Source organism: Pristis pectinata, chromosome 10 (assembly GCF_009764475.1).
Source record: "Pristis pectinata isolate sPriPec2 chromosome 10, sPriPec2.1.pri, whole genome shotgun sequence".
Taxonomy (NCBI): domain Eukaryota; kingdom Metazoa; phylum Chordata; class Chondrichthyes; order Rhinopristiformes; family Pristidae; genus Pristis; species Pristis pectinata.
The window spans coordinates 40,670,453-40,814,631 of record NC_067414.1 but is presented as its reverse complement, the minus strand read 5'-3'; the positions used below and the strand labels follow the sequence as shown (position 1 = coordinate 40,814,631).

At 40.4% G+C, this 144,179-nt stretch overlaps 3 protein-coding genes across 5 annotated transcripts; 1 reads left to right on the top strand and 2 right to left on the bottom strand.

Annotated features, from left to right (window-relative positions):
• Window positions 1-40,615: 40,615 nt before the first annotated feature.
• scara3 (scavenger receptor class A, member 3) lies at window positions 40,616-73,583 on the bottom strand. Of its 2 annotated transcripts, none has more exons than XM_052024856.1 (7): window positions 73,400-73,583; window positions 73,110-73,209; window positions 64,266-64,319; window positions 58,969-59,118; window positions 57,946-58,044; window positions 52,209-53,255; window positions 40,616-42,970 (listed from the first exon to the last, which is right to left on the bottom strand). In XM_052024856.1, the coding sequence occupies exons 2-7, from the start codon at window positions 73,114-73,116 to the stop codon at window positions 42,567-42,569; spliced, it is 1,761 nt and encodes a 586-aa protein (XP_051880816.1). In that variant the 5' UTR covers window positions 73,117-73,209; window positions 73,400-73,583; the 3' UTR covers window positions 40,616-42,566. The 2 variants fall into 2 exon arrangements, with proteins under 2 accessions (XP_051880816.1, XP_051880817.1); XM_052024857.1 differs by having other exon boundaries at window positions 58,969-59,091.
• A 528-nt stretch (window positions 73,584-74,111) lies between these two features.
• Window positions 74,112-102,862, top strand: clu (clusterin). Of its 2 annotated transcripts, none has more exons than XM_052024631.1 (9): window positions 74,112-74,375; window positions 82,839-82,966; window positions 88,051-88,199; window positions 93,085-93,249; window positions 96,132-96,519; window positions 98,118-98,246; window positions 99,310-99,530; window positions 100,154-100,371; window positions 102,674-102,862. In XM_052024631.1, the coding sequence occupies exons 2-9, from the start codon at window positions 82,891-82,893 to the stop codon at window positions 102,681-102,683; spliced, it is 1,356 nt and encodes a 451-aa protein (XP_051880591.1). In that variant the 5' UTR covers window positions 74,112-74,375; window positions 82,839-82,890; the 3' UTR covers window positions 102,684-102,862. The 2 variants fall into 2 exon arrangements, with proteins under 2 accessions (XP_051880591.1, XP_051880589.1); XM_052024629.1 differs by having other exon boundaries at window positions 74,344-74,530.
• Window positions 102,863-105,505: 2,643 nt separating this feature from the next.
• slc35f6 (solute carrier family 35 member F6) lies at window positions 105,506-125,935 on the bottom strand. The gene is made up of 6 exons (XM_052024938.1): window positions 125,745-125,935; window positions 114,547-114,619; window positions 110,807-110,978; window positions 109,921-110,136; window positions 108,419-108,529; window positions 105,506-106,992 (listed from the first exon to the last, which is right to left on the bottom strand). The coding sequence occupies exons 1-6, from the start codon at window positions 125,819-125,821 to the stop codon at window positions 106,535-106,537; spliced, it is 1,107 nt and encodes a 368-aa protein (XP_051880898.1). The 5' UTR covers window positions 125,822-125,935; the 3' UTR covers window positions 105,506-106,534.
• Between the last annotated feature and the right edge of the window lie 18,244 nt (window positions 125,936-144,179).

Here is a 144,179-nt window from a genome sequence, read left to right as displayed (position 1 = left end):
AATGGTCCTCGTTTCAGGGTGAGGTCCTGCATCAGGATCATCATTTTTATGTTCCCTTGCTCTGGACTCATTCACATCCATCGCATGAACCATCATCCTAATTTCAAAGATCTCTTTCAGTCTGCTTTTATCCAGGTAACGAGCAGCAGTCTGATCAATCTTTGCTGATTGTTGCATCCCTGCAATGCTGGCAGCCTCTTTGCAGTTCTGCAAAAACTGAAGCTAATAATTCAATAGCTCAAATATTTACAGGATTAGCAGAGACAACCAGGGTGAGTTGGCAGTCAAAAGTACCCTTGATATATAACAGCTGGAGTTAATTTAAATTTTTGCATTTTTTTCCTCTTCTTGCATTCTGGCAGATTGAGATGTTGAGACGAAGAGGCTGACTGGCTGGGTGCCTCTCGCCTGGACTGGGAGCAGGAAGGAGTGATGGAGGTCTTATGTGTCAAGGGGACTTTGAGGAACTTGGGGAAGGCTGAGTGGGTAAGTGTACTTGCTGACATGTAAACTGGAGAAATTGGTCCAAAGTTATCAATATCAGGACAGTGGTGGGGGCAGGGTGGGTGGAGGTCCCCGATATAGTTGGATGTGGGTCAGAATGTTCATTGTAGTATCTGATCACAGGGGAAGTAGATTGCTGATAATGGAGGAGATTAGTTTGGGTGGGCAGAAGGGACATACTTTCATGCATTCATTCCTACATTCCTAGTTTCTATCTCTACTTCTAATAGTTGTTATTTCTTATCGGTCTTATGTGCTTTTGTTGCCATTCGTTACAATATTTTGGAGGTATGGTACTGTACTGAGTGAGTTTTGTGTATTTTCCAACTTACGGACAAAATCGATTTATGAACATCTGTAAAAATGGAACCTGTTCATTACCCAGGGATGGCCTGCATGTATTAAGTTAACATTACATTACTGCTTTTGTATTCTACTTCTTTGGAAATCAAAACCCAGCATTTTAATGGAAATAACAAGCAGAACACATAAAGTGGGTTCAGGATTGACCCCCATTTCACATCCTTGTCCTCTGTCTGCCTTTTCATTCAACTTGGTCTCGCTCAAAAGTTGTCTTAAAGTAAGACTATTGATTAACAATGTCCAATCCTAAAGGACAAGTGAAGTGGCCTGGTCTTGGAAAACTTTGGCAGTAATCACCTACACCCAGTAGTTACAAAGGATGTATCTTTAATGTACAAAGCATAAGGTTAACCTTGTAGGGCATGACTTACTTCTTCAGTTATTTTCATCTAATGCAATAGCTTTGAAAATTTTCCTAGGGTTTATTGAAGTACTCACTAAAGTAACAACAAAATGACTCCTTTGTTAGATTCTTTTAATTTTTGTTGAATTAACCACATTATCTTTCGATGAACTCAGGTGGACAAACAAGAGTCATGAAACTGAGTTTAATTCCAAAGAGATTTTTGTTGGCTCTTGAGCCAAATGAAGGAAAATGTCAACCCAGTTATGTCCCTAGAGTAATGTTTATTTACAGCTTGAAAACACGCTTACAGGATCAACTTATTCACAAATATTTTCTTTTTCGAGCCAAACATATGGGGCACATTTCCAGTTCTAATCACCACAGTGATCTGGGGGCATGGCTGTCAGAAAAAAATTCTCCAAAAGCAAATGCATAAACACAGACATACACATACATTTTATATATTACATACTTAGTTAGATAACAGGCATCATTATATAATCATTTCCATTTTTGTCACATTGTTTATTAACTTTGCATCTGGCCTGGTACAATAGACTTGATGCAAAACTAAGCATTCCTGATTTTGTCCCAGTAATGTACTCTAAGACAAATGCAAAGACAATGCAAATGCATTTCTATGACTCTTCTGTTTCTCAACCAGAATTCACCTCTTCCTGTGTTAATTTGCACTTTGATACCGATATGGATCAATTTGCAAATAAAAAAGCAATAATTTTCTCTTCTAGAGTAACCACATTAGAGTCAAGATCCCCAAGCTGAGAAACTCATCGATGCCACCACCACATTTATCAGCATGAAATGAGTACCTAGGCATCTGATACAGTTAGATTTATGCATGTTGTTCCATTACTCATCATAATAATAAAGGTTACAAGTGTCCAGAGTTAGCACCTGAAACAAGGGACAGATTCTTTGCATGTGCAAGACAATATCTCGTACTTATTTCAGGAGCCCTTCCCAAAACTCAGCAAGTATCAGGCCAAGTACATTCAGGATCACATTTGACTATATTTGAGGGCTCAGTATTGGCCACAACCATAATGAAGTGAGGAAGTCACATCAGTTGTGGGAGTCAAAAGCAGCAGGCACTCTTCAACTGGAAAGGAGTTTGATTTTTGTAAGTAGTGGAGCAAAATTATTATTTAGCCATGTCTAATGGACAGTGGTAAGTTTGCCTGAAGATATGACTTACACTTAGTGGTCTTTGTGTTTATTTAAGATGTTGATAAAAATTAATTTGTGTTAATGTGCCATGACTTGGAAGGTATCAGCTCCCAAAGCAGCAGACTGCATATATCTGCAGCCTAGAAGGTTCTGGCTTGAGTATAATCCTCAACTGATTTTAAATGGCTTGGAGCTGGTACAATGTCAGGGGAAGGGACATCATGTGATGGTAAGTAATCACTTCTTAGATTCAGGAGCAGTCCTGGCTTTAATAACTGTCTTGAGGTTGTTACCATATGACGACATAGAAAGAGGCCGTTAGTCTCGTTAAATATATGCTGGCTCTCAGAACAACCCCACCCCCAATTAATTTTTATGTATTCCCTCTCACATACATACCAACTCCCCTCGATTCTACCACTTACCCATACACAGGGGAAGATTACAATGGTCAATTAACCTACTAACCTGCAAGTTTTTTGGGATGTGAGAGGAAATCAAAGCACAAGAGGGAAACAAATGCTTCACAAGAAGAACATTCAAATTCCAAACTGACAGCGCCGGAGGTCAGGGTTGAACCAAGGTCGCTGGAGCTGTGAAGCAGCTGTTCTTCACTGTGCCACTATGCTGTCCTACTGTGTCCTCTCCACTGCCTTCAGATATGCCATAATATGCAACAAATGCAATCTAGCATAGAGGTTGAGATTTGGCCAGGAGACAGTTAATGTGATTTTTATTTACAGAAGAGGAAAATACTGTGATATCAGAACATGAATGGAATCATGCTGTTTGAATGGATAGGTTATTAGAGTCATTAGCATGCTGTTCTCAGACAGTTAAAAAAGCAAACAGAATATTGAGATGCATAGCAAGAGGTAAAATTTGTGAAATAACAATAGAACCTTCTGAAAATATCACACAGGCCAGGCAGCAGCTTTGGAGAGAGAAACAGGATTAATGTTTCAGGTTGATCACCACAGTCACTGCAGATGCTGGAATCTAGATGAAAAGCACAATGATGCTGGAGGAACTCAGCAGGCCAGGCAGCATCCGTGGAGAAAAGCAGGCAGTCAATGTTTCAGGTCAGGACCCTTCTTCAGGACTGAAGATAGGAAAAGGGGAAGCCCAATATATAGGAGGGAAAAGCGGAGCAGTGATAGGTGGACAGAAGAGGGGAGGCGAGGTGGGCAAAAGGTGGTGATAGTTAGATGCAGGTAAGAGATGGTGATAGGCAGGTGCGGGGGGGGGGGGGGAAGCGGAAGGTAGATTAGATCCACTGGGTGATGGGTCAAAGTTAAGGAGAGAAAGGGAAAAAAAGGTAGAAATAAAAGACGCTAGGAAAAGGAAGAAGTGAAGAAACATGGTTGGGGGGGTGTTGTGGGGATGGGGGGTGGTGGAAATTACCTGAAGTGGGAGAATTCAATGTTCATGCCGTTAGGCTGCAAGGTTCCAAGACGGAAAATGAGGCGCTGTTCTTCCAGTTTGCGCTTGGAATTCTCCTGACAGTGGAGGAGGCCGAGGACTGTGATAGTGTGGGAGAGGGAGTTGAAGTGACCGGTAATGGGGAGATGCAGATCGTGGTTACGGACAGAGTGCAGGTACTCTATGAAACAGTCACCTAGTCTGCGTTTGGTCTCACCAATGTAGAGGAGGCCACACTTGGAGCACCAAATGCAGTAGATGATATTAAAAGAGGTGCAGGTGAGTCTCTGTTTCACCTGAAAGGACTGTTTGGGTCCCTGGATGGAGGTGATGGAGGTGGTGTAGGGGCAGGTGTTGCACCTATGGTGGGGGCAGTGGAAAGTTCCCGGGGTGGGAGCAGGATGGGTGGGAGGGAGGAGTGAACTAGGGAGTCTCGGAGAGAGCAGTCCCTGCGAAAGGCAGAAAGGAGTGGGGAGGGGAAGGTATGCTTGGTGGTGGGGTCCTGTTGGAGATGACGGAAGTGGCAGAGAATGATGTGTTGGATACACAGGTTGGTGGGATGAGATGTGAGGACAAGGGGGACCCTATCCCTGTTGGGTCTGGGAGGGGTGGGGGAGAGAGCGGAGGTGCGGGAAATGGCAGAAATACTGTTGCTGCAGGACCTGCTGTGTATCCTCACAGAAGGTGGTAAATTCTCTGGAATTCTCTGCCCTGGAGGGTTTTGGAGACGAGATCACTAGAGGTATTTAAAACAGAGATGGATAATTCCTTGAAAGATCACAGGATTGAGAGTTATGTGGAACAGACCCAGAAGAGGAGTTGAGGTCTGGGGCAGACCATAATAAATGGTGAGGCAGGATTGAAGGGCTGGGTGCTTTACTCCTGCTCCCATTTTCTTGTGTTCTTGTATGTCTAGCAATTTCCCATTTTCATTTCAGATTTCCAGCATCTGTAATTTTCTTTTCAAGAAACCTGTGAATCCAGAGAGGTCATTGTAAAATTGTAGTTAATTCGGAGTAATGCATGCATTCACCATTTCCTTGTCTCAAATAGAATTGTGAATTATTGGAGGGGCACAGAGAAGGGTTGCCTGGTTAATCTACCGATTTAAGGGAATGGTATATATGTTGAAATTGGACCTGTTCTCTCCAGCAAAGAGAAATCTGAGGAGGGAAGCAATAAAAGTGTTTAACCATGAATTCTAACTTTTAGATTGTACGTGACTTTGTAAAGATCTGAGAAAAAATCTTTGAAACATAATTTAATACTTAGGTCTGATGTTTTGCTTAAAAACTGGACACATTAAAAATCCTAAAATATTTTCAGACTCTGAATATTTTTAGCATTATACTTGATCAACAAAATGTTTTCTCAAAAAGATACAAGGAAACAGAACACCACGTAAATAGTTTATAGATGAAATTGGAAGTTAACGTTAGCCAGCTTCATAAAAGCATATAGTTTACTATCCTTTGTTGTGAAAAGCTTTGCCAAACACTTATGGCATTGCACTTCTCTCAAAGAGATACTGTGACATCTGGAGAACAGGTGAGTCTCCCTCCTACCTACATAAGTACATATGCTCAAGATTGCATTTACCACCTGAGGGGAACCTTGTTTACTGTTATAGGAAAATCTAGAATAACTGAAGAATGTGAACACATTCCAGTCTGACCAATGGATTGTAACTGTGTCCTCTGGGGAAATACATAAATGTAGAGCGAATGCAGACCAAACATAAGTGATTCTATAACACATATAACAGTAAATCTGCAAAATTTTATAAGTCCACATTGCAGATTCTTTCTGAATGGAAAATATTGTTGCTGATCTAAAAAACAGCTGCACTTACAGACTCATATTTGACCCCAAAAATATAGTGTATTTTGAAACGTTTAATGACTACACCATTGGTGCCTTCATTTGCCAAACTTCACTCTCTGCCTCTCTACCTCTCTTTCCTTGCTTAAGACACTCCATGAAATCTACCTCTTTTGCCGAGCTTCAGAAGATCTATCTTAATATCTCCTTACTTAGCTCAACATCAGTTTTTGCTTGAATCATCTTGGAACATTCCATGTTAAAGGCACAATATATGAATTTTGTTAATTGGTATTGAGCATTATTTGTCTCTTGGAAATTTGTTTGATGAAGTAGCTAAATGTGATTAGTGTCATTGGTTTAGTTATGCTTTTGATGTCAGATTCTTTTGAATTTAGGTACAGAAGACAGAACCAACTTTATACGGCACTCAAAGTTAATTTCAACCATTAGATTACTTTTAAAGAATGACTCCCGGAGTAATACATATAATTTACATTGTAATATATATAATTCAATCTACATAATTGCTAGTTGCTCCCCTCCAAGCCAGCAGAGGTCATGGTGCTTTTGGCAGTTAATCTTGTTTTGATCTTTAGCAGATGGCCTTTTGTTTAATCACTGTAAAGGCTATGTTTGCAGGCATGTGCACTCAGCAGGCTTAAGAAAATAAGTAAACTTCTTAAAGGGAAAAAAATAACTTTCACAGAAGTTCTTCTCTGATCTGTAAATCTTCAGAATTCTCTGTCCAAAGAGCTATGGTTTCTGAATCATTTTATGTCAAAAGGTTAAATAGATTCTATGGACCACGGGATTTCAAGAATTATGGGGATCAGCCAGAATTTAGGGTACAAGTAAATGATCAGACTTAATCTTATTGGATGAAGGAGCAGGCTTGAGGGACCAAATATCCCTATACCCCTATTATGTTCTAATGGTCTTATATTTCACAACTGGAAATATTAGAAGTAAAATACATTGGGGTATTATCATTCCAATGGTTACTTGAATGCAGCTTTGAACCATTTTATTTTCACTTCTTCATTGCATCTTTTTTTTACATATGCTCCCCAAAATACTGACATATTGCGTGCTTTGCACCGTCCAATATTATGCTGAAGATTACAATGATTTCCATATTAAGTCCTCTAAATCCCTTCCAGGTCAAAATGTTGTCCCACTACTTTTTTAACAAATTTCTTCCCATTGATATTTTAAAACTGCCCTTTATGAAATCCACCTTCCCCGTTTCAGTCCCATTAAGCAAAAAATGATTTTTTTTCTGAATGTTGTTGTGTTATTTCTTTTGATTTATCTCACCTCATATTTTTAGTATTACTTACAAACTTGAAAGTGTGAAAAGTTGTTAAAATCAGTAACATATTTTAAATATTACAACTATCAGCTCTTAGATTGCTATACCCTGACTTTAAAGGGTTAACTAGATACGCTTTTGAATACAGCAGGAAGTAACCATGTAGCTCTCCTTGTCATCTTTAGAATTTAAGGAGAAATTCATTGGCACATCATTCTTCTGAAAACAGTTTTAATTATTTGTAAATGTACACTCATTCTCCTCAAATTTTTGGATTTGTTTGCATTTGTGTTATGCACAGTTTGTAGAAAGAAAATCAGCATTTATACTGTTTATTTTGGAATCTGAGATATGTAGAAACTGAGAGCTTAATATTAGAGAGAACAGATGTGGAAGTGGTACTGGGAATGAAAACTGTTTGGGAGAGTTTCTTTAAAATACAGCCCACCTGAAGAATGTACATCTGGCTCAGCTTATATTGGCAAAATATGTGTTTTCCAGGATGGAACCAAATACACCCATTAGTTTTGGTTCAATGATAAGCCCACGCCAAAGGTACTTTGAATAGCTTAAAGGACATTAGTAGAAACATGTTTTCACCGTAGCACCTGGGGCATTTATTCTTGTTTTTTTTTTCAATCTCTAATAACACCATTTCAGAAAACTGGTCAACAGTGGTTTGCTTCAAAGTGACTGTTTTCAGAAGACTGCATCTGTTTGTGATTTCTGATGTCACAAAAGTCAATTGCAATGATATTTTTCAAATTTTGGAGCTCAAATCACAGACAGCATTAAGAGCTCTTCCTGGGTTAGATGTATTCATCTACCTACTGTGATATTATTATCCTTTTCTTGATCTGTGAGATGAACTCTATTTACTTCTGTGCCAGAGTGGGATCAGCTTGTATGTTCCTGCTCTGGGAGACTGGACTCGGTGTATGAAGTGGAATAATGTTACCAACAGAGCCTATGTATAGAGATCCATTTTTATGACAGGAAATACATTTACACATTAGGACTGATGTCCAAACACTGCAATGATGGCTGGAAAATGATGTGACAAATAGCTAAATTTGCAATGTACAGCACCAGGGGCAGAGTGTCCCAGCCAGCAGTGTCCACTCAGAAAATGACCTTTTAATCAAATTGTCACATTCTTATAATTTGCACTGGAAATTAACCAGTAAGTTGTTTGTCAGTATTGATAGCATGCTGAATAAATATATTCTGCTGCTTCAAATGAGATTAAATAGGAAAACTCAATTACTGCAATGACAATGGAGCACAATTTCAGCACCTGAAAGGTGGCTGCTGCTACTTCTTCTTCTTCTTGTCCCTTCATTTTTCTTCTTTCTCCTTCTTCTTTCTTCTTCTATCTTTTTCTTTCCCTTTCCATCTAAAAAGGGCAGCTGTTGCAGATCCTAGCTCTCCACTGCTTCAGCCAGACATATCTTCTGACACCACCTCTCTCATGTCCTCTTACGATGTCACTCCATCTCTTCTTCCACCTCTGTTGTAGGCATTTTGGTAACTGCATTACCCACGTAGTCTTCTGTTCTCCTTTACACAGGAACACAACAAATAGGAACACTAATGGGCCAAATGGTCCATTGAACTTGTTCCACCAATAAACAAAATCATGGCTGATCTAATCTCTGCCTCAAATCCACTTTCTTTCCTGATCCCCATAACTCTTCCCTTCCTCACTGTTGAACATCTGCATGTTTCAGCTCTGAATATATTCAATGACTCTGGCTTCTCAGCCATCTGGGGTGGAGAATCCCAAAGATTCATATCCCTCTCAGAGAGGAAATTCCTCCTCGTCTCCTGAATGATGATTACTCTGAGAATATGTAGCCAAGAAGGGTCTCAGCCGGAAACATCGGCCGTTTATTTCCCTCCATGGATACTGCCTGGCCTGCTGAGTTCCTCCAGCACTTTTTGTGTATTGCTCCAGATTCTCCCACTTCCTCTCATATTTACCTTGTCAAGACTCTTTAGAAACTTACACGTCAGGGGTCATTTTTCGAAACTCCAATGTGCAAAGGCTTAATCTGTTCAACTTTATCTCACAAGCCAACTTCTTCAATCCAAGAATCAACCTATTGAATTTTATCTAACTACATCCAGTTCAAGTCTATCTCGCCTTAAATTAGGAGAACACAACTGCACTCAGTACTCACAGTATGGTTTCACCAAGTCTTGTAAATTGTAACGGGGTTCACTACTTCTGAACTTAATCCTCTTTAAATAAATATTTCTTTTGCCTTTCTAGTTAGTTACTTACATGCAAATTAACTTTCTGTGTTTCATGTACAAAGACCCTTAGAACCCTCTGTACAGCAGTATTTTGTAGTTTGACTTCATTTAACTAACATTCTACTTTATATTCTCCCTGCCAAAATGAATAGCCTTACATTTCCCCACTTTATATTTCGTGTGTCAAATTTTGGTCCAATTGTTTCACCATTCTATATCCCTTTGCAGACTCTTTGTATCCTTCCTGCAATTTGCAACTTCATCTGAAATTGCCCATCCCTTGAAAGCTTTTCCTCATTTTTCTGGATACTTCCACTATCTTCACAGAGTCCCTGATGCAAGTACTCTTTGCTTTGAAGATCTTTGTCACTCAGCAATTCGGAGTATTCTCATCTTTGTTACGTTTATTCAGGAGCCCTCTCTCTTCTGTACAGCAGAACTTTTTCTTAGTTTCAGTGATACTTTCCTGTCACTGATATTTCTGTCACCAGTTTCCAGTTTATTCACCCTTTTGCTATTTGATGATTCAACTCATCATCTAAAATCTGCAATCTATTGAACTCATTCCAAATATTTAAACTTATTAAACATATGTCTCATTAAATACAATGTTTCAAACATCAGATATCTCAGAGAAATCACAGGGCATGTATTCCATTTTAGGTCAACCAAACTTCATTTCTGTTTCCTCCAGCACTTCTCTCCATTGCTCCAATCTAACCTGCATTTCCTTTACACTTTCAATAATATACATGTCATACATATTCATCCTTAAGGTATGGGAGTTAAAACTCGACAAAAATCCCAGGTCTGTAGTGGCCCGAACTCCAATCCAGCGATCCTTACTGGTAGTACTTAGTGACTGGCTGATGCTTGTCTGTGGTACTCCTTCCATGGTGAGATTAATGACACTGTTCTAAACCACAGATGAATATTCTGTGTCCCTGCAGGAAATATTAGTTTCAGAAATAGAAGAGAAAGATGAGAGATAGATTGATAGAAAGATAGAGAGATTGGTTAGTTATAATTATATTGGATTTTCTTAAAAGCTTAGTTCAAAAAATTTTATCTGTTGATGATGAATATCAGAAGCGTGCCCTTGTTAGGTTAATTTTATTAATGGTTATAAAATTAAAATGGGTTTTAAAGGATTTTTTATACATCAGAGTAAAAAACTTCTAAAGGTATGAGATAAATCCGATGGCTGAAAATAATTAACAGACAGGATGTTCTGTTGTATTAGGTGTCAGCCATGGTTTATTGAAAATATCCTCAACTCTGAATCACCAAGTTCCATGCCAGAGCATTTGGATTAAACATTAAATCGAGATTATATTTGATCTCATGGGTGGAACACCTCTGTTAAGCTCTACTCTTAACCATCTTTGTTTTAATGAAAAGAATGTCATTTTCTTCAGTGCCTCCAGAACAAAGCCCTTTTATGTTGATATCTTTATGGGAATTCTTGACTGTACTCTTTCTCTGAAATCTTAGTAACAGGGTCCTGAAGACAATGGGTAGAATTGAAGGACAAAAGAATATAACGAAAAATATTAACTTGGAATAGGACTTGAGCACAACAACAGACACATCACTTAGTGCCTGGTCAGTATAGTAAAGCAATTATAAAAGTTAATAAGATGATGGATTGTATTGGAAGATAAAGAAAATGCATCCATATAAATTATGCAAAGGTGTAGCAGCACATTTAACAAATTGATCTGGGGTAGATAGAATAAATAACTACTCCTGTGATTCTATAAGTGAATACAGGGTTGAGGCAGAGTTTTTGCCATTTTTTCCAATTTCCAACTAACTATTGGTATTGGTTTATTACTGTCATTTGTACCGAGGTACAGTGAAAAACTTGTCTTGCATACCGATCGTACAGGTCTTGAATCTCAAAAAAAAGATTTATCTGAAAAAGGTGAACAAGGTAAGTCATGGCACATGCTCCTGCAAAGGTGTAATAGGGCTTTCAAAAAAATACTGCAGATTCTGGAAATCTGAAATAAAACAGAAAATGCTGGAAAGACTCAACAATTCAGGCAGCATCTGACAAGGGAAAAACAATGTTAATGTTTCCGGTCATCAGAACTGTACATTTTCTGGATAAGAATTTTTATCTCAAATTTCCTATTTGATCTTTTTATAGCATCTACCCAAAATGATAATTCTTTGCCAATTTGCATGTCTTTGTTTCTAGCCCTGAGGTCCCAACCCACCCTGAGAGGCCAAGCATGATGCTTCCATTAATGGAGTGCTGCCAGTTATCCCATCAATTGAGACACTCAATAAGTGAGTATCTCGGCAGCTAATTGCTGGAGAAAGCATTCACTGTTAATTGTAACACACTCTGTGGACATTGGAAGGTGTCTGAGTAGCCTGCTGTCACTTCGGAAATGCCCAGTCAAGTTGTCCAATGTCAGCGGAGTGTTACTTAAACAGTGCAAAATGCAACAAACAGTAATGATGAGCTGCCAATTTTGCCATGAAGTTCTATGATGGTCAGAGGGTGGAGATTTCTTCTCAATATCATATTAGGATGGGAGGAAATCTGTGTTATGCAAATAATGATGTCATTTGACGTGCACCTCATGCTGGATAAACATCATGGAAGCTAAAGTGAATACTGCAACAAAGTGCCCAGTCCAATTCAATGACTGGCACAATTTCATCCAGGAAACATTTCTAATCTAATCTATTTCGGTTAAAGTTGAGACTGAATTGCACAGCACTTTAAAAACTGGTGCTATTTGATTCCGTTTCTAGTCTTATATATCTATCAAACCAGAAGCTATATTTTCTAACACATGAAAGCATGACAATAGGAATTGAAGCAGTTTTTCCTTTCTTCCCGTTCTTACATAAGAGTACATGAAAGACAAATATTCAAGCAATTTCATTGCCTCTACAACTGTCTGCAGACTTAATATTTCTTGTACATTTGAAAGTAATTTTCACTAGGTAATTCTAAATCAAACAGATAACAAACCTACCTTTAGTGTCAGTATCCAGCCAAGTATAACTTCATTTTGTAGGTGGATTGAGAACAGGCAGTTTGGATCAATGTCTTAACCATGTCATTTACACAATTTAGCTTACCATTATTATCACTGAGCTTGTAGATTATTTAGTGTACCTTTGATAATTTTGGGTTCTTCATCTTCATTCTCTGACAAACCATTCTCTAACCTTGTAATGGCCCAGGGTTCAGTAAACTATTCCTTTTTTTCTGGATGTGAACATGAAGTCAGCATGGGACAGAGGTGACTATGGCTGGTGAGCTCACTATTTCTAGCTGTCAAGCCTAAGACATCCTTAGAACTGGACAGTCTATTCAAAAGATCTCTCATACTTAATCTTTGCATATTCACGATGTTAAATTCACTTCAGTGTGTACGGAAAGCAACAAAAACACCTTTTACTTGATGTTTGAAAATGTCGTGTTGGTGTTTTGCCGCTTTGAAGTTTTAATGCAGGCTTGTCAGCACTGATTTTCAAAATTGATTGGTGTTTGTGCTTTTCTTGTTTCAAATATAATCTACATTTGATTCTCCAACTTCTTGTTAAGCTCATGACCAGAATACATACATCAGTATTGAAAGTTCAAGTATTTATACATTGACTAACTCAATGCACAGTAATAACACTGTACAGAAAAAGTGAGCTTTTTGATCTTTCTCTTTGGTCATGTAGCACGCCTGATGTAAGTGTGTGATTTTTCAATCATAATGTATTTTTTCTTCCCAGGTTAGAATAAAAAATATTCTTTTCAGCAGTAAAGTCTCCTCTAGGAATAAGCTAGAGCTATAGAAAGCTGCTGAATGTTTTTCAGAAAAAGAAAGATCAATTGTAATAATTCATTATTTTAATTGCTTCCCTGGACAGTAGCAAGGGCTGAATTCCAACATTTGATGAAAGAACTGGTAAAGTTATGGTAATATATAATATTTTACAAATTAAGTTTGTAAAATTACCATTAACATTGATCTAGATGAAAAGCAAATTCTATATGGTTACAAGGTTGTCTTTGTCATAAATAATACCTCTCTTGTCTTGTAACTTATTTGAGGACTAAAGGAATGATGTTTGATAATATTAAACTTTTTGTGACATCCTTTAAGGGTTAATTTTCTGAATGTGCTCACTCACTGGAGCCTGCTGTGTACTTATATAACTTCCCATTACTAGACAGAAAATTAAGGTGAGGATGCGACAATTTCCTAATATGGAGATTTCCTAATATGGTCCCGATGCAGGGTCTTGACCTGAAATGTTGACAGTTCCTATCCCCCCACAGATGCTGCTCAACCTACTGAGTTCATTCAGCAGATTGTTGCTCCAGACTCCTAATATGTTTTGCAAACAGGCAGAGGTCCGTCTCAAAGTTAATTCATAAAATTTTCCCTTTGGTGCTTAATGAGTATCTTCTCAGAAGTCCTTTTGTATTGCCTGATTTTATCTACTTGCTTTTCTCTTAAAAGTGCTGGCCCTTGCTGTATACAGCTGCATGGGCATCACTTATATTTTACCCAAGTGACCAATCTTCATGTGCATATTAGAGTTTGACCCTCAGTACTGTGGGGAACATTATAGTCAAACGTGATCCTATTTTCCACTTCCAACTGAAGAGCTCGGCCCATGACTGCAAGAAGCTACAGAGAGTTGTGGACAGGGCTCAGCACATCGCGGAAGCCAGCCTCCCCTCCGTGGACTCTGTCTACACTTCTCGCTGCCTTGGTAAAGCAACTAACATAATCAAAGATCCCACCCACCCCGAATATTCTCTCTCCTCCCCCCTCCCATTGGGCAGAAGATACAAAAGCCTGAAAGCACATACCACCAGCCTCAAGGACAGCTTCTATCCCACTGTTATAAGACTATTGGACGATCCCTTAGTACGATAAGATGGATTCTTGACCTCACAATCAAACTTGTTATGGCCTTGTACCTTATTGTCTGCCTGCACTGCACTTTCTCTGTACTGTAACACTTTATTTTGCATTCTGTTATTGTTTTACCTTGTACTTCCTCAATGCACTGTTGTAATGAATTGATCTGTCTGAGCAGTATACAAGACAAGTTTTTCACTGTACTTCATTACATGTGACAATAATAAACCATTTTGCCAATTTATCAAATTACTAATTTAATAACTGCAAGGAGTGGGTTCCCTTGTCATGTTTTACCAAAGCTAATTATGGAACTCCAAATGCCCTAGCTCAGATAAAGTAATTCTGTTAAAACAGAGATTTAACTGAGGTTCATTATGGTCTTTGTAATGCCATGATTTATAATGCAGTCTTACATCAGTCATGCATTTGATTTTTAAGCCATTGGGAAAATCTTCCTCAAGCCTTATAGTAATGGTAATCATTTCTTAATGTTCTTCAAACCACTGGAGCAATGACAGTACAAAATGTCCTCATAAACTGCAGTTACAAAGAAAGGTTTTTGTTGACATTTATCAGAATCATGTTGTGCAAGTCTGAAACTAAAGGCTTAGTATTAAATTGTCACTGTTGTTAAATGGATTAACATCAAAATCTGAGAATAACGAAATAAATTATTCATTCTTTGTGGTGTTGATTGTGGAACTATTTTAGCTCGAACAGCAGGAGACCATTTTCAAACAGTTCCTGGGATATTTAATTTCTGCCAAAAAAGCACACACATCCAGGATCTGGTGTTTCATTCAAATGTAGGGACTTCCAAAACCATAGCACTGCCTCAATACTGACACGTATGTACATCTTGTCTAATCCTTAGTGCCAGTTGAAAACTATCAGTTTTCTGGCTCAAAGAGGAAAGTGATGCCAACTCAACTGAACCAAGAGCCCAGATCAAGTAGAGGAGATGAAGGCCACCTTTGTCTTCCAGTTACCTCAAATTCTCTCTGTGTACCGCTCCACGTGAAGCACTTTTGAACTGTTTATCGCCAAACATTTCTCGTAATAATTTAAGCAGAAATGCTTAAGTCTATGGTAGAAATAGCATGACCTCATTTTCAATGCCAAGAAGTATACAGTATCTTTGCCAAAAGCTCTGCAGTTCTCATCTTCTAACTCCCCCACCACATTTTGGCAAATGCCTTACAATTTTTTTTTAATGCAATGAATTGTGCAACTCACTCAGTGGTGTCCAGCATTTTTCTGGCCCAGTCATGCTGTCCAAACTACTGCCTGTGGTTTCTCCATGCAGAGACCAAAGTGTACTAGATTCCAGCAGCATGGTCTCAGTGAAGGCATGGCCTCCAGTGGTATGGTGTGGAAGATATGACCCCATATATCCCAAAATGCTTTGACACTTGGCAAAGATCTGGAGATAACTTAATAGCTTTTGAATACCACCGAGATTTAGAAACATTTGGAAATAATTAAAATTTGTGTAAATATTTTAATTGAATAAACATTATAAAAAGATGAAAAGCAGTTAACATAAAACAACAAAAACACTTATAATTAATTAAAGTATTAAACCAAATTAATATAACTATAAAAGCACCTTTCCTTTTTTGCCTCAAAATCTGCAGCCCTACAATTAACAGTGAAATCAATGGAGAGTTGTATCCTGGCAGGATTCAGGATCTGATTTCCTCAGCGCAAATGCTGGATAATCTCAACAAGACTAGGCTTCACTGCTGGACTCCATCTGGAATCAGGCAAAACTGTGGATTGACAGATTAAATTTTTCAAATCTGTCAGGAAGTCTAGGACTTCTTCAATCAAGGTGCATATGCAAGACTATCTCTGATTAACTGTTTTAGGAATGGCTAATTGCCAATGTTTCTGTTCAAGACCTCTGGCCTTTTCTGGTGATTTCCAGCCCTATGGCTTGTTCTTCCATGAACTGGTGAGTGACATTTTTACCAAATCCATTTGATTGTGAAGTACCAAATTTGGACAAATATAGTTGAATTGTGATTGTCAGTCAGTGTTCAAATGACATTCTTAGAGGATATATAATATTTCAACTCCAGAAGTAATTAATTCTCAAGGTATTGCATTTGTGGTAAAAATTTTAGAATATATTTACCTTCCGAGAGTAGGAAAAAGTAATTGGTATCTATTTTAAGTCATGGTGAAAAATACAATGCCAAAGTAAACACTAATATAGTCATTCTTTCTGGTACAATAAAAGCCTTGGGCTGGAACATGGAAATTCACAGAGCATTCATAGGTTTACACAATCTTATTACAACTCTGTCTGGCATATTCATCAATCAGCTTGATCTAATAAGTCACTTGAGAGTGAGGTTATTTTGCAGATGTTAATGTTTGTTCAGTTGACGTAGGTGATAACTAACTAATGTTCTTCTTCCAGGCCACCAACACTAATGGCTATACATTAAATTGTTACATTTCTAGTGCAATACACTGAAACCGAAATTGGGGAAAACCAACAATTTGTGGCAAATCCAACTCACGTACATTTATAAAATGTGGATAAAAGTATACTGGCTCCCCACACTTGTCAAAGTTCAAGAATCAAAAATATCATTGTCTTTTTTTATTCCTTTCTGTAGTCTTTTCAAAGTCACTTTCTTCCATACATGGCTGAAACATATAATTTGTTTTCATATAATGTCTCGCTGAAATATCCCAAAATTCGTAATGTGAGGAAATACAGGCAAACTTGCTGCAAATATTTCCATTGGTTGGTGTCATTTGGTGAAATACTTACTGAAGTCATCCAGGATGTCAAACCAGACTGCTAAGATTTAGGCTGGGTAATTGTTTAGTTTTGCTGCTTGTGTGAAACAGACAAGATTGTATAGCCATTGTACACATGTCCACTGTTTTATACTTCTTGAAGTTATCTCAGAGGGTAATGTTGGAAATTAAATAGGATCACCACTCTGCACAACAAAGACTGTCTCACAAATCTCCTTTAAACTTCCTCCCTCTCACCTTAAATCTATGTCCTCTACTATTTGACATTTCTACCCTGAGAAAAAGATTCTGACTGTTCTCCGAACTCGGCCTTTTCTCCTTGGAGCGACGGAGGATGAGGGGGGACCCAATAGAGGTATATAAGATGATGAGAGGTATTGATTGGGTAGATACTCAGAAGCTTTTCCCCAGGGCCAAAATGGTGGCCACAAGAGGACATAGGTTTAAGGTTCTGGGGAGTAGATATAGAGGAGATGTCAGGGGTAAGATTTTTACTCAGAGAGCGGTGAGTGCGTGGAATGGGCTGCTGGCAACGGTGGTGGAGGCGGATACAATAGGGTCTTTTAAGAGTCTGTTGGATAAGTACATGGAGCTGAGAAAAATAGAGGGCTATGTGTAAGCCTAGTAATTTCTAGGGTAGGGACATGTTCAGCACAGCTTTGTGGGCCGAAGGGCCTGAATTGTGCTGTAGTTTTTCTATGTTCTATGTTCTACCCTATCTGTGCCTCTTATAGTTTTATAAACTTCTATCAGGTCACCCCTCAGCCTCTGATGCTCCAGTGAAAACAATCCAAGTTTGTCCAATTTCTCCTTATGTCCAATACTCTCTAATCCAGCCAACATCCTGGTGAACCTCTTGCTGAATATATATTGATCAATTAGTTGAGTATTTAGATGCTTTTAAAGAAAAGTTTCTGAGCAATTTTGAAAAGCAAAACATAACCCTTTGAATGGTACAAAGTTGGAAATATGACTTCTCCCTATCTTGATCAAGACTGAATCAGTTCTGGTGCTCCAAGGATAATAAGCCAAATGGCAATTCTCAGAAGCAAGTACTTTCCTCAGTTTTTTCCCCTGTTCTAGATGTGGTTGCTATTAAGAAATAACTTAGCTGTGAATAACTTCTTCAATGTGACTAGTTGAACAAAATCATTCATTGCTTTATTTCTCTAACAACTCCTTCAATTTGCATATTCATTTCATTTTAGGAAGTTTCACACCTTAAATCTGTGCATTTTATAAATGGCAGTTTTTCATCCCCTGTGGGATCAAGGGAGTTGGGCAGATGATCTGACTTTATTTTGCTTCTCTCTATTTATGTTGCATTCCTGACCAACCAAAAATGTGGTGCAACTAAAATGTATAGACCTCAACTTAAGCAAATGTTGAAAATGTAAAGTTCAATGTCTTCTGTGGAGAAAGAAATAGACAGTGGACTTACCAAACCCAGCTCCAGATTCACTTATGCCTTAGTGGATTCATCTGGGTGAAATACCAGGGTAGTATGGATGCTCAGGGAAAATCTTTAGTGTTGAGAGAAGAATATATGGCTGGAGGTGACCACAAATATCAGCAGCATTGGATAAATGGCAATTCTTTCTTCCCACCATGTTCCCAAGTTTCTGGATTCAAATGACACAAGCAGTTTAATGCTTTATTACACCAGGAAAGTAGAGCAGAGTGCTTCAGTCTCCTACAACCTGACAATGTATGGCCCCCATGTTCTCAATCTTCCTCTGAACCATATTTCTCAAATCCACTTAGCTTGCAGATGCACACATCACTCTCCATGCATTTTCTTACATCTCTATCTGAACTGCCTCAATTAACAATCAACATCTCCGACAATCAACTGTCTCCCTTATTGTCACCATCAACAAATGCTTTATTTACACTTGGGTGGCACAATGGCACATCAAGGAGAGATGCTGCCTCACAGCACTAGAGACCTGGGTTCGAATCTTGATATCTTGGGTGCTGTTTGTGTGGAGTTTGCTTGTGACGGGATGGGTTTCCTTTGGGTGCTTCAGTTTCTTCAGATATCTTAAAGATTTGCGAATTGGCCTCTCTTACTTGCCCCTAGTTTATAGATATGTGGGGGCAGTTGAATAAAAAGAAGCAATTAGGGTTGGATTAGTGTAAAATGGTTGATTGATGGTCAGTGTAGATTCCATGGGCTGAAGATGCAGTTTTCTCAATGACTTATTTATCTGTGTATTAGATGACATTACTCTCAATCATAGAGTCATAGAGTCATGCAGCACAAAAACAGGCCCTTCAGCCCACCACGTAAATGCTGACCTTTTTGCCCATCTAGACTAATCCCATCTGCCCACATTAGGATCATATTCTGCTATGCCTAGCCTATTTAAGTGCCTGTCTAAATGCCTCTTAAACAAAGTAATTGTGTCTGATTCCACCACCTCCTTTGACACCACATTCCATTGGTCTTTCCTTTGTCCACCTGTGGAAGAGAACACAGCACACCTGTGTTATTATGTAGTTATAATAAAGAACTACAGTTCCCAGTAGGCAATGCAAGGGGTCACATGGGGGAACAGGAAGTGGCTGTAAAAAGAGAGGGGAAGCAAGCCAAGCTGGTGTTGGTTAATAAAATGTTCAGATGTTAAACCCACGCGAAGTTTGTATCTTGATGAAGAACATAACAACACCAGCGAGAGGCAACCAAACAGAACCAGCCCTCCTGTGAGCAGCTCCTTCACACTTACTGAGCAGGTGGTCCAGGAGATAACAAGGATGTCAGCATGAAAGACCATGGAGCCATCTGGCTACAGAATTCTATCTCATTCAAACTGTTTTTTATGTGTAAATCACACATGAAAATAATTTTTCATTTGTTTTGAAGAATTTGCAAATATTTCCTGCTTAAGTGCCACCTTCTGGGAAATCTTATGGGTTCTTCTGGGCATGATTCACATTGGCGTGTCATTTCCATGCCATCTTCACACATGTGATGACATCATTGGCACACAGAGTGTTCATTACTTTCTTACTGACAGAAATTGGATTGATAGTTGCATTCTACAGCTTTTGTTTATCCATCATAGTACAGACTCTCCCTGGGGTACAAACAGGTTCCGTTTTTACAGACATCCATAAGTCAATTTTGTCCATAAGTCAGAAAATACACAAAATAACTCAATACAATAATCATACCTCCACAGGAATGTAATGAATGCTGTCGATGATGCCAATTAACATGAACATTTATTTATCGTCATCCGTTGGGTTGATACAATGGTACAGAATCAGGATGTCCCACCCTTAATGGCTGGTTTCGATGGGCTTGAAGTGGTTTCATTGTTCGATAGAGTACCATTGCACAAGCACGAAAAGCAATGATTGCTTGCCAATTTTCAAACCAAGTCACTTAAGTGGCCTCTTGCAGTGAAACTGGCAGCCTGTGTTCTTAAGAGATAATTGTGTCTGATTACTGTAGGGAGGTTATATATAAACAGGTTTTATCCCAGGACTGGTTCTCATTTGGATTTAATAATATTTATGGGAGCTTGATCATATGCATGGGGTATCCATAAACTGGGTGTTTGTAACCCGGGAAGGCCCTATAAAACACCAAGTCAGGAACAACAAGTGAATTAAAAGGTCCACTCTAGGATATTGTTTTTATAGGAACTGACTTCCACACATTTGTTTTTCTTCACTGATCTTCTCACCATGGACAGCACTGTCTCAGATTATAGCATGTTTGCACTATATACCTGATATTCCCATTGATCACAGAGGCATGGGGCTAATTGCAGCATAGAGCACAATTGTGCTGTCCAGCATGTGACGGGTAAAGAGGGGTCTCAATGAGGAGACCAATTCTCCACGTGGCTGCCAGGGAGCATTGACTCTAATGAAGCTGTCTCACTTCCCAGCTGGCTATGTGGGAATGCCAGTGGCTGTGAGCTCTGTGGTAGGCTGCCAGCAGCTCAGTTTGCATTATACTCCTACCGAATGAGGAAGAACAATGGTAAGTCATCCATAACATGACGATATGTCCATATCACAAATTTGTTTTACTGACCCCTGATATGGCATTAGCATTGCACAAAACATAATGCATCAAATAAAGATGAAATCCAATTTCTAGGCACTTGCTAATCACTCTCCCATCAGTGGACTGAAATTGGGGGCTTATTCCACATCAACCATTAATAAGATAAGATAAGATATGATAAGATATCTTTATTAGTCACATGTACATTGAAACACACAGTGAAATGCATCTTTTGCATAGAGTGTTCTGGGGGCAGCCCGCAAGTGTCGCCATGCTTCCGGCGCCAACATAGCATGCCCACAACTTCCTAACCCCTACGTCTTTGGAATGTGGGAGCAAACCGCAGCATCCTGAATGTGCTGCAGCGTGCAAGCTTTTGGTACAGATACTGCATAAAGTGATCATTTGTATCACTGAAACCTTAAGCGCTCAGCTTGAAAAGTTGAACTCATGCCTTCACTTTCCTATAGGGCCCATCCCACATGATGTGCAGCAAGATGATGAGGTTGACATTTCCTCAGAGGAGGTCACTCACTGTCACTTTATTCAAGCCTTCCATCTACTGGCTCAGATATCTATATTTCAGCGGGGCCACCAGGACAGGGTTGGCACATTGCAGGAGAATAGGACCAGATGGTGGAAGTAAGCACAGTGCTGGGAAATGTGTGCCAGAGGACTCAGCTACTTTGCTCAGCTGATGAAGATGCTGCGCCTTCTGGGCTAAACATCAGGATACTGCTGGAGCAGCAAAAGTGAAATACCTCAAATTCTGCCAGTTGCACCATGCACTCTTGCGGAGAGAGTGGAAAAGTCTGCCTCAAGCATGTGAGACATGACGTCACAGATTTTTCTGATAATGTGTTCCTCAACAGAAAGAGTGCCTATCATGGAGGTTCAAACGCAGCAATCAGATGAATGCATGCAGGGCTTTAAGCGCTTGTCCACTGTGACTGTTGACTTCAAAAGTATGACAATTTGCCAAGTTATGGACATTCAGTTTCTCATTGACCTTTAGCAGAATGCCCAGTAGCTCATTCCTAGCAGAAAGGTGCAGGAGGGCCAGGGGAGGAATGACATGGATAGTTGCCTTGGAAATTAGGCTTTGGTTAAAACGCTTCCCTTTCTCAGCCATTCCCCTCAAATCCTGCAGCCCACCCTGCACTGGGACAGACCCAACAATAGCTGGGTGTGTCCCAGCACAGGTGCAGGAAGGTCAGCCTGTGGACATTGAACAAAAGCATCCCAAATGTTCCTGTCTGAGTGGCCAGGCTGTACTTGGGTTGAAAACCCAGGCGCTGCCTGTGATACCAAACACAGATTGTCTTCAATGATTAAACCCCTAGGCAGGGGTATGTTTTTAGATTTACTGGCTTTTTCAGGTAAGAGGGTAGGAGTGGGAGGATGGTGGTGGGGATGCATTCAAGCAATGTTATTGTGTAAATGAGCACGCACATCAATAACCTCCCTAGGTTATTATGGGGTGGGACTGATGAAGGCAGTGCTGCTGCTTGCTACCCCTTTTGCACACTGCTGCTTCCAGCCCCCTGCAAAACCCACCCACTGTTGGCTGTTACTATTCCACAACAAAGCCTTTAGATATATAAAAGTATAGCAACATATATTTGAAGACCCTAGGTTAATAACAGGTTAAAAGGTAAATAAAGGTTTTTTTTAAGCACACCTGTACTTTAGCACAGTGTTAATTATGAACAATGTTAATGTTTGGTGATAAATTGCACTTTTCCTCCCATGGAATATATTGATTTTATATATTTAAGTAATGTAATATTTTCAAGGGGTGATCCAACAGCATATGACTCAACAACAGTGTGAAAACCATAAATGTGCACTTATTTCCTGTTGACAGATTTTCTTGCCTGGCAACAAGGGAGAACCATCACAATCCAGAACATACCAAACCATTTACTGTAATTCTCGGTGACTGGATCCAAGGTTATTATTCTGTTCCTTTCTTTTTCTATGCTACTCCAGTTCCAATGTTGTTTTCAACATCTATTGTGATGGTCACCTTCCTTTAGATTTATTACAACAATATCACAAATAATATATTAGTGTCTCCAGTGGTTGGTCAAAGATCCCAAGACAGTGTGAAAAACTATGCACAAAGATTACAATAAGATTACAATAAAGTCTTGGCGCAGGGTTTTCATTCAAAATGTTGACAATTCCTTTCCTCCCACAGATGTTGCTTAACTCGCTGAGATTCTCGAGCAGATTGTTTGTTGCTCCAGATTCCAGCATCTGCAGTCTCTTGTATCTCCTTGCGATAATATTCATTGTGCACACATTTTTAAATGTGCAGACAAAAAAGGTTAACTTAGATTACTCCATTATTCTGAATTAGTGGCAGTGTTTAATAGTAAATGAACACTCATTTCAATGCAATTATATGTTGCTGTTCAGAAAATTTATCTTCACTTAAACATGAAAGATTAAAAAAATTCTCCAAGTATTATGTTTACTTTCTATTCAATACATTTAAAATGCTTTCCATGAAGGATCAGGAGGTGATAAACTGGTAAAATAAAGGTATAACAAGGTGAATGATCATCCAGAAAATCATTTAATAGAAAGTAAAATGTAAGCAATAAAAGAAGCAGAGGTGGTTCTATATCAGGTTGTGGAGGGGATCAACTGTCCTGAGAACCTGAGAACATTAATACACTACAGAATGGATTCCTGGATCAGGTTTGAAGAGGGTAGAAGAGGAAATTTTCTTTTTTTTTCCTCTAAATGGCTTTATTTTTTATTTGTATTTTTTTCTTTTTCAGCAGAATACATGACTTTCAGATGAGATGGAGAATATATATTGTGGTACATAAGTGGTATGAAACTGGTTGGTTGAATCAAAGGGCATTTAACTGTTTCTCAATATTTGTCATTTAACCCTTCTAAAATCTCATAAATAATCTGAAATAAGGACCATAATACTTTGTAAGATTTCATCATCAAAGTTGTATACATTTCCCTCTCCCTTTAATTCATAGCCTCTTTCAAAACCAGAGACTCAAAGGTTCTTTTAAAATTGCATTGTGCAAAAAACAATTATTTTTGATAGAAATCTATGTACTAATTACATAATTGCAAAATAATCTTTCATACATTTTCTCACATGTTTGGAAGTTTTATATTTCTGTCCACTTTGTTGGGACATAGATTATATATGAATTAATTAACCTTTTCGTATATACATTATCCACAGCTTTCAACATTTTAAGGGTGTATCTACGTGCTGAGAATAAATTCCATTTCAGCAGTCATATCTCACCATTTAACATTCTGAATGAAACCCTTAAACTATTCAAAAGAATGCTTGTCCTTATTTTCTCAAATAAGTACATAGACTTTTATCAAGCAGTGAGTAAATAAATAATTTGGATGAATTGTTAATACTTTGCTGCACTTTGCATATTCCTATATATTTTAAATCTGCAAAAAAAATGTCAAAACAAGAACAATTCAAACAATTCCAGTCCTCAAAGTAACAGCAACAGCTTGTTTTTAATCAGATGTTACATGTTAAAGAGATCAGGCTCACAAACTGAAATTTCTAAAACTGAAGGAATAATACAAAGCTTACATACATCATAGATTAGGCCATAGTAAGATTTTAAAGAGCATTTTGTTGTGCACTGTAAAAGATGTCAAAGTCCAAAAAAAATTGGACTGGTCAACACAGAGTTCTGTAATGCCTTATTCCTGTAACTCCATAAACACCAGTGACTCAGTTCATTTGCATTCAGATCCAGGAAAAAATAATTATTGTGTGCAGTTTTGGATGTCTATTTCAGGAAAGATGTGGAGGCTGTGGAAAAGATTCCCTCCACTCCAAAAGGGAACAGAGGTAAAGGCAGAGGCCATCTCTTTCACCCTGGTGTAATTCAGCCTTATCAATAAGTCTTGGTTTTACAAAATGTTAATTGATCGTTTATCTTCTACCATAAACCAAGAACGCTGTGATTTATGATTCCAGATCCATTTTGGCCATAACAATTGCAAGTATGATCTGGATCACTCAACATGCAAATAATGTAGACATATTATACAATTTAGTAAAAGACAAGTAAATTAAAATTCCTCAGGATGTCATGCCCGCAGGTAACTCATTTCTGCCCTCCAGCAGATATAGTGCAGGAATTTGTGGGTTCAGTGAGAAGACATTTAATTTGATGCATGGAGGCCAATCCATCTTGTTTTAACTATTTTAACCCTTCCTTCTGGAGTTCAGGCTGTCTGCTTATAAAACAAGTCTTCATTGAGGGGTCAGCAGTGGAAAGGGTGAGCAGCTTCAAGTTCCTGGGTGTCGACATCTCAGAGGATCTACCTTGGGCCTAACAAATTGATGCAATCATGAAGAAGGCACGCCAGTGGCTCTACTTCATTAGGAGTTTGCAGAGGTTTGGTATGTCACCAAAGACTCTTGCAAATTTCCACAGATGTACAGTGGAGAGCATTCTGACTGGTTGTATCACCGCCTGGTATGGAGGCTCCAAAGTGCAGGATCGAAAGAGGCTGCAGAAGGTTATAGACTCAGCCAGCTCCATCACGGGCACAACCCTTCCTGCCATCAAGAATGTCTTCAAGAGGTGGTGCCTCAAGAAGGCAGCATCCATTATTAAGGACCCTCACCATCCAGAACATGTCCTCTTCACGTTACTGCCATCGGGAAAGAGGTACAGCAGCCTGAAGACCCACACTCAACATTTCAGGAACAGCTTCTTCCCCTCCACCATCGGATTTCTGAATGTTTCATGAACCCATGAACACTACCTCAGTATTCCTCTCTTACACCGTATTTATTTTTGTAACTTATAGTAATTTTTATGTCTTGCACTGTACTGCTGCCGCAAAACAACAAATTTCATGACATAAATCAGTGATAATAAATCTGATTCTGATTCAGATTCTGAACTGTACATTTAGCAAGCTGTTGGGTGCACAGCAGAATTAAACCCTCTTCTGTTGTAGTTGGCTGCCAAAATTCCTAACCCTTCATTCACAGAAGATGGAGATAAACAAAAAATCTGCGGTTCATCAAAATGTGGAACTATGCCAAGGTCACACTAAATGCACAGCAGGTTAGTCGGCATTTAAAGAAAAGGCAAGTTAATGATGGGAGTAGAGAGGTACCTAAAATGTTGACAGCTTGGCACAGTGGCACAACAGGCACTGCTGCCACACCAGCAGGTACTGTGGCTCAGGTTCGATACTAAACCGTGTGGAGTTTGTGCCAGGGCGTCCCTCAGGTGTTCTGGGTTCCTTCCACATACCAAAGATGTGCTGGCCGATGGGTTAATTGACTGCTATAAATTACCTCTGGTGTAGGTGGATGGCTGGAGAATCGGGTGAAGTCGATAGGCATGTGAAAGAGTATATTTTACTGGGAAATAAGTGGGAAAAGGGGATGATGGGATAACTCTGAGGACTGACATAGACCTGGCTGAACGGTTTCCTTCTATGTCAAAAAGAAAATATGAGAAATCATAGCATAATAGGTCCTGTGCAAGTTTGCTGTGCCAAACTGGTAGACAAATGGTCTCTGACTCTGAATGGGTGTTCTGGTTTGTGGAATGTTATAAAACCTGTTTTGCGGTTCAGCCAGTAACAGGGAAATTCAGTGATATAAATAGCAAGAAGCCGACAGGACCTCTGGGTAAAGTTTACTTAACATGAAAAGATGACCAAAAGGGGACTACACATTTACATGTTGGCCATGTATACACGTAAAGATAAATGTTTTACAAAATGGAGAATAGGACTATACTTAAAGCTACTGTACCATTTTATTTATGACATAAAATCAACTGTTTTGATAGACTGAATGAATAAGTGAATTTAAAGCCAATTCCAAATGCAACTTATCAGGAGTCTCAGGATTGCAAGAGTGAACTGAACCTTAACCTGTTTCTGATCTTGGGGAGATATGTTCATTCTGCTGGTCTCTGATTTTTACTGGAAGCAGGGGTTTAAATAATTTTCTTACTTCTCCCAGTAAGATCACATGTAGGGCTTGGCCAATTCAATTTTCAAGCAAGCCTTGAAATGGGAAACTAGAGCATCAGCCTAAAATAGGTGGGACACCCCCCCCAACTTAATTAGTAGAACTCCTCAAACTGCATCTAAAGAGTCTGTTACTTGTCCCCTGAAAAATAGAGAGGAAATCATAATGTACGTGAACTTTCAGGGACCAGGAAAAGCATGGATAAGCTTTATATATAACATTTTCATGTTTTTCGCTGTTTATGCCATAATGAATCCAAGATCCTCTCATTATCGTCTAAAATCTTCATTGGGAGTTTCCACATCCCAATACCCTCTACCGTCTTCTGCATTGTCCTTTCTCTGTATGATCTTTTGTGCTGCTGTGAATGTCCCACACCAACATTTACCAATCACCTCCTTACTTGCTAGCTCAGGTCCTTTTTTCTGTGGATTTCCTTTTCATGGAACAATACAGCACAGTATGGGCCCTTCGGCTCATGATGTTGTGCTGACTTACATAAACCAACTCCAATCTAACCCTTCCCAACTACACAGCCCATAACCCTCCATTTTTCTTACATCCATGTGCCTATCTAAGAGTCTTTTAAATGGCCCAATTGTATCAGCCTCTACCACCACCCCTGACAGTGTGTTCCAGGCACCCACCACTCTGTGAAAAATCTACCTTGGACATCTCCCCTAAACTTTCTTCCTCCCACCTTAAACAGATGTCCTTTGGTATTGGCCATTGCTGCTCAGGGAAAAAGGTGCTGGCTATCCACTCTACCTATGACCCTCAATCTTATACACCTCTATCAAGTCACCTCTCATCCTCCATCGTTTGAAAGAGAGAAGCCCTAGCTCGCTCAACCTTTCCTCATAAAACATGTTCTCTAATCCAGGCAGCATACTGGTAAATCTCCTCTGCACCCTCTCTAAAGGTGCCACATCCTTCCTATAATGAGGTGACCAGAACTGAACACAATACTCCAAGTGTGGACTAACTAGAGTTTTATAGAGCCACAACATTGTCTCACAGCTCTTGAACTCAATCTCTCGACTAATGAAGACCAACACACCATATGCCTTCTTGCATGGCAACTTTGAGGGATCTATGGACTTGGACACCAAGATCCCTCTGTTCCTCCACACTGTTAAGAATTCTGCCATTAACTTTGTACTCCACCTTCAAGTTTGATCTTCCAAAATGTATCACTTAACACTTTTCCGGGTTGAACTCCATCTGCCATTTCTCCACCCAACTCTGCATCCTGTCTATATCCTGTTGTAACCTACAACAATCTTCTACACTATTCACAACTCCTCCAACCTTTGTGTCATTTGCAAACTTACTAACCCACCACAGAACTTCCTCATCCAAGCCATTTATAAAAGTCACAAACAGCAGGGACCCCAGAACATATCCCCGCAGAACACCACCAGTCACCATCCTCCAGGCAGAATACTGTCCATCTACTACCAAACTCTGCCTTCTGTGGGCAAGCCAATTCCGAATCCATGCAGCCAGGTTTCCATGGATCCCATGCCACATGACTTTCTGGATGAGCCTACCATGGGGAACCTTATCAATTGCCTTACATATCCATATACACCACATCCACCACTCTACCATCATCAATTTGTTTTGTCACCTCCTCAAAAAACTCAGGTTCGTGAGGAATGACCTGCCCCTCACAAAGCTATGCTGACTATCCCTAACAAGATTATGCTTCTCCAAATGCTCATAAATCCTGTCCCTAAGAACCCTCTCCAATAGTTTGCCCACCACTGACATAAGACTCACTGGTGTATAATTCCCAAGATTATCTGAACAATGGAACAACATTTGCCATCCTCCAATACTCTGGTATCTCTCCTGTGGCCAGGGAGGATGCAAAAATAATCACCAACACCTCAGCAATTTCTTCCCTCGCTTCCCATAGTAACCTGGGGGATATCTTGTCCAGCCCCAGGGACTTATCCATCCTAATGATTTTAAGAAGCTCAAACACTACCTCTTTCTTAACCTCGACATGCTCCAGCACATTAGCCTGTTCCATGCTGACCAAACATTCCCTCTGCCCTGTGGACACTAAAGCAAAGCATTCATTAAGGACCTCCCCTACCTCCAGGCATATGTTTCCCCCTTTATCCCAGAGCCACCGTCACTCTAGTCATCCTCCTGTTCTCCATGTATGTGTAGAACACCTTGGGGTTTTCCTTAATCCTACTCACCAAGACTTTCTCATGCCCCCTTCTAGCTCTCCTAGGTCCTTTCTTAAGCTCCTTCATAGCTACCTTATAATTCTCAAGAGCCCTGTCTGATTTTTGCTTCCTAAACCTTAAGTATGCTTCTTTCTTCCTCCTGACTTAATGTTCTACCTCTCTTCACCCTGCCATCCTTTCCCTGTCTCAGTGGAACAAACCTATCCAGAACCCCATGCAAGTAGTCACTAAACAACCTCCACACTTCTGCTGTACATTTCCCTGAGAACACCTGTTCCCAATTTACTCTCCCAAGTTCCTGCCTAATACCATCATAATTAGCCCTCCCTCAATTAAAAACTTTCCCATATTTTCCTTGTACACCCATTCATCTACCCAAAATTTGTAAACTTAACAAAGTAATAGTACATTTCTGACAGAGGTAGGAAACATACTTTCATTTTTTGATGCACCTTTTGAAATGCCTTTGTTAAGTTTACATCAAGGATAATTATGATTGGTTCTCAGCTTGTAACTAGGGATACATGGCTAATTAGACAAGAGATCACTAGCTAAGGAAAGAAGGAAGCATGATCAGAGAAATGCTAAACAGTCCCCTCCACATTTCTGTCTTCCCCACACAAGTGACACATTATTCCTCCACATATTCTACGTTTATATCTCTATCCAACCTTGACACACTTTGCATGTCCCTTCACCCACGGATTTCACTATATCCTCTCTAATCACCTTTTGCACATTTCTCAATTCATGGAATTTGTTTTGTTCCCTTCCTCCACTTCAAATTTGCTGCTTAAAAATCATCATCATTTTGAAAACAGCCTTCATTTTTTGGAACAATATAACTGTTAACACCAGTATTAACTGTTTGCATTATGTTGCTGATTCTCAGCCCTGTGATGCGATTGGACATCAACAATTCAACCACCATGGTTAGCACCATGGTTTATGGAAAACTTTACAGCAAAGTTGACTTTCATGCCCAACTCCTCATACTCACTTCCAGCATAAGGAGCTCAACCGTTAAAGCCCCAGTTTATAACTTCTCTTTTTTTGTTCATGGTAGGAGGTATCTTTAACTATTTGTAATGTGGTATTCTGTTGCATTACTGTAAGTTCCAGTTAAAACCTAGTATATAAATTCTGAAATATTTTTCAGTCCTTTACGGTGCTTTCTTTATTGGCACAAAGCTGTTAATTCACTCAATTTCTGCTACTGCAGGCAGTCTAAACCATAGCAACTGTAACCATGGGAGCCCAAAATTATTTAAATCAACACTATTTTTGGTGCAGAATATTTTGTGTAAATTTACTTCCATTTAAAGAAGTATATATAATAGATGTGCGTCAAACAGAAATAAAATTCATCAATTTGTATTCTCTTCAGCAAAGTAGGAAAATTGGGGAGATAATACTCATAATAAACTAATGGCTAAAAAACTGACTTTTAGAAGAATTGCAAAGCTTTTCAGTTAAAAGTTGCTACTTAGCATTTCATGTGTAGTCACTGAATTCGATGAACTCTCAAAACTGTATAACTGTTTGTTTAAAACCAAAATCACCACACTGTCAGCAGAGAGACTAAAACAATCTTTAACAAAATCAGTAGTAAATAAACTGAAACTTTATATTTTTTTATTATCATTCACAATGTTGGGGTATCACGTTAAAAAAGTAATTCTTTGCTACTTACAATATCGGCCTTGTTAAGCATTTCCTACATATTCAAACTGTCAGGCTTATTAAAGTAAACATTCCGAATAATCTTTCACTTGGACAGTCACTACTTACAGTTGCACCAACTAAGTCAGAAACATACAGGATACTTGATTAACGGTTGTAGTGTTTCAGTGGTTTAATCATTAAAGTTTCATTAGCAACACAAAAGTTGCAGTGTGATTTTTTGCAACAGTGGTTTACCATTCTTTCTCATAATTTGGGAGTGTGAAAAGAACAATATTTAGTAAATGAGAGCAACACACAAAATGCTGGAGGAACTCAGCAGGTCAGTCAGCATCTATGGAGAGAAATAAACAGTTGACATTTTGGGTCAAGACCCTTCATCAGGACTGGAAAGGAAGAGGGCAGAAGCCGAAATAAGAAGGTCAGGGGAGGGGGAGGAGTACATGCAGGTTTACCCCCCTCCCCCACCCCCATCCTCCTAATTTCCCCCTCTCACTTGGACTCACGTATCACCTGAACTCACCTATCACCTGCCTGCATGTGCTCCTCCCCCTCCCATCCCCTGGCCTTCTTATTCCAGCTTCTGCCCTCTTCCTTTCCAGTCCTAATGAAGTGTCTCAACCCAAAACATTGACGGTTTATTTCTCTCCATAGATGTTGCCTAACCTGCTGAGTTCCTCCAGCATTTCGTGTGCGTTGCTCCAGATTCCAGCATCTCTTGTAAATGAGAGGTTTTCTTTTGAAATGGATTGAGGAATTTCTGGAGAGCACAGAAAAAACATGAAGCATAGCACCATGGAAGTGGTTGTTTATAGTCACAGATTTAAGGAAAAGGATAGGGTGGGGGACCAGAGGCAGAAATGGTCCAGCAGTAGGAACAGGAGCAAGGGGTTGCAGGTGAGTAATAGAGGAGTAAAGACAGAATCCACTGGGTCAATCATGCACACTGCCTCAGTCCCTCTTTGAATGAGTGCTCCATCTTCTTCTGCAGTGCTGGATCAGTGACTTGGTGTAACTAGTACTTGCAGAAACTTTCTCACTGCCCAACATCTAGGCACCACCAGCATCAGCAAACAGGCCACAGTGCAAGGTGACTACTCACTTCCACCCCACCAGCTTTAACCATCATTGCCCTCCTAGTTTGAGAAAACAAACTTTATTTGACAACAAATTTGTGCTTACTAGAACCTACAGGGTATTGAGTCTGCTCGATAGCTCAGTGTGAACCCTGCCCAACAAGATCTGCTATGCTGATGTGGGCAGGACCAAAGTATGGAACAAAATGGCAATGTGTTTTAGGCTGAATAACATGTGAAGTAGAGGGTGCAGACGAACATGCTCAGAAAGAGACTATACACAAATGCATTCAATGTTCCCAAACTCAATTGATGTCTGATGTAACAAAGTATAGAAAAGCTGTAAAACCAGTTCAAAACAGCACCACTAGAGAGTGTGGTTAGGTTTAAATTCAGAACCCATATTCAGAGGTCAAGAAAAATGGTTATTGATTAAGTAGTTGTTCTAATATATTTGTCATGGTATTACAACTTCTGTACGTTCCTAAATCACACCCTGTGAGATAGTTTTTTTGTGGACGAATAATGAACATATCCAGTCCAAGTTACCGAACATGCCAGATTCAATGGGTATGCAAGACAAGTACCTCTGTGGAGATGCCCTCTAAAGGTACAAAGGAATTTCAGCCAGGATACAATATTAACATAAATACAGCAGACAGTGATTTGTCATTGTGTGTGAATAGCATGAAAACTGGTGGGAAACTGCAACCTTTACATTGGGCATCTTTCAGCACGTGTCAGTTCAAAGCAGCAAGATATTTTAATTGTAGAAAAGGGCACGTAGCTTCCATGTGTAGATTAAGCTGTGAATAGCAAACAGAAGTAATGGTAGACAAGTGATGTCTTAACAGAAGGGAAACAATTACTGTCCCTTGAGCCTGCTCCACCAGCCAATAAGATCTTGCCTGATCTGATCGAGGTCTAAGTTTCACTTCCCTGCCTGTTCTCCTTAACCTTGTCACCACAGTCCTAACCTCTGTCTATATCAGTGTCCACATTACTTTAGAGCTTCAAAACTTCATAAACTTCTGAGTGTAGTAATTCTTCCTCACCTCTCTCATAAATGGGTGACCCTGTATTCTGAATGGCTCCTGGTTTTAGATTCCCCCATAAGGGAAACATCCCCTCAGCTTTCCAAGCGCCTTCTGAATCTTATGTTTCAATAAGATTACTCTAAACTCAAAACCTATTCAACCTTTCCTCATAAAACAACCTCTTCATCCCAGAAATCAACCTAGTAAATTGCCTCCAACCCAAGTATATCTATCCTTAACAAAGGAGGCCAAAATAATATGCAATACCTCAAGTATGGCCTCACCAAAGTTGTAGTATGATTTCCTTTTCTTTTTTATAATCCATCCACATAGAAAGGGTGAAGGTCTTCACTAAATTAGACCTGTCTCATCCTCTTCCCAGCTTAATGTAGACAAAAGGAGCCAACACTACTTGACAATTAATACCCATAAGGGAATGCATTCATATATTAAGCTGCCGTATGGGGTAAGATCATCACCAAAAATATTCCAGGCTTCAATGGATAAGGTGCTTCAGGAGGTCTAGAACTGTCTGTGCAATCAACACGCCAATCTAATTGTAGCCACCACAGAGGAAGAGCTTCCCTTGTTTCTTTTATCAGCCTGGGCTATATTTCATTCATGGCTGGTGATTTATCCATTTGATAAGCCCTGTTATACTTCACCTTTTATTGTGTTTCCCCCATTCAATACTTCATGACAATGGATTTCATGAGAACTTAAGGACTTACTGAACACATACACTTTACAACAACCATCTCCACTAATACCCACCCTTCCATATTTCTTTTTAAATAACATGATTTGGAAAAGTGGTCACCATAATACAGAGGTGATAAAAGTCCACTGAAGGTATATAAAATTATGAGAGTCCTAGAAAGGATTAACAGTAAAGACCTATTTCTCAGAGAGGTCAAAAACTAGGGATATAGGTTCACTACCATTAGTAGAAGGTTTAGAGGAGAATTGAGAAGATACAATTTTGTCCTTAGAATGAAGTGGGGTTGTCCTGGAACTCACTGAAAGGGTGGTGGAAGCAGAAGCTTCCATCAGATTTAAAAAGTACCTGATGAGCCCATGCTCTGCTATAAAATGCACACTGAAAAATGTGAGATGGTAAATATCATTTTTATCCCTGCCAGGGACACATTTGGCTGTTGGTTTCTATCATTTTATGAACATTCTTAGAAAAGGTATTTGCATCTTTTATGGTACCTCAGTATCCTTTCACCTGACGAGAATTGCAAGTACTCCAAAATAATGTAGTTTAGGTTCTATACACATTTAACATACCTTCACTGCAATTCTATCCCTTGAACTATAAATCCCAGTACTTATTACCTTTATTATGTTGTTATTAACTTGAATTGCCATGAATACACCAGATCCCTGTTACAACAGCCTGCTAGATAATAAGAGAAAGATTTTCAACCCCAAGAGCAAAAATGTTTGGATTGGGTGGAATATTAAAATTTAACCATGTCTAACCCAAAACTAACTGTATCTGAACACACCATATACAGTTTTACCAGAGGTGGGATAGGGTAGGATGTGTCCACTGTACACCCCAGAGAAAGGATGGGGTGGTGCACACAGAACACTCACAGCAGACGGGATAGAGTGGGATGTAGCCAGCACGCCCTGTGGATGTGATGGGCTGCGATGTGCCCACCACCTTCTGGAGATAGGGATGGGGTGGGATGTGAGTCAGGATGCTGTGTCATACGCCTAACCTTTCCTGGAAATAGGATGGGGAGGGAGTTGTTTGTCTCTGGCGCCTCACGTTATTGTTTCTCATCTGGTATTGGAACCACACCCCCATTCTGTTCAACCAGGTGTATTTTTGTACCTCTTCTACCTGTTAAATGTTATAATCTTTTTTTTTTAAGGATTAATTCAAAAGCAACATGTACAAGTCTGGGAATCCAGCACAGCTGCCACATCCCATCTGAATACTCACAGAGTCACTCTTTCTCTCCCTGGCATTTTAATTTGTTTTGGAGTTTTTCATTGCTACAAAATAATACTTGCAGGTTAAAAATTATAAAGGCAATTCTGTGTCTAAGATGACTTGTGGAGAGGCTGTCAGCAAAATGTTGACTACTCTAGTTACTTTGGTACTAAATATTGGTTTACAAAAGATTAGCATCCATGGTTCAGGAGACATGAAGCTCTTTGCCTGGACCTAGGGACCTCCCCAAGGCTCTGAAAATAAATTGAAACCACAAACAAGCTTCACACTTGAATCTGTTCTCTTGCTCTCTCACATCGCTGTCAATTTAATATTGTTTAGTTCCTAAATCCCTAGAAATGCTTCATTACAATATTTAAAGAACAATGGACTAAGAGTTCCTAAATAAATTGTTATGTTACTATTCATGCTAATTGTCCATGTAAAATTACCCATTTACACATAGCTGGGTTTTGGCAAGAAGTGTTAATACTTGACATTTTTTTATCGAAATATGTTACATTTACAGAGACTATTAATAATGATTTGTGAACTGAAGGAAATTATCCAACTGAGAGTTCAAACATCATTAACTATAAGAGGGGAGTTTAAACCCCTAGAATGAATGATGGTTAAAATTAATGAATTCTCCATCTTCACAGCAATCTGGCTGAAACACTCACATAGCCATGCCCAAAAGCAGAATGATTCAATGTACACAAGAAACTTATTTGCCAAAGTTGGGGATTTAATTATAATCAATGTACAGGTAGTATATTTTACACCTTAAGCAGGTGTTAACTTTGCACATTGATTTTAACTTCCCTCTGAACTGAATGCATGCAACATGGATTCTGCAGGGCTCAGAAAACTAATACAAGTTTCAGTAGCATTTCAGGTGGTACTTATCATTATCCTGAAAGAATAAAAACTCACCTGTTGCAACTGGTATTCCAGATCCCTCTGCCAAATGTTTAACAGGGAATTGTTCTATGCATATGAGCTTTCAACTTTGGAGGTTTTCAAACTGAAAATGTCAGATTGGAGTTGTGTTGAATGTGCTTAACAGCATATTGGAAGATTGTGCGCCCAAATAGAATCAACATGTGCACAGGAGGCCAACGTAGAGGAGACAGGAAGGCAAGAGACAGGCACGCAGGATCAAGCTGTGCAGGAGGGAGGCAGGCAGCAGCTTCAGCAGATGTAGAAGCAGGCTGCCCCCATCCCTGCTGTGATTGCTAAGATGTTTCAGCTGGCAATCACTGAGTATTAAGAGTACATGAGGACCCCATTTGTGTCCATGGAGAGGCAAACTTAGCCAAGAGGATTTGAGGCAACATGTTAGGTCAGATTGAGATCTGATCAGATTGAGAGTAGTGGCGAGACTTGGAAGCATTTTAAGTAGGGCTATGACTTCTATTTCTCCTTCCTTCATTATCCCCCCTTGGACCAGCATCACATAAGTCTGCCACTTAACACCTTGCCAAAGTTGTTATAAGGTCAGAGATAAGATAGTTATCCTGAGATCTTCTTCTTAGGAAGCCCTACAGGACTGAGGATAATTTACTTCCACTGAGGTGGCTGATGAGGCCATTGTGGGAATAGCAGATTCTGCTACAGATGGCCAGGTGGGTAGTTTGTTAGGTAGTGTACTCCATCCCCTGCTTACAAAAGGATTCTGTGTACTCCCCGTGCAAGGCCTCAAGGTTCTTAATGCCATTACAAATGCTCCTTCTCCACTTTGAGTGGACATGGGCCAGCAGTTTCCAGGAGTCAATGGGGATGTTGCATTTCTTCAAGGAGGCTTTGGGTGCATCCTTGAATCTTTTCATACCGCCGCACCTACATTGGCACCCAAACTTTGCTCTTCCGTATGATGAATGAGCTCTCCTTCAAACTCTATAATGGTCGGCTCTTTCTCTATGACAGATATTTTTATCACCTACACCGTCTATTATGCAGATTGTGCTTGCTGCAACTGTCAGTATTGTCACTAACTTAGTGATATACCTCCAACTCAGTGCTAGCAACTTGGGTTTAACTGATCTGAGATTGGACAGATTACGTCCAAGACACAGCAGCTCCTGACACACTCATGCTCACCTATGAAGTGTGAAGAACCAGGTGGGAAGCCAGTAGACACCCATCCAACCTGTAGTCCTCTAGTGGAACACTCTCAGAGGGAATGAAGACCCTGAGGAATCATCCTCGTCAGTGCCCTGCAACGTTTACTATGCACATGATGGCATGAAGACCTAGTGGCCTACTCCCGCTCCTGTTTTCTTGTGTTCATATGTGTTCTCAGAGGCAAAAGGGATATGGTTTAGTTGTGGCATGCAGTTGAAATATCAACTTCATGGCTCGGTTGTTGATAAAATAAATTTGGTCTATCTTCATCAGGGAAATAAGAAATTCTGTCACCAGCAATTTGCTGACTTCTGTTTTTTTCCACTCCCACCAACATGGGTACAGATACGTAACTTACTTCTTGGTCACTTTCCTCAGAATTACTTGGCTGGACTATTTGTGATAGTCCAACTCCAGTCCTCTCCCTCAACTTTTTGATTGATATATATGGAAGTAAGTTATTGCAAGGATCAGTTATGTTGAAATTCTATGAGCACTGGCATTGTGCATGTGAAAGTGCTGGTGCATCAGGTGCATGTAGGACTCATGAGTGGAGGGTTTCAATGGAACATCCTGCCATCTAATTCTCTCTGTACTGCAGCAGGGAGTTATTTGGAATTGGAATTAGAATTGGTTTAAAATTGTCACTTGTACTGAGGTACTGTGAAAAGCTTGTCTTGCATACCATTCATACAGATCAATTAATTACACAGTGGTTTGAGGTAGCACAAGGTAAAACAATACAGAATGCAGAATAAAGTGTCACAGCTACAGAGAAAGTGCAGTGTAGGTGAACAATAAGGTGCAAGGTCATAATGAGGTAGATTGTGAAGTCAGGAGTCCATCATATCATACTAGAGGACCGTTCAATAGTCTTATAATAGCAGAATACAAGCTGTCCTTGAGCCTGGTGGTATGTGCTTTCAGGCTTTTGTATCTTCTGCCCAATGGGAGGGGGGAGGAGAGAGAATATCCCAGGTGGGTGGGATCTTTGATTATGCTGGCTGCTTTACCAAGACAGCGAGAAGTATAGACAGAGTCCATGGAGGGGAGGCTGGCTTCCGAGTTGCACTGAGCTATGTCCACAACTCTCAGCAGTTTCTTGTGGTCACAGGGTGAGCAGTTGCCATACCAAGCCGTGATGCATCCAGATGCTTTCTATGGGGCATCAATAAAAATTGGTGAGTGTCAAAGGGGACATGCCAAATTTCTTTAGCCTCCTGAGGAAGTAGAGGTGTTGGTGAGCTTTCTTGGCTTTGGCATTTACGTGGTTGGACCAGAATAGGCTTTTGGTGATGTTCACTCAATGGGGTGAAATGAGGCAAAGTGCTCAGAGGAGCAAACACATGAAATACAGAGGAAAACCCTTTAAATGAAAAACAAATTACAACAGAAAACATAGGAAATTCTCAAGCAGGTCAAGCAGTATCAGTGGAAAAAGACAAACAGTGAATGTTTCAGGTCAACGACCTTTCATCAGATTTCCAGCATTCACTGTATTTTGCTTTTGGACCTTTTATTTTGCCTTTTAATGGAATGAAAATGCTTCTAATTAGCACTGCATTCAGAGAAATCCTTCTGACATTATACCACTTATTATCAAAATTTTACAAAAGCATCAGTCTGACCTCATTTTGATTTAAGTTTTCTTCAAAGGAAAACAGATGATAGATTTCCTGACTGATCGATGTAATGAAGTTGATTTCTGAAAAACTTGCCCATAAAAGTTTAGCAGCTTTGTTGTTTCAGTTTCCACAATTAGAAGCAACATTCAGTCTGATATTGTTTATACAGAGGCTGTGGTGCTCAGGAACAGTGTCACCATTAGTCTGGCCATCAAATCATGCTATGTTTCTCAGAGACAGCAAGCCAGGAAATAAAAAGCACTGTAATATTACAAAATGCAAAATACAGACTGGCACATCCTAAGGGGATCACGGTAGATTATGTATTATCTGAGAAGCATTACAAGAAAAAAAATTAATTTTTATTTTCCAGCAAAGATATTGACACTTGAATGGTAATTCTGTCAGTTACACCTTATTCAACACAGTTTAACACTTTCAGTGGATTTTACAGTGAGAATCCTGCATAAGTTGCAGATGAAATCAAACCACTGTTTCTCTGTTGTTTGCATCTCTGAAGACTGCAATACCATATCCTCTCGAGGACCTGACAGTAGCTTCTGGATTTAACTCTGCATATCACAAGTTACTGTCAGTTTTGCACAGTAATAATAGCAATGCAAACTGGTTCTCTTTCACTTACAACTGCAAATCCCAGGTTAATTTGTCTATAATTTTGTTGTACCTAGGACATAGGGAAATAATGTCCCACAACTTCTAGGTTAATTACATACAGGGCAATAAGATAGTACAGCATACTAAATTTATTTGGTCAGGGCCCCAGATACCTAGTTATAATAACAAGTTACAGAGATTACATGAGTTGGATGACATTTATAATAGCATGCAAACCAGCTGCAGTTTTAACATAATTACAAATAAGAAAACTAAATAATATTCACAATCTACAATCAAACAATACTTCATTTTGTGGTAAATATTCCAAATTGTGATATGAAGTTTATTAAGGTGTCACAGATTTAACTGAAAGGAGCACCGTGAACGTAACCTGATTAATCCCTTGAATGTCTGCATGTGTGCTTTTGGTAGATTTCATTTGAGTTCAGGATATAACATTATAATGGTATTATAATAAAAACAAAGCAGCAAATGACATATATTACATTTGACGTAATGCATCTCTGTAGTGATACTTGACTAATCATCAGCCTGCAGTTACAACAAAAGTTGAACTGGACAGAAGGTAAATAAAACATCACTTAATTGCTAAAAACATTCTATCACATATCTTACTTTTGTACTTCAGAAAAATTAAAATTTAATGAATCCATGCAAATAATATGTACCACTTATTACTTGTTGTTACTGATTCCCAAATAGAGCAGGAATTGTCCCTAAATTGTAAGGAATGAGAATATTAAGTGTGGCAGATCTTCAAGGCATTATTTTTTATGTTCTTGCTTGAATTTCTCAAATTTTCAGCAAATATAGAAGCAAATGTTTATATCTATTCAGGTCACATCACATTTTTGTAACTTAATGCAAATACATTTTCTTCCTACAGACTTACTTGATAAACTAAGTTAATGTCAATTTTAGAAGAAGTTTTTATAGTTGTTGTGTGCATGATATACTTGTTTGATATGGTATGGTGGTGGCTGGGAAGATATCGTTTGGTGGAGACTAAGATTCTTACTCTCCCGGAAAAAAATACTCCAGCCGGCTGTTACCAAAGTCAAAACTCTGTGACGTTTAGGCTATGTGTTGGACTCATACTTAGCAAAAGACAACCATCTTAGCAAAAGGATATTTGTTTTCCCAACAAAAATGTAATGGGTTTAAATAAGAGCACTTTATTTAAGGCAGTAAAGGTTTTTGCATCACATAGCAACATTGTCAAAGATTGAAATGCGGGGGGTGGGGGGGGGGGCCTATATTCTAATCTGCGTGCTGTGTAAGGTTAGTTGGTTGGATTACTAATGAGAGTACAAAACCCATAGAGAAATAGCACTTTTCTGTTGCGTGAGTCCTGCCCACCCCAGAACTGTATCAAATTAGACAAACTACTGCCGTAGCATTGCTATCAAAGCTGTGAAGAACTTTTTATAGCCTTTGGTACATTTTCATCGCTGCTTTGACATTCATTTTCCAATACGTTTTGTGATTAATGGTGGGATATCTTTTCCAGTAGAAAGTTCAGAGCAATCTTATGACTTGAAACTGCATATTTTAAGAATTTGGGAAAATCTATGTAAATGAGGAAACCAAAAAATGCATCAAAAGTGGATGAAAATTAAAACAAATTAATTTTATGTTTAAATGGTAACGAGCCATTTGGTCAAAATTATTTATCATTTACATGTTAGGCTTAAAATCCCACACCCTTGTCAGTTTTCATAGCAGAATAAGTCAGTGAAGATGCACCATAAAAGTGTGCATGACCGTATTGTCACACTGATAAATGTATGGGTGTATACATTCAATGCTACCCAGTACCTGACATATAACTGTGATGTGCCTGAATTGGAAAGTCACAAGGCTGAATGAAAATTAGAGTGCATCCTTCTTCTATTAATTTGAGGGAATCTGCCTTGCACTTGTCTATAGTGAACTACTTACTTCAGTACAGAAGCCCAAAGCTGACCCCAAAAGATGGCAAACAGGAATTGTGAAGTCAAAGATATTCTTGCTCTCCCGGCACCAAAGCAATGATTTATTTGTTTATTATAAGGTCATTCAGTAAGAAGTTAAGAATTCATTATGGATCAGGCAAGGTTCCTGTGTGACCCCACAATACAGAGGGCAATGAGGGGGCCTAAGATATGCGTTAAGCCTCTTGATTGCACAAGAACTGTACCAGGTGGCTATCTGCAGTGCCCGAAAAGTCGCAGAAACCCAATATGGCTTCCCCACATACTGATTGCATCAATATTTGAGACTGTTCAACCACAGGTCCATTTATGCATATAAAATGAAGGTTTTAAAGTCCAATTTCTATCCTAGTAAACATCATTTGGTGTCCCTCATCCCCTGAAGGCAGTGACACACCCTGGCGTGGATTTCATTTGGATTTGATTTTAATTACAATCCTCAGGCACTTCACATATTTGGTTATCTTTGTTTACACACACACACACAAACACACACACACACACACACACATACACATATACACACACAGTATATATATTGAAAGAATTACAGCTAAAACTGAACATTGGTATGCTGAGACATTTGGTTGTGGGCATCACTTGATCAAACTCTAGAAACTCTACAAGTTTCTCTTGGAGCAGAGAAAACTGAGGGGAGACCTGATAGAGGTATACAACATTATGAATGGCATAGATAGGGTAGAAATTTGTAAATGTTTCTCTGAGGCATAGGTGTATATGATCAGAGAGCATGGATTTAACCTAAGGAGTAAAAGGTTTAGAGAGGATATAAGAAAGATTTTTTTTCACTGAGAGGATGGTTGGAGTGCACTACCTGAGAGGGTGGCAGAGGCAGAGACTCTCATAACGTTTAAGAAGTATCTAGACAAGTATTTGAATTGACAAGGCAACAGAAGGCTATGGACCAAGTGTTGGTAAATGGGATTAGTATAGATGGGAACCTGATGGTCAGCATGGACAAAAGGGCTGAAGGGCCTGTTTTTATGTTGTATGATTCCATGAAACCATTCGTCTTTTAGCAGTCTACCAAAAAAACAGCCATCGCTATGACAGTCACTGTGTGCAACACCTTTCAACGATGACTACTTAAACTGGTTGGTAACTAATTGCATGTGATCAGGAGCTCACATGTCAGTGACAGTGACTATCTCAGTTTAAATGAATCTGTTTCATATCTTCAACATTAAACACGGCTGATTAAAAGTCAAATAAAGCATACATTTAGTGATACAAGGTTATATAATTAACATACAGCAAGTTTAATCAGTTAAAACAAAGTGCTTCCATTTACGGACCTGGTGGTCCGGGCGGCCCTGGGGGTCCCAATTTTCCCACTTCCCCCTTAAGTCCCCGTGGGCCAGGAATTCCAGGATCTCCTTTACTTCCCATTTGGCCTTTGGGGCCAGGTGGTCCTGGTTTCCCTTCTGGTCCTCTGTCTCCTTTTGGGCCAGCTTGCCCTTGGATACCAGGCCTCCCCATGTTGCCTTTCGTTCCTTTTGGACCAGGACCTCCTTCTGGGCCTCTTGAACCTTTCTCTCCACGAACACCAGGGAGTCCATCCAAACCTCGTGGACCTTGCTTTCCTGTGGGTCCTGTGTCACCCATATCACCTTTTAATCCAACAGGTCCAGCATTTCCTTTTACCCCTGATTCTCCTTTGTTTCCCTTTGGTCCTGGAGGTCCTGGCAAACCTATATTAAGAATAGAACAACAATGAATAAATTTTAGTAGTATTGATTGGGAAGTTAATCATTTTGTTTAATATTCCTTTCATTGCTGCAGGATCACCATCATACACGCCACTCAGTGTTATCCTACGAGCAGAAGATTGCCTAGGCAATTTTGTGTGGTGATTTTTGTTGATGGAGGGATGCTGGCTGGAACACCAGAACTTCTGTGCTCTTCTCTGGATATGGGGATGCTTCGTGTGCACGTGAACAAGTGGAGACCTTCCCACGTGTGAAAGACAGCACCTCAGACAAAGCAATAACTCTTCAATACTGGGGTGACAACCTAGGTAACATACACAGGGCACTCTTCACCTCCGCCCACCCACTCGCCCTCTATCTGATTCTGGTTCCATATGCCATTCACCTCTCCCCGAATGGCTCCCATTATCACCTCCTTATCGGATTCCAGCACTGGTTGCCCTTTGTGTTCTTGCTTATCTCCCTCCAGCAGCTGCCTGCAACCTTCACACTCCCCTCCCCCCACCTCGTTCCATCTGCCTCTCATTTATTTCCCTCTCTTTATCTGCCCCCATCTATCATTCACCTGCCACTGTCTCCCAGGTCCACCACCCCGCCTCCCAACCTGGCACTACCTGCCCGTCATCTTTCATCCCTCCTCAGTCCACCAATCAGCTCCTATCTCACCGGTCCCCTTCCCCTCTTATACTGGCCATCTCCCCTCTCCACTCTCAGTCTTGATGCAAGGTTTTGACCTGATATGTCGACAATTCCTTTTCTCCCACAGATGCTGCTCAGCCTGCTGAGTTCCCCCAGCAGATTGTTGCTCTAAATAATATCGTCTCTGAAATGGAACTTCAACCCATAAACTCACATTCTGCTTTATTTGTTTTTCAATGCTTAAGCAGTAAAATAGCAGTTCTTACAGGAAAAAAAAATGCTGTCACAGGTAGACAGGGTGGCGAAAAAGTGTTTAGCATGCTGGCCTTGATCAGTCTGGGCATTGAGTATAGGAGTTGGGACATCATGTTGCAGTCGTATAAGTCATTGGTGAGGCCGCACTTGGAGTACTGTGTACAGCTTTGGTCACCCTGTTATAGGAACGATGTGGTTAAGCTGGAAAGAGTGCAGAAAAGATTTATGAGGATGTTGCCAGGACTAGAGGGCCTGAGTTATAGGGAGAGGTTGGTCAGACTAGGTCTTCATTCCTTGGAACGTAGGAGAATGAGGGGCAACCTTATAAAAATGTTTAAAATTATGAGAGGCATAGGTAAGGTGGAGGGTAACAGTCTTTTCCCCAAGGTAGGGGAGTCCAAAACTAGGGGACATAGATTTAGGGTGAGAGGGGAAAGATTTAAAAGGGACCTGAGGGGCAATCTTTCATGCAGAGAGTGGTGAGTACATGGAAAGAGCTGCCAGAGGAAATGGTTGAAGCAAGTACAATAGTATCATTTAAAAAGCACTTGGATAGGTACACGGAGGGGTGGGGCTTGGAGGGATATGGGCCGAACGCAGGACATTGGGACCAGCTGGGTGGGCACCGTGGTTGGCATGAACTGGTGGGCCAAAGGGCCTGTATCCATGCTGTATTGCTTTATGACTCTCTATTCTCTATTTAATTACAGGTATTGCTCAATTTACAAACTCCATTGACTTATTAAGGGATATATCTTCAACTTATGAAGCTATTTTCGCTATGACAAATGGAGTACTACAATCTCTGCAAAGAAATACCTTACACCCCAGTTCCCATGATACACTTTGCCCAGCCTTTTTGATTAACAAAAATTTGCTTAATGGGATGTTTTCTAGGAACTCATCCCCTTTTGAAAATTGAGGAATAGTAGTACTATGGAACCAAGAGGAAGAGGAATGTTCCCCTGACCCACATTAAATCCTATGGTCACCAGTGGCTGCTGCTCATCCTCTCCAGATTTCTTACCCCTCCCCTTCCCATTGACTCCTCGGATCAGTCAGTGTCCTAGCAAGCTGAGCTGTTGTTGAAGTAGTAAATGGCAGCTGCTTCTTGCTGGTTCTATCTGAATGAGGCTGGTGGATATGTGTAGACGGAGTGGGACCTGCTGCTGGGTGCATGCGTAGGCAGCCCAAATACTGGCAGGGGGCTTCTGCTAGGACTTCCCTCTTAACAAGACAGGCTGGTTGATGCTCAGAAGTAGAGGTCTCTTTATTCTATGACAGGACAAATTTTGTCTTAAATCCTTCCAGCTGCTGCTGCAGAATAGTATCACCATGGTTGGAAACAAAGGGTTCAGAGGCCAGCTACCCAGTTTAGATCTACACTCCTCCTTCTGCTTATTATTCCCCGTGTACCCAGTGAGATTATGACACCAGATACACAGTAAATAACAATGAGTGTGCTTGTAATTTCTTTTTAATAGGTCACAATACTATTACTGAAGCATAGCGTTGATACTTCACAAAAGGCTGTCAAGGACCTTTGTGACTACCAGGTCTCCTCTCAATCTTCTCTGCTGTAAGAAAAACAATTCCAGTTTGTCCCATCTTTTTATGCAACAAAGACCACACCTCCCTGGAACTATTCCAGCAATTTTTTTCTGCTTCCTCTCCAAGGGATTCACATCCTTTTTAAAGTCTGGTGCTCAGAGTTAGGCTCATACAACAGTTATGGCCAAACCACTGTTTTATTGAACTTCAACATAATTTCTTGATCTTGTACTCTATGCATGTAATCTTTTTCTCAGTTTGTGTTGCTAGCTTCAAAGATCTGTCCATATTCAGCCTAATTCCTCCCCTTCCCCACTGCCGCTCCAGATCTCTCTGTTCCTGCACCCGCTTTCAAATTGTACCCTTTAGATTCTTTTGGTTTTTGCTTGTTCTCCCTACCAAAATGTATCATTTTACAGTTCACAGCTTTAAATTTCATTTGCCATGTGTCCACGCACTCAAATCAGCCTGTCCAGTATCGCTCAAAGTCTATTACCCTTCTCACTGTTTCCTAAACTTCCAAGCCTTATGTCATCTGCAAATTTTGAAGATTTTCCCGTATACTCAAGTCCAAGTCATTACATCCCTGATCAAATTAAGCTCTTTAAACGTTAAGCTCCAACAGAAGAACATGAGCCTGGTGTTTTACATTTAAGGGGATGATAAAGAGACCAGAATCTTATTTAAATCTAATTTGCAAACATCTTAAAATCTACGTAAAAATAAAAAAAAATTCATAATTTTTACAGGGAGTGTCAAGGCCCAGGTGAATCAATAAATTGCACACTGGTCTTATTCAAAAACATGTTTTTTTTTTACATGTTGCTGTTTACCATACAATTCCAAGTGAATAATTCTTACTCATGATTCAAAGGAAGTGGAAGTACTTGTATGTTTATGATGTACCTCCTCAGGTGAAATGTACTGTTGGAATTTTGCCCAGTCATGCACAAGTCTTGCTCCATATCCAACACAGCACCAGACAGGAGCAGGGAGCATTCACTGTGAGAGCCATGTATTACTGGAGAGCAGCAGGAACACTGTCTCTTCTTTAATTAGCAAGTATATGTGTATGTGCATATTATTTATGTATATTGTTTGTACGTACAAAGAGGCCCTCCAAAATGGTCAAACTTAAATGACTCTGCCCACTGCAGAGAACTGAGCAAATAATCCAGGCTGATACTTCTCTGTAATTCTGAGGGAGAGTTTTTTTTAGGCTAATAGTTGTACTGCATCCTTGTTCCCCCTCTAAAATATGGACGTAAAAAAGGTCTCACAGTCCTGTTCGAAGAAGTGGAGGTAAATTCTCAGTGTCTCAAACAATAATTATCCCTCAACAACTAACATTACTAAAACATTTACTTCACTGTTAGTGGGAGCTTTGTTTTTGCGAATTGGCTGGGGCATTTCCTATGTTACAACCGTTTCTATACTTCAAGAGTATTTAATTTTGTAAAGATACTTTTAACAAATTGGGAGCAGGAGTAGGCCACTCGGCCTTTTAGCCTACTCCACCATTTAGTAAGGTTGTGGCTGGTCTGACTGAAACCTCGACTCTGTAAGCTGCCTACTTGGTGAGCTAAAGGACCTGTCTCCATGCTGTAACTATGACTCTAGAACCATCCATTTACACTAATGCTACATTGGTCCCATATCTTTTTCTTCTGACATTCTCATCAACTGCCCCAGGTTCTGTCACTCACAACACAACAGGGGCAATTTACAGTGGCCAATAAACCTACCAAACTGCACATCTTTGGGATGTGGAAGGAAACTAGAGCACCTAGAGGAAACCCACACAGTCATAGCGAGAATGTGCAAACTCCACATAGACAGCACCTGAGGTCAGGATTGAACCTGGGTCTCTGGCGCTGTGAGGCAGTGGCTCTACTAGCTGTGCCACTGTATCATCCTGGATGGATCAGCCAAAATTTTGATCATGGCACAAAGGGTCAGCAGGCTTCATAAAAGGTTAAATTGCCATTGGTTCAAAATTCAAGTCCAATTTCAACAACAAAATGTAGCGACTCACCGTCCGGGCAAGCGAACCAGCTCGGCAGTCGGGTTGCACGTCGTCGGGGCAGCGAGGCCCAAGATGGCGGCAGGCCTTCGCCTTCCCCGAGCGACGGGGAGAACCCGCGTGCGGGAAAGACTTGATGATGTAGCATATACATCATTGCCGTTTGGATTGGGCGGGAACAGTCTCTCTTAAAAGGCCCGCACAAGGCGGGAAAAAAAACGAGTTCCTGTTTGGAAACCCTTCGACTAGCGTCTTGTTTTTACATCGCAGCAGCTACCACTACATTAGTGACCCCGATGGTCCAAACAGATTTTGGACCCGCACAATGGACGACAACGCAGCAGCCAACGCAGTGGCACTCAAGCTGCCCACCTTTTGGATACTTTGTCCCAGCGTCTGGTTTGACCAGGCCGAAGCGCAATTCCACCTTCGGCAGATCACCTCCGACTTCACAAAGTACTACCATGTGGTCAGCTCTCTGGACCAGGAGACAGCCGCCCAGGTCGGAGACTTCATCCAGTCTCCTCCAGAGGAACATAAGTACCTGGCTTTCAAAGACCTTCTGATTCGGACCTTCGGCCTCTCCCGTCATGAGCGCGCCACCCGCCTGCTTCATCTAGATGGCCTGGGGGACAGATCCACATCTGCCCTAATGAATGAGATGCTGGCATTGGCCGAGGGACACAAGCCATGCCTGATGTTCGAACAGGCCTTCCTCGAACAGCTACCTGATGACATCCACCTGCTGTTAGCCGATGCCGACTTCAGCAACCCCCGTGAGGTAGCTGCCCGGGCAGACGTCCTGTGGAAGGCCAAACGCGAGAGCGGTTCGTCCGTCGGCCAAATCACCAGGCCGTGAGCCCAATGCCCGCCTCAACCAGCCCCAGCAACCGAGCGACCACACCCCAGAAACACAGACAACGACACTGGCGACCAGCTGTGTTTCTACCATCAGAGGTGGGCGCGGAGGCCCGTCGATGCTGCCCACCCTGCAAGTTTCAGGGAAACGCCAGGGCCAGCTGCCGCTGATGGCTACGGTGGCTGGCCGCCGACAAAGCCTCCTATTCATTCAGGACAAGCAATCTGGGCGGCGTTTCCTCATCGATATGGGAGCAGAGGTCAGTATTTTGCCCCCGACCGGCCACGACACTCGTAACAGGCAACCAGGTCCTGTAACTCAATGCCGCCAACAGCACAACGATACGGTCTTTTGGTACCCGTACACTTCAATTACAATTCGGCGGCAGACCTTTACCCTTGCCACCGTCGCCCGACCACTCCTAGGAGCCGATTTCCTTCGGGCCCACAACCTGTTAGTCGACCTGCGAGGGAAGCGAGTAGTCCACTCTAGAACTTTCCAGACCTATCCCCTGAGGGAAACCAGCCTACCAGCCCCGTGCCTGGACTCCATTTCCCTGTCTGGCGACAAGTTCACCAAGCTCCTAGCCGAATTCCCATCAGTTTTGGCACCTCAGTTTACAAATTCTAGGCCCAAACATGGGGTGCGACACCACATCATTACTACAGGGCCACCACTTCATGCCCAAGCTCGACGACTACCTCCAGACAAGCTCCGCCTGGCAAAGGAAGAGTTCCGTCGCATGGAGGAGCTGGGGATTGTTCGCAGGTCAGACAGCCCCTGGGCTTCCCCCCTGCACATGGTCCCCAAAGCCACCGGAGGGTGGAGGCCCTGCGGCGACTACCGCAGGCTGAATGATGCCACCACCCTGGACCGCTATCCCATCCCTCACATCCAGGACTTCGCAGAGAACCTACATGGGGCCCGCATCTTTTCCAAAGTGGACCTCGTTCGGGGATACCACCAAATCCCAGTCCATCCGGATGACGTCCCCAAAACTGCGATTATCACCCCATTGGGCCTTTTTGAATTCCTTCGAATGCCATTCGTCCTTAAGAACGCCGCGCAGACCTTCCAGCGGCTGATGGACGCGGTAGGCCGAGACCTGGACTTTGTGTTCATTTACTTAGATGACATACTAATCGCCAGCCGTGACCACCAAGAACACCTTTCCCACCTCCGCCAGCTGTATTCCCGTCTCCGTGATTTCGGCCTCACGATGAACCCATCCAAGTGCCAATTCGGACTTGACTCTATCGATTTCCTCGGCCACTAAATCACCAGTGACGGGGCAACACCCCTACCCGCCAAGGTAGACGCTATCCGCCATTTTGCCCCCCCCCTACACAGTCAAAAGCCTACAGGAATTCCTTGGGATGGTCAACTTTTACCATCGGTTCATCCCTGCAGCAGCCCGTATCATGCGCCCTTTGTTCTCACTGGTGGCTGGTAAGGGCAAGGACATCACCTGGAACGACGAGGCTGTGGCTGCCTTCGTTAAGGCCAAGGACACCCTGGCAGATGCCGCGATGCTTGTACACCCTAGGACAGACGTCCCAACCGCCCTCACGGTGGACGCATCCAACACTGCGGTTGGTGGGGTACTGGAACAACTAATCGAAGGCCGTTGGCAACCCTTGGCATTTTTCAGCAAGCACCTCAGACCACCCGAACTGAAATATAGCGCTTTTGATCGGGAACTTCTAGCGCTGTATCTGGCGGTCCGGCATTTCTGGTACTTTCTAGAAGGCAGGCCTTTCACCGCTTTCACTGATCATAAGCCTTTGTCCTTTGCCTTCTCCAAAGTCTCCGATCCCTGGTCAGCTCGTCAACAGCGACATTTGTCCTACATTTCTGAATTCACAACGGATATCCAACATGTCTCCGGAAAGGACAATGTCGTTGCTGATGCACTTTCCAGACCGACCATCCACAACCTATCCTTGGGTGTCGACTACGCGGCCCTAGCTGACGCACAGCAAGCCGATGACGAGCTGCCCAGCTACAGAACCGCAGTCTCGGGCCTGCAGCTCCAAGATTTCTTGGTTGGTCCAGGTCGGCAGACCCTACTTTGCGACATCGCAACAGGTCAGCCCCGCCCTCTAGTCCCTGCAGCCTGGCGGAGACGCGTTTTCGACTCGGTACATGGGTTGGCGCACCCATCCATCAGATCAACTGTCCGACTGGTCGCCAGCAAGTTTGTCTGGTGTGGCCTGCGCAAACAGGTCAGTGAGTGGGCCAGGACTTGTCCGCACTGCCAGACTCGAAAATCCAACGACACACCAAAGTCCTGCCACAGCAGTTCGAGCCTACCCGTAGAAGGTTCGACCACATCCACGTCGACCTCGTGGGCCCTCTGCCGGTTTCAAAAGGAGCCCGGTACCTCCTTACCATCGTGGACCGGTTCACGAGGTGGCCAGAGGCAACCCCCCTATCTGACATCACGACTGATTCCTGCGCCCGGGCGCTGCTCGCAACTTGGGTCTCACGTTTTGGTGTTCCAGCCCACATCACTTCAGACAGAGGCACCCAATTCACCTCCAGCCTCTGGTCTGCATTAACGAACATGCTGGGGACACAGCTGCACACCACCACGGCCTACCATCCTCAATCAAACGGGTTAGTGGAATGTTTTCACCGCCATCTGAAATCAGCCTTGATGGCCTGCCTGAAGGGTCCTAACTGGGTCGACGAATTACCTTGGGTCCTGCTCGGCATACACACTGCCCCCAAGGAAGATCTCCGCGCTTCGTCAGCTGAACTTGTGTACGGGGCGCCCCTAGTTGTCCCGGGGGATTTCATAACTGCCCTTTGGGACCAAGGGGAACAACCCCCGGCAGCCCTGAAAAGACTGCGTGAGAAGCTTGGCAACTTGGCCCCGATTCCCACCTCGCGGGACAGTCAAGACCCATCCTGTCAGCCCAAAGAACTACGAGACTGTAAGTTTGTTTTCGTTCGCAGGGGCACACCTCAGGCACCGTTGCAACGACCATACGAGGGACCTTTCCGGGTCATCAGGAATAATGGATCCACCTTTATTTTGGACGTTGGGGGCAGGGAACAGGTTTTCATGATGGACCACCTCAAACCGGCCCATCTAGATCTGCAACAACTGGTTGAAGTTTCAACACTGCGACGCAGAGGCCGACCTCCTAAGCGGCGGCTGACACAGCCCACGGACCTTGGGGACTGTATCGCCAGTTCTGGGGGGGGGGGGGCGTGGGGGTTGTGTAGCGACTCACCGTCCAGGCAAGCGAACCGGCTCGGCAGTTGGGTCGCACGTCGTCGGAGCGGCGAGGCCCAAGGTGGCGGCGGGCCTTCGCCTTCCCTGAGTGACGGGGAAAACCCGCACGCGGGAAAGACTTGATGACGTAGCATATATGTCATTGCCGTTTGGATTGGGCGGGAACAGTCTCTCTTAAAAGGCCCGCACAAGGCGGGAAAAAAATGAGTTCTTGTTTGGAAACCCTTCAACTAGCGTCTTGTTTTTACATCGCAGTAGCTACTGCTACAATTTAAAAATTGACTTTCTGTTAAGATGAAACACATCTTACTCTGGTTATCCATTTTATATGACCAATTTTAGAGCAATGTGAAGTCTCTATGAGAAAAATCGGAAAATTATCCTTATGATGATTCCTTGAACTAAAATTGGGATGAAGGTTTCACATGTTTGCTACGAGAGCATACACAGCCAGCTTGCAAGACCGTTAGATGGTGGGATTAGTTGTACAATTGGACAAGTATTGAACAAGTTCAAACGCTACTCAGTTACGCACCCAACCCTCCGACCACTCACCCATTCTACTCTTGTACTGCCATCCAGAACAACTGGAAATAAACTAGAGACACTTAATATTTCTCTACTTTTTTTAAATGTAAAAGCTGCTCACCTCTCAAAATTGTGAAGTTTTTAATTGCTTCTCCATGTTGTGCATCAATAATTTTCATTTCTTCCATAACAACACCAAGTTTGTTTATTTCTTTATTCAGTGTTGCACTTAACAGATTATAGCGTTGTCTTAACATATCAGTCGTGCCCTGAATAACGGCCAGAGAAATGTTGAGGTGATAAAGTTCTTCTGAATGTGCTCCAAGCCCACTTGAACAAGATGCCCTCACGTCGCTGATGTATTTGATCATACTGTGTACATGGTTATTTGTGGCATTGATGTTGGCCAGTATGGTGTTAATTTCAGTTTCATGGGAAACCATTCGCCCCATAATGGTTTCAAATCTTTCAGCTGTCCTATTTTCATAATACTTTGCATGGTAAAGGATGTCCTGGATATTTTCTTCATGGTCATCAAGGTAGGTAGATATATTTTCAAACTGCTCATGCACAGACAATAGTTGCAAGCTTAAGTCATGCATGAACTCAGAATTCTGTGAGATGGTTTGGAGTGTGGTGGCCAGGGTATTCTGAACACTTTTGACCATGTCATTCATCTTGCTCACTGCAGCCCTTAAAACTCCAAACACTTTTGTGGAGTTCTGCCAGTCTGTCACTATCTTCTGTAATATTAAGGTTTCCTCATTGGTTTTTCTTTGAATTTCTTCAAGCCATAAAGAATTCTGGTTGGTGGTGAAGTTAATATGTTGTACTCCAATCCTTATTTTGTACTGATCCTGGGATAGTCTCCTGATAAATTCATCGAGTTGCTTTACAAGTGTTTGCAAGCCATTTACCTTCATTGAAAATCGTTCCATTGTTTGGTTGATCTGTTCAATGGACGATGAATAATAGGTAACTTCTTTAATGATTCTGCGGTTGTCAGATGATAGTGTTTGATGATTTTGGACAGTTTCATCCAGCACTGGTTCTTGTGCCAGAAGTAATTGCTGTATCTGTTCAAACTCTTTCTGTAAGTCAACAATTTCTTGAGCAAAATGGGAAACTTCATGGCATGAAGAACAATTGTGGCTGATGGATTTTTGATCTAGGAACAAGAGGAAGTGATTAAAATAATTACATTGTTTTACTAATTTCTCAGCTTTTGTAGTGCTTTCTGAATTTGACCTTCATAGTGCAGATGAAATCAATAACTAACAAATATAAAATATATTTTTTTGGTAATGCAACTAGGGTGCAGATTGACTCAGCAGTTAGTGCTGCTGATTCACAGCTCCGGGAACCAGGGTTTGATTCTGACCTCTGGTGCTGTCTGTGTGGAGTTTGTATATTCAACCTGTGATCAGGTGGATTTCCTCTGGGTGTTCCAGTTTTATCCCACATATGAAAAATGCACTGGTAGGTTATTTGGTTGCTGTAAATTACCCCTAGTGTAGATATGTTAAAAAAATTAAAAGAAAGTTGATGGGCATGTTAGACCATGTGGGGGAATGGGTCTAAGGGGCTGAAGGGCCTCATGCTGTGTTAAATAATTTACGTAAAATAAAACTTTGTGAATGAAGCGTTGGCTTCCAAATTTACAAAAATAAAGATCACCATGAAGCAAACAACACTGCCAAAATTAAATTAATGATTCATTTGGTACTGAGGGAGTCAAAATCTAGTAATTTACTACAATATTATTTATTTGCAAATAGTTTTGCACAGTTAGTAATTTCACAGACAGATAAATACACATGTTAGTTCTATTCCCATATTAGATTAGCACGAAATGCACATTCGAGTAGGCTCAGTAATTAACTATTTCTCCATGTCATTCAAAGGGCTCTCACCTGCTCTTTGAAGTGGCTTAACAACCTAATAACTTCATTCAAAATTGGTGCCAGATGTTTAGGAAAGTGACGTCCACCACATTCTCAGTGTAACTAGAGACAGACAATGCCCTCCTAAGGAATACTGTCTGTGCTGTATGGAACTGTATTCCTCCTTAACTGTTGGGAAGCTTGGGACTCTGGCGTCAGAAGCTCTGAATTCTTGACAGTTGCTCACCAGAACTTCCCCAACTGCATACCAAGAGTCTCAATCTAGAATCCACTTTCTGAACAGAGTTGCCTCTGGAAGATCTGCTTCAGGTCAATGTGAAGTTGACAGGTATAGGAGGGAGTGCACATGGCTCACCATCGCCGGGAAATTCCAGATCAATAAATACCATCCTTACCAGTACACTCACATCTCAAAACCAGATAACAAATAAACTGCATAAACTATCAGTAACCAAAAATACTTCACTTATTTTGCCACCTCTTCTACTTTGTTTTTAATGTGATGTGATACAGTCTTTTTTAAAGCTTAATTTAACTTGATCTACCATGGTAGGACTTGAATTCATATTCTTAGAATTGTGAATCTAGGCATCCAGGTTTATTAGTCTGATACATCAATCACAACAGCTGATCAAAGCTTTATCTATGGCAGTTTGTAAAAAAATTAAAAGTTTCAGAGGTAGGTTTTCTTACACAGAGAGTGGTGGGTGCCTGGAATGCACTGCCCAGGGAGGTGGGGGGAGGGTGGTTGATGGGGCTGATACAATAGAGTCATTGAAGAGATTATTAGATAGGCACATGGATGAAAGAAAAATAGAGGGTTATGGGAGGAGAAGTAGAGAGGTAGAGAGGGGGATAGATTGAATGGGGATATGGGCCTGTACTGTGCTGTACTGTTCTATGCTGTGCTGTACTGTTGGGTGGCATGGTAGCGTAGCGGTTAGCGTAATGCTATTACAGCGCCAGCGACCTAGGTTCAATTCCGGCCGCTGTCTCTAAGGACTTTGTACGTTCTCCCCGTGTCTGCGTGGGATTCCTCTGGGTGCTCTGGTTTCCTCCTACATTCCAAAAATGTACAGGTTAGGAGTTGTGGGCATGCTATGTTGGCGCTGGAAGCGTGGCGACTCTTGCGGGCTGCCCCCAGAACATTCTACTCAAAGATGCATTTTACTGTGTGTTTTGATCTACATGTGACTAACAAAGAAATCTTATCTATGTTCTATGTTCAGAAAAACTGTTGGCATTGCTCAAAGCAATTGGAAGGATCTAAATTCTCATGTTCTCAAATTCTTGTATTGCTATGTTATCTTTAAATGTAATTGCAATTTACTATTGTTATAAGACTACTGAACGGTTTCCTAGTACGATAAAATGGACTCTTAACCTCACAATCTACCTCGTTATGATCTTGCACCTTATGTCTACCTGCACTGCACTTTCTCTGTAGCTGTTACACTTTATTCTGCATTCTGTTCTTGTTTTACCTTGTACTACCTCAATGCACTGTGTAATGAATTGTTCTGTATGAATGGTATGTACGACAAGCTTTTCATTGTACCTCAATACATGTGACAATAATAAATCAATTCCAATTCCAATTATGAGATCCACTTTCTAATTGACATTACAAAATAATGGAGAACATTTTTCATTGATTTTTTTCCCCTTAGGCATTAAATAATTATTGTGGATTCCAGAGAGAAAAGTTTAATTCACAAAATTTTTTGAGGATGTGACTAAGCACATCGATGAAGGGAGAGCAGTAGATGTAGTGTATATGGATTTCAGCAAGGCGTTTGATAAGGTACCCCATGCGAGGCTTATGGAGAAGGTGAGGAGACATGGGATCCAAGGGGACATTGCAGTGTGGATCCAGAACTGGCTGGCTCACAGAAGGCAAAGAGTGGTTGTTGAGGGGTCGTATTCTGAGCGGAGGTCAGTGACCAGTGGTGTACCTCAGGGATCTGTACTGGGACCCTTACTATTTGTGACTTTTATAAATGACCCAAATGAGGAAGTGGAGGGGTGGGTAAGTAAGTTTGCGGATGACATGAAGGTTGGGGGTGTTGTGGATAGTTTGGAGGGCTGTCAGAGGTTACAGAGGGACATAGATAGGATGCAGAGTTGGGCTGAGAAGTGGCAGATGCAGTTCAACCCAGATAAGTGTGAAGTGGTTCATTTTGGTAGGTCAAATATGTTGGCGGAATATAGTCTTAATGGTAGGACTCTTGGCAGTGTGGAGGATCAGAGGGATCTTGGGGTCCGAGTCCATAGAACCTCAAAGTGGCGGCGCAGGTTGATTCTGTGGTTAAGAAGGCATATGGTGTATTGTCCTTCATCAATCAGGGAATTGAATTTAGGAGCCGTGAGGTATTGTTGCAGCTGTATAGGTCCCTGGTCAGACCCCACTTGGAGTACTGTGCTCAGTTCTGGTCGCCTCACTACAGGAAAGATGTGGAAGCCATAGAGAGGGTGCAGAGGAGATTTACAAGGATGCTGCCTGGGATGCGGAGCATGCCTTATGAAAGCAGGTTGAGGGAACTCGGCCTTTTCTCCTTGGAGAGACGGAGGATGAGGGGGGACCTGATTGAGGTGTATAAGATGATGAGAGGTATTAATAGGGTAGGTAGTCAGAGGCTTTTCCCCAGGGCTGAATTGGTGGCCACAAGAGGACATAGGTTTAAGGTGCTGGGGAGTAGATATAGAGGAGATGTCAGGGGTAAGTTTTTTACTCAGAGAGTGGTGAGTGCGTGGAACGGGCTGCCAGAAATTGTGGTGGAGGCTGATACGTTAGGGTCTTTCAAGAGACTGTTAGATCGGTATATGAAGGTGAGTAAAATAGAGGGCTAAGGGTAAGCCTAGTAATTACTAGGGTAGGGACATGTTCGGCACAGCTTTGTGGGCCAAAGGGCCTGAATTGTGCTGTAATTGTTCTATGTTCTATGTTCTATATTAATACATACAGTGGAATCCATCAGCTTCTCTACTCAGACTTAATTATGTATGGGAAATGAAAGAAAGCACTCCTGGGACTGGCAGGAATGCCATACTGACGGCTTAGTTCAGGTCAAACAAATGATCACACCTGCTCAACCAACCTGAAGGAAATCCAGGAAGATAGATGGAATGAAAACTTCAGCCATATATGTGTTGATGAGAAGTAGAAAGTGAATTCATATGTCTTAATAATCTGTAGTCAACATTGATTTATGTATAAATTGATATCTGCTTACATATAAATGGCACCAACCATGGAGTCACTGTGCATTTTGATGCTTTTGACTTACACAATTCAATGGACTGCATTAAGTCTTAAAACAAATTACTGATGCAGTCTACATTTGCTTCAAATGGCATTGATACACGGTTTATGCTTTTACCTAACAACTCAAGGAAATGTTACAGGGATCTCTAATATGTTTAAAGGAAAACTTGAACACAGTGGTCTTCAAATACACATTATAAAGTCAGTTAGTTATCCTTTAAGATGCTTTGAAGCTGATATTTCAATGCCATGTCCATAAGGCAGGTGCTCTGTTTAATATCTTTATAATCTTCAATTCTAATTGGGCAGTGGGGCTGATATGTAATACTGCAGGATCCATCCTGTAACTAGCCACCTGGCACTGTCTGCCAAACTGACACGGTGATAATTCTAATGCACCCACGGCTTTGCTTTTGTCCACCTTGCTTTCATACACCATTTGCATGTCTGTGAGATATCTGCCACATTAAGAATCAACTATTTCCTTTATCTTTCTCTCTTTTACAGTAAAAAAAGAGAATGTTCTTGGAGTGTAGGGTTGTTCCCACATCTAATCAGTCATGTGAAATTATCCTTAAATTTATTTAACTTCTTGGTGAACAATTTTGTTCTTTATTTTCTTATGAAACATAACAGTTCTACAACGCCATGATAGATGTCATTTGCAAGCCGGCTGCAGCATTACTCACCTAGCTCTTTTATGTTCATCTGCACAGAGCTAATCTTTGTCTCATAAAATGATTGGGCCGTGTTGATATCTTTGGTTATGGAGTCAACCTTTCTGAACACTGTAACAATACAAACAATAGCTTATTTGTTCAAATGTCACACACATTGAAAAAACGGATATTAATGCTTGGTGATCAGTTCCGTTTATGGCTGAACCATAATATAACAAACTAAGACATTTTAGATCTCTTTCCTGCGGCTAAAGGAATCATGAGGAGCAGTGCTGAGGTACACTGGTCATAATGTCCAAAGCTGAAATTATTCTCTCATCTATATAGGCCCAGGTTGGGGAAGGAGAGAAGGGAAAACAAAAGTATGTGCTAATTTCAGAGATTTGAAGTAATAAATGGGATGAAGATTCTCTGGTGATTTTGTGGCTTAATAGAGTTGACAAACAGATTGATAAAAGGATTTTCACATTAATAGTATTTACTGATTTTTAAAATAGGAATAAGTAACTGTGCCCAAAAAATACAGCTACATTTCAAAATTCAGCTCATTACCTTATGGCACATGTGAAAGGGTTACATTGTTATGGAACTTACAACTCATTAATTGTGACAAATGGGAGTTGAATTAACAGAGCATTTAGCTTCCATCTGTCACTGTAAATTATGTGATTTTACAAAATCCCTTCGGAATCTCACATAATTTCAAATTATCCCCAAATTTCTGCCAAAGTAATTATGATGGCTGCCCCACTGTTCCTTTCTCTGGATAAGATGGAAATGATCAAGCTTAGGATGGTGATTGAAAATTTTGTTATGCAACTTTCACCTATGTCCTGATAAAACTGCTCCACACTGTATATTTGTCTGTATTACTACATTATTTGTCCTGCATTCTGACACTGATTCATACTCTCCTGTATAAATTCAGATTTCTACTGTGCTAGTTATTGTCTGTCTATTCATGCAATTTAGAATGACATCTTAGATCAGTAAAAAATTATGAAATGGGTCTAAATAACAGATCCGCCTTACCTACAGATGCCAGCACAGCAACAGCTATGATGAGACAACTAAAAAATATGTATAGCACTTTCACAGCCACACTTAGTGACCATGGAGCTTGGCATTTACAACAGCCGGGTCTTGCAGTCCTCTCTGCTTCATTAGAAAACAAAATTACATCTGTAAGTTAAGTGAGAAAGATGTCCAAGTGTTATAAAACTACATCATTTGCACTTATCACATGTACTTATTGTATATTTTTGCATTAGATTTACCTACTTGCTCATTTAAAATGCAAATTGGAATTTTGTTTAAATTGGCTGTCACATTTCCCACATGATGTCCCTTCAAAAAAAATCCATTTAGACTGCAGACTGCGCATATTCTGAAATCTTGCAAGATGCCATATATATATATATATATATATATATATATATATATATATATATATATATATATATATATATATATATATATAATGCAGTTCTTCCTGTTACCATGATACCTGTTTGGGTTATGGAAAATTGCCCTTATAGAATTCACAAATCACTACCCAAAATTTTGAGATATGGAATAAAATTTACTCTCATGGAATTTATGTGAAAAAAATGTAAATCGATCAACACAAAATTTATTTCTTCAACTCTCATTTCTTGATGCATGCTCAGATGACACACCTTTGTGTTATGGAAAATTGTGATATGGCCTTTTTTCTAGGTTTCTCTGCAAGTTATAATAATCCCAAACCTTTCACATTCTGAGGATTTCCAAATAATTATCAATGGTATATCTGCACTGTGGTGAGAATTTGAATGGTCTGGACTGTGAGGGGGAAAATGTCAACAAAACTGCCGATGTTTCCTCCCTGACCATCAGAACTTTGAGACTTAAATGTAAGTGCACATGAACATGGAAGTCCTAAAACTCCTTCAAATGTGGTCCATCTTTGGACATGCCCACAAGTACGGAAGCCCTTAAGTTTCTTTGACTGCTCTACAGCACTATACGTGCTCTTGGCATGGAGGTCCTGAAATTTCTCCTAATGTGTCCCAACACTGGACATAAACTCAAGCACCGAAGTTGCAAGGTTTTTCCAGCAGTACTCGTAAATGGATGGGCACAATAGTACTGAAGTTCTGTAGTTCTTCCAACTGTGCTATAACACAGGGTGGGCACATGAGACTGAATTCTCAAAGTTTCTATGTCTGCACTCTAACATCAGATACCTAATTAAGTCCAGCATAGGACTGCTAAATTGTGCTGATTAGCCACTATTACCGAATGTCATCCTTCTGAATATCTTGCACTTGAGGACTGGCACAATGAAAGGTTCACCATTATTGGAGTAGAGGGGCTGAGAGGGACTTTAGTATGTATTAGCTTATTAGTTTTTCAAAAAAGTTGATTGTTGTTAAAGCTGAATAGTTTTGGATGTCAAAAACTTTCTTTAGAGTTTGGAAGAATGAGAGGTGACCTCAGTGAAATATACAAATTTCTGAGAGGACTCAACATTGATATGGCTATTTGGGGCTGAAATGAGGGGAATTTTTTCACTCAAAGGGTAGAGAGTTTTCAAGAGGCGGTGCCTCAAGAAGGCAGCATTCATCACTAAGGACCTTCACCACCCAGGACATGCCCTCTTCTCATTACTACCATCGGGGAGGAGGTACAGGAATCTGGAGATCCTCACTCAACGATTCATGAAAAGCTTCTTCCCCTCCACCATCAGATTCCTGAACAGTCCATGAACCCATGAACACTACCTTGTTATTTATTTTTGCACTATTGATATTTGTAATTTATAGTAATTTTTTGTCTTTGCACTGTACTGCTGCTGCAAACCAACAAATTTAACGTCATATAAGTAAATGATAATAAATCTGATTCATATTCTTTAAAGTTCTCTACACTGGAGGACTCTGGATTCAAATCAGAAAGCAAGAGAAATCAAAAGAAGTGGAGATAGGGCAGGAAAATTCTCTTGAGATAGAAGATCAGCTATGACCATTCTGAATGGCAGAGCAAGTTTGAGAGGCTGAATGGGCTACTCCTGCTCCTAGTCCTCATGTTCCCATGTAATATTTTGTCCTTTGTAGTTCCAGGTAAACCATGAGGCTTGGCCAAGCCAGCTGTCGGCTTTTTTCTATCTTGTTTTGGGTGGGAGTTTTTCTGTTTCCAGTGCTACCCCCTCCCTGCTTTGTGATGATGTTAAGGTGCAGAAAGCCTTGTCACTGGGCAGTGATCCAGATCCAGATCTCCTCCACCTGGATGACTCAAGACTATGTCGAGATTTTATTCTAAAGTCAGCTGATCATGAATTCTGACCTATTGTGTGACACTAATTTATACACAGTAAGCCCTCACAATTGCAATGAGAAAGTTTAGTTTACTTCTTTACAGTTTGTGGCACTAAGCTAGTTGCCCTGAATTTGGTGGCTAGGCTTTGCAGAGGGTATCCTTGTCTTGGTCTGGATTCACATATTTGACTGACAAAGTAACTAAGCAGATTATATAGCCTTAGTGGATCAGCTTGGTTTTAAGGAAATCTGGCAGTTTTATGGTTACTTTTACTAATACTACCTTTGGACGCCCAGTTATATTTAATTAATTGTATTTAAATTACCCAGCTTCTTTCTCTGGATCATTAATCCAAATCTCAGAATTCAGTAACAAAATCATTATGCTGCCACTCCATATGATTGCTCAGTCAGTTGAGTGGGGAATTAAATTTACAACATCCTGTATCAAGCCAAGGTTGATTCCACTTCCTTTTACCGAAACAAAAGACCATATTTCCTTCATATATCTTTCCTCACACACAGCATTTGCAACAAATGCACTAGTAACCAAAAAGTATTGATAGTGATTTACAAAATATTTATCTCTAGTAAGGGGGGAAAGATTTATACAATCTGAAGAGAAACCAGAGTATACTCTTGTGTATGCCAATCATACCTCACCCTATCAGTGACTTCACTGGAATAGTCCTAGAAAGAAGTACACTGAAATAGTATATTGCACAGAGGTAGAAAATTTTAACTTCTCTTTTATAAATTTCCCATACATCTTCCCATAGACATTGGGAGAGTACATTAAAAAGGAAATACAGGTTGAAACTCTTTAGTCCAGCACCCTTGGGACCTGACTGGTTCCGGATCACAGAAAATCTGGACTACAGAAATTACCCTCAATCATCTTCCTCTGAGCAGGAGAACTGTTCTTTTTAACTATAGACACTCCCCGGGTCACTAAGAACTGATTGTAATCCGAAGTTTACTTAAATCAACTGAGATCACAGTCAGCTGAGGTCACAAAAGATGCACTCTTTGGTTAATTAGCTACAGATTAGTACAGATCTCAATTAATTTTAGGCCTTAGTTAGATCTTAGTTAGAGTTAGTTAATTAGTATAGATCCTACTGCAGATTTAAAACCTGCTGGACCATAGGAGTTGCTGTGCCATGAATGCCGGACTGTAGCGTTTCAACCAGTATTCCTCTTATAGCTACTGCTATGTACCATAATAAATAAAACATTTTTGTCTTAGAAACCCAGACAGCTGCAACTGCCAGATTAGAAAGACCAGCTGCTTTCACTCTTGTTAAAATGAATCTAGGAATCAAAGTATTCCTGAGTATAGTAATTAGTTTACTGCATGGAGCAATTCTACTTTTAGGAGTGACGTCTACCATTGAACAACACGACCTTATTTACACAGTCACCATATTTTTAATGATTTCTATGCAGTAGGGTTCTCTGGAAAATAAATTTTTCAGTGAGGCAAAAACTGCAGTTACAGGTTATCTCAGCCAATTTACTGTTGTTTTTGGAACTATGAACCAACTACTGTAACTTACACCTTCCTTGGTCCCACGAGACAGTAAGAGCTCTTTGAGAGCTGCTCTGAAAAACATCGGCTCTCATCAGAATTTCATCAAAATAAACGTTGTGTCTGTTTTAAACATTTCTCGATCAGAAAAAAGCCGATATGACTACAACTTTCATTGTGACTGACAGCCAATTTCAGAGTGAATAAAGTGTGATGAAGAAGATTTAGGACAAGAAAGTTCTTTATGGGCTTTTAAGCCAAACAAAATTGCAAACGCAGATAGAAAGCAAAACAGGTTAATGAAAAGTGACATGTGCTGTTGTGCGTTGGAGGTACTACAGAGGATCTGTTTGGCAGTTCAGTGACTAATTCCTGAATGTTGTTTTGATTTTAGGTTTAAAGTAGAACTATTCCAGAACATAAACTACAGCTTTTGTCATATTGGCCAAGACAGCACAAGCCCTAAAATAATAAGTCCAGAGATTAGACATCAAATTCTGGGATGGGGTGGAAGAGTATAATTTGGCTCAGAACATGGGATTCTATAATTGGATGGCAAGTTTTAATTCAGGCTCTGTTAAATCCATTGGGAGCTCTGGGGAGGACAGGATAGTTGGTGGGGTGGGGAGGAGAAGATGACAAGGCTTTCCTGATGTACTCTGCACAGTTGCTATTTGGTATATCCAGCAGAACACTGAGATGAAGAGGCCTCAGAAATGCTCTGTTTGGTAATTGATCAGAAAGGGATCAATTATCTTTAAAATCCAGCCTCATAGCTTCTTGAAGGGCCAACAAACATTCTCCACCATTATTTTTTCCATTGCTCATGGGCTTTGTGTCCTCCTGTCAGACTGTTAGGGAGCTATTTTCACATCCAACACCTCACAGGCAGATGCCTTGACAGCATCTACATAGACGTTGATGCCCAGTGCATGCATCTAACTGGGTAACACAGTGATGCTGCAGGTAATGCAGCAATCCCACACTTCCAGCATCCTGAGTTTGATTCTGACCTCCAGTACTGTCTACATGGATTTTCTACATTCCCTCTGCGAATGTGTAGGTTTCCTCCAGATGCTCTTATTTCCTCCCACATCTCAAAGACATGCTGGTTGTCAGGCGAAATGGCTACTGTAAACTCACCCCAGTGCAGGTGGATGGTAGGGGAAATTTGGAGGTGTTAATGGGCACGTGTGAGAGAATAGGTTACAGGGAAATTTGGTAGAATGAGATTGATGGGATTGCTCTGAGAGCTGGCATAGACTCAATGGGCTGAATGACCTCATTCTATATGGCGAGGAAGTATGAAATGACTCTGTCCACATGGTGTCTGACATGGTCAATGTCCAGGCAAAGCAACAGTTACTCCAAGATGTACTCTTGTCCACTTAAGAGGATGCGCAGAACATTTTAATTCGGCCCCATTACTTAGCAAACTTAAAACATGGCATTACCATTGATTTCATAGAATTAAATTGTAATGTGAGAAATATACAAACCACTTTGTTCGCATCTGAAAGAATGCATCTCTTCTTCTACAGAAAAGTCGTCGTCTGAAATACAAATGCAATGCTTAATTTCAAAGGAACTGCTTTTGAATGACATTTGTCACCACTGAAACCACTGTATGAAATAACACTAAAATACTCATCAGATTAATGGATCATTGTGAAAACCCAGGATTTCAAATGGGAAGAGAGGAATAAGGGCTTCATCCTTAGTGGGCCATGGCCTCAGTGCCACAAATAGAATCTCTTAAACTTCAAAGCCACACTGTACCTCCACTGACCCACCAATCCCATCTCCTTATAGGACTGAACCACATGCTTGGTTATTTTAAAAAAAGCAATAGCCATTTTGTGAATTGCAGGGCTCATTAAACAGCTAATAAATGCGACGCAATGATCTGATTTTGATGGCACTAATTGAGCTAGAAATGTTTACCATTACATCAGGAGAACTTTATACTCTTCAAATAATCTTAGGAACTATTACATTCATTGAACAGTTAGTATAGGAAAAGAGGGGTGGATACTAATAATTGACTCAATATTGAGCAAAAATCCCTCATACTGCATTATTCCAGTCGGACACATGGTACACTTAACTAACTCTAAATTATGTTTTTTTAATCTGAGGTTGGCAAAAATACTCATTGCAGCAACTGGGTAAAATAAATAAAAGCAAAAAGTTTTGGAAATAGTAGGTCAAGCAGCATGGATGGAAAGAAAAACAGAATTAATGTTTCAGGATTAGTTCTGATGGAAAATTTCGTTCTCTCTTTGGAAATATTTGTTTCCATTTGGCAGTTCATATGATTTAGTGGTATTCTGGTATGCTATTTTGTAGGGAAAGACCAGGAAAAGTAGTGAAAGGTAGCATATGGCATACACAGTTGTAGAAAATACACATGGGTACTGCATGCAGGGAGTGTATAGATCCAAGCAGAGCTACTGTGAGTCAGAGGATTAATGCTTCATGAGGCCATGTCTAAGCAGGAAAGCAGTATTATGTATGCCAACTATCATAAGAAAACAGACATATCCAAACGGCACTATCACTGGCAACTATACCAAACCTCAATCATTTCAGTCAACTACTGCTCAATGCATTAAGGCATCACCGTTTGCACTTGAATCCCAAGGCATAATATGGACCAAGGACTGGTAAATGGGATTAGTACAGATGGGTACTTGATGGTCACATGGACATGGTGGGCTCAAAAGTCTGTTTCTGTGCTGTATGATGCTATGACTCAAAGTCCATCATCAAAATACAAACACCCCAGTTCGTCACAGTGAGATAGGGTGACATATTTTACCACAATGTTAAATTTCTGAAAGTGCAGGGAATCTATGGATCTTCTGCTGTTGCACCCATGCACAATGCCAAGCAGAATGTGAAACTTTACTGTCACATAAGTAGAATGAATCATCAGAATAATGCAGGTTCATTTCTATGGTCTGGCAGCTCACACAGGACTGAATCAGTGAATTTCCAATATTGTTTGAAGGAGGAAGAAGGTGCCTGTGTGTAGAGCTGGGCACCCATTGCAGCTATTACTAATGAAGTCTTTGTGCTGCCCACAATGAGCAACAGAAGCTGGCTCCACAGCTCACAAGAGCAACAGAGCTCTCAATTGGTGGGGGGGGGGGGGGGGGGGGGGGCGCGTGGAAGCTTCCTCCGGCAGCTCATTCTATATACTGTACATATACATTTTCTGTGAAAAACATGCTTCTCAGATCCCCTTTAAATCTCTCCTCTTTCACTTTAAATCTATGCCCTCCAGTTTTAGACCACCTACCTTGCCCCTCATAATTTTATAAACCTTTATAAGGTCACTCCTCAGCCTCCTTCGCTCCAGGGAAAGCAATCTCTCTTTGTAACTCAAGCCCCCTAGTACTGGCAACATCATTGTGGATCTTTCCTGTGCCCTCTCTAGCTCTCTAACAGGAAGGGCAGGATGCAAGGCTGGTGAAGCAGCTCTCTCAATAAAGCCTTCCACCGAATCCCACAGATGGGCATTAAAACCAGGCACTAATGCAAGGGTACCCATTTCAATGCTATATGCACTGCCCTGCCATATTCCAACCATTGCAGGATCACAGGCAATCTACAGCATTCAGATACTTGCAAGTGCCATACCAAAGTGGAGCGTGGAAGCAGCTTTGAAATCCTTCATTCCCTGAACAAGCTAAAACTGGTACAAGATGACTTTTATTGAATTTTGATCTTAAGGTCTCTGGCACTAATCAAGAGTTCATGGAAAATCTACGAATATTATTATGGTTTATGACATTATAGATGTCACTGGCGTTACCATGACAACACCCTTTGTCAGCAGCAGAATCCTGCTTGACCTCAATCCCAAGTAGTGTAGTATGCCCTATAATCATGTGGGAATGTGACTCAGAAGGCACCTGGCCTTGTGCCATCAACAACAGTTGTTCTTCTTCAGCTTTGAATTGTGTCTCACTTGAACTCCCTCTATAATCTCCAATGAAGCCCTCTAGGATGTGCCTATACCAAACCTTAGATTGTGGAGTGCTTGTACTAGAGGAAACTTTGGCTACAATGTTTGCTTCATTGGTATGTCTTAGTTCATTCAATTCCTTTTCTGTGAAGGGGGCAAATTTTCACAAATCTAACCAATAGAAATGTTTAAAATTATGAGAGGCTTAGATAAGGTGAATGGTAATAGTCTTTTCTCAAGGGTAGGTGAGTCCAAAACTAAGAGGCATAGGTTTAGGGTGAGAGGGGAAAGATTTAAAAGGGACTTGAGGGTTAACTTTTTTATGCAGAGGGTGATGAGTATTTGGCGTGAGCTGCCAGAGGAAGTGGTTGAGGCAAATGCAACAGTATCATTTAAGAAGCACTTGGTTAGGTAGATGGAGGGGCGGGGCTTAGAGGGATATGGGTTGAACGTAGGAAATTGGGACTAATTGGGTGGACACCATGGTCGGCACAGACTGGTTGGGCCGAAGGGCCTGTGTCTGTGCTGTATTGCTCTATGATTTTTAATTAGCCAGAATACAACAACATTAACATTGCACTTCAATGAATCTTCACTCTTCATTCAAATTCTACTACAGGTCATTGGCCAGAAATGTTAATTCCTTTTTTCTCTTCACAGATGCTGTCTGACCTGCTGAGTATGTTCAGTATTTTCTGGTTTTATTTCAGATATGTAACATTTGCAGTTATTTCATTTTCAATTTTTATCATTTTTAATGGCTTCTATGATGTTAGTCACACGTGTGATTGTGTGTGTGTTATAATTATCCTTTAGTAAGATAAAGAAAGGAAGCTCTGACCATTATTAGCTTGGTGAGATTTTCTCCCCGTCCGCACCATTATCCAAACTGTCAGTCTTCCTTTACCACCATCATTGTCCAATCTTCTCTACCCCTTCCCCTTCCTTCCAGCCTCCGTCCCTCCCCTTCCTCTAACCTTGATCCCCTTCCCTATCCCCTACCCCCCCTTTCATCCACCCTCTCTTCCCTTCCACCCATTCTTCCCCCCCAAAATGGCTGCAAAGATATAAGTAAACTGAGAAGGTAAAGCAATGTAGTCTGCCAGGCACTCTGAAAAGGCGATTAAGTGTGCAACATCAACATCAAAGCTGGAAAGCACCCACTTTCCAGCATCAGGCCCCCCCCACACCGATTTAAATTAGCTACCTGCAATTACTGAAGAGGGCAAGGGGAGGGGTCCTTGCGCTTCTGTTTACTGACAACATCAAAGAACCTATTTAGATCAAAGCAGCAACTGCTCAGAGACAAGTGGTTAAAATTAGCAGAAATCATCCACATGTATATATTTTCTTAATAGTTAAAACATTTTAAAAAATCTGAGCACTGAAGTCCAATTTTGGTATGTGGGAAAAGACAACATGGGTTGATTATGACAGCAGCCTTACCTGCCTCAACTGAAGCAAATGTTTAAACCAGAGCTCCTGTGCTTACTTTGAGTAGGTTACTGGCACATGGCTAGCTTGCACAGAGAGCTCAGCCAGTGGCACACTTAAGTTGCAGAATGGAAAACTCCATGCAGCAATGGCACTTAAGAGTCTGGGGCTTGTCTTTAAAGGGGAGACTGTGCTATTAGCATAAAGTGAAATAAACAGAGCACAGTGGAAACACCTGGCAATGCAGCCCCCTCTTGATGCTGAAGAGTCAGTGCTCATGATGTAGGAAGTGCCTCCAAGGACAGTGGAGCTGGATCGCACAGTTCCAGTAAAAGCACAGCTGCAAGCCTGCACAGAAAGAAGTTCTTGACCAAGCTTCTGCCGTCACCTGATCTCTCATTCCTGGTTGCAAAGTTATGACGGTAACAGGAGCAGAGTGAAACAGCTCTGCAGAAAAATACGTGAAAAATGAGGAGCTTAATCAAGCATGGCAATCACTGGTTTCAAATTCTGGGAGGTACTACATCAAGCAACAGAATATATCTTTGCTATAGTAAATATACTACACTTTGAGCAGGCTGAGGTGGCAGCTGAAGAACCACCAGCAAATGCACAGGTTGTTTAGGGGATGGCTCAGGGTCAGCACCATGGATGTGGAAGTCAATCCTGATTTCCCAACAGATATTATCTGGTCTACTGAGAAAAGCTGTTTTCAACTCACTTTTTCACCAAGCATTTGTCAGTCATGTACCAAAATTACACCAGCAGATGTGAAGAACTCCAAAGGACTATTTCCTAAACTGTGCTTTGCAGCATTTTTTAAAAACTCTGATGAGATGGAATCAATTTTCTCCAATAGATGCAGTCTCTATAGATTCAGACTGTAGACAAAATGGATGTAGACCAAATTCATCAGCCATTGTACATCTCCTGAAGGATAAGGGCACCAGGTGAAAACATTGACTTCTAGACAACCAGCCACAATCTTAGTGAAGCTGGCTTGAGGGATTATATGACCTATTTCAAGGAATCTGATGGTAAGAATTTTCTTACTTTGCTGAAGTGGGGAATAACATTTGCAACAAATAAAAACTTGAACGTGGTGGATTATTCAGGAAGAAAATCACAGGCCATGAGTTGACAGCAATTACACAAAAAAAAGACAACTTCTAAAATGTAAGTGAAAATCAAAAAGACAAAGGGTCTCCGACCGGAAACATTAACCTTGTTTCTCCTTTCACAGGTGAGGCCTGACCTACTGAGTATTTCCAGCATTTTGTGTTCTTGCTTTCTAAAAACATAAATTCACTGCAAGTATAAAATACTCTAGGTCTTATGTTGCTAAGGCCAGCAGGTGGTGGTAGGGGGTGAGGTGGGAGTGGGGGTGGGGGATGGAAAGGATGGGGGAAGGTTGACAGATATGGATGCATTTGGCAGTCAACATACCTGATGCCTGTGCAATCCAAGTTCAGGTTGGAGATTAGGCCCAACAAAAAAAAAGGCGCATGGAGAGTGGAGCTACAATTAAGCTTCCACTGATGGAGTTCTGGACAATTGACAGATTTTTATAAAATTAGTCCTGAATAGGATAACTGGTCTAATAACTAAGCAGACAAATTCAATTCAATGCCACACAGTCAGAGACAGCAAAACATTCGTACACAATCGTTTTGTTTTGCCCCAACTGCCTTGAAAAGGGACACATTAAAGATGAATGTGCTCTTGGCTGCCGTGGTTCCCTGTTGCACACCTGTGATCTTTGCCGCCAATGTTTTATTTCACGTGTGTACCTGGCATTTATTTACAGCCTTTGATGTTATTACAAAATATCACTTATGAAACACATGCATATCTGCTCAAACATAGTAATGCTGCATTTTATCTCCCAGAAAACCATATTTCTAATACCAAACATTTCAGAACATTATGATTTTACAAAATTCCACTGTCACACAACATCAACTAAAGGAATCTCTAGAAAGAAATTGGCATAGAGTTTTCATAATTTTCTATCCATTTAATTTAATCCAATCAACTTTGGCTCAGTGGTGCTATTTCTTCCATTAAGTAAGAAGTTTATGGTTCATACTCCACTCATGATACCTGAGCACATAATTCAGTCTGATACTTCTTTGCTTTACTTAAGGAAGTGTTGGACTCTTGCAGGTACTATGCTTTGGCTGTGATGTTAAACCATCTGTCCTCACAGGAGGATGCAAAAGACCCCATGGCACTATAGAAGAAGTGTGTGGACTATCTCCCCAGAGTCCTGGCCTGTAATTATCCCTCAGCCAACATCATAGATTATCTCATCAAATTATGCACAAGCAGAAGAAGCTGAGAAGCCCTAAGTATGAATGCAGGGAAGACATTCACACAGTCCTCCACATTGTAAATAATTACTCTGACCATCTCTACACACACAGGATTGCAAAAGTCCACAGTATATCTCTGGAAGTAGTGACATTGGCTCTCAGAACAGATAAGACTTTAACCTGCTTAATCCATATAAAATTAACCATCTGGTCATTATCACATTGCTGTTTGTGAGAATTTGGTTGTTGTGTTTCTGACACTACAACTTTGTTGGTAAGCATACTGGTACATTCTGAGGCTATGACAGATGCTGTGTACGTGCAACATCTTTCACAAGGGGTGCGATTTTATAGAATTCTCACATGCATTTCCAGAGCATGGAACCATTGATTCTTTTCCCCCTTCCTGCATGCCTGTACCTCACATGCATCTGCTTGCATTGAAATCATTAAAATCACGAGCTGCCTCAGGCAAGAAAACATCACAGGCCAATGTCCTATCACTCAGAGATGTTGCATTCCAGGGTGGACCTGGGGAGGAAAAAAATACAGCTGGGGTTTATGGCCCCTGAGACAAAGTTAGTCACTAATATTCAAATAGGCTACAAAATAGGTAAAAATTACCTATCCAGTTCAATAAAAATTACAATGTGAACATGCTTTGCACAAGGTTAGAAAGATTAAAGTTGTTATTTTTTAGTTTACAGAGACAAACTCCATCCATCACCAACAAATGCAGAAAAGTCACAGGCTGCCTGGCACTTGTACAAACTTGGCAAATTCAGATCTCACATTTCTCTCATTTTCTATTATTTATTTAAAAGACTCACCCTAAAATTCACAGCATTTATAGATATCGCAGTGTCTTTAAAAAAGTGCAGCAGTTGTTAAATATCATGTGTGTAGTTCAATCAAGATATCAGTCCAATAACTCAGACTCACAAAATCAAAGACAAATGCAAACCACTTTAACCCAAAATCTGGATTAGATTTACAGTCCCAAGAAAACTCTCCCCTGAACCAAATGTTTTAGTTGCACTGATAGCAGTGGTTTAAAATCAATTGTTAAATGGAACCCGCTTAACTCCAAAACGTTTTCCCCTTTTTCCATTCTTGTCTTTTCTCTACAAAAAACATGAGCTTCCAGTGGGGATTCACACCTGCAGAGATGAGGAATAGGGAACTGGAGCTGGAACATTGTTTTGCGAATTTCATCATGCTCTCCTACTGAATATTTCCTGGTGGAAGCAAGCAATAATAAAAATTCCCTCATTCAATCAATGGGCATTGCTTAGATTGTATTGCTCATATTGTATTTCAGCAGTAATAATGGGCATTGCCTGCTTTGTGCTTTTACAAACCTGGACACGGAGTTTTTGTATAAGTCATCTGATTAAGAGAGTATTGCAAGCAAGCTTGCTCTCATCCTCACCTGGAAAGGCAGTTTCCAGCACAGCCCTTGTAATTGTGGGAATCCTTGATTTCAACCATTCTAATTCAGGTAAAAATCGGTTGCTCTCCACCCACCCCACCCCTAATCTAGCTGCGGTTCAAAGATTCTCCAACTAACTGTAGGTCCTTATAATCATCACCTCTAATATAACTACAAAACATTAGGGATTAGCAGTCTGGAATTTAGGAACACCTCCTCCAGCTAACCTGGGCCAGATTCCTTACTCTGTATCTCTTGGCTAGCTAGAACATTATCAAACACATTTAAATTATCAACTGAGTTACCATCCACTGGTATTCTTGGTGAGAAATTCCATTCCTGCCACAGGCTGCAAGAAGTGCCTTTCCTAAGTTTTCTCCTGAAAAACCCAATTCTAATTTTTAAGGGTTATTTTATCTCTGTATTCGAGATTTCCCACTGATGAAATTGTTTCTTTCAATCTATCTTATTCATTTGTTTCAAAATCCCAAATCCTCAATCAGATCACAACTTAACCAGAGAGTGCAAAACTAGTTCATACAATTTGCCTCAATCTAATTCTTGGAGTTCCAATACATTCTGTAAAAGCTGCCCTCCATCCCTGCCAGCGTCTATATATCCATTCTGAGGTCTTCAATATTCCAGTTGTGGTCTAACCAGGACTTTGTTTAGCAAAGCAATATTTCCTCTCATATTGTATTTCAGCAGTAATAAAAACTATCATTCCACCATCCAACTGGATTACCACTGAAAGGAGTGCTACAGTTACATATTAACTGACCAATGCAATAATCATTGAAGGGAATGTTCCCTTCTCAAATATTATTCACAAATACTTATATACAATGTTTTAACAAATACACACTGAAATTGCACAAAAAAACTATTTCCTGACAAAGAATGTTTCATAGTATCTCGGTTCTAAGTTACAACTTATTAATAAAATCTCATGATGATAAAAATAGGTAACAACCCAGTTAGATTTAGTAATCAGAAACCTCCATAGTTAGTCAATTCAAAACGATCACACTCTCTGTACTATTGGAACTAGCGTGAATGCACAGACTCGCATATATACAACCTAACGTGCTCCCCACATCAACCTTACCAAGAATTTCAGAAATGAAAAATCGTTAAATGATTTTTAAAAATTGTGTAAATAAACCTGCTAGTAAAATTAAGCACCAACCTTTCATGATCTCTTATTAATTTTTATATCCAGTGAGCGTCTGTTGCATCTCACAGTAAAGAAACGACTTTCTTGGAAAAGTTAACCAGACAAGAACTTCCTGTAATACAGTAAAGGTTTAGGATAACGTTGCAATGAAGTTATGCACACGGATACAAATAATTCATTGGTAAGAAAAATACTGTACGAACAGTCTGTGTCCACAGATTCAAACATGTATCGCTGTGTATATTTAAAGTATCAAAACCTTTTTTGTGTTGTTTTGAAGAAAAAATATCATGATTACATACCTACTTGTTTTCATCTAAGTTTCCTTCGTGAAAACATGTCTGGAAAATGCAGACTGCAACCAAAAACTTCCACTACTCCTTCTTGTTCTGGAGCCTGAATAAACTTCCTCACTAAGTAAAAAACAAACTGAATGTGTTTTTGCCCAAGCGACATGTTTTGCATTTAGAAAGCCGTGACCTTGCCTCATTTTACTTAAGCATTTTCAGAGGCGTTTGCACCAGCGACCGTGGTGGGAGCTAGCAGGGGAACCACAATTTGACTAAGCTAATCGTTAACAAAAGTCTTTGAACAGGGAATGAAATAGGATCATACTATACTGACAATTGTGCTCTTAAAGTATGATAAAGTTAGCCAATCGCTCATTTCTTAAATTGAAATCCCACAATTGTGGAAAAATGAAATGTGACATAAAAGAGCGCAGCATCACAGCCAACACGTGTGAATGCAATAAATCATTTTTATTAAACCAACCTTTCAAAAGAAAACAGATCATTTTAAAGTGACAGGTTATTGCAATGTTCTATCTAATAATTATGAACGCCAGTAAAAGTGATCAAGGTCAAGGTGAGCATTTCCAAGGAGAATTTAATCTCAGCAGAGTCCTTCACCTCGTGCTCATGGGTCGCAGGCATGTTGGTGGGAAGGTATGTGGGAGGGGGCGAGGTGGTGCAAGTGAATCCCCGCAACAGGCAGCTGGGGGTTCACTGGCTTGTCTCATGTTGCCCACTGCTGGAGGAGGGTAGCATCTGCAGCGGCTGCCTGGACGCCAGCCAGTGGCTGTCTGTGTGTATTGGTCGGGAAAAGACACAGCCAGTCTATCTCGACTTTTCCAGAAAGACCCAGAAAGCTATTCAACATTGCGTATTAGGTGACTCAACAGTAATTTAAATGTAACCTTGAGCCCCTGCATAAAAAGGCCTCGGGAACGCTGCTGAGGCGGAGATCAGCGGGATAGGAAATCGGCTTTTGTGCGAGGTACGAACACAAGAAAGTGGAGCTTTCGCAAATATTTGTTAATGATTTCAGTGGGGGCTGTTGCTGCTGCTGCGGTGTAAATGTTTTTAGAACAGACTCAGATTTTTATATTTAAATAGTTTGATTTGGGAGTGAGATGCTTCAAAATATAAAGGGTATGTATGATAAACAGGTTTAGCATATGAGACAATTGCAATATTTGAAAACAAGCGTTTGGAATTAAACAAGATAACAGCTGTTGATATTGAATAAATTGTACATGTAGCAAATTTTGATGCTTTATATTTATTTGCGCATTCTTATGGAAACAATGCCTAGTATTTCTTATTTGCACAGTCTAATGTAAACAATGCCTTCTCTTAAGATAAGGTCTATCACGGTTCTTCCTGAGGTTCAAAACGCGAGGGAAAGTTGAAAAGTCTGATGGTGAAGGGTGTACTTAACAATGGCGAGACATTGAAGCTGTAAGATGACATTATTCTCAGTGTGAAGGTATTGGAGGAATTCCTAGCATTGGTGCTAAGTACTTATTATAATCACTTGGGCATATTGCTTTGTGTGGATGTAGCTGCATTATGAGGAAACAGCGACTGTGCTTGTGTTTTTGGCCATTCTATTAAAATACATTTTAAAAACAATTGAAGATTTTGTCCGACCCCTGGAAAAGAATATCAGATTGTAGATTTATCATCTTGTGGTGTACGAAGCAATCTCATTGATTTTTTTTCTTGTAAATTTGTATAAAATCTGTGAAGTGATCCAGCTTGGGCATTAACTATTCTCAGCCCTCCCAGAACTGCTTAATAGTTGCAATTCAAAATAATTTGGCTCCACTCTTAAACGAGGAGAATTGTCCAAGTTGGCTAAACTGACAGACGAAGTAAACATGCAACCAAACAAAGGGAGCATGATGGGTAGAAGAAAGTGTTAGCACCAAGCAGGCTGAGATTCCATGAGTTTACCACCATAGCTTTCTTTTTTACAATGGCTGAATATCTATGTCAGATGGTGCATATATTGGGGTGAGGCAGCATTGTGCAGAGGACAGTATTTCCCTTTTCCCCTCCTCAAGGACGGAGAAAGCGTGCATGGGTGTGGGCATGAGTGCCAGGAAAAAGTTGTATGGTATTGTTCTCGCTGCTTGCTCTGAGCTGAAGCAGATTGCTGCCCCCTCATGCTCAGGCTTGGAAGAGGAGCAAGATCGAGGGGGGGGGGGGGGGGGGGGGCGAAAACAAGCTAGGAATTAATAGGTTTTTAGCTAAAGATTTTTTTTTGTTTTTTTTTTAGCAGAATGACTAAAGTGTGATGTTGTAGATACCAGAGGCTGGATGTTCTTGGCAATGCTGTTGCTACTTGTAGCAGAATTTGTCAGGGTCAGCGCTTCCTCTCTTTGGCACAGGGCCACACTGCAGCTGCATATTCCAAGCTGCTGCAATCTGACTGCATTTCAGAGGGAGGATGTTAATGCCGAGAGTTACATGATAGTCCCATTCTTATGCTTGTAACCACAAATAACCTGAACTTAAGTGAAAATGAGCTTAATGCACCCTTAATAATATAAAATAAGGTTTCAAATTAACATGTTTTGGAGAAAAAGCCTCAAGGAAGTCATATTTTTGTTTTAACCAATGTTTTTGAACTATGCCATGTACCCAGTCATGCAAATCTACATCTGAAACAGTCACTGAGTTAAAGAGAAAGATCATTTGCTGATTTACATCTTGGTATGCTATATGATATGTTTTATTTAAATTTTGACTTTCAAATCTAGTAACATTTGAATGAAAAACAATTATATGTGATGGTATGGAGTGCAAACTGGAATCATCTATCTTTTCAAACAACTAAATAAGACAAAAATATGTTTAAAATAAATTTGTGGTAACATATTCAGGCATTAGATACCTAAAATAATAGCATTTGTAGTCTGGCACAGCTCAAAAGGGTATAGAAGGGATTGATTGGGAGGCATTCTTTCATGCCTTTCAGATGTCCTGCACCAATTTATTAATATCAGCTACTTATACAATGAAAATATCTGCTTGTTTTTGGGCTTAATAACTAAGTCTGTGGTGGCTCCAGCTATTTCCAAGGTTAAAATTACATCATGGAGGATGGATTGGGGGTCAATTTTAATAAAATGAAAAAATCCTCATTATAGTTAAATCATGGAGGTGAGTCTTTCATTGCCTCTAGATATCTCAGTTTTTATCAAAGGGAAAAAACATCATAAAAGTTATCACTGTTATAGCATATGAAATCTTAACATCAGAGTCTCACCAATGGCAATATAATAATGACCTAATAATTTTGGCAGGGGATCTTTTGCACTCCCCTGAAGGAGTAGGTGAGACCTTGACTTACCATTTCATCTGAAAGATGAAGCTTTTAGTAATAGAACAGCCCCACAGAACTGGACAGATGCAAGCCACAGCTCGGGTTATGGTTTGCATTGTATCTCGGTTCAGAAAGTGCTGTTATTGAATACAGCTGAAACTAAAGATGCAATGTATTTCACCCAGAAGATTCAGATGTGTTAAGAACAACTGCAACTATTATAGTTATGCAGACTGAGTCTTTGTAAGAGCTTCGAGAAAGATCTTCATTTCTGGGGGACAGATCATTCCCTTTACTCTGAGTTGCGAATAATGGGAGAAGTTCAAATAATTTCACTGCAGTTAATTGCCCAGTCTACCTCTGATAGCACTTCCAAAACCCACAACTCTACAAAAGAGAACAATGGCAGCAGGTCAATAGGAACCAGTACCATGTACTGGTTTCTTTCCAAGTCATACACCATCCTGACCTGGAAATATTATAACTGGTCCTTCATCGCCACTAAATCCTGAAACTGCCTACCCAAAGCCACTGTTAGGGATAGGAATAATAGCTGGTCCTGCCAGAAATATGCACATCCTAAAAAATACTTTACTCCTGTATACTTTCAACTATGATTGCATTAATTCACTTGATCAGAGCAACTTTAGGGCAGCTTTTTGGGGCCAATTGGGAGTTTTTGTTTTGCGAAAGCTGCACTTGCCAAGGTGCTTATAAACTTTTATATGCTAAATTTTGCATTCCTTAGTATACTCAAACTAAAGTAAAAATTGTTTTAAAAAAATCACATTTGTTCAATGAATACCTAATTTATTTTTTTCTAATTACAATGTTTCCAGTGCCTGGCAGATTATTTTCTGTCACCGTTGCCATTGACCATTTATAAATGGGATTAAAGCCTAACTTTTAAAGTGGATTTGAGAACTTGACAATCATTACAGCCAATGAATTCCCTAGATTGGTTTAGGCATTTGTTTTAGTGAATATAATCTTACTTACCATGGAGGAACATTTTCCTCTTCTTTTTTGCTACTGAAGACTTGTATTTTTGTATTTTGCACCATTATAAGATTATCGACTGCTTCAAGCATTGTACAGAAGATTGCAGAATAATATTTCATTTGTGAATCATAGGTCTAATTTTATTGGATTAAGGTCTAAGTACTTACAATAATGTGATATTTTTTCCACTCATTGATGTTATTTGTTTACATTTTGTGGACATCACTGACCACATCAGCATTTATTGTCCATCCTTAATTGTTCCAGAACTGAGGAAGGATTTAAACGTTGAACAGATTCTTGAATCTGGAGTTGCATACAGACCACAGCAGTTAAGGATGTCAGATTTCCTTAGCTAAATGACATTAATGGACTCGATTGGTTCTTTTGACAACAGTGTTTCATACCCAATATTATTAAGACTAACTTCCAGACTTATTTAGTTAGTTGAACTTAACCTCCTTGTTTCCAGTGTTTGAATTTATGTCTCCAGGTCAATGATCCAGACCTGTGGACTGAACCACTATGCTAACACACTCATAAAAGCTTCCTCTCACCCAACAAGCTGCTGTAACTAGACTTGTGTGCCATATATCAGGAGACAAAAGAGGGCTTGGCACTGTGGTATCAACACTATGTTCAAAACCCAGGTGGCAAAATGCCTTTCAAAATGCTTGTGAATGTTAAAGTCTGATGAAAATAAGTTTACTGGGGTAACTCATAGATAGCAAAGAGTGAGGCTATTATCTTTCATATATATATGGAACAATAATCTTTATGGTTTATGATGTATTTTCTTACTTAAAATTATTTTTCCTCTCTCTTTAATACCTCCAGGTCTATTTAAATCCATTCCCAAGTTTGGATCAGACTAGGTTGAAGCTATGCCTGCCCTTTGAAGAAAATGAGTCATCTCACATGCAACTCTGGTCTTGCCCTGTCAGAGATATTCCTTTTGCCCTATCAGACCCTCCCCCCACACTCTCTCTGCATCTTGAACCTAACTTGCTTTCTCTTTCCCAGTTTTGATGAAGGATCTCTGACTTGAAACGTTAACTCTGTTTGTCTTTCCACAGATGCTGTTGACCTTCTGAGTGTTTGTTTTTGTAGCAGGGAAGGAGAGCTGATTCAAGGATCTCCAATAAGCAGGAAAATTGACATCTACATTCGAAAAATACTTATAATTTATTGTACTTTCTCCATAAGAACATTGTAATACTTTTGAATTAATATATTCCATTAATCCTTGTGATCAAATGTTTCAATGACCCCACTCCTTCTCCCCTTTCTTATTACCTTCTCCAGGTTTGCTTTCCATCAACTCTTGATTCTTGTTCATCCTGCTCTCCTTCAAAGTGCATGAGCAGTCCTTTGTCTGTATGGCGCATAATTGATGGACCTCCATCCCCAAACCACTCATCTGTGAAGGCCCTCATTAAAACTTATTTCTATACCCAAGCTTTTAATTGCTTGTCCTAATAGTTTAGGATTGCTGTCCATTTTTGTCTGATTGTGTTTTTGAGGAGACTGCACCCAGAATATTGTGTACAGGTCTGATTTCCCTAGCAAAGGACAGATGTATTTGCAATATAGTAGTATGGAGGTTCACCAGATTAATTCTTGGGATGGGTTTTGATTATGAGGAGAACCTAAGTATGCTGGGGCTATGCTCCATTGAGCTTAAAAGAATGAGAAATGATTTCATTGCAACCTACAAAGTTCTTATGGGGTTTGATAAGATAGGTGCATGGTTGATGCTTCCCTTAGCTGGGCAGCCTAAAGCCAGGGCTAATGGACTCAAAATAAGGAGTCAGCCATTCAGGACTGAGGTGTGAAGAAATTTCTTCAAACCTGGGGATGCTGAGTCTCTACTCAGTTGTGGAGACTGGGTCACCTGAGTGTATTCAAGACACAAATTGATAGATTTTTGGATATTAAGGAAATCAATGCATAAGGTGTTAGTGCAGGTAAGTGGCACTGAAGTTAGCAAACAGCTATGACCATATTGAAGGGTACAACAGGCATGAGAGACTGTTTGGCCTACTCCTGGTTCTATTTCGTTTGTTCTCATTGCAGGTTATTGACTAATATAATGAGAAAGCCGCCATTCGATTTGTCTGTCCATGTTGTTATGTATCCTCCTCAAACATACCAGTTTTAATGCCATGCTGCCTGTTCCTCCATCCTTTCAAATATTTGATTATTTTAGTGCATTTGAAGGGGAATTATCATGTTTACCAGATCTGGCATTTTAATTTTTAATATATCCAGTGCTTCAGCCTAGTTATGTGTTTTCGGAACTCCATAGGATCTATTAAAAGTTGTACAATATTGTTTTCAGTTTGTTACAAAATACCCAGAAGTAGGTCTTCAAAATAATTTGGTTCTAGAATGTTTTCTTTTGTTATATATCCACCATATACAAACCAAAAACACCATAAACAGGAAAAAAAGGCACATTTCAAAATGATGCCAGAACATTCTCTCACAGACATGCATTAAATATTTACAAATTACAAACAATGACTATGAGAGACTTTGTGATACACAATATGTGAGCTTCTGGAAGAAAGTGGTGAACAAATTATTTCCTTATTGCTATTTGCAACAATAAGTAATTATTAACTCATGAGTTGGAATTCAATGAAATCTGTTAACCACATGATTCTGCCCTTTCTAATCTGGGCAAAATGATTTATTCAGTTCTCAAAATTGTTGCAGTTAGAAAGATCTAACTGTCTCTTCGTGACACAATGTGCATACAAAGAGCCATTGTTTACCTAATCCGTTCTCTCTTTACCAGCTCTCTCAATTTCTCAACTGTTGACTCCTCTGGTATCTAACCTTGAATCAGCTATAATTTATCTACAGTTTATCTGGTAGAATTGCACAAACATTCTTTTGTTAGCTCTGTACTTGACTATTCTGTTCAATCTTTTTTTCAAAAGAACTTCTCATCCTTATGATCATGTCACTGTTTTGCCACCCTCTTATCATTATGACCTTATCCAAAACCTCAAGAGTTGAGTTCCTCCACTTGGTGCCTTGGATGAATATGCCACCTTTCCACATTCCACCATTAGCTGTCAGCTGCTGAGGCTTAAACTCTCCATTTCATTCTCCTTTTTAGTGAAATGTTTCTTTGCCCATCTTCCTATCTTCTCATTTGGTTTTATATCATTTTTTTGTCTAGTTTAAAGATTATATGGAGAATTACTGGTTTAAGCTATACTTGTAACAATCTGACATATTAACAACATCAGTATTCGTGACCAACACTTTCGTTTCTTCTGAGCATAATGGCCTCAACTGCATTGCTACACATTTCAAGCACAGAAACTCAGTGATATGATCTGTCCAGTACAAAACTTTGTATACCTTATTCACAAATGTAACCACCTTGAGCTCCCCAGCTTTGTCTTCTAGGCTTCCTAATACTGTGGGAAGGTCCTGGAATTGCTGCTTTGTTCTGGTGTGCTGCTCGTCTATGCTGAAAAGGAACAAATATTAGAATATTGAACTCAAACAGTATCGTTGGACACATTATGCATACAAACAAGGGCTGTTGGATATGATAATCTTGAAGGAAGCCTGTCATTTCATTTGTTTGTCTTTCTATTCAGAAATAGAATAGAGAACAGTCCAACACAGAAATAGGCTCTTGGGCCCACGATGTTGTGGCCAACTAATTAAACCCCTAACTAAACTAATCCCTTCTGCCTGTACATGGGCTGTATCCTTCCATTCTCTGCATATTCAAGTGCTTATCCAAAAGCCTGTTAAATGCCTCTATCGTATTTGCCCCCACCACCACCTGTGGCAACACATTGCAGGCACCCACCATTCTGTGTTTTTAAAAAAGAAACTTGCCCGGCACATCTCTTTTGAACTTGCCCTCTCTCTCTTTAAGTGCATGCCCTCTAATATTAAGCATTTCAACCCTGGGGGAGAAAAGATACTGGCTGTCTATCAATACCTCTAATAATTTTATAAACTTCTCTAAGGTCTCTCCTCGGTGTCCACTGCTCCAGGGAAAACAACCCAAGTTTGTCCAACCTATCCTTAGAGCACATGCCCTCTAATCCAGGCAGCATCCTGGTAAACTTGTTATGCATCCTCTCCAAAGCTTCCACATCCTTCCTATAATGGGGTGACCAGAATTGAATGCAATACTCTGGATGCACCCTAACCAGAGTTTTATAAAGTTGCAACATAACTTCCTAACTCCTGAACCCAATGCCTCAACTAATAAAGGCAAGTATGCCATATGCTGCCTTTGCCACCCCATCAACCCGTGCAGCCACTTTCAGGGGGCTATGGACTTGGACCCCAAGATCCCTCTGCACAGCAATTCTGTTAAGGGTCTTGCCATTAATTGTCTACTGTCCCTTTAAATTTGATCTCCCAAAGCGCAACACCTCACACTTGGATGTTCAGGTGATCTCCTCCAGGGGTGTATAGATTTTGAGCTTCACTGCAGGTCCTTGTAAATGTATTAAGCATCATCTTGTAAAATTTTCACAAGTAGTTATATTATGGCTTGAAGATACAAATTAAAGATAAAAACACAAATATTGGTAGTGGCTTGGCAAATCTTTTAGTCTTAACTTTTCAACTTTTTAAGTGCACCACTTCCTCTTGACTCTCTCCCTATCATCTTGTTCTGTGGGTAGTATATCCAGTGCAGGAGCTCGGAGGCTCAAGAGGTGGCAATTTCACCAAACTGTGACTCCTGGCCCCCAGAGGCCCCATGCCACCACTTATAAAGGATCTCCCTCCTGCTTTACCCCCAACACCTCCTCATTCCTTGTTTTTTCATTTTCCCAATGTCTAAAAAGTTTTGACGAATCCTTGAAGTGACTGGCGTCAATGAAATTCCTCTTTCTTTACAACACTTCTTATTTTGGTAGCTCAGTGTGCAATTTTTTTTAAAGCTGCAAACACAGCAATCAGCCACTTGTTTACGTCTCCTGAGTGACATGATTTAATAGGACATATTAAAATTGATTGTTTATCTGCTGAGACTACTTCTTGAATTGGCACCATTGAAGGATTGTGCCTATTCTCCTCTCTGTTCTGATCACATTCTAATCCAATCAACATTTATTTGTCTCTCTCTTTCAGATTAAAACTTGCTGATCCCCATCGAAATAAAGAGAAGGGAACAGAAGACATCATGTTAACCCTGTGGCTTGTTGTCTTGCTTGCTGTGAGTGAAAGCTTTCAAGAGCTTCCGCCAGAGAAACTCAAAAGTGAGTGGTGGTTAAGTTGCTGATGGTTAAATTCTCTAGTGCTTATTTTGTTTACTACCACACCCAGTCCTGTTAACATTATTGTGCATGTACTCTTTATTTCACTCTCTGGAACTTGTTGAAAAAGTTTGTTATAAACAAGCTTTTATTCATGATTTGCTGTCTGTTTCCTCAACATGATTGGCTGTTAACACTCCTTGATGGTATGGCTGTCGCTGCTTGCCACAGGTACCCTAGACTGACTTTATAATGAAATTAATGTTGGAACAGGGAAAATCCACAGCTCAAATATTGCAAGATGTTTATGGGCAACTTTTTTGTTTCGCAAAGTCAACAAAAGGTGCTGTCACCATCCTTGTAAATCCAAGTTCAGTATGTCACCATACAAATAGTTTACAGAAAAATACAAATAAAGTATGCTGCAAAATAAATTACAGCACTGGTACATGAAATTACTGCGCTAAGCTCCATCCAAAAATGCTCTTGCAATGCATGCAGTGATATTTCCAACCATTAACAAATAAAACATAATTTTTTTGTGTACAATCTGCCCAGGACGATCTTCGTCCTTTTCCTTTCTTGGGAATAATCAGCATGCACTAAGCAGCCAATGTTTTCTGCCCTTGCTTCTCTATTTTATAGGTGAATCTAGGGTACGAGGACACAAAGTGGGACTGACTCACTCTGCTAAGTCACATGATAGATTTAACATGCAGGGTCGAACATATTGGAATCAATCAAATAATGGAGAAACATCACTAGCCAAATTTGTGAAAGAAAAAGATTTAAAAGATCATTTGGTTCTAGGATATATTAAAAGTTAAATACTGAGTCAGAAGAGTGAACTAGTTCAATCACCTTTTTAAGTCATTAGTGCAACCACATATATGCACAAATACTGGTGGTGACGTGCACAAATAATATTGCAACTGTTGAAAGGATATTGAAGGAAGCAACCTGAATAATTGAAGGGGAGGAGATTGTATTGTGAGTCATATAGCATGAAACCAGGTCCTTTTGTAACCTATATTGTGGTGTATAAAGTGCTCATTCAAATACTTTTTAAATGTTGTCAGAGCATCTGCCTCCACCACCCCTCAGGAAGTGCATTCCTGATTTCAACCACCCTCTGGGTTTAAAAAAAAATTCTTCCCCTCTAAATTTCCTTTATTTTAAACCTATGCCCTCTTGGTTATATACACCTCTGCTAGGAGCAAACATTTCCCACTGACTATCCCATTTACGCCCCTCATAATCTTCCATACTTCAATCAAGTTCCCCCTAAGCCTTTCCTTCTCCAAGATGAACAAACCCAGCCTATCCACTCTCTCATAGCTAAAGCATTCCATCCAAGGCAGCATTCTGGTGAATCTCCTTTGCATCCTCTGCTGTACAATCACATCCTTTCTATAGGGTGGTGACCAGAACTGCTTACTGTGCTTCAGCCCATCACCTTCTATCCTTTTTGTAGTTTTCCAAATAGAATATGGAACAGAACTTCATGTAGACTATATCAATTGCACCATCCTTATTGGCACAGTTTGTCATGTTTTGAAAAATTAAATCAAATTAGGATCTTCTCTGAACAAAAGAATGCCAACTTATCCTCAATTAATCCCTGACTCTCCAGGTCCAGGTTAATCCTGCCCCTCAATCTTTTTTTGACATTTTCTCTACTACTGACTTGGATTCACAGCCTATAATTACTTGGCTTGTCCCTGCTGTTCTTGAATAAAGCTACCACATTCATTGTCTTTCACTTATTTGTCAAGAGTCCCTAAAATCTCCTCCCATTCCTCTGTATAGCAGCCTGAGATATATCTCATCAGGCTTTGGGGATTTATCTACCTTTAAGGCTGCTAAGATGCCTTATAAAATATAGCTAATCAATGGTAATTTGTTCTAGAATTCCACTACTCCTCTACTTGAATTCTCCAACTGAAGTGTCCTTATGCATAGAGACACAGATGAGAAATATTCATTAAATTGATAGGATGGTAAAGAATGTCTATGGGAGGTTGGACAAACTTGGCTTGTTTCCTCTGGAATGGCGGAGGCTGAGGGGAGACCTGATAGAAGTTTATAAAAATTATTAGGGGCGTAGATAGCCAGTATCTTTTTCCCAGGGCTGAATTTTCTAACACTAGAAAGCATGCATTTAAGGTGAGAGGGGGTAGGTTCTGGGGAGATGTGCGGGGCAAGTTTTTTTTTTACACAGAGAGTGATGGGTGCCTGGAATGCACTGCCAGTGTGGTAGTGGAGGCAAATACGATAGAGGTATTTAAAAGGCTCTTGGATAGGCAGAGAATGGAGGGATATGGATGTTGTGTAGGCAGACAGGATTAGTTTAGTTAGACAGTTAATTAGTTTGGCACAACATTGTGAGCCGAAGGGCCTGTTCCTGTGCTGTAATGTTTTATGTTCTAAGATCTCACCTACGTCCTCTTTTATTGCCACTTTGGTCTCTATTGGGCCCTACTGTTTTCCTGATTAACCTCTTGCCCTTAATATAGTTGCAAAAAGCTTGGGAATTTTCCTTAATCTTGCCCACCAGTGCTATTCCATGCCACTGCTTTGCTCTCCTGATTTAATTTTTAAGTAACCCCATGTACTTCCTGCATTCCTGTGGGGGCTCTCCTGTTTTCAGTTCTCTAAACCTGCTATAAGCTATTTTTTTTTTCTTTATCCAGTCCTTGATACGAGGAGTGATTAATTAAACTGGGCATTGTCCCCATTGGTAAAGAGAAAGTTGAAGGCAGATTTAATTAACGTTTTAAAATGTTAAAGGCATTAGGTAATGTAGAGTTGTCTCATGTTGTCCAGAACAGGAGAAGCAGAGGACAAGACTTTTACTGGAAGGGATTTGAATTCAAAATCAAATCTGAGAGAATATGATATATCTATGAAATAGGTTCCCTTGGGAGATGGTGGAAGCAGCTGGTAATTATTACTTTATACTCTAATTGGATTCCTTTCAGAAAATATTTATATTATAGTTAGTGCATTTTTTTTTGGTTTATTGATTCAGTTCATTTGTGTGTTTTTTTTAATTATTGTTGAGCAAAATTGGTTAATTTTAGTCAGTATAAATACTTCAGTCAAGAGAGGCATGAACATTCAACCTCCAAGCACAATGTCTTGACAGCCTTACTAAGCAAACAATGTTGATTGTGAAGACAAATTGAACATTTGCATAATTGTAACTGTAACACTTTATTCTGCATTTTGTTATTATTTTTCCCTTGTACTATTTCAATGTAAATTGCTTTATGATTGTCACATGTACCGAGGTACAATGAAAAACTTTGTTTTGCATACCATCTATTCAGATCATTTCATCACATCAGTACACTGAGGTAGTACAAGGGAAAGCAATAACAGAATGCAGAATAAAATGTTGCAATTACAGAGAAAGTGCAGTGTAGGCAGACAATAAAGTGCAAGGCCATAACAAGGTAGATTGTGAGGTCAAGCATCCATCTTATTGTACATGCTTTCAGGTTTTGTATCTTCTCCCTAATAGGAGGAGGGAGAAGAGAGAATGTCCTAATGTCTTGAGTCAATGTACTGATGTGATGAAATTATCTGTATGGATGGCATGCAAAACAAAGTTTTACATTGTAACTCAGTACATGTGATAATAATAATTTCCATGTCATGTTGACTATTGCAGTTTTCCTCCCAGTTTTGTTCTAGTTGTCAGAATGCGGACAGGCTACTTACAGCTAGACCACCATTTTGTCTCCGGGGCCTGAATTGGGGGAATAACAATTTCTGTTACTTGGTTTGCATTGCAAATAATTTTCAAAAACTTCTAACTACTTGCAGTAAAGCTACTGTGTATGTTCCTGTTGCATGGGCTCTTGCAGAAAGCTCACCTTAGTGTGTATATACTTGATGTGCAATTGCACCTCTGCCCAAGCTAATCATTTTAGTTTGAATTAACGACACTTGCATTGCTCTGGAAATTGAGACTAGATTTTCTTATTGGTATTCTGGAGTCTGACAGATGGTTTTGCTGATAACTATGGAAATGTGGACTCTGCAGTAGATACAGACTAGTTCAGGCTTTGCCTTTTATTTTGTTAAAAACAACTTTTTTTCCGTAAAAGCACACCCCTTTTGTTGCTTGCCCTGTTTCCACCTGAGTTTTTTATTCTTCAGACTTTTCTCATCACTATAAGGCCACTGATTGGCACATCCCCCGGCAAATGATATTGTAGACTGGTCAATGGTCTATTTACTCTTTGAAAACCTCATTCTGAAAGTAAAATTCTGCATGGTTGCCATTTATTGTGAGTAGCAAGTTATATCGATTTTGTGGGGGGTGGGTACTTTCAAGAAAGCCTTTGGGATTGCTTTTATCAGTTAAAACTGAAAATTGAAGTCCTAATTATAATATATAAATTAATACATCATATATGTTGTGTGGTATGCCTGAATGAAACTGGTGGCTTTGGATCTATGGTTCCCAAAAAAGGGTTTAATCTTGCTTCATATCCATCATTGATCACTGGAATAGACAACAACTCCATTTTCAGTGTATCAGGCGATGTGAACTAAATGGTTAGGTAATTTTCAACTAGAAATTTCTATGCCACTAGAAAATTAGATTTTTCTTTTAGTTCAGTTCATTTTTTTAATTTGGAGAAATCAGATCAGAAAGGGGGGTCCAAAATTTGATCCAGGTCTGTGTCAAGTTAGTAAAACCTGGCAGGGAAGTTGTTTGAATTTAGTTTCTGATTAGATTAGGGCTGTTTTTTTTTCCTTATTGATGTCCATGCTAACTGGAAATGTTCATCTGTAGATGTGTGAAATCAGGATTAGTTTGGATTAGCTCAATACTTTTCTGACTGAATCATTCACTAGTACAGAGTTTTATACATGAAGAATGGCTACTTAGGCAAGGTATTGATGGCCACACATGGGTATACGAACTAAATATATATATCAGGCTGACCTATCATACTCAAGAATTAGCAGAGTGAGGAGGAAAATTAGAACACTGAGGGTGTGGGGAAGAAATTGATTGCCGTCTATAATAAGGTTTGGTTGTGTGGTTGATGTTATGCTGTTCTTTTTAGAGCTTTCAACTGAGGGACAAAAATATCTAAATAAACAACTTGAAAATGCTATCGATGGAGCAAAAGTTATGAAATCACTCGCAGATAAAAATGACCAAGAACACCGGATGTTCTTACGAAACTTGGAACAAACCAACAAGCAAAAAAAGGTATTGTGCATTATTCTACTGGCTGAACTTGGGAAAAGTTGAAGCAGCAGTGAAAGGGAATTTCGCATCATCATAGTAAAAGAGTCTTTAAAAACACATAATTGTGGTCACATTTTTCTCTCATGGTTCTCAGCATCTCAGCCCTTCAATCCTGTGCTCCTGGCTCTTGTTATTCTGATTTTTGCCTTGTTCTGCTGTTAATGAGCATGTCTTTTGCTAAACTCTGGAATTCACTTTTTTAAACTCACTTCCTTTTTTCTCTTGTTTTATTACGTTGATCAAGCTTTTGAACATGATCTAATTATTGTTTGAAGTTATTTTTTCCTGCATAGTAACTTGAATTAATACATGGCGTAATGAAAGTGCTATGCAAATGCAGATTACTGTTTCCATAATGTTCAATATAAAAACAGGCAATCCTCTGAATCATAGAAACATAGAACAGTACAGCACAATACAGGCCCTTTGGCCCACAATGTTGTGCTGACCTTTATACCTCAACTAAGTCTATCTAACGCCTTCCTCCCACATATCCCTCTATTTTAAATTCCTCCATGTGCTTATCTAGCAATCTCTTGAATTTGACCAATGTACCTGCCTCCACCACCACCCCAGGCAGCGCATTCCATGCCCCAACCACTCTCCGAGTAAAAAAAAAAACCTTCCTCTGATATCTCCCTTAAACTTCCCACCCATTAATTTAAGGCTATGCCCTCTTGTATTGAGCATTGGTGCCCTGGGAAAGAGGCGCTAGCTGTCTACTCTATCTATTCCTCTTAATATTTTTGTACACCTCTATCATGTCTCCTCTCATCCTCCTTCTCTCCAAAGAGTAAAGCCCTAGCTCCCTTAGTCTCTCCTCATAGTGCATACTCTCTAAACCAGGCAGCATCCTGGTAAATCTCCTCTGCACCCTTTCCAACACTTCCATATCCTTCCTATAATGAGGCAACCAGAACTGGACACAGTACACTAAATGTGGTCTAACCAGAGTTTTGTAGAGCTGTATCATTACCTCGTGGCTCTTAAACTCGATCCCACAACTTATGAAAGTTAACATCCCATAAGCTTTCTTAACTACCCTATCCACCTGTGAGGCAACTTTCAGGGATCTGTGGATATGAACCCCCAGATCCCTCTGCTCCTCCACACTACCCAGAATCCTGCCATTAACTTCGTACTCCACCTTGGAGTTTGTCCTTCTAAAGTGTACCACCTCACACTTCTCCAGATTGAATTCCATCTGCCACTTGTCAGCCCAGCTCTGCATCCTATCAATGTCCCTCTGTAAGCTTCGACAGTCCTCCACACTATCCACAACGCCACCAACCTTTGTGTGATCTGCAAACTTGCCAACCCACCCTTCTACCCCCCTCATCCACGTCATTAATAAAAATCACGAAAAGTAGAGGTTCCAGAACCGATCTTTGTGGGACACGCTAGTCACAGCCCTGCAATCTGAATGCACTCCCTCCACCACAACCCTCTACTTTCTACAGGCAAGCTAATTCTGAATCCACATGGCCAAGCTTCCCTGGATCCCATGCCCTCTGACCTTCTGAAGAAGTCTACCATGTGGAACCTTGTCAAATGCCTTACTAAAATCCATGTAGACCACATCTACTGTACTACCCTCATCAATCTGCCTGATCACCTCCTCAAAGAACCCTATCAGGCTTGTGAGACATGATCTGTCCTTCACAAAGCCATGCTGGCTGTCCCTGATCAGACCATGATTCCCTAAATGCCCATAGATCCTATCTCTAAAAATCCTTTCCAACAGCTTGCCCACCACAGACGTAAAGCTCACTGGTCTATAATTCCCTGGACTATCCCTACTACCTTTTTTGAATAAGCAGACAACATTTGCCATTCTTCAATCCTCCGGTACCATTCCCGTGGACAACGAGGACTCAAAGATCCCAGCCAATGGTTCAGCAGCTCCTCCCTCGCCTCACGGAGCAGCCTGGGGAATATTCTGTCAGCCCCCAGGGACTTATCTGTCCTAATATTTTCTAACAGCTCCAACACATCCTCTCTTTTGATATCAACATACTCTAGAACATTAACCTTACCAACATTGTCCTCAGCGTCAAGGCCCCTCTCCTTGGTGAATACTAAAGAGAAGTGTTCATTGAGGACCTCACCCACTTCCACAGCTTCCAGGCACATCTTCCCACCTTTGTCTCTAATTGGTCCTACCTTTACTCGCATCATCCTTCTGCTCTTCACATACGTGAAAAATGCCTTGGGATTTTCCTTAACCCTACTCGCCAAGGCCTTTTCATGTCGATTTTTGCTCTCCTCAGCCCCTTCTTAAGTTCCTTCCTTGCTACCCTATATTCCTCATGAGCCCTATCTGATCCTTGCTGCCTACATCTTATGTATGCTGCCTTCTTTCTCCTAACTAGATGTTCCACCTCTCTTGTCACCCATGGTTCCTTCACCCTGCCATTCCTTCTCTGCCTCACTGGGACAAATTTATCCCTAACATCCTGCAAGAGATCCCTGAACAATTGCCCACATCTCCATAGTACATTCCCCTTCAAAAATGTCATCCCAGTTTACACTCACAAGTTCTAGCCTTGTAGCCTCATAATTTGCCCTTCCCCAATTAAATATCTTCCTGTCCTCTTTGCTCCTATCCTTGTCCATGACAATACCAACGGTTAGGGAGCAGTGGTCACTGTCCCCCAAATGCTCACCCACTGATAGATCTGTCACCTGACCCGGTTCATTACCTAATACTAGATCTAATATGAGAAGACACTCTCTTCAAGTTTTGAAAATTGGGCTACTGGCTACGTTAAAAGGCAAATTTACTCAAACTTATCCATTACTTTGCTACTGATTTCATCATACATTCTTTTTTATTTGAGCCTTTCAAGTAGCACTGACATTTTCGGCCTAAATTTGATTACCTATATTTTTATGACTTTGCAATCTAACCAAAAATTACCATCCATCCAATGAAGGGCAAAGATGACACCATTAAATCTATTAGCATTCTTAACATTCCTGTCACTTTTGACTTGAAATGGACTCCCCACGTTTTCCATTACTGAAGCTGGTGTTCTTCTTTCACGGGACATTTCTTTTCAATTGCTGTCTGGGATAATTTTTACTTTGGGTGCGCCTAATGTCTGACAGAGTGGATATGGATAATAGGTGGTTGATCAAAACTTTCTTTCCCTACACTCGAGTAAAACTATTCCCAAAGACTTTATACTTTTATTGTATTGGGAGAAGCTCTTTTATCATCTTATCTTGCTTCTGGGGTGAATACTAGGGGGGGAAAAAAAATTTTCATCCATTTATCAACTGTCTTGTCAACTGCGTCCATAGTCTCTGGATTACCATGTTTGAATCTTTAATTAATGTAATATGACAAGTAATCTGCTGATTCAAACTCCAAACAAATCATCTTAATTCCTTTGCCTAATCCCTATAATTCCAGTATTGTGAAATAACATATTATTGCACCATAACCATACCCTAAACTCATTTCCAGCCTCCAAGATTGTGGAAATAATTTGCTCTCCCAGTTGATGATATTTCATATAATCTTTAGCTTTTAAATGTTTCATTGCCTTAGCCCTTTAAATCCTTCTACTCTACTGTCATGTGTGGCAAAGTGGGGGGTGTTGTCACTGTTAAATTATTTCAGTGATTGTGAGGTTGTATTTAGTGGGCAATTGAACCAGTTCAGGTGGTAACTAGAGAGAGGTGTTAGAAATGTGATGCTGGGTGATCACTTGCTTGACCCTGGCCTTGGCTTCAAATTCAAGCTTAATCTGATGGTAGATACTTTCTGTCATCCAGATCACTGAGTGGGAATGATAATATGACTCTTAATAGATTATCAGTGTAGAAAAAGACTTCTGTCTTAGTTGCGATAGAAGTTCATCAGCAAAGGTTTGAAACACAAGGCTTCTGAGACATGGCATTTTATTTTAACTTGAGCTCATTTTCCAACCCATCTGATGCCTGACCTGCCACCCATTGCAGAGGTGAGGTGGTATGGAGAAAAGAGTTTAAAAAGAGGCATGTGGTTGACAGGGTAGAGTCGAGCTGATGTTGCCCAGGCCGGGTGTCTCAAATTGAGAGTCATAATCTCAGATTAAGGGGTCACCTATTCAGAATTGAGATGGGAGGGAAATTCTTCACATGGACACTTGGAACTCTACCCAATAAGGTTATGGAAGCTCAACCTCTAAGTATATTCAAAGCACGTATCAACAGGTTTTTGGATACTATGGGAATTGAGGGAAATTGCGTTAACGCAGGAAAGTGATGTTGGGGTAAAGGATCAGCAATGATCGTATTGAATGGCAGAATAGACGAGTGGCCAAATAGCCCACTCCTGCTTCTGTTTCATGTGTTCTTGTGCCCATTCAGTTATTTGCCAGCCAAAGGATGTACTGAAGCAAATGTTCAATAGGATTTATTATCCCATCTCCCATTTGCTTAGATTAAACCAGAAATGAAAACATTCCCTCATCCTTCATGTTTACAAAGATCTCAATTAAAATTACTCCAGAACTCCTCAATCTGATCTGTTTAAAGAATGAAAGCATAGTGTAATGCAGACTCTATATGAATGAGTTATTATTTTGAATCCAAGTACCAGCTGAAAAAGTAGCTTGTGGATGTTAAAGCAGTATTCTGGAAATGCACCATAAATTTCCCTTCACTTTGAATCCATAACCAGTATATCTTGAGTAAACTGAGCTGAAAGTGTTTAATAACTGCACTATCAAACATGTATTATGGGCCGTTGCTAATATCCATTTCATGGACAAAGATAGGATAATTGTATTTGAGTTTAACCTTGTATGAACTGTACAGTGGCAACACAAGTGAGTGTTTCTTTTGACTTAAACAGGAAGCACTTCTGGCTGCCAAAGATGCTCAGAAAAAGCTGAATGAAGCTGAGCAATGTCAGTCCAAAGAATCCCTGTGGGAAGAGTGCAAGCCATGCTTGAAGCAAACATGTACACAGTTCTACTCAAGAGTTTGCAGGAGAGGCTTTGGTACCGTTGAAAAAGAAGTAAGTAATATGTAGCAAACCTATAAAATCACTGTTACTTAGCAAGTGTTCCAAGATGCTTAACAAGAAAATGTAAGTAAAATTTTAATAATGCTATTAGAGTCCTAGACGACAAAGACAGACCCTTCGGCCCACCATGTTATTGCTGACCGCCAAAGAACCTATCCCATTTACCAGCATTTAGTCCACAGCCTACTATGCCTTGCCAATTCAAGTGCTTGCCCGGATATTTCTTGAAGGTTGTCAGTGTACCTGCCTCTACCACTTTCTCAGGCAGTGTGTTACAGATTGCAACAAGCCTCCGAGTGGAAAAATGCTTCCTCTGATCTCTTCTAAACCCCTTCCTCCTCACCTGTAATCTATGCCCTCTGGTCTTGGACACCTCTGCCGAGGGGAGGAGTTTCATACTATGTGCCCTATATGCCTCCTCATAAATTTTGTATACCTCCATCAGGTACTACCTTAGCCTCCTCCTGCTCAAAAGAAAACCAGTTCAGCTTATCCAGCCTCATAACTGAAACACTCCATCGCAGCCAACATCTTTGTAAAGCTCCTCTACACCCTCTTTAGTGCAATTAGGTCCTTTCTGTAGTTTTGCTACTAGAATTACACACAGTATTCCAGCTCTGGCCTAACCAGTGATTTATAAAGTTGTACTAACAACGTCCTACACTTGTATGTCCCAGTTAATGAAGGCAGGCATCCTTGTACCTTCTTCACCACCCTATCTACCTGTGCTGTCACCTTCAGGGATCTCTGGACTTGTACATCAAGCTCCCTTTTGTTTCTTATTATTCCCTAGGGCCCTGCCATTCATAGTATATATGTCCTACCGTTATTTGGCCCCCAAAATGCATCACCTCACACTCACCAGAACTAAATTCCATCCACCATTGCTCTGCCTAATTTACCAGCTGATCAATATCATTTTGTAGCTGAAGACTGCCTTCTTCACCATCTTATTAAGGGGCCTTTGACGAGCTGTTATATATTGTAGATGCTTATGATAAATGGAAGCTTTTGTGCAATTTGAAAGCGACTGACACTTCTAACGTTTTCCTCATCATTCTGATGCCTTTACATTCTTAAGGCAAAAATCCAGCATTTTAATTTTTGTTAAGCAGGAAAACCAGAATAAAAATTTATGAACAATGAAATCTGCTGAGCACATCGAACCATTATATGTAGTGACAGATGGCTTTCACCACATCTCAGAGTTACACCGGAACAGAGCAGGTCCAGGGACCCCAGAATTTCCTGTCCTGGGGCATCAACAGCATCGGCCAGGATCTAATAGAACTGAGCATTTGTAGATAAAACAGGGAAATAAGACACAAATGGAGAGCTCACAGCTTGCAACATTTTTCCGGTCATCTTCAGAACATGACTAACTTACTATCTTATTACCTGTGATTACATCTTAATGTCCTGGAAGTGTGCCTAATTTTTAAAAAAATCTAAGTAAATATTCACTCTAATACTAGTTACAGTTCTCCCATTGAGAGTACATAAATGGCTTGATAAATTTAATCGTACAATTAGAAAATAAAGCCCATTTTTGCACTAACCCTTTTGCCTGTATCATTGTTAAATCTTGGCAGTACTGTGGTACAGTTGTAGGAATGCTCAAATAAAGCCAGTCATGCACTCATTCGCCATCTTATTTTCATAAAGTTAAGCTGATTCAGATTTTAAAAATGTAGAAGTTGTAGGCATGTGCAGAACTGGAAAATACATCAGTTCTGCTGACCTTGGGCTTCAATGATGACCTGAACAAATCTCCACCTATTTTTCTTATTAAGTGCCTATTCAGCTAACACATGTAATCATTTGCCAAGGCTGAATAACTTAATGCCTCTGTTGTAAAAACATTCTACACAACTTCAGAGGCACCCTCACTTAAACTGCTAGTAGAATGTTAGTTTAGGTTGTGGTGATGGAAATGGTAATGATACCAGCCTAACAAGAGGTCATCAAAAAAAATTAAGTCATTGTTAAAATCTCAACTGATTAACAACCTTGCTTTATAAAAGAATGTTTGCAATCTATATAGAGTTTTGCTTACACTTCAGTCCTACAACACTTGGTTGGCTCCCAGTGCTCCCCGAAGTAGTTTAGAAGTAATTCACTAATGTTTGGGGGCAAATGATCAGTTTGGAAGAACTCTAACCAGATTAGTCATAAAACATCTTGACCATATTGTACTCTCAAAACAATAATCCCGACTATTTCATCCAACAGTAAAAGCGAACACTGGAACTGCTCAGTAGGTCAGGCACCATCACCTGAGAGGAACTGTTTCAGGCTCACGACCACCTGCTTTCAACAGAAAATGTTTACACCATCTCTACAGATGCTGCATGTTCTGACAATTTCCAGTGTTTTCTGACCTTTTAGATTTCCACCTTCTGCAGCATTTTTTTCATTTCCATGACTAGCCCTGGACTACTGCTGCCCCACCAGCTGAATAGACCAAGGAGGTGAAAGGGGCTGAGAAAATCCTCAATAATTCATACATTACTTCATTCAATAAAGGTTTAAGCAGAACTTCTAATGATGGCCACCAATTATTGCCCTCACAGGCAAATCAGCATTCCTGCACAATGCAGTTCTGACCACAAGGACACAGAGTGTAATCAGTTGAGAGTCTAATGGCTTTTGTGCTGTAACCATTGTGATTCCATGAATTGTTGCAATTCCTCTGTGGGTTAATTGGAAATAAAAATTGCCGTGCTAAAATAAGTGAACATAAATATCTTCAAGCTTTCACTTATTACTTAAACTTATTTGGAATGAGAAGTTGGGAATTAATAGTAAAGGACTACTATAAATATTCTGTAGAATCTGATCATTGAACTTTGAACTCAATTTCTTTTAAACAGGTGGAAAAATTCTTCAATGAAACACCAGCAGTTTCTGTTTGGGTTAATGGTGAAAAAATGGACTCACTGATTGAAAAGAATGAAGAACTGGGTGAACAATTTGAACATGTTGAAAGACAGTATGAGGACATGGATGAATTGTTCAAAGAGAGCACAAGGGCCTTTGAAGCAATGGATAGATTGACTGACAGTCCCTTTGGCAGCTTTGGATTTTTCCCAAAGCGTTTTTCCTTGTTTCCAGATTACTCCTTTCCCCACTTTAGACCCAGCATCTTTGATGGTCATGGAATGCTTTCTTCTTTCTTCGACATGACTCAGAGGATGTTTGAAAGATTCCATAAGATCATGCATGATCCTGAATTAAATAAAGAACTGTTTTCTGAGGGAGGTAAGAAATAATCATTGGGACTGGTTTACTAGATTTAAACAACCTTTAAAATTACCTGCAGCCAATCTTTGGCCAACTAACAGAAAATTGAATCTGAGCATTCAGAATTAGAAATTGTAGCTGTGTCAAATAAACATGTCAGACAAGATTTGAAAACAGGAAAATTTTCTGGATTGAGCTGGGTTTGTGAGCATCAGAAAACTGACTTGTCTGGGAAATGCCTGAAATGCATTGCACACTTTGGGACTAAGTTTCTATGTTTCTATGGTTCTATGTCAGAACAGGGCTCAGTTACTGAAATATTAATTGTACCCATAATTAACCAAAAAGCCTTGGACCTCTGGCACTGAGTGTTTAGCTGGTGGGGGGGGGGGGGGAGGAGGAGTGGTGGGAAGAAGAGAATTTTTATTTGTTTTCTTTTATTTGGTATTTTTTGCATTGATCACTTTCTTACTGCAAATGACATACAGTTTGACCCCTCACATTAAGTTAATTAGAATTAATAAAGTGGTGGATTAAGACAGGAAAAACATCAACGAACCTGCAGAATGAAGATGGAAATGGAAAGTGTGCTTAAATTATAAGTGTAAGGTAATATTTTAGAATCAAAGATTTTTTCCTGCACAGATTTAAGCCCTTTGGCCCATGGTAACTGCCACAACCTACTTAGACAAATCCTACACTAATCCCATTTTATTCACCCCATATTTCCATCGACTACAAACCTTCTCCTGATTCTACCACTTAGCCACACCCTTGGGGCAATTTACAGAACCCATTATCCTACCAACTGAGGCTTCTTTGGGATGTGGGAGGAAACCAAGCACCTGGGGATAATGTACTTGGCCACAGGGAGAGCATGCAAACTCCACACAGACAGCAACAGAAATGAGGATGGAACCCAGGTCACTGGAGCTGTGAGGCAGAAGGTCCACAGCCATGCCACTGTATTGCCCTCTTTGCTCAGAAGAAAACGGAATGCACAATAGTAAACATAGCATTTAGGTAGATCATTAGTGTGATCTGTGGATCACTACAAGTAATGATGGGATTAATTTCAAGGGGGATACAATGAAATGCAGATAAGTGATGTTCTAGAAGCTTAGACCACACTCCATTGATCTCCACTTCATAAGAGCATTATAGAGGGGCTGAAAGAAGTGATAAGTACTAATAAGACTCAATAGTCAAGTTCTTTTCCAGAAATAGAGAAAGATGACTTAATAATTAGGAGGTTCTCAAAATTGCAAAAGAGTTTTAGGTTAAGCATAAAAATGTTTTCACTTGTGAATGAGACCAGAACAAAGTGCCAATAACATAAGACAGTCACTAATAGATCCACTGGAGAACTTGGGAGAAACTATTTTAACTGGTGACTAAAATCCTTGTCTCACTACCGCAAAGCGCTTGCCGTGAATAGCATGCATGGAATCAAAGGATACAAGGTAGAAGTGAACAAAAAGAATAGTTTGGTGGGAGAGATGTCTGTGATGTGTAAATTCTAGTGTGAACACGGGGCAGAAAGGTTTTTTTTTGAGCTATTGATAATCTGAATTGGCTCACAATGATTCTCCTTAATGTTTTAATTCTTTTAATAGAAGAGCAAAATGTGACAAAATCACCAGATGGAAAGGATCGATTCATCTGCCATGAAATACGTCGGAACTCATCTGGCTGCATGAAGCTTTCCAACAAGTGTGAAAAATGCAAGGAACTTATGTCCTTGGGTAAATCAAAACATTCAGACATTGAGAAAAGATGTGCACAAATCTTTTGTAAAAAAAAAAGAGGCCTTTTTCTGGGAAGGTTAAGATCTTATTTGATCATAGGAGATAGTTGAATGAGGTCTGTTTTAAAGTGCTGCAAACTACACTGTTAAAGCAGTAAGTAAATGAAAGCAAGACTATTGTAAATGGACAATAATATGAAGACATTTTGCCAGGGTTTTCTCTCCCCTTGCACGGATGCTCATCAAGGCTCCTTGGAGTAGAGTTAAACTATCAGAGATTATTATGCATCTGAGTCACTAGCCATCTCCCAGCTTGCTCTTGTGGCAAGATGGGAAGAGGCAACTTGAACAAGTTAGTGTCCAGGTCAATGTTTATTCCTCAAGTAACAAACATTAATAATGAAAAAATATTGTAATTACAAATGCAAATTCTCTATGCCTACATAAACAGTTTGATATAACATCAAATTCTACACTTAAATAAATCTACCATAAATTAGTTCCTGTTAAATAAGATTTATGTACAAGCACAGTGGGAAAGGATTAATATTGGAACCTCTAGGATAGAAAACTAGAATTTTAAGTAAGCAAATCATGTAGATGCAATTAAATGAGAGGGAGAAGATACCAGAGTATTATGCTAATAGATATAGATTAAAAGAATGACAAATCTAGCTAAAAGTAATAATATTAGCTTTATGCAAATAATGGTTTACATTAATTAAACATGCAATGAACATGTAGAGGGCAGTGCTAACTTACCCAGGTTTGAAGTAGCCAATGTTAGAAACCAGAAAATTTATCTGACAAGTTGCTGGTATGATGACAAGATGCCATCCATGACAAGATTTGCTTACAGTTATACAACAAACTTTTTTTTTCCTTTCGAACATATCCTGAAGACATCCTACTCATCCCCTGCTTTTTCCAAATTGGACATTAACAAAAAGTAGAATTGTGAATAATCACCCATCAGTTAATAACAAGCACAATATTAGACTAATGATAACTTCAGATATTTCTGACTTATTTTCTCTTTCACCCCCTCCCCCCCCCCCCAGAGTGTTTTGATGCAGATCACAAGCCTTTACGAAAGGCATTTGAAGAATCTCTCGCAATGGCGGAAAACTTTGCAAAGAAATATGATAACCTGATGGAAGATTTTCAACAATACATGGAAAATAAAACAAAGGAGTTGGAAACTCTTAACAAACAGTTTGGATGGGTGTCTAAACTGGCAAATTATACAAAAAGCCCAGATGGATTTTTCAGAGTTAAAGCTGTAAGTATGGGTATTTGCACATGAAAGGGGTGTCCAACATTTCAATTTCTTTTTCATGCTGATATGATTGTATGCTTGGAATTAATTTGGATAACATTTATGCAGTAACAGAATAGATTTAAGAATCTTTGAATTCTAACAAATGCAATCTATTTTGCAATTTTTATTCGTGGGTGATATCACAGCAAAATCTTAAACAAAATTGGAATGCACAATGCATACCAGTTAAATCCATTCCTGCTCAGGTTTTCAACTACAGCTGTGCATACTTGAAAACTTCTTCCTCGCCAAAACAGTAACTTATTAATCAGCTCCTTGGTTGCTTCAAGTTTTCTCCTTATGTTTATTGGAGCATTTGATTTGCTTATTTTTGTGAAATATTTTGGCTAAGATGCAAGTTGATTACTCCTTTAAATTTGGAAACGGAACACTGCAGCAGACTTGCTGGTTTTGCAAATCTAGTTCAACTTTTATGGAACAGCTGATTTTTTTTTAAATTAAAGATTACTACAGGAATTGCTTGATACCAACCTTTCATGGCTGTTCTCATCTTAGTCAGGAGGCTGTATGTCCAACCAAATTGTACACAGCTGAAGAGACGCGCATTGTTTTTTATCCTCCAGATACTGTCAAGATCTGAAAGCAACAACAGTACGACCAGCGATCCTGATATCAATGTAACTGTCCAGATATTTGATTCGCCTCCATTGACTTTCACTGTCCCAGGAAAATTTGACTGGGATGATCCAGAGCTCTCAGAAATGCTGGCACAGAAAGCATTGGACCTCTACAATGAGAGGAAGATATCAGAAGACTTACCAACTCGCCAGCTGGAAACCATGTGAGTAGCAAATTCACTTTTTAAAAAAAAAACCTACTGATGCACTCATTCATGCTTAAGTCTAGAACTAACTATTCCCACACCTTCACTCCATATACTCCAACACTGCTGCATGTAGGAGTTCTGTTCTTCTATGACCTTGAAAAGAGAGAGTGCTGAACTGGAAGCTAATACCTGATTTTAAACTTACCATTTTCAAATCCTTCCAAGGGTTTGTTCTAGCGCATCTATAATTTCTCCCGGCTTGACAACTCAAGAGTACATCCACTTCTTCTATTTTGCTTTATCATCCCTAATGCAATTGCACCATCATTGCTATTTTGTTCTTCTGGTTCCAAGATGCTCAGCTCTAATTCTATTCCTAAATATTCTTCTCTTTATTTTATTTCTTCTTAACTGACCTTTTTGATAAGACTCAGGTAATCTCCTTATTTTCAAGTTCTGTTTGATAGCACTGCTGTGAAGCACTTTAGAATATTTTGCTACAATTACATAAGTACACACTGTGAGGACACAAGAAATAGAACAAGTAGTAATACTCATGAGCTTGCTCTGCCATCTTATAATGTCCATTTTAAATTAGTCTGATTTGCTGTTTAAAAGCAGAACTTGATATTTTCAAACTCCAAATATCTGGAGCTAGTAAAAAGCCTGGGTACCCTGTGACTGAGCATCTGGACCACAGAATAACTGAAATAACCCAAACCTGATAATGCTTAACTTTTATTTCAGGCTCTATTAAGGCTTTCATTAAATAAAATCCAACTACAGTATATCTACCCCATCAAACAGGGCATTTTTATTTTAAATTCCCCAACACTTATTTTCAGGCAAATATGTGGTTCAGCAAAACAAAGTTGTATATTTCAACATTCATTTTTATTGGGATTCTGAAATGCTTGTAGGGCTATAAAAACACTTCCCTTACAGATTGGCATTGCCTACTACTTCTGCACTACCACAGGAATATTAGCAGCCTCTGCAGCTGCTTAAAAGGGACCACTGTTAATCACTCAAGTGACAACATTTACTTCTTCCTGGGATCAAAAAAAATTAATCCTTTTTTCCCCTCAACAGTTAATACTGAGATGCTCGACCATCACTGGATAGCTTTTCCCATAGCTCCCATTCTTAAAAACTATCCTTCACAACCAGGGCTCCAAGCAGGAGATGGAGTTATTCCTCGCCATATGTTCAGCATGGAAATGAGTCCCAACCTTCAGCTTAGCTTCAGATCAATTCTGTTAGTCACATGAGATCAAGTTTTACACTCCCTAACCTCCAATTTGACTAGTCTCAAAGTTGCATGTACTTTTAATTTCCCTCTGGCTCCATTTACTTTCATAGAAACACCTACAGCACAATTCAGGTGCTTCGGCCCACAAAGCTGTGCCGAACATGTCCCTACCTTGGAAATTACTAGGCTTACCCATAGCCCTCTATTTATCTCAGCTCCATGTACCTTAAAAGACCCCATCGTATCCGCTTCCACTACCCTTGCTGGCAGCCCATTCCATGCACTCACCACTCTCTCTGAGTAAAAAAAAACTTACCCGTGACATCTCCTCTATACCTACTTCCCAGCACTTTAAACCTATGTCCTCTTGTGGCAACCATTTCAGCCCTGGGGAAAAGCCTCTGACTATCTACCTGATCAATGCCTTTCATCATCTTTACCTCCTATAAGGTCCCCCCTCATCTTCTGTCGCTCCAAGGAGAAAAGACAGAGTTCCCTTAACCTGCTTTCATAAGGCATGCTCTGCATTCCAGGCAGCATCCTTGTAAATCTCCTCTGCACCCTTTCTATGGCTTCCACATCCTGCCTGTAGTGAGGCGACCAGAACTGAGCACAGTACTCCAAGTGGGGTCTGACCAGGGTCCTATATAGCTGCAACAATACCTCTCGGCTCCTAAATTCATTTCCACGATTGATGAAGGACAATGCACCATATGCCTTCTTAACCACATTTACTTTCCTCGTACTATATTTTCTTTCACGTTAGATTTAAAAATGCTTTGTGTTGAAATATTTTAATTGAGTAATTTGTCCATTGGCTCCAAGGATATGTTGCTTTCTACACCTCCCAAGTACTTAGCATAATTGGGTTTACCCATTGCCAAATCTCATAATCAGCACTCATGTTGCAATAACATTTGCCTGCAGCTGGTTTCTCTACAAAATCATTAATCCTATATCTACATCAGCTAGTGTTTGTTTAGTGTTTGAACTGTGATTATAAAATATTTAATGTCAAAGTTTAAGCTAAGAAAAATTGTAAATAACATCTCTATTGTTTTACAGAGAAGCGTGAAAGGAGCAAGTTCTTGCTTTACTTGCTTTGAAGACTACTTCCATAAACCTTAGCGTATAGCAAATAGGTTTATAGCACAAAGCTACTGAAAATCTTCTGCACTAATGTTGCTGGCCTACTGCATTGCTGCTATCACTTAACATGAACTATTAAATAAATGCTTTTGGAAGCAAGATAAATTGTGGCTTTATGACTTTAAAAATAGTTCTTTGACTTGGCATGAAGGGTAATACAAAAGCTGTAGTTTTTACAAACACAAGGAATGGATGAACTTTACTAACAAATATTGCTAAATGTGGAAAATTAGATGGGGCTTTAACCTAATATTACCAGTGGCTTTTCATTGGTGTTTCTTCCCCACCCTACTCAAACCAGTGCTGCAGCTTCAGTTGAGCCTCAATCATCTCATTGCACTATTCAGTTTTTAATTTTAAAAAAAGCTATAGAGCTATCCCAGCTTCACTGCTCATCCTTCCAAAAGGACAATATTTAGGTCCCAGCCTTGGTCAATTTACAAATTATTCTGCTAGCTCTATTAATTTATCCAGTCAAATAAAGACCTTAAAATATTGACCAAAAAAATTCAAAAAGGTAACAAAGAGCAGGCCTATTAGAACCAAAGAGATACCCAAGTGGAGACAGGATTTGGGAAAGTTTCACAATGAACAATAGTTGCTTTCATAAGGAATGGGGAAAATGCAAAACCTGGCAAAGAATTAAAGGTTTAGCATCTTTAGAAACAAATAAGTTACCAGGCCCAATTGAAATCAGATTGCACAGCCTTGAAAGTAGCATGAGCAAATTGCAGAGCCCAACCATTTAGGGCCAGTAATGCAACTAATTTAAACTAGGGAAGTGATGAACAAAAAACTACCAGCTACTTTGTGGCAAGGAAGTGGGAGTTAAGTTTAAACTATCTTTATTTATAAAGCCAGGGATCATGTTTATGTCTGAGACAGATTCTGCAGATGCTGGAGTCTGGAGCAACACACACTCAAGATGGTAGAGGAACTCAGTGGATCAGGCAGCATCTATAGAGGGAAATAAATGGTTGATGTTTTGAGTTGACCCTTCATCAGGACTAATGAAGAGTCTTGGCCCAAAATGTCAACTGTTTATTACCCTCCATAGATGCTGCCTGATCCACTGAGTTCCTCCAGCATTTTGTGTGTTTAATGTCTGACTAACTTGAATATTTGGGATTAATATGGACAGTGCATTTGATGTGCTCTATGATTTTAATCAATGTCCTACACAACAGGCTGGTCAAAAATTAAAACTCATAAGCTCAATGGCAAGGATCAAGAGTAATAGTTGACAAGACAGCTTTGAAATTCAAAGGGCATTCTCAGCAAGACAGGAGCATGATAAAATACAAATAATTAAGTTTATAGTTGAGTGAGGAAAGCTTCAGATGGAGGAGTGACCAGATAGTCTGGTTGGGTAGAAGTGGAAAGTGGAACTGTCTAGAAACAAGTAGCTCCTGATTGGCACAGACAATAGGTTCAATGGCCTCTTGGTGTAGGCTTGACACGGAGGTGCACTCTGCTCATTACCCCATAATCACTGCCCTCCATTTACCCAAGGCAATCTGCATGTAGCATAGCAATCCAGAGGCTACTACTTGTTGCTCTGCCATAAGATCTAGCTGCTCAAGAGCAGCTAGATCTAATTTTGGACCAAAGCAACAGGATTGTGCCCCATTTACTCCAGCCCAGAACACCCTGGCACTGGGGTGGAAAAAGGCCTTGGCACTCAAGCTCATGGTGGCAGAGAACAGTGTCTTTAGATTCTCTCTCCTCCTCCTCTTCCCCCCCCCCCCCCAGAAAAAATATACACCTTACCATTACAACATTTAAAGTGCCAATTTCCTAATTGTCCCTAGTTGCCACAAACTGGTTAGACAGAGGCCCCTTTAGAATACCCATACCTGGCTCTTGAACTTCCTTATCTGCTGACAGAATGCACAGTACCCAAGCAGCAAGATTGTTCTCCTGGAACAAATACCAGGTAGCTTTTGCCCTCCAGTAGACCCAAACACTTATTGCAGGTGTGGATGTGGTCTGCATCAACTCTAATGCACAAGCTTTATTTCAAGTCAGCAATCAACTTGCACCATTTTTGTTTTGGGAAGAGTATTAAATGTTAGTTACACAGCATGTTGGATTGAGTTAAAGCATCTTTCCAAGGAAAATTTCAGCAGATTATCTTCTTGTGACACATCATCTGCCCCCACTCCCAGGCACACTATTTAAAATTGGTTTCTCCAGCTAGATTAATTAAAATAACCATTTTGGGTTCTGGAAGCAAAATACTGAGATTCTGGCAATCTGAAATTAATGCTGAGGAGAGACAAACCAAGTTGATATTATTTTGGGATGATGACCTGTCAGGGCGTCTTCTGCTACAGGAACTCTGCACTGGCAAGGTTATAGACCTGTAGTTCCCTCTCACTCCAGGAACTGGAACCTCCATCTTCAACAGCACCATTGTGTGCCAACTTTAGAATTAGTCCAAGAGTCAATCAATTTGGGACTCTGATTTGGTAGTAGAAATATTGTTCAAATCACAAAATCAATTTGAAAAGATCCAAAGCTGAATCTGTCACATTCAGTAAGGAACACAATCCAGGTTATAGTTGCACAATATGTGACACTATATGAAAAAAAGACATTTTTGATCAAGTGGAAATTGGAGTTTTAGAAAAGCATCAAAAGCGAGGCATTTCCTTAATTAATCTGGCCACAAGTGTTAAAGATCAAGCTTTTAACTTCCAGGGTCAGTGTTCCCAGAAGTTAGTGTGAGAGAAAGACCGTAAGAGTCAACCTCATTTTAGTGATCAAATAAAAACCAAGCAACTTGAGGAAGGTGGTCCCAATTACATTCACAATATTGTACAAATGACAATGTGCTGCAGTCAAGAGTTGTATTTATAGATTTAAAAAGGTCACATTTAACATTCTATTACAAAAATGTAGTTTTACAGGAAAGCAGTAACCTCTATAATTATATGCATACTTTTATAAATTTCTCCCATTGATCAGCAAAAATAATTCAATGTACAATAAAGTCAATTTAAATTGCAAATAGCACATAGCACTGGTTACCATTTTAAAAATCAATACAACAGCAATTTGAATGATTCAAGTAGTACCTAGTCTGTAAATCAGTTCGAGATAAATGTTCATTCTTCTGGGAAAAAGGCAGTTCAGATAATGGCAAACAGATAATGAGGGAGAATTATTGTATTGGGTTTTCATTAATGCTTGAATTTCCAGAGGCTCCCCACCAAAATACTAGCACTCCTAGAACTGCACTAATAGTAGATTCAGGTACAACAAAGCTGGGTAAAGGAGTAGGGTCAGTCTGCCCACTTCATTTGCTCTTGGTAGAAACCAAAATTAAAAACTATGGCACTGGCAACAATCACAAGGATCTGCAATGGACAGAATCTGGGGTTTCACCAATAATACATCAAAAGGGAGCACAAAGTCCACTCATTTTCCTCTTAACGTGGGCTTACTGGTCATTACTCCAGTGAAGATTATAGTAGCACATCTGGATCATGCACCCAACCAAGCTAGATGTTTCAGACCTCTTACAAGGCATTTACTTCAACTGCCTTGCCTGCAGTTCTGAAGAATAGCAAGTCACTTAATGCATCTTTCCCAACATATAATGTAGATCACATTACAAAGTGGCATGAAGTTCCACTCTGTAACCAATCATTCGGGTATCTTTTTATTCCTCAAGTGTAAATTTTAAAAACTACTGATTATGTTATGAAAAGTTAACCTCCTTTGGTCATTGTTTGAAAGCAACATTCTCCTAAACTTTAATCCATTTAATTTTTATGGACTGGAGTTTATGGAGTCTTTGGTTTCAGTTAATAATTCTTCCCTTTCAGGCTTCTGGTTACATTGAAGCTTTGCTAGGACTAGCTTATGGAACCCATTGTAGAGAACTGCACCTGCCAGTAAGATTAAAAAGCCCAAGATTTGGAGACCATGGAATTGTTCCCAACCCACTGCAAGGCTCACTATCCAGATTACTATGGTCCGTAGACTGTCCAGAACCATGCGAGTGGTTGCACTGATTTCCTTTGTCACACTAATACCAGCAAAGTTGAAGAATGCAATGCTCAAAATATTTCCAAAGAGGGCCAGAAAGATTAATGGCTTCATCCCAATTTGGCAGAAAGCATCAAGTGCATCTTCAAGAACACCTCTGGGGTTGCCACCAAATTCCCCTACTGGGATATAGTACATTGGAATCAACAGCAGAGTTAGGATGACGAATCCAAAAATACCTTAAAAAGACAAAAAGTGAACAAGTTTTAAAAGCCAAGTTAAATTAAAAAAATGCATCACAGACATGAATTAGATGAGCAAGAGCAGGCAACATGGGTAGCAAGTGTAATATTTTCCTCACTGGATTCATACATTAAGATTTACCAGTTATGCACTAGCTTGGTGTTTAATTTTACTCCCAAGTCATCTCAAGCATCAGTATGATTTGCAGCATGTTGAATTGCCAGAGCAAGAACCTTTCAAAACTTTAGCAACAGGAGAATGGTTAACTTCAAACTTTAAGCAGAACATTAATTGTATTCTGTAAGTAACAAATATCACTAGTTAAAATTCAAGTTAGTCTACTTTTGTGGACACCACAAAAGCAGTATTTTGAAATGCTGATAGATTAGGAAATATTGATGATCAAAGGGAACCCAAATGTCATTGTACACCAGTCACTTGAAACAAATATGCAGTGGATCAAACTGAAATATCTAAAACGATAGGGTATTGGGTTATAGCAAGATTTCTCCACCCACTCAGCAAATGACATTTAGAATGAACTCCAAAAACAAAGGGTAGTGGAGTTAGATCCTCAACATTTAAGCAGCATCTAGACAAGCACTGGATTTTCCAAGATAAAGAACACTATGGACCAAGTTCCAGTGAATAGGATTAGTATAGATAGGCATTTGATGGTTGGCCTGGACAGTGGGCTGAAGGACCCCCATTTCTATGATCTATGACTGACAACTCCAAGCTTGTGGGTTTTGCCTCAAATCCTTTTCTAGTATTTGGTCTGGCATCAACAGTCATTGCTGGTATCATAATCCAAAGGTATTCATTGGTGTGAAAGTTAGGGTGTTAAATCAGTTCACTACATTGTTAGTAGAATAAGTTGCATGCAAAAGTTGAGTCTAGGGCAAGGAAGTGAAAGGGAACAAAATTCATTTGACAGAGACAAATTATAAAAGATGTACAGTGTTATATAAGAGTTTGCAGCACAGTCACATTACCAGCTCAACACAAAGCACAGGGGATGGCAAACCTACCTATTTAGGGAGATGGTAGGATGGCTCATGAAAGTTATCTTTTCATGCATATCATTCCAATATGCATGAAAAGAAGCTTACTGAGTGCAGAACTTCTGGCTTCCAATCCAAATAATTCTCAATTTAAGGGTTCCCCCCACCCGCCCACATTCTTGTGCAAAAGAATGAATATCCAACAAAACCTTTGGCCAATTATGAAGGTTTCTAGTCATCTGATCTAAAACTGTTAGAGCCAATATATTTACAATTTATAGAAATCTCATACAAAGATTGGCAGGTTCCCTTAACTAATGAATCACTGCAATGGTGGCAAATGAAAGCATGGTAATGTTGAATGGCAAACAAGAAAACATCCTCATTTTAAAGCACAAAAAATTAAAATAGAACATACCCTCTGTGCCCACAGCTTGAAGTGGGTGCACATCATGTTTATAAATAAGTTTTTCCTCTAGCACCACCTGAATAGCAACAATTATTTGTGCTATGATAATAAGGACGTCACCTAAAAAGATAAAATTAAAAACATTGATTGGTTTTGTGGTGGGGTGAGCACAATACCTTTACTGTAGTCTACACAATCTTAAGCACGAGATAAACAGTTCCACTGATCAGAAAGTAGAAACCTATTTTATGAAAAGCTGTTTGTGGGAAAAAGGAAAATCATCCCAGATATTTGGAAGGGTGTTTGGAATAAAGTTCCATAGAACCAGGCTTGATCATGTTCTATACATATGAGACTGGGTGGAGTGTGAGCAGTGGCATGATTAAGCAACTTACAAGTAATACCAAAATTATGACCGAGTTTATGGTTAGGAGGCAGGCTGTAGACAAGGGATAAATAGACGAATTCAGCCAAGAGATATGAAATTAGCACCTGTGCATGTTCATAGATTAATTACAAGACTGTAGAATTAATAAAGGCTGATGCATGGGAGACAACTTTCCTTAATTAGCTGCAGTCATTGTAGAATTTGAGACTAGGTGGGTCACTGTAGACTACCACAAAGAATCTGACAGCACCAAGAGGAGTGTGTTCAGTGGAGGCAGGAGGGGCAACTGACAGAGCTGCTGCTACAGTTCCAGTGACATGGATTCCATCCAAGTTCTACTGTGCGAGTTCACTTGTTCTCCCCGTGTCCACATAGGGTTCCTCTGGATGTTTCACTTTCCTCCAACATCCTGAAGATACGTGCTGGTAATTACACACAAAATGCTGCTGAGTTCCTCCAGATGCCCTCTTCTCCAGTCCTGTTGAAGGATCTTGACCTGAAATGTCAACTGTTTATTTCCCTCCATAGATGCTGCCTGACCTGCTGAGTTCCTCCAGCATTTGGTGTGCATTGCTCCAGATTCCAGCATCAGCAAAATCTCGTCTCCATTATGCTGGTAATTAATTGGCCACTCAGTTAGTTAGATGTTGGCATGAGGGGAAATTGATGGAAATATGTATAGAATAAAATGGGATTAGTGTAAATGAGCATTTGACAGTTGGCACAGGCTCATTGACCAAAGGGTCCATTTCTGTGCTGTACAAAATTAAAGCAGCAACAGACGCCCAACCAAAATGCAAAGATAACAAAAAGGGCTAGATTCAAGGGTAATATTTTCCTTGGCAAAGTCAATGAAGGAAAGATTTAAGGCAATAGCCAAGATGGTAAGGGCAGTCATCCAAATGACAAGGTCTGGGGCCAACTGCCTGGAAAGTGGTTGAGACAAATCCTCAGATTTTAAGAGCATCTGAAATTGCTAATTAACAAGATCTCCTTTCCAGTTTAAGTTTAAGAACCAAGTAAATGGGAATTCAACCAACCTAAAACTATTCATCACCAAGGAAGTTTTGTGCTTAATAGGGATTCACTTCCAGGGTTAATAAATACTAAAGCATATCATTACCTGTTATAACCTGAGACAAGTGGTGCCCTTGGTCACTCTCTCCACTGATAAAGTCTGCCAAACCTACGATGACAAGTCCACAGATGGTGATGGCAATTCCTAACCACTGGCTGACTTTTAATTGGCGGCCTAAGAAGGCAACAGAGAGCAGCCCAGTAAAGATGATCACAGCTCCTCGCAGCATCTGGAAACTGGATGCACTGGTCAAGCTTAAGGCTGGGGAGAGATGCACAAAAATACAACTGGCCTTAGTGAATTCAAAACCAGGAAAGAAAAAGCAGATTCACAACATGTAGAGGGATTGAGTTATTGGAATATCATTAAGAGCAATATGGTGGCCAAAATACAGTGCATTTCACAATCACTTAAAGTTGTGTGTCCACAATGCTGGCACTAAACTACAATGTTACTAAACTACAATGCAGGTAACTGAATTAACAACCAGACATTTGTACAAACCCCAAGAGCTCTGAAATTTTAGTTAATCTGGAATTTGGTCACAGTAATGATCACAAAAACAACATGATTATTGCAAAAACCCATCTGATCCACTAATGCCCTTCAGGGAAGGATATTTGCCATCCTTATCTAATGTAGGCTGTGTGGTTCCAGAATCACCCCATGTGGTTGACTCTAAAGTGCTCTCCAATGGCCTAGTTTTATGGAATTGGGGAGTAAAAACCAAACAATTAGTGCTGTAATTCACTTTCTTTATGCAATCCTGGTGTTCTGCGAATACTTGCTTTTTACAAATTATTTTGCTTTTCATTACCAGTCAATGAACAAATGTGATACCATTTATATCACCAAGGTCCTAATAAATGAGATATCCATTGTATTACTAAAAGGTTTATATTCTTCTCCTTCAAACACTCAGTAGACTTACCAATGTACATAATGCTAGTGGCCAGCATATCACACAGAGCAGGTGGCAGGAAAATGAAAGAGTTGAACTTTCTGACAGAAGTCATTTGTGGTTCTAGTTTTCGTCGATCATAGCATGCAACTAGATAGAAAACAGCCAAACAGTAGGCTTCCCCAAGGAACATTCCCACTGCCTGCAAAAGACAGATGCATTAACTTATTTGAGGTCAGTCAACATTGGCATTAATGCAGCTTTTCCCCATCAATTTAAGAGTTTCTCTCAACTGATAGTGTGAAATACCAAAGTGTCAATTAAGCATAGCCCCATTTGTTTTACAATTAACTGATAGGATTGAGAGGCAAAGTTGGTACAGCTCTTTCTGCCCCCAAGACAAGACAATGGATGTGGCTCTCACTATATGTAGCACAATTTGAATTTTGCTTCAGTGAGTCCCTGCTAGATACGTGGTTTATTATATAGTAGCTAACCTAGTTCAGTTGTCCTTTGCCTTTTCCCACCTAACACTTGATCTGGGAACTAGCATATTCAATTTCAGGAAAAAGTAGTCATCACTTTGATGGCAATATACTATCACCACTGCCCTGCGCACCACCCCCACAACCAACAGGAATCAGAGCAGACATACAAGGAGATAACAGGCATAGGAATAATATGGTTGTCATAGTAGGAGATTTTAAACCTCACTAGTATTGACTGGGACTTGCTTTAGTGCCACGGGATTAGAGGCAGAGTGTGTGTTCAGGAAAGTCTTCTGAAGCAATACGTAGATGACCCTACTTAAGAGGAGTCAAGTGTAGCTACCTCTCAGGAAGAGAGGCTCAGAAGTGGTTGATGTGTTAGTGGGGAGCACTCTGGAACCAGTGACTAATTGTACTAGTTTCAAGATAGTCATGGAAACAGGTAGGACTGGTCCTCCAATTTGTCCCAAATTTTTTTTTTGGGGGGTGGGGAGTTTGGTAAAGGGGGAAAAGGCAGCCAATTTCATTGGCATCAGACAGGAATTCTCTACGGTTGATTGGAAGCGGCAGTTTGCAGGTTAAAAAGAAAAGGGACATTTGGCAAGTGGGATACTTTAAAAAGTGAGATAGGAAGAGCTTAGAATCAGCATGCTCCCGCTAGAGTAAAGGGCTAGGCTGGCAGGATTAGAGAACCTTTGTTGTTGAGGGATATGGTCAGGAAAAAGGAGGCATGTATAGGTAGTTGTGATCAAGCAAATCCCTTCAACAGTACAAGGGATGTACGAGTACATGCAAAGAATTGAGGGCAAAAAGGGGCCATGAAGTTTCAATGGCAGGTAAAGGAGAATCCCAAAAGTATATTAAAAGGATGCTAGTAAGATTGTAGCCCACCTTACTGGGGTAATCAACATGTGGAGCCACAGGAAATGAGCAAGGGCTTAAGTTAACACTTCTCATCCGTACTTGCTTGTGGAGAAGGACATGGATGCTAGTGAGTTCAGCAGAGAGAACAGTGATATCCTGGAGCACCTCAATAGCAACACCTCCTCTTTCATAGTCCTTGAAACAAAAGGTGCATAAATCCCCAGGGCCTGACCTAGAATGTTATGGAAAGCAAGGGATATTGTTGGGGTCCTGGCAGAGATAGATTTTTGTATCTTTGTTAATGATAGGCAAGCTAATACAGTATGATAGGCTTGCCTTCATCTGTTGGGGCATCAATTGGGATATTGTGTTGTGGCTGTAAAGGACACTGGTGAGACTACACAGAGTATTGTGTGCAGTTCTGGTTGCCACACTAGAGGAAGGAATTGGAATAGGTTTATTATTGTCACTTGTACCATGTACAGTGAAAAAGCTCACCTTGCATACTGTTCATGCAGATGAATTCATTGCACAGTGCATTGAGGTAGTACAAGGTAAAACAATACAGAATGCAGAGTAAAGTGTCACAGCTACAGAGGAGGTACAGTGCAGGTGGACAATAAGGTGCAAGGTCATAAGGTAGACTGAGGTCAAGACTCCATCTCATCATACTAGGGAACTGTTCAATAGTCTTATAACAGTGAGATAGAAGCTGTGTCTTTGAGCCTGTTGGTATGTGCTTTCAGGCTTTTGTATCTTCTGCCTGATGGGAGTGGGGAGAAGAGAGAATGACCCAGATGTGTGGGGTCTTTGATTATGCTGCCTGCTTTACCAAGGGAGCAAGTGTAGACAGATCACAGAGGGGAGGCTGGTTTCTGTGACACACTGGGCTGTCTACAACTCTGCAGTTTCTTGCAGTCCTGGGCAGAGCAGTTGCCATACCAAGCTGTGATGCATTTGGATAGGATGCCTTCTTTTGTACATTGATAAAAGTTGGAGCGTCAAGGTTCATGCCAAATTTCTTAGGCCTGAGGAAGTAGAGGTGCCGATGAGCTTTCTTGGTCTTGGCATCTATGTGGTTGGACCTGGACAGGCTATTGGTGATGTTCACTCCTAGGAACTTGTAGCCCTCAACCCTCTTGATCTCAGTACCATTGATGTAGACAGGTGCATGTACACTGCCCCCTTTCCTGAAGGGAATGACAGCTCTTGTTTTGCTAACATTAAGGGAAAGGCTGTCATCATGAAACCATGTCACTAAGCTTTCTATCTCCTTCCTGTACTCAGACTCATCATTATTTGAGATACAGCACACTACAGTGGTAGCATCTGCAAACTTGTAGATGGCATTAGAGTAGAAAATGGCTATGTAGTCGTGAATGTATAGGGAGTAGAGTAGGGGGCTGAGGATGCAGCCTTGTGGGGCACCAGTGCTGAGAATAATCATGCTGGAGGTATTGCTGCCTATCTTTACTAATTGCACTCTGTTGGTCAGGAAGTCAAGGATCCAAATGCAGAGGGAGGTGTTGAGTCTCAGGTCTGAGATTGGTGATGAATTTGCTTGGAATTACAGTATTAAGGGGGGAGCTGTAGTCAATAAACAATAGTCTAACATAGGTGTCTTCACTGTCTAGATGCTCCAGAGCTGAGTGTAGGGCCAGGGAGATGGCATCCACTGTAGACCTGTTTTGACAGTAAGGGAATTACAGTGGGTTGAGGTTGTCTGGGAGGCTGGAGTTAATGCATGCCATGACCAGCTTCTCAAAACACTTCATGATGGTGGATGTCAGAGCCACTGGGCAGTAGGCATTGTGATTAAGCTAGAGTGTGCAGAAAAGATTAACAAGGATGTTGCCTGGATTGGAGGGCTTGATCAATAAAGAGAGATTGGATAGGCTAGGACTGTTTCCCCCCACTTCTCCCTCCACCCCCCCCCCCCCCACCCAGAGCAAATGGAGGTGACATGATAAAGAGGTATACAAAATTATAGCGAGGCGTAAATAGGCAGAGTCCATATCCCATGATGTGGGTGTCTAAAACCAGAGGGCATAGATTTAAAGCAAAAGCAGAGAGGTTTAAAGGGGATCCAAGGAGGTTACTTTTTCCACAAAGTAGTTGTTACCTGGAATGAGCTGCCAGAGGTGGAGGAGGAAGGAACACAGTAATTACTTTGAGGCATTTGGTCAGGTACTCATATGAGAAAGCAGAGGGATATGGCATTAATGCAGGCAAGTGGGATTAGTAATGGATAGGCATGATGGCTGGCATAGAACAGTGCTGTACAACTTAATATTTTCTTGCCACCTAAATCATTTGATGACATCAAGTTTGGCTACATCGGTTGAATATAGTACCCTCAAATTAAAAAAACTTTACAAGTTATGGTAGTTGTTTGTAGTCCAGCTAGTGCACACTCACCTGAAGGAAAGGGTGATTGAACTTGTGTTTCACTGATCCATGGCAACCCTCAGCAGTGAAGTCATCAGCCCATCTGACAGTTTAAAAACAACAATTAAAAACAATGTTCTGCATTCCTAAAAGCACCATACACAGAATTTTGTCACTTGATATTTGCTTCTACTGACATTTTCCTCAAACAAAATTAAATAAAAGTCAAAGCTATAGGAAATGCAACAAGGAGACTAGACAAGTGCATCATTAGGCATTTAAACTATAGGATGGAGGTTCAGTTGTGGTCAGGAGTCTTTCCAAGATGTGGTCATCAGCAGTAATTGCTGGTCCCCAACTGCCCCCTAACAGAGTGGCTCACTAGACCACAAGGACATTAAATCAACCACACTGCTGTAAGTCTGGAGTCAAACCAGATCGGACAAAGACAACATATTTCCTCCCTCAAGAACATTGGTTAACCTGACCTTTTAAAAAATATATCCATTAGTTTTATAGGAACCATTACCAGTGACCGATTTTAATTTCAGATTAAGTGAATCTTATAGTTGCTGTGGTGAGACTTGAACTCTGGACTTCAGATACTAGTTCAGGTGTCTGGATTGCTGGTCTGGCAATTTAACTACTGCAGTCACCACAGCCAAGAAAAACTGCAACAAGAGCTCACTCTGCTGGTGAATAATAGTATTCACCATCACACTTGTTTCCATTTAAGTGAATTTAATGGATTGAACTGGGAAGCATGTTAATAACCCTTTGACAAATGGATTGCAAGATGCAAACCAGATTTTAGGCAATTTCCTCCAACTTCCCAATCTCACCTCAGTGAAGACCAGGGCCAGGAAACCTCCATAGCAAGGTTACCGACATTAATCCAGTAACTGATGTAGAATAATGCATTAGAGGGGAAGTGTGCGTAATCACAGGCTATTTGGTACCAACTGAATAAGGAAAACATTACTTCCCACCCCCTCCCCCACACAAAAAACCACATGCCAACCATTGCCTCCATGTGTTCTACTGCTACTTCAACTTACACCAAAGCCAGACCTTCATGGACAATTCATGGGGGGGTGGGGGAAAGAAATGAGCCCTTGTGCATTAAAACATCTCCAGCATGTAGACATTTTATGGTACTGTCTTCATCACGTAACAGCCAAATAGTTGGCAAGGGCTACAAGGCTTGAACACAAGTTAATATAGGACTGCCTTCTGGACATCCTTCCTCCAAATAGAGAAGGAGGAGAGCTGGGTGCAATATTTAGCAGGACTTCATAAGTTTTGCATTATAGTAGGGGGCAGAACATCCTGAATGTAGGATTCTTAAAACTTAAGGATACCTAAAAGCTCAGGTGAAAAGGCTTGGTCAGTCTTGATATTTATCCACAGCACAGTCAGCAGAATAAATTCAGGAGCACAAGTTTTGTTTATGAAAAACTAGAATATAATCTTTCAGTAACCCATATCAGTGATTAAGACATGTCCAAGAAAGTTTAAGTAGGTATTTAATGGTGCAACTGAATAAGGTATTGAGCATCTGGTAGTAATTCAGCTACTGCAAGCATTGTGTTGAGAGAATAGATTCATAGGCACAAGGAAATTCATCCCACAAAATGGTTTGGAAGCAGCTACTACAGTTTCCAGCTGCTCAATTGTCATACCAAGTAGGGCATTATGTTGTACAGGAACAGGGTAAAACTTGCAATTATTTCTCTACTTCATAAAAAGGTTTCAAAGCAAAGTCCACAAAACTACAGAGAACTACAGCAAGTGATTTTTTTTTTTAAATACACAAATTTGGTTAAAAAAAACAAAATCTGATGAGTCCTCAACCTGAAACACTAAGTGATTCATTCCATAGATACTGCCTGAACTGCTGACGATTTCCAACATTGTTTTATTTGAGCCTTGTAGGACAGATTTAGGAAGCATCAGTAAGGCTTTGTGCATGGAATGTCATGCTTGATGAACCTTTGAGAGTGTTTTTTTTTGAAGAGGTAACCAAAAAGGTAGACAAGGCTAGGGCAGTGGATGCAGTCTATTTGGACTCTAGCAAGGCCTTCAACTCCTGCATGGTAGGCTAGTCCGGAAGGTTAGCTCCCAAGGAATCCAAGGAGAGCTAGTTAGATTCAAAATTGGCTCAGAGGTAGGAAGCAGAGGTGGTGGCTGAAGGTTGTTTCTCAGAATGGAGGCTGATGACTTGTGCTGGAACATTGTTATTCATTATTTATACAAATGATTTGGATGAAGACACACAAGGCTCAATCATTAAGTCTACAGATGACAAAATTAGGAGGTGTTGTTGATAGTGAAGGTCATCATAAATTGCAGGTGGATCTTGATCAGTTAGTGAAGTGGGCCTAGGAGTGGCAAATGGATTTCAATACAGACAGGTGTGAGGTGATGCATTTTGGAAAGTCAAACCAGTGTAGGACTTGTGCTATGAATGGCAGGCACTAAGGAGTGTAATGGAACAGAGGGATCTAGAAGCACAAGTGCCCAGTTCATTGAAAATGCTATCACAAGTAGACAGGATGGTGAGAAAGGTGTTTAGCACACTGGCCTTCATCAGTCAGGGCATCGAGTACAAGTTGAGACATTATGTTACAGTTGTACAAGTCACTGGTGAGGTCGTACTTGGAGTATGTGTGCAGTTTTGATCACTGTTATAAGAAAGACGTGGTTAATCTGGAAAGAGTGCAGAAAAGATTGGAAGGAATATGTTGCCAGGACTAGAGAGCCTGAGTTATAGGGAGAGGGTGGACAAGCTAGGTCTTAATTCCTTGGAGCATAGGAGAATGAGGGACAACCTTATAAAATAAAGGGGCATAGATAAGGTGGATGGTAGTGGTTTCCTCCTCCACCCCACCAAGGTAGGAGAGTCCAAAACTAGGGGGCATAGATTTAGGGTGGGGGTGCGGAGGGAGATTTAAAAGGGACCCAAGGGGCAACTTTTTCCACACAGAGGTCAGTGAGTATACAGAACAAGCTGCCTGAGGAAGTGGTTGAGGCAGGTACAATAGTATCATTTAAGAAGCACTTGGATAGGTACATGGAGAGGTGGGGCTCAGAGGGATACAAGCTGAATGCAGGAAATTGGGACTGGTTGGGCTGAAGGGACTGTATCCATGCTGTATTCCTCTCGACTATGACAGCTTAAATGGAAAATGGCTATTTGAACAAGCCACATCCATGATTCAACAGAATGGCATGTGCTGGAATTCTGGAGGGAGATTGTTAATTGCTGTTATCCATTTAAGAAACCAATACTGTAGTGTCATATTAGAAAGCTTAATGCAAGAAGCAAATGTATTTGTGTGCAGTCAACTATATGTAATGGCAAATGCCATTATATGCTGACATTCAGAAACTGCATCGTTTTTGGCTTTATGATTACACTGCACATTTTCTTCTATTGACTACAGCAAGGCAGCCAAGTTAATTTTACTATTGGAAAATAATGTAATATTTTAGCTCAAAGACCTTCCATCAGAACTGGAGAAGTGAGAGTTGGTTGTACAGATGCAGTCAGGCTGCATTTACAATATTAACTCAGCTGGACACTTCTAGTATTCTTTTTTGGGTGCAAATTTCAGCAACCACTAAAAAGCAAATTTCAGCAACCACTAAAAAGCTTAAACATACTCATTTTCTCCAACTGCCCTTGTTAATTAATAAGATTGGTCCATAAATATCAGGATCACCTGGACAACCCTGCTGAATGATCAAGTGTTTCCAACATTCTGGTTTTAGTTTAGACTCAAATCAGTTTTTGATCTTCCATTAATTGCACCATTATTCAGTGCTATTGTTAAGACAGAACACACAACAATTCCAGTTCTTCTGCAGTTTGGTTCAGACACATTGCTGTAGTGTTGGAGTATCCCCGAGGAAATGCAACAGCAAGCTGTCTTCCCCTCCATCCAACAGGAAATTCAGCAACATTAGAAAGAACTTGCTCCAAATATTCATGTGGAAGTGAGGGTTATTATAGTACAAGTTCATCATTTACATCCACAAAATGAAGGGCTATGATTTTCACCCCCAAATTCCCTCCCCCAATAAGCCAAAGATCAACCCAACCTATTACAATTCATTACTTCCCACAGTTCCTTCTCATGCTATTCTCAGTGTTGCTAGAATAAGACATGCCATTAATACATTCCAAATTTGCATCATTTCTCCAAGAATTTCATTGACTGCATGTGCTTTAGAATGCACAGAGATTGAGATAGGTGCTATACAAAATGCCTGTCTTTCATAGGAAAGAAACAATACAATTTAATCTCAATTTTGGTTCCAATGGATATTGACAAGTAGATAGAGCTTGAGCCTCCTCAACCCAAGTATTACATGCAAAGTCTTTTGTGAACCACAATTTGGCAACATATTAAGATCTCTGGATTGCATTCTTCTACAGTATATTTAAGAATGATAACCTGGCCTAGTTTCAAATTAAACTGGAATTTGTTCACAAGATAACATTTAGTCCCTTCGAAGTACTTGTCAAAAGAAGTTATAGAACCAGAGGAAGACAACTAGTTGTCTTCCTCTGGTTCTATAATTTCAGTGAAAAAAAGCCCATGTCCATTTGTGTCTTTGCAAATAAAAGCCCAGTTATTTTGTGGCCCTTAAAAGTTCCAATTTCCAAACTGTTCAAGGTGTGTCATCATTTTTATGGATCATTGCAATAGCAACAACACAGCTCAAGTTATAAAAAGTATACGTGGCAGTTCAATACTGTAGATCAGAAACGTCAGATGCAACAATCTCATGCCGAATGGACTGAGTCTTTGAGAAACCCCCTCACTCAGCCACACTCATCTGTAATCAAGCTGTGCTGTCGTTTCATCACACTGAGGAGCTATTCATTTCCGGCATTAGTTATGCATAAGGGGAAAAAAGTTGCCTGGGACACCTTAAAAGGAATGTGATCACTTAGGACTGCAATTTCTTTCAGTGGATAGTGCCAGTCAATCAAACCTAGGGAACAATAAAAGCAGACTGCGTGAAGCAAAGATACCCATTGCAAGGTGCAATGACTGCTCCCTTAGATTAGGGAAAGTTCAACTTATCAAGATGCAATTTCATTTACAGCAGGGCACGAAGTTAAACATTCACTATACTACAATCTGGGTTTACCAAATTTTGATCTCAGGCTCCAGACACCCATTGTAACAAGAATGTGCCTAAAACACCCATGATATGGTTGTAGAACCTGTATTTTTGCACAGGGAAAGTAATAACAGTAAGAGAATGGTCAACCAACTGCTCTACTACCCAAAGTTTACACTAAAGGCACCTCAAACATGGCAATTTCAAGAACGAAATAAGTTTGCAACTGTTAAATAGCTCAAGTTAGTGCAGTATACTGCCATGCAAGTGCTCACATTACAAAAGGAGGAAAATTAAAAATAGCTATGTTAGCCCCTTCAAGTGGATCAGCCCAAGTTGAAATTTTGAGGAATACTTGCTGGTACCAATGAAGAAGCCCAAAGGTATACTTTGCTGTTTAAAAAAAAGTTAAAATGAGAATGCCAAGCAGTAAATTAATGTTTTTCAGTGCTTCAGTCTTCAATAGAGATCAAACTATTGTTATTGGCCATTATACAACTCTCAGTTGAAATAAAGATAGTTATCATGCCAAACTAGAAAAACCTGATCAACACGACCAGGCACTAAACAGTGAGAAGTGAGCTCATCATGGGTTCATGGAGTAGGCCACCTCAAGCTGGCTATGCCATTCAATACCACTCCAAAGTCTTTTCCCACCCCATCCTCAATTCCTTCAATATCCATAAAGTCTGCAGTCAATGACTGATCCTCTACATTCCTCAGGGGAGGTGGGGGACTGCAGAGAGGAAGAATTAAAAACAAGTTACCATAACCAGGGGAAGAAGTTTCTCCCCAAATGGCCTACCCTTTACCTCAAAGGCAATTTTAGTTCTAGATTTCAGCCTGAGGAAGCATTCCCCCTGCATCTACCCCATCAAGGCCACCACAAATTTGTACTCTTTCCCCCCCCCCCCACCCCCGAAGTTCTCATTCTAAACTCTAGCAAATAGAGGCTTAGACAACCCAATCGCACTTAAGGACAGACCCACCTTTCCAAGAACCCATCTGATTTTTTTGTTCTATTCTATTCCAAGGCAAAGGACTGAAATTGTACACAAAAATATCCAGGTGTGGTTTCACCAAGGCACAATGTAATGAAAGGCATCTTGCAATAAAGTCTGACATACAATTTGCCTTTCTATCTGCTGCATTTGCATGCTAGCTTTTAGTGACATGTATTGAGACACCCAGGTCCCTTTGAACATCAACAAATCTTAACCATTTAAAATCAAGCAGTTAGCATACTTTGCAACACTGTACTCAATCTGCTATATTGCCTACTCATTAACTCATCCTTATCTACCTCAAGCCTCTATCTGCATCCTCGTTACTACTTATTCCCATTTATCAAGGTGTCAGACCTCCTCCCCCCCCCCCCCCACCAAATCTCAACGATATTCTGCAGCTGATTATCCATAACCCTCCAGGATCCAGCCTCAACAGCAAGCATTTCTCTTCATCTGATCTAAATAGCCAACCTTGCCACCCCCAGTCTACCTATCCAGCCCCAAATCATCCAGTCAAGCTCCCAGCACCAACCCACTTATCCTCTCACTTCAGTCTCCCGAACTCCAACTCCCTCATCTCTGAATCAACACCACAATTCCAAGGCATTTATAGCTGCTAAATATTGGAGATATTAAAACAGAACTGAATTCCCTAATCCTGCAATTCAAGGTTTAAAAGTAGCTAAGGAGATAATGGATGTGTCAAGAAATAAAGGACTGCAAATGCCAGGATCTTGATGAAAAACACGATGATGCTGGAGCAACTCAGCAGGCCATGTAGCATCCTCGGAGAAAAGTAGGTAGTCAATGTTTCAGGTCAGGATCCTTCTTCAGGATTGAAGATAGGAAAAGGGGACGCCCAATATATAGGAGGGAAAAGCAGAGCAGTGATAGGTGGACAAGAGGGGAGGCAGGGTGGGCACAAGGTGGTGATAGATAGATGCAGGCAAGAGATAGTGATAGGTGGGTGCAGGGGAGGAGGGGAGAGCAGATCCACCAGGGGATGGGTCAAAGGTAAGGAGAGGGAGAGAGAGGAAAATAAGAGGGCCTGTAGAAAAAGAGGCTAGGAAAGGGAAGAAGAGGTATGGTGGGGTGGGGTGGGGTGGGGAGAGATGGAAGAAAGGAGTGTGTGGATTACTTGAAGTGGGAGAATTCAATGTCCATACCACTAGGCTGCAAGGTTCCTGCAGTACCACAGCTGTAGAAAGGGTGGATGTCTTAGAGGGATTATCTACTGAGTCAGTGTGGGCAGAAGTCAGAAACAGGAAGGGAGCAATCACTATTAGGAGTATTCTACAGACCCCTCCAATAGCAGCAGACACATTGAGGAGCAGATTAGGAGGCAGATTTTGGAAAGGTGCAAAAATAACAGGGTTGTTGTCATGGGTGACTTCAACTTCCCCAATATTGATTAGGACCTCTAGTGTAAAGGGGATAGATGGGATGGAGTTTGTTAGGAGTGTCCAGGAAGGATTCCTGACAGTATGTGGACAGACCAACTAGAGGAGAGGCCATACTGCACCTGGTACCAGGCAGTGAGCCTAATCAGGTTTCAGATCTCTCAGTGGGAGAGCCTTTTGAGATAGTGACCATAACTCCTTGACCTTCATCATAGCCTTGGAGAGGGATAGGAGCAGATGATATGGGAAAATATTTAATTGGGGGAGGGGGAATTACGATACTATTAGACAGGAACTTGGGAGAGTAAATTGAGAACAGATGTTCCTGGGGAAGTGCACAACAGAAATGGAGGTTTAGGGAGTACTTGCATGGGCTTCTGGATAGGTTTGTCCCATTAAAGCAGGGCAAGAATGGTAGAGTAAAGGAACCATGATTGGCAAAAGATGTAGAATATCTTGAGGAAGAAAGAAGCTTACCCAAGGTTTAGAAAGCGAGGATCAGACAGGGCTCTGGAGAGTTACAAGGTAGCCAGGGGGAAGATTAAGGATGGACTTAGGAGAGCTAGAAGGGGGCACAAGGCGGCCTTGGTGAGTAGGATTAAGGAAAACCCCAAGGTGTTCTACACACATGAATAGGAGAATAACGAGAGTGAGGGTAGGACTGATCAGGGATAAAAGAGGAAACACGTGCCTGGAGTCAGAAGAGGTAGGGGAGGTCCTTAATGAATACCTTGCTTCAGTATTCACCAGTGAAAGAGACCTTCATGTTTGCGAGGATGGTGTACGACAGACTAATACAGTAGAGCATGTCGACGTGAGGAAAGAGGATGTGCTGGAACTTTTGAAAAACATTAGGATAGACAAGTCACTGAGGCCAGACAGGATATATCCAAGGTTATTACAGGAAGAGGGAAGAGATTACTGCACCTTTAGTGATGATCTTTGTGTCCTCACTGGATGCAGGAGTAGTGAGAAATGATTGGAGGGTGGCAAATGTTGTTCCTTTGTTCAAGAAAGGGAGTAGGGAAAACCCTGGGAATTACAGGCCAGTGAGTCTTAATTCAGTGGTGGGCAAATTACTGGAGAAGATTCTTATAGACAGGATTTATGGGCATTTGGAGAAGCATAGGCTGATTAGGGACAGTCAGCATGGCTTTGTGAGGAGCAAGTCATGCCCTAGGAGACAGAATTCTTTGAGGATGTGACAAAGCACATTGAAGGTAGAGCAGCAGATGAGGTGCACCTGGATTTTAGTAAGGCATTTGATAAGGTTCATGGAAGGCTTGTTCAGAAAGTCAGGAGGCATGGGATCCAGGGAAACTTGGCTGTGTGGATTCAGAATTGGCTCACCCATACAAGACAGAGGGCAGTTATAGGAGTGTATTCTGTCTGGAGGTCAGTGACCAGTGGTGTTCTACAGGGATCTGTTCTGGGACCCTTGCACTTGGTGATTTTTATAATGACTTGGATGAGGATATGGAAGGGTGGGTGTGAGTTTGCAGATGACAGAGGTTGGTGGTGTTGTGGATAGCATTGAAGGTTTCTGTATGTTACAACAGGACATTGATAGGAAGCAGAGCTGGGCTGAGAAGTGGCAGCTGGAGTTCAACCTACAAAAAATGTGAAGTGATACACTTTGAAAGATAGAATTTGAAGGCAGAATACCAGGTTAATGGCAGGACTCCTCACAGTGTGGAGGAACAGAGGGATCCTGGGGTCCACGTCCATAGATTCCTTAAGGTTGCCACACAGGTTGATAGGGTTGTTAAGGTGGCATATGGTGTGTTGACCTTCATTAGTTCAGAGTACTGAGTTCAAGAGCCATGACATAATGTTGCAGCTCTATAAAACTCTGGTTAGACCACACTTGGAGTGTTGTGTCCAGTTCTGATCACCTCATTAAAGCAAGGATGTGGAAGCTTTAGAGAGGGTGCAGAGGAATTTACCAGGATGCTGCCTAGATTGGAGAGCATGTCTTATGAGGATAGGTTGAGTGAGTTAGGGCTTTTCTCTTTGGAGAGGAGGATTAGGTGTACAAGATAAGAGGCATAGATTGAGTGGACAGTTTAAGACTTTCCCAGGGTGAAAATGGCTAACATGAGGGAGCATAATTTTAAGGTGTTTGGAGGAAGGTATAGGGGGATGTCAGAGATAGGTATTTTTAAAAAAAAGCACAAAGTGGTGGGTGCATGGAACACACTGCTGGCAAAGGTGGTGGAGGCAGATACATCTAAGAGACTTTGGGGAGGGGAGATCTTAGAGTAGGCTAAAATGTCAGCGCAACATCGTGGGCTAAGGGCCTGTACTGTGATGTAATATTTTATGTTCCATGATGAACTGTGGTATTTTATTTTATTAAGCAGACTAAGCCTACACTTTTTTTTAAATAAGAATAGAGGAGATTTCATTTTAACATACATAATTCTTAAAATGCTCAATAGGATTGATGTTTTTCCCTGGCCAGATGCACCAGATCAGACCTTGGGGCAGAGGGAGGTGGTCAATGACCCTTATTAGAAATATGCCCTTTATTCTACACATCCCTCCCCACCCTCTTTACTGAAAGCCAACTTGTATTTCTCTTTCCTAGTTCTGACAAAGGGTCCCAGATCCAAAACCTTAATCATTTTGCCTTCCACAGATGCTGACCTGATGAGTCTTTCCAGCATTCACTGTTTATATTACAGGGCATTAAATCATTCTGGATTGATGGTAAGAAAAGTTCTTCACCCAGGAGGGCACTGAATCTTTGATATTCTGTACCCAAGGCAGCTGTGAAGGCTCACCTAGAATATTCAGGATTTAGACATGGAGGAAACCAAGGGATATGCATTTAATACACTCAAAAAACCATGCAAGGTCAGTCATAATCATTGAATGGAATAGCAGGCACAAGGGGCCAAATGGCCTGGTCCTGCTTCTATATCCTTTGAGGCACCAAAGCTGTACCTGGTATTGTAAGTGAACCCACCTGGTGTCATAGATACCCTCTCATACTCCAGCCCCCTTGCAATACACTTGTTGATAAGGATTAACCCAAAAGCATCCATTGCATCTCCACAGATAGCACCTTACTGATTGAGTATTACAGCAGAATTCTGTTTTGCATAAATGGAGTATTACAGCAGAATTCTGTTTTGCATAATTATTACAAGTTTTCAAACTTAGTTCTTTCTAAGAAAAGGCACAACCACAAACTCCATTTGGAGTTTCAATTAAAATGCGCAATTATTACTTCAGTGATGTGGTACAGATCCCCACAAGTACAGTAAAGCTCCAACTCTTTAACAGTTCACCCTGGAGACTACCAGAGCCCGAGGTTTGCAGCCTTGAACACGGCCGCTCATGAGAATTAAGTGCACAAAACAAGGATTGCAATCCCACAATGGGATCACGGTATTAAGTTTTGTTTAATACTAACAATTGAGTCCATATCCTTGCCCCACTGGAAACTGAAATTAATTTCCTATGCCGGATCTCGAATAAATCATATTAAGAGCCGATGGATTTCAAACAAACTGGATTAAAGAAGGATTTGCAAACAAAGTCTCCGAATGCGAATACTGGAAGATTATCCGTTTTTAGAGAGAGAAGAGAGAGAAAAAGAAAGATTCAGCTTCAGCAATGAAACAACCGGCAGCTCTGACAATCCGGCGCGGTCTTAAATTATGCATTTGATACTTACTTGGCCGACAGTGTGTTAATGGTCCCAGTAACGAGCATCATCGCTACCAAACCCAACTGATACCTAGACCACGCCATGAAAAAATCTGAAAGGTATTCACCCCGTTCCACTATTCAGTGGCTTTTAAAGAGAACTAAATCTTCTCTGTGCCACAGGAATAAGAAATCACGTGATTCGGTCAGCTGGCACCTGGTCATGTTGAGCTCCCTGAACAAACTTTCTGCGGAGTGATTAAAGCCAATCCGAGCTCTATTGGGTCGCTTATTTGGGGGTAGAGGGGGGAGTGTAATTTTTAAACTTGATAGAATAAGACATGTATTCACGGGGAAGGTTGTCACATCATTATCATAAATCTTACTTCCAATATCATTCCAATGGAATACTTAATTAAAATGGAAAACAACTGCAGGGCCACAGGGAAAGCAGGACTAATTGGATACCTCTTCGGACCCTCCGTACTGTATTATCTTAGGGTTCTGATTCTGAGTTCACAATCTCATGATGTTAACGGTTGTTAAGACAACAAAGAAAGTCATGTGATATATCTTGGTCTGCTTCTAACTGAGGAGACGGTTTGACAAGGGTAGATTTGAAGCCAATCATAGATGCCTCTAACTTTTTGTGATTTATCCTTGTTATTTAATGTTGGCAGATAAGGTGAGCCCACTAATTAAACCTCATTTTAACCCTCAGATGGATGATTAGTAATTATATTGTTACAGTTACCTAATTTTCCAGATGAATGATTAAAAACAGTTATAGACTTAGTTTCTTTAAAAAAATTAAGATGTCAGAAATGAGCTGCTTTCCAATATTATGGGATTGCTAACAGTAAGATATCTTAATTGCTTGTATTTCTTGCACAAATAGAACGAAAGGGCACAATCTAGAAGCCACTGTAGCCAAAGTGAAAGTAAACCTGTACCAGCTGGCATAGTGTATCAGTGAGAAAGTGGCCAATACAGTCAATACAAATGGGTTAAATCAGCGAGGTTGCCGATGTGATTGCACTGGTAAGACAGTTAAATTACTTTCAACCCTGCATTACAGAGGCATGGTTACAATGTCATCAAGATCGGGAATTAAATATTCCAGGATACTTAATTTTTAGAAGGGGTAGGTAAAATGAAAAATGAAGTGGCGCAGTCCTAATATTAAAGAATGGGATAAAGCCAGATTAGTGGAAGGATTTTAGCTCAGAAAACCCAAGATGTAGAATGATTCTGGTGGAGCCAAGAAACAACAGGAGACAGAAACTACTGGCAGATGTCTTTCGGCCTCCAAATAGCAAAGATAATGCTGGGCATAATGTAAATCGGGAAATTAGAAATACATGTAACAAGAATAACAAAATAATCATGGCGTACATTAATCCATATAGTGCAAACAAAATGATCAGTAATAGTGTAGAGAAGGTTATTAAATTAAATTAGTGTGTGTGGCATTGGGATAATATTATTTCTATAGATATGTTAAACAGAAAATGGAAAGTCAGAATAAACAGGTCATTTTCAAGATGGGAGTCTATGACCAATAGGGTGCCTTAGGGGTCATTGCTGACTCCAGCCGTTCCTAATCTATTTCAATGATTTGGTTGAGGGGACTAAATGTAACTTTATCCAAGTTTGTCCATGATACAAAGCTAGCGGGCAGTGTGAGCTGTGAAGAGGTAGCAGAGAGGCTCCAGGGGAATACATGCAAACTAAGTAAATGAGCAAAGACCTGTGAGATAGAATACAATGTGGAAAAAATATGAAATTATCCACTTTGATAGGGAAAAAATATTTTTTTAAATGTTGTGAGATTGAAGGTTGAGCAATGTGAGTGTCCTTGTACAAGAACAATTGTTCACATACAGATACAGTAAGCAAATAGGAAAGCACACTGTGCGTTGGCCTCTCTCACAAGAGAATTTGAGTACAAGAGTAGAGATGTCTTGCTCCATTTATTCTGATGCAAGTGAGACCGCACCTGCAATATTGTATGCAGGTCTGTCACCCTGTCTAAGGAAAGATAAACTTGATATAGACAGAGAGCAGCAAAAGTTTGCCAGATTGATTCCAGGGATGATATGCTTGTCACTTGAGGAGAGATTTAGCACGATGACTCAAGGTTAGAAGAATGTGAGATGATCTCATTGAATCACAAAAAGAGGTTTGGCTGGACATGGAGTTGATGTTTTCCCTGGCTGAAGTCTAGAACCGGGGATCATAGTTCCCAAAATAAGGGTTGGCCACTCAGGAGCAAGATGAAAGGGAATTTTTTCACTCAGAGGGTAGCAAATCTTTGGAATTCACACCCGAGAAGATTCTAAGGCTCATTTAATGATTATATTCAAGACAGAGATTTTGGGATATTAAAGGAATGGGATTAGTGCAGGAAAGTGGCAGCAAGATAAAAATTGGCCATCATCTTATTGAATGGCAGATCAGCCATGAGGGCTGAAATGATTCACACATGCTCTGGTTCTTATGTTCCTTGTCCTTCTTGCATTTTTCTTCTTAAATGTGAAAATGCATTTTTACATAGAACATTGAACAGTTTAGCTTAGGAACTGGCCCTTCGCCCCAAGTTGTCTGCGCTGATGACAATGCCAATTTAAACTGCACATCTGCCTGCACGTGGTCTATACCCCTCAATTCCCTGGCTGTTCATGTGCCTGTCTAGATGCCTCTTAAATGTTGCTTTTGTATTTACTTCCACACCTCTTCCCTGGCAGTGCGTTCCAGGCACCTGCCACTCTGTGTAAAAAAAAACCTGCCTCGTAAATCTCCTTTACATTTTCACCCCCCTCCCCCCCGCACCACCCATGCCCTCTAGTATTTAGCATGTCCATCCTGGGGAAAAAGACTATCTACCTTGTTTATGCCTCTCCTAAATTTGTACACTTCTATCAGGTCGCCCCTCAGCCTCCAACACTCCAGGGAAATCAATTCAAGTTTGTCCAACCTCTTCCTAAGGCTAATACTCTCTAACCCAGGCAGCACCCTGGTGAATGTCTTCTGCACCCTCTCCAAAGCCTCCACATTCTTCCTGTAATGCAGCAACCACAACTGCATTCCAAATGTGGCCTAACCAAAGTTTTATGCGGCATGACTTCCTGACTTTTATACTCAACACCTGGACCAATAAATGTAAGCATGCCATACGCTTTCTTTGCCACCCTATCTACTTGTCTTGCCACTTTCAGGGAGCTATGGACTTGCACACTCAGATCTCTCTGTACATCAGTGCTCCTAAGAGTCCTGCCATTTACTGTATGCTTTCCTCTTACATTTAACCTCCCAAACTGCAACACCTCACACTCGTCAGGATTAAACTCCATCTCCCATTTTGCTGCCCACATTTCCAACCATTCTATATCCTGCTGAGTCCTTTGCCAACTCTTCTCACTATCCACAACTCTGCCAATGTTTGTGTTGTGTGCAAACTTACTAATCAGCCCACCTACATTTTTGTCCAAATCATATATCTCACAAACAGATGTCCCAGCACTGATCCTTGAGCAACACTGCTGGTGACAGACCTCCAGTCAGAATAATACCCCTCCACCACTACCCTCTGTCTTCAATACCCAAGCTAATATAAAATCCAATTTACCAAGTCTCCGTGGATCCCATGTGCCTTAATCTTCTAGATTAGCCTACCACGAGGGATCTTTTTGAGGGCTTTACTAAAGTGCATGTAGACAACATCCACTACTGCCCTACCCTCATCAATCAGCTTCTTCACCTCCTCAAAAAACTCAATCATGTTTGTAAGACTTGCCCCACACAAAGCCATGCTGACTATCCCTAATAAATCTATGCTTTTCCAAATGTGAGTAGATCCTATCCCTAAGAATCTTCTCCAATAATTTTCCTACCACAGATGTAAGGTTCACCAGTCTATAATTGTCTGACTTTTTTCTCTCCACTGCAGAGGCCTCTAAACAGAGGCACAATATTGGCTAGCACTAAGGGAGTCCTAGTCAATATTGGGGACATTAAAGTCGCCCGCTGCAATGACCCTGTTGTTTTTCCATCTTTCCATAATCTGCCTACATATCTGTGCCTCTTTCCCCAACAGAATATTGGGAGGCCTCTAGTATAACCCAATCTTGGTGACTACATCTTCCTTAATCCTGAGCTCTACCCTACTGTCTCACTGGATGAGCCTTTCAGGACATCCTCTCAAGGTGCTGCTGTGGCATTCTCCCTGATCAGTGGTGCAACTCCCCTACCTCTTTCAAATCCCTTTCTATCTCTCTACTGTTCTTTTCCCACAGTAATATACACACTTAATTTATGTCAGAATTCAACTGGATATCTTGACTCAGAAACACAGTTTCTTAATAACATACACAGCAGAAGATGAAATAGCATTGGAGCATGTGACTTCTCGCAAAGTAATTAATAAATGCCTTACCAACACCAGCTGGATGCCTCAGCTAGGTAAGGTCATTTTCTTGAAAAGTAAGACTCTAGTTACAAGATGCAATGGTCTTCGAAGCATGATTCAAGACTTTTAAATGCAAATGTTTATAAGTAAAGCCTCCACATCTAAGTCCCTGGCCTTAGTTCTTTTAACTGCAATTACACATAAAGCACATTATTGATTGTGTTTGAGCATGAAGCAGAATAATTTGGACAAAAGATTGTATAATTATTCACCTGCTGAAGCCTCAAGTACAACTTGCTTATTATACATTCATTCAGAGTGTTTGGCAATAAGTAAAAGCAGGTGGTGAGCCATCTTTTTGAACTGCTAATATCCATGTGGTAAAAATACTGCTGCAGTGCTCTAAATTTCCAGAATTTGGACCCAGTGATGATGATGAAATGGTGATATGCTCCCAATTCAAATTGGTTTGTTACCTGGAAGGGAAATTACAGACTGTACTATTCCCATAAATCTTCTGTCCCCCCTCTTCCTCATGTTAGAACTGATGAGTTTAGAAGTTCCTGTCCAAGAAGTCTTGGTGAATTGTTGTAGTGCATCATGTAGGGGATACATGCTGCAGCCATATTACACAGCTGCTAGAGGGAGAAAATCTTTACTCTGGCAGAGGGAGTGCAAATCAAATGAATTGCTTTGCCCAGGACAATGTCAAATTTCTTGAGTGATGGGTGGGGGATGAGGTTGGGGGGAATAATTAGCTCATAGAGTTGAGTAGAGGCCTATTTGTGGCAGAGGCACTTAGAAAAATCAGGAGATGGATAACTTGTCTCAAATAAACTTTGACCTGCCTTTGTAGCCACCATGTTAATGTTGCTGTTCCAGTTAAGATTTGACAAACGTTGTTGAATGTCAAGGGGAGATGGTTGAACCCACTCTAAATGGTGGTCATTGACTCTCATGTGTGAATGTTTCTTGCTACTTACCACTGCAAATCTATGGATCAAATCATGCTGCATACAGACATGGCCAGCTTCGTTTTCTAGGGAGCCGATAATATTAATAAACATTACACATTTAGCAAACATCCCTGCTTCTGACCATCTAGAGGAAAGATCATTGAGGAAACATCTAATGATGGTTAGATCTGGCACTCTGCCTTGAGGGACCCTTGCAATCCCAACCTGCAGTTTAGTTGGACACCACGATCATCTTGCTTTGCATTATTATAGAATCATAAAGTCATACAGCACTGAAACAGGCCATGGCGACCTTCAAGTACCCATCTATACTAATCCCATTTACCAACACTTGGTCTGTAGCCTTTTATGCCTTGGCAATTCAAGTACTCATCCAGGTAAGATAAGATAAGATAAGATAAGATAAGATAAAATATCTCTATTAGTGACATGTACATGGAAACACACAGTGAAATATATCTTTTTGTGTAGAGATCTGGGGCAGCCCACAAGTGACGCCACGCTTCCGGCACCAAAATAGCATGCCTACAACCTCCTAACCTGTACATCTCCGGAAACCGGAGCACCAAGAGGAAACCCATGCAGACACTGGAAGAGTGCACAAAGTCCTTGCAGACAGTGGCCGGAATTGAACCCAGGTTGCTGGTGCTGTAAAGAGTTATGCTAACCGCTACACTACCATGCCTGAGTACCTGCCTCCACCACCTTCTCAGGCAGTGTATATCAGATTACAATCACCCTTAGGGTGCTTTCTTTTTCTCTGATCCTATTTAATCTTCTTGCTCCTAAATGAAATCCTATATCCTTTGGTTTTAGATGTTTCTGTAATGGGGGCAATTCTTTTCACTCTCCACCCTATCTATGCCTGTCATAATTTTATAAACCGTTATTAGGGTTTCCCCTGTTCCCTCAGCCTTCTCTGCTCCAAGGAAAATAAACCCAGCCTATCTGGTCTCTCCTCTTAACTGAAATGCTCCATCCCAGGCAACATCGTGAATCTCCTCTGCACCTTCTCTAGTGCAATCACATTCTTCCCATAGTGGTGGTGTCCAGAACCACACACAACATTGCAGCTGAGGCCATGACCACTGTGCTCTTATATGCTGTGCCCCAGCTAATGAAGGCCTGCATCCTGAAGCCTTCTTTATCGTTTTATCTGTATTGCCATTTTTACTCCCTAAGGTCCTATATTCATGGTAGTCCTATCCTTATTAGTCCTTCCAAAATGCATTACCTCATATTTATAAGGATTAAGTTCTATTTGCTGTTGCTTGCCCAACTTACCAGCTGATTGGGGTCATTCTGTAACCTCTGACTATCCTCCTCACTATCAACAATACCCCCAATTTTCATGTCATCTGCAAACTAATTTATCATACCTTCTACGTTCATATTCCAATCATTAATTTATTTGACAAACATTAAGGATCCCAAAAGTGATCCTTGTGGTACACCACTGGTCACAGCTTCCAAGCAGAAAAGCAACCCTCCACCATCACCCTCTGTCTCCTATTACCGAACCAACTTTGGATCCAATTTGCTAAATTGCCTTGGATCTAACTTTTTGGACTAGCCTTCCATGTGGGGCTTTGTCAAAGGCTTTACTGAAGTTCATGTAGACTATATAATAGGTGTTGGTTTATTACTGTCACATGTACAGATCATTTCAAAACATAAGTACATTGAGGTAGTACGAGGAGGAGGTAGTACAATTGAGGAGACAGGCACGGTAGTGTAGTGGTTAGTGTAACGCTATTATAGTGCCAGCAACCCAGGTTCAATTCTGGCCACTGTCTGTAAGGAGTTTGTACCTTCTCCCCATGACTGCATGTGTTTCCTCCGGGTGCTCTGGTTTCCTCCCACATTCCAAAGAGGTACGGGTTAGGAAGTTGTTGGCATGCTATGTCGGCGCCAGAAGTGTGGCGACACTTGTGGGCTGCCCCAGAACACTTTACACAACGGTGCATTTCACTGTGTGTTTCGATGAACATGTGACTAATAAAGATATCTTAATCTTAAGCAATAACATAATGCAGAGCTATCGTTACAGTTGCATTTCCCTCATAAATTTCTGTTGTTACTTCTTTAAACATTCATTCAAATTGGTCAGACAGGATTTCCATTGACTTCAGTTTTAATAGAGTTTCTTGATGCCACACTCTGTCATATTCTGCTGATATCGATGCTTGTATGTTGATTCATCTTTGGAATTCAAATCTTTGTACCAAGGCTGTATGAAATCTGGAGCTAAGTGGTCCTGATGCAAATAAAAACAAGAAGGTTATTGGTGTTTACACTGGTACCATGTTTAGCATTCAGGGTGTATTTCCAGGTACCAGCTAGTTAATGGAAGCAGTGCTAAAAGGGTGGGGGGGGGTGGTCATTGTAGCACTAAATTTAGGGAGATATGTTACAGCACTACAGTGCCAGGAACCTGGCACAAACCCTTGTCTTCCCTGCTGCCATGTGCTGGTGTGCTGAAAGCCTGGTTGAGGTAATCCTGCAGCCTTGAAAGTGTTAAAGTAACCTCAATGCATAATCAAAGACCCCATGCACCTGGGTCATTCTCTCTTGTCTCCTCTTCCATCAGGTAGAAGATACAGGAGCCCGAGGGCACGTACCACCAGGCTTAAGGACAGCTTCTATCCCACTGTGATAAGACTATTGAATGGTTCCCTTATACAATGAGATGGACTCTGACCTCACAATCTACCTTGTTGTGACCTTGCACCTTATTGTCTACCTGCACTGCACTTTCTCTGTAGCTGTGACACTTTACTCTGTACTGTTATTGGTTCTTACCTGTACTACCTCAATGCACTCTGTATTAGCTCGGTGTAACTGCACTGTGTAATGAATTGATCTGTCTGATCGGTATGCAAGACAAGTTTTTCACTGTACCTCAGTACAAGTGACAATAATAAACCAATACCAATACCAACGCCCCACAGTTTAGCACGGCTGAAACAATGAGGTGATAAGAGGGTCGGTGTTGAGCAGGTTTGGCCAGAAGTTGCAACTGCTCAGCACTGAGATGTGAGGCTCGGGTCTACACCCTGGCTGGCACAGGGAGTACCGCACAGCTGGCTAGCTACCACCTTTGAGCTTGTTACCATGGAGAAATGTTCAGGCTGGGGAAAGTTGTGCACCCAAACAAAGAGAGGGGTTAGACTGCAATTTCCTTCACACATATCAGGAGATGATGAAGGAGATAGCAGGATCTGGGTGATCTGTAAACACATGGAACAAGTGCGGTCAGTCCCAAGCAATGGCTGGCAGGGTAACCATGGGCCATTGATTCACATCTCATGACCACACAGCTTGCCCAGCTTGCCTTCACTGGCAGCCTCTGTACATCACCTCAGAGCTACATTCCACACTGAGCCTTGCCACAATGAGATCACTGGTTCATTGCTGGCGAACTGTCAGATTTCCGGCACAGCAGCCTCACAGCCTGAGCAGATTGCCTTCTTTAAAGCGTGTATCTGTGAGTGTTCGGACAGGAGGACCAAGTTCGCTGTAGCAAATCAATCCTCTGCTGGGTAGCGTTGAACTTGGTACCAATGTAAGTGCTTCATGATGGCACCGTTCACGTCATTTTTCATCAGTTTTCTCATGGTTGAGAATAGACTGAGAGCATGGTAATTAGCAGGATTGAATACAACAAGGAAATTGAGATCAGTAATTGAGGCATTTTCCAGGTATAAATCACCCTTTTCGGAATTTAATTTTGAAAGTTTAAGACATTTCTGGAATGAAGAAGAATGGTCTGTAGGCAGGGAATGAAATAAGGCAAACTTTTAACTGCTCGATCCACATGAACCAGAGGAAATAAGGTAAGATTCCCCTCTGGTCTGCACTGGAGAATCAACATTCATTAATCACAGGAGAAAATCTATCCCATTGTGCAGGGTTTCATCGAAGGCTGCTCCAGTGTTTCCGGGAGCTCCCTCTGGTGGTGACACTGATCTTGCACCTGTTTTAGCAGCAGACCCAATCACTGCAAACCAGTGAATTGTGTAATCGTTGCAGGAAAGAAGGACGCCTTTGCAAGGGCAATCCAGGTAGTCCATTTCCTGGCTCTTTATATCTCGCCCTGTATTTTTTCATCCTCGTGTTCTGCTCATTTTCAAAGAAAGCTCACCAGTGCCTCTACTTCCGCAGGAGGTGAAAGGAATATGGCATGTCCCCTTTGACACTCACCAACTTTTATTGATGCACCATAGAAAGCATCCTATCTTGCATCACGGCTTGATATGACAGCTGCTCTTCCTGGGACCGCAAGAAACTGCAGAGAGTTGTGGACACAGCCCAGCACAACATGGAAACCAGCCCCTCCTCCGTGGACTCTGTCTATACCTCTCGCTGCCTTGGTGAAGCATCCAGCATAATCAAAGACCCCACCCACCCGGGTCATTATCTCTTCTCCACTCTCCCATCAGGCAGAAGATACGGGAGCCTAAGGGCACATACCACCAGGCTCAAGGACTTCTATCTCACTGTGATAAGACTATTGAACGGTTCCCTTATACAATAAGGTGGACTCTTGACCTCATAATCTACCTTTTTATGACGTTGAACTTTGTTGTCTACCTGCAATGCACTTCCCTGTAGCTGTGACACTTTACTCTGTATTCTGTTATTATTTTTACCCTGTACCACCTCAATGCACTGTGCAATGAATTTATCTGTACGATCGGTATGCAAGACAAGTTTTTCACTGTACCTCAGTACAAGTGACAATAATAAACTAATGCCAATACCAGTTTGAAAGACCATGTTTGAGTCTGCTTCCTTAGCCATTGGTTTCTGAATTATTACTACTCGCAGCATAGAAGTTTATTCCTTCAAGCCATCCCTATTCCTTTAGCCAATCACCTTAAATCCTCTGATTTTTGAACCTCCACCAAAGGAAAAATAGCCTAGAACTTGAATGTTCCCTGCAATGGCATGATAAACATTTACAGCAAGGCAAATCTGTGAACATTTTGCTTGAGGGCACACTGCTGCAAAATTCAATATTGAAGGCCCAAGATTTCTTGTGATATGGAATATATATTGAAGGTGTTTCCTTTATCCATTCTGCCTTTGCATATTTGAACATACAAACATGCAAATCAGGAGTAGGTATAGGCTAGTTGGTCCCCCAAGCTTGGTGGCATGGTAGTGTAGCGGTTAGCTCGACGCTATTACAGTGCCAGCGATTGGAGTTCGATTCCTGCTGCTGTCTGTAAGGAGTTTGTACGTTCTCCCCGTGTCTGCGTGGGTTTCCTCTGGGTGCTTCGGTTTCCTCCCACATTCCAAAGATGTACGGGTAGGTTAATATGGGTTTAAAATGGGCGGTGCGGACTCGTTGGGCTGGAAGGACCTGTTACCATGTTGTAAATAAAATTTAAAAATTGTGGCAGGGACGCAGGGTGAGCAGTAGGAGCTGATGACATTAGTTATGGATAATAGGGATCTGAAAGGTTGGGTAAGGTCGTTGAGAGGCTATGGGTTGTGATTGTTTCCCTGTGTTTTTGGGGGTTAAAGACAGGAGATTGGTGGAAGGAGCTCACATTGGAGATCAGTGGAGTAGAGTGAGGGGTTGGGGCAAGGTTTGTGCCTGAAGATTGGAAAATTATGCTGAGAGATTGGTAGTTGGGTGGGCAGGGACTGAGTATTCAGGAAGGAGATTAGCAGGTGGACTTGGCATGGGATAAAGATGGGTGGTTTGATGATTAATCAGACCTTGAATATCTTGTGAATGCCTGTTTCTGCATGGGTGGCCCATACCATGCTAGGTTACACATGAGTTGACCAAACTCATGGAAGTCAGGCCTTCAGGATTGGATTACACGGCACTGGACATCATTATGAATGCCTGGTACCTCTGTGTGTTAACACTTAAAACACCTGGAAGACCTGAAAGTAAACCACAGACCACATAACTCCTTTGCGTTTCGCGTCCTTTCTTCAGAATGCTGATCAGAAATGGATGCAATGCTTGAGTTGCAGTGACACCTGTTTTTTCAAATATTTGTTTCATGTTTTTTCAACATAACCTCCTTGTTTTAGTACCCCGTGTCCTAGAAAGCCTTTAGCACTGCAAACAGGAAGTAGGTATGCATTGGTCCTGGGAACTCATAGGAATAGTGGTTTGGGGAATAAAGCAAGTTATGGTTAATGGTTTCTCACTATCTCAACTTGTTGTCTAGCCCCTTTTAACTAAGGCAGAAGCTGGCCTCAACTCTCTTGTTTAGACCTTTTGTGTAATGGCCAACACTACGCTCGGGCCTCAGATATACAAGTGAATTTTGAACGAGTGATATAATATTGCACAGCATTTGACACCACCGGGCATATCTGACAGTTTCTATGTATAAGCATGTCATAATTGAGAGGAAGTGGAATCAATTTTTGGAACTGCCTATCCCATCCACAAAGAAACTTTAACAGTCGGGTTTTTGATTAAATTCCTTGGTGACATACGTAGGAATTTCCAGACCCCAGAGTTCATATTCCAAGGGGGGAGAGGAGGAATTCACACTTTAATGCTGCATTGTCCATTGAATCATTTCAGCAGAGTGGTGCCTGTCAGAATCTAGCTCAAAGGGCTGCTACTGATCCCTATTGGTTACTTAGTAGTTGGGGACCTGGGAGCAGGATGATGATTCAAGTGGAAAATATTAATATCAGTTTTACTGTTCTTCTCCCTAGTAAAAATGGAAGTGCTCAGTGTCTTCTTCAACTGATCTCTTTGGTTTGGAAGTTGACAGCAGGAAGTTGGACACCTGTCCTAAGGCCATGCTGTTGTTTTTTTCCTGCTGGGTGCTGAGCTTCCTGCACATTGCTTTGCTGAGTGCAGTGTTTACTCACAAGCACTTAAGGTCATTGGGAAACTTTAAAAAAGAAAGTTAAAACTGTTAAAATTATTTTCAAGGTTCAAAGACCTAAAAAAAACAGATGCAGAAGTCAAAGACAGCATAAAAGCAAAAGAGAGGGCATACAATATTGCAAAAATTAGTGGGAAATTGGGAAGCTTTTAAAAGCCATCAGAAGGCAACTAAAAAAGCAATAAGGGGAGAAAAGGTGAAATATGAAGGTAAGCTAGCCAATAATATAAAAGAGGATACCAAAAGTTTTTTCAGATACAGTATATAAAGAGTAAATGAGAGGCAAGAGTGGACATCGGACCGCTGGAAAATGACATTGGAGAGGTAGTAATCAGGAACAAAGAAATGGCAGATGAACTGAGGAAGTATTTTGGGTCAAAAATAAATCAGCCATGACCGAATGGCAGAGCAGACTCGATGAGCCAAATGGCCTATATCTGCTCCTATGTCTTATGGTTAGTTGAGGAAGTTTAAAGACATTTCTACTAACTTAAGTTCAAAAGCAATGCTGTCCAATGCTGTACTTTTCTATGTTCTTGTTTTGTGGCACTTTATAAACAGTTTTTGAAAGACTTTAATATTGGTGCTGGATTCAATCCATTGTATTCGGTCACAGAATTTTGGAAGAATTTTCAGCTTTGTTTTATTCGATGTAGCTATTGCCTATCATGTGTCAAAGGGTGATGGGTTTTGATTTCCAAATAAAAAATGACTGAATTTCAGAATATAATTTAAAACACAGGTAAAAATGTAGAAATTACTGATAATTACAATGGAATGTATCTTAATCATTGCTCTGAACATGTGCCTATGTTTGCAATTGGCTTTGTGTTCCCAGGCTCTGCTAAATTTCAAGGTTAATGTGTGCAAGGGATGCTGAGGCTAATTGCTACAACCCAGCTGCTCCTCTAGCTGAGATGTTAACTCAGTACAGATTGGAAATTGAATCTGGGATCATTTAGTTTACTTGGCTTATCACATAAACCAGATAATGCTTTTTTCCAGTAACCCTTAGGGAAGCTTAATTTAAATTTACTCTGTATGAATAACAAGTAAAGTCTGCTATTTTGTATGTAAACAACATCAGTGGAAAAGCAGTTGACAACACAGAATCAGTAAAGCTTTTATTCATGACTAACAACATTAGGAAAACATTTATTCAGCAAGAGATAACTGCTGAAAACTGAACTGTTTTAAAACCAGATGACAGAATTCCAATGTCTGAACCCTTCCACATGAAGCAGCTGACTGGGCAGCAACAGAGACATTGCAATGTGTCAAAGGACTAATGGCCAGCAGCAGTCACACTCTCATGAAATGGTCAGCTTTAAAGCAGTGTGTAATATTAGCAACTGCTCAAAAATGTTCTTCTTACAAAACTTTAAATGGAACTTTGTTTAACAGGAGGAATAAATGACTCTTCCACAACAAATGTTTCTATATCACTGCCAGTAAACTAAGGAACAGCAATGGTAATAATGAGTGGAGGTAATCAGTTTTAAAATTGTGCATTATGATGGCAATTATACAAAATCTCCCTGTAAATGCATTTGGATTAAATGTTTTTATTATTGGTATTATATAATTTTTAGAAGCTGATGTGTCAATATAACTTTTCTTAAACCAAGTAATAATAAATGCCTATTTTTCAATGTATCTGTTTATGAACTAGATACAATTCTGCAGCCAAAGGTGTGATTGATGAACTGCAGAGATCAAGTTGGAAATATATCACCAGTCCTTCATCATCACTGGGTCTGAATCCTGAATCTCTCTACCCAACAGCGTTGTTCACATGAAAAACTGTAGTGGTTCAGAAATGCATCTTGCCACGAAGTATGGATGGACATTAAATGTTAGCCTTGTCAGGAACACCCACATCCCAAAAAACGAATAGCAAGGTATCGGATTCTACCCCAAGTTCTGCATTCTACCTGTTGGGAGTATGATGTCTTTGCAATAATTTGAGGAAGGAAATTTAGGGTATTGTGAATTGGAAAATTGTCTAATTTCTGTGTAGTTTACTGATTCCATAATTTCCTGCAGTGAACAGTGACCTTTCACAAGATATATCACTTCTATTTTTGGCAGCACAATTTGATAAGACTAACCAATCTCATCTTCTTCTTTCTTAGGCAGTCCTTTAGGAACAGGGATGACTTGAAACAACTCCTGTTTTCTGGGTCCAGAGCTGACTAATGAGGGTAATATCTCTTTCACAGATGTGACAGGTGGCTGGATAGTTTGTGAGGTGGTGTAATCCTTCTGTCATTTATGTAGGACTTCTGTGTGCTCCCAATGCATGACTTCAAAGCTCTCAATATCATCCTGAGTACTCAGTCTCCATTTTGAGTCGTCACGGGCCAGTCAGTGGAAATGTCACAATTTTTCAAGAAGACTTCGAGGTTGGCTTTGAATCTCTTCCTTTGTCTTTGTCATAATCTCCTCCTGTGACGGAGTTTGGAATAATGCATTTGTATTAGGATCTTATCATAGGATTCTGACGAGTTCTGTTGAAGGATCTTTGACTTGATATATTAATTCTGCTTCTCTTTCATCAGACCTGCTGCCTGACCTGCTGGGTGTTTCTAACACATTCTGTTTTTATGTCAGTTTGGGAGTCAAGTGTCGGAATCTGATTGACATGACTGCCCAATGGAGATGACGGAATGTAACAACAGCCTCAGTGCTGCGGATGCTGGCCTGACAGAGGACACTGATGTGGGTTGGCTTATTCTTCAACTGAATTTGGAGAATTTTGTGGAGAGGGCAATCATGATATCTTTCCAGTGCTTTGAGCACCTGCTGTAGGTAGTCCAGGTCTCAGAAGCATATAGGAGTGCAGAGATCACTGCTGCCCGTCCATCTAGGGACACAGTGGACATAATCATCACCATGTGACAACACCAAGAAAACTGCACCAGGCACTCTATCTATCTATCTATCTATCTATCTATCTATCTATCTATCTATCTATCTATCTATCTATCTATAGATAGATAGATAGATAGATAGATAGATAGATAGATAGATAGATAGATAGATAGATAGATATCTACCCACAGAAACGTGTCTCCATCTTATTTTTACTTCATAATGACATGTAAGCCATGATCGTAACTGATGGGTCCACAACAATAAAAAGATGTCTTAAATACAGGGGTTACTTGTCTAAAATTGATTGATCAATACCTGACAATGCCATAAAAAATCAATTAAGTGATAGTTGGTCAACGGACTAAGAAATTAACTAAATATTCACTACTTAGATTTAAGCATCCCTTACAGAGAGCAGTGATGTCGATTTAAGGCTTGATAATTGGAAGAAATAGTTGATATACCAGTTTTACCAATGTATCAGAATATGCTGATGGAAGAGAATTTACCTTATTCACTTTCTTGAAAGCTTGATTGTTCAACTTAAATGAACTATATTGTGAATCTCTTTGGAACAGTAATGCTGCAGGGCTCAGAGTGAAGCCAGAGGGCAGTGGGTAAATGATGTTCCACTGTATTTCCATATGCTGATATTTGTTGCCATTCAAGTTGATTGATTTATGCTCTCACTGGAAATTCAGGGTCACAAAATACATTAACTTCCAGAACTATGAGAGCTGAAGAAATCTGGGCTTCAGTCAACCTTTGATCTAATATTTTGTTTTCAACTATGTATGCACAACAATGGGCCATGAGGAATTTCCATTTGTAAAACAAAAATGTAGGCTACCCTTATCTATCATACATGCTTAGAACCAAAATCAACAATTAAAATCAATTGTGTTCTGGGTTTTGGCCCTTCTGGGCTTCTCAATAAAATAAGAGTAGGTACAGAACACAACTCCTTTATGGAAAATAATGCCAATGCTACTGGCTTTCATCATACATATTAAATTATATGCAGAATAAATATTCTGATAAATGAACTGAAGTATGTTACTTTTTCCATGAATGTTCTTGAAATATCAACAACCCTGATTATGAATGAATATTTTTACATGGGGAGTCATTTCTACAGAAATGGAACTATACACAACAGTAACAAAATCTTCAGAGTTCTGATTGAAAATCATCAGCCTGAAATGTTAACTCTGTTTGTCTCTCCACAGAAGCTGCCTGTCCTGCTCAATATCGCAGACATCCCTCCCCACAAGTCTGACTGACATAATGGAGAACAGTTGTTAGTTAATTTTTGTGTGGATAGCAATTTCTAATAAAGGCAGATACCAGTTTGGAAATAGGAAAGAGAGACATTACACACTGAAGGATTGTGTCAATCTGATTTCACCTTTTTCCTGAAATGTTGTGATTAAATTAGTGTTCTCTATGCAATGAGGAGTGTCAGGCAGTAGCTCATTGGTTTCAGAAGTGCCAGCCTGACTCATCTGAGCTAATAAAACAGCTACATCTGTGCACTTTTCTCCCATCAGTGTTGTTTAACCATTGTAGTTATGCAGAATAGTGAATGAGAAGAGGTGGTAATTGGAGAGGTTGTGTATAGGTAGAAGATCGGGTGAGAGAGAAGAGGAAGGCAATAAATAGTTAATGAACCTCGCAATGGCTGTGCTGACTTCCCCATGGCTTGTAGAAAATAGTTAATTTTGGAGGCTCACCACCTAAAATTAAAATTGATCTGTCAGCCTATTTGAAGAAAGAAAGTATCCCATCAAACTTAAGCCAATAATGGTCAATATGAACTTCAGATCATAAATCAAGAATATCAGCAACAAAACGGCAGAGCATATGTATAAGTAGCCCATTATAAAATGTGAATATTCCTTCATGACTGAAAATAATCCTCCTTCTCAAGCACATGTCTTTACCTCTTCTGAAGCCATTGCATTCCTCTTGGGTCTATTTACTCCTGGCACTCACTGGAGAATAGCCCACCTGAAACTAACTCTTGTGGTGGTACATTTCGATTGGGACTGATTTTCATTGTCATGTACTTGAGTGTCCCACAATGAAATATCTCAGATTGATTATCATGTGATGGCATGTCATTCAATGTCTGCAATATGTGTGCAACCAGATTTGGAAATTCAACATAATAACTTCAGGTCTTCATCAAATATAGGGCACAATCATTGCCTTTAGTGCTGTGCCAGGAAGATGTCATTATTTTAAACAGCCAATCGAATAAAGCAGCCAGCTGCTATTGGTATTTTTATGGCCTCTGTTTTCACTTTCCATGACAACCAAAATGAAGGGTTCAATTATTAGCAGATTTGCATAGTTCAATGTTCAGAACAGTCTGGACTGACGTACTGAAAATTAGATCATTCAGGTTTCATTTCAATCTTTGGACAGATTTAATTGCAACTGCATCTGTTGCCTTAATAATAGTTATTTGCAAATGAGTTGGAATGGTATGTAATTTTGTCAGTGACACATCAACAAAGACCTGGAGCCTGGGGTTTTACTAATGTCAGGCAAAGTTTAATTATTTCAGAGCAGGCTAAAAACTTTTGACTAGAAATTGTTCTGGACAAGAGCAGAAAATCATGAGCACAGCATCCTGACTTGGAAATGTGCCTCTGTTCATTGCTTATCACTGGATCTAAATCCTGGAACATCCCAGCCAACAATACTGTGGGATTACCTTCACAAATGCACTGCAATGACAGAGTGGTTATAACATGGAAGGACGTCATTCAGCATGTTAAATCTGTATTGACTCTATCCAGCTAGCCCACTCTGCTACCCCTTTCCCTATAGCACTGGAAATTTATTCCTTTAAAGGTATTTATACAGCTCACTTTTGTATATTACAATGAATCGGCCTTCACTAGTACCTTTAGCAGAGCTTTCCCCTTTTTCTTCATGTCACTTTGGTTCTTTTGCCAATCACATTCATTCTGCATTCCTTGGTCCTTGACATTTCTGGCAATGGGAACAGTTCTGGCCAAAATAATACTTCCAGGGAAGTTATGGTAGCAAAAATAGTGACAACTTTGAATAAATTGCTGACTTTTATCTTCATTTGTCATAATGCCTTTATTTAGGGTGGCTTTTGAAGTGGCAGCTTTTTTACATTTTCCTAGGTTGTCAAATACCATGGTAAGTCAATATGATGGGAAACATAGGCACACAGACCCTGTGCACAATGATAGAGCTACAGGCATGGAGCAGAGGAAAAGTGGCAAAGTTACCATTTCTTAATGCCAACAAAAGTTCCAAAGTTTAGAACAGACGAATTGCAAAAT

Coding starts and splice junctions, on each gene's coding strand:
- clu (XM_052024631.1), top strand. CDS start 82,891: ATGTTAACCCTGTGGCTTGTTGTCTTGCTTGCTGTGAGTGAAAGCTTT. Junction 82,967..88,050: donor TCCGCCAGAGAAACTCAAAA/GTGAGTGGTGGT, acceptor TGTTCTTTTTAG/AGCTTTCAACTGAGGGACAA. Junction 93,250..96,131: donor TTGGTACCGTTGAAAAAGAA/GTAAGTAATATG, acceptor TCTTTTAAACAG/GTGGAAAAATTCTTCAATGA.
- slc35f6 (XM_052024938.1), bottom strand. CDS start 125,821: ATGGCGTGGTCTAGGTATCAGTTGGGTTTGGTAGCGATGATGCTCGTT. Junction 108,530..109,920: donor CTTGTCTCAGGTTATAACAG/GTAATGATATGC, acceptor TTATCTTTTTAG/GTGACGTCCTTATTATCATA. Junction 106,993..108,418: donor TCAAGCTGTGGGCACAGAGG/GTATGTTCTATT, acceptor TGTCTTTTTAAG/GTATTTTTGGATTCGTCATC.
- scara3 (XM_052024856.1), bottom strand. Junction 58,045..58,968: donor TGCTGTGCTGGCATCTGTAG/GTAAGGCGGATC, acceptor GTATTGTTACAG/TGTTCAGAAAGGTTGACTCC. Junction 42,971..52,208: donor AAACTTCACAATTTTGAGAG/GTGAGCAGCTTT, acceptor TTCTTAATATAG/GTTTGCCAGGACCTCCAGGA.